Source organism: Misgurnus anguillicaudatus, chromosome 4 (genome assembly GCF_027580225.2).
Source record: "Misgurnus anguillicaudatus chromosome 4, ASM2758022v2, whole genome shotgun sequence".
Lineage (NCBI taxonomy): Eukaryota > Metazoa > Chordata > Actinopteri > Cypriniformes > Cobitidae > Misgurnus > Misgurnus anguillicaudatus.
In genome coordinates, this window is record NC_073340.2 from 10,266,199 (window position 1) to 10,378,181 (window position 111,983).

General features: G+C 44.8%; 2 protein-coding genes, 1 long non-coding RNA gene and 78 other non-coding genes across 82 annotated transcripts; 20 read left to right on the plus strand and 61 right to left on the minus strand.

Moving 5' to 3' along the window:
- Window positions 1-4,279: 4,279 nt before the first annotated feature.
- Window positions 4,280-5,967, minus strand: LOC129452247 (uncharacterized). Its single transcript, XR_008647026.2, has 2 exons — window positions 4,995-5,967; window positions 4,280-4,498 (listed from the first exon to the last, which is right to left on the minus strand). It is a non-coding gene; the product is annotated as an uncharacterized lncRNA (long non-coding RNA).
- Window positions 5,968-9,934: 3,967 nt separating this feature from the next.
- On the minus strand, window positions 9,935-25,654 carry lrrc3ca (leucine rich repeat containing 3Ca). The gene is made up of 2 exons (XM_055176712.2): window positions 25,494-25,654; window positions 9,935-12,050 (listed from the first exon to the last, which is right to left on the minus strand). The coding sequence occupies exon 2, from the start codon at window positions 11,951-11,953 to the stop codon at window positions 11,153-11,155; it is 801 nt and encodes a 266-aa protein (XP_055032687.1). The 5' UTR covers window positions 11,954-12,050; window positions 25,494-25,654; the 3' UTR covers window positions 9,935-11,152.
- A 20,796-nt stretch (window positions 25,655-46,450) lies between these two features.
- trnae-cuc (transfer RNA glutamic acid (anticodon CUC)) lies at window positions 46,451-46,522 on the minus strand. The gene has a single exon. It is a non-coding gene; the product is annotated as a tRNA-Glu (tRNA).
- Window positions 46,523-46,614: 92 nt separating this feature from the next.
- On the minus strand, window positions 46,615-46,688 carry trnam-cau (transfer RNA methionine (anticodon CAU)). Its single transcript has one exon. It is a non-coding gene; the product is annotated as a tRNA-Ile (tRNA).
- Window positions 46,689-46,916: 228 nt separating this feature from the next.
- Window positions 46,917-46,989, plus strand: trnar-acg (transfer RNA arginine (anticodon ACG)). The gene has a single exon. It is a non-coding gene; the product is annotated as a tRNA-Arg (tRNA).
- A 975-nt stretch (window positions 46,990-47,964) lies between these two features.
- Window positions 47,965-48,036, minus strand: trnae-cuc (transfer RNA glutamic acid (anticodon CUC)). Its single transcript has one exon. It is a non-coding gene; the product is annotated as a tRNA-Glu (tRNA).
- Window positions 48,037-48,752: 716 nt separating this feature from the next.
- On the minus strand, window positions 48,753-48,824 carry trnae-cuc (transfer RNA glutamic acid (anticodon CUC)). The gene has a single exon. It is a non-coding gene; the product is annotated as a tRNA-Glu (tRNA).
- Window positions 48,825-48,916: 92 nt separating this feature from the next.
- trnam-cau (transfer RNA methionine (anticodon CAU)) lies at window positions 48,917-48,990 on the minus strand. The gene has a single exon. It is a non-coding gene; the product is annotated as a tRNA-Met (tRNA).
- A 516-nt stretch (window positions 48,991-49,506) lies between these two features.
- trnae-cuc (transfer RNA glutamic acid (anticodon CUC)) lies at window positions 49,507-49,578 on the minus strand. The gene has a single exon. It is a non-coding gene; the product is annotated as a tRNA-Glu (tRNA).
- A 74-nt stretch (window positions 49,579-49,652) lies between these two features.
- On the minus strand, window positions 49,653-49,726 carry trnam-cau (transfer RNA methionine (anticodon CAU)). The gene has a single exon. It is a non-coding gene; the product is annotated as a tRNA-Met (tRNA).
- A 230-nt stretch (window positions 49,727-49,956) lies between these two features.
- On the plus strand, window positions 49,957-50,029 carry trnar-acg (transfer RNA arginine (anticodon ACG)). Its single transcript has one exon. It is a non-coding gene; the product is annotated as a tRNA-Arg (tRNA).
- A 213-nt stretch (window positions 50,030-50,242) lies between these two features.
- On the minus strand, window positions 50,243-50,314 carry trnae-cuc (transfer RNA glutamic acid (anticodon CUC)). Its single transcript has one exon. It is a non-coding gene; the product is annotated as a tRNA-Glu (tRNA).
- Window positions 50,315-50,770: 456 nt separating this feature from the next.
- trnae-cuc (transfer RNA glutamic acid (anticodon CUC)) lies at window positions 50,771-50,842 on the minus strand. Its single transcript has one exon. It is a non-coding gene; the product is annotated as a tRNA-Glu (tRNA).
- Window positions 50,843-50,946: 104 nt separating this feature from the next.
- On the minus strand, window positions 50,947-51,020 carry trnam-cau (transfer RNA methionine (anticodon CAU)). The gene has a single exon. It is a non-coding gene; the product is annotated as a tRNA-Met (tRNA).
- A 230-nt stretch (window positions 51,021-51,250) lies between these two features.
- trnar-acg (transfer RNA arginine (anticodon ACG)) lies at window positions 51,251-51,323 on the plus strand. The gene has a single exon. It is a non-coding gene; the product is annotated as a tRNA-Arg (tRNA).
- Window positions 51,324-51,536: 213 nt separating this feature from the next.
- trnae-cuc (transfer RNA glutamic acid (anticodon CUC)) lies at window positions 51,537-51,608 on the minus strand. Its single transcript has one exon. It is a non-coding gene; the product is annotated as a tRNA-Glu (tRNA).
- Window positions 51,609-52,228: 620 nt separating this feature from the next.
- On the minus strand, window positions 52,229-52,302 carry trnam-cau (transfer RNA methionine (anticodon CAU)). Its single transcript has one exon. It is a non-coding gene; the product is annotated as a tRNA-Met (tRNA).
- Window positions 52,303-52,531: 229 nt separating this feature from the next.
- trnar-acg (transfer RNA arginine (anticodon ACG)) lies at window positions 52,532-52,604 on the plus strand. The gene has a single exon. It is a non-coding gene; the product is annotated as a tRNA-Arg (tRNA).
- A 214-nt stretch (window positions 52,605-52,818) lies between these two features.
- trnae-cuc (transfer RNA glutamic acid (anticodon CUC)) lies at window positions 52,819-52,890 on the minus strand. Its single transcript has one exon. It is a non-coding gene; the product is annotated as a tRNA-Glu (tRNA).
- A 620-nt stretch (window positions 52,891-53,510) lies between these two features.
- Window positions 53,511-53,584, minus strand: trnam-cau (transfer RNA methionine (anticodon CAU)). The gene has a single exon. It is a non-coding gene; the product is annotated as a tRNA-Met (tRNA).
- Window positions 53,585-55,320: 1,736 nt separating this feature from the next.
- Window positions 55,321-55,394, minus strand: trnam-cau (transfer RNA methionine (anticodon CAU)). The gene has a single exon. It is a non-coding gene; the product is annotated as a tRNA-Met (tRNA).
- A 230-nt stretch (window positions 55,395-55,624) lies between these two features.
- On the plus strand, window positions 55,625-55,697 carry trnar-acg (transfer RNA arginine (anticodon ACG)). The gene has a single exon. It is a non-coding gene; the product is annotated as a tRNA-Arg (tRNA).
- A 216-nt stretch (window positions 55,698-55,913) lies between these two features.
- trnae-cuc (transfer RNA glutamic acid (anticodon CUC)) lies at window positions 55,914-55,985 on the minus strand. Its single transcript has one exon. It is a non-coding gene; the product is annotated as a tRNA-Glu (tRNA).
- Window positions 55,986-56,077: 92 nt separating this feature from the next.
- Window positions 56,078-56,151, minus strand: trnam-cau (transfer RNA methionine (anticodon CAU)). The gene has a single exon. It is a non-coding gene; the product is annotated as a tRNA-Met (tRNA).
- A 230-nt stretch (window positions 56,152-56,381) lies between these two features.
- On the plus strand, window positions 56,382-56,454 carry trnar-acg (transfer RNA arginine (anticodon ACG)). Its single transcript has one exon. It is a non-coding gene; the product is annotated as a tRNA-Arg (tRNA).
- A 213-nt stretch (window positions 56,455-56,667) lies between these two features.
- trnae-cuc (transfer RNA glutamic acid (anticodon CUC)) lies at window positions 56,668-56,739 on the minus strand. The gene has a single exon. It is a non-coding gene; the product is annotated as a tRNA-Glu (tRNA).
- Window positions 56,740-57,195: 456 nt separating this feature from the next.
- On the minus strand, window positions 57,196-57,267 carry trnae-cuc (transfer RNA glutamic acid (anticodon CUC)). Its single transcript has one exon. It is a non-coding gene; the product is annotated as a tRNA-Glu (tRNA).
- Window positions 57,268-57,887: 620 nt separating this feature from the next.
- On the minus strand, window positions 57,888-57,961 carry trnam-cau (transfer RNA methionine (anticodon CAU)). Its single transcript has one exon. It is a non-coding gene; the product is annotated as a tRNA-Met (tRNA).
- Window positions 57,962-58,191: 230 nt separating this feature from the next.
- On the plus strand, window positions 58,192-58,264 carry trnar-acg (transfer RNA arginine (anticodon ACG)). The gene has a single exon. It is a non-coding gene; the product is annotated as a tRNA-Arg (tRNA).
- A 214-nt stretch (window positions 58,265-58,478) lies between these two features.
- On the minus strand, window positions 58,479-58,550 carry trnae-cuc (transfer RNA glutamic acid (anticodon CUC)). Its single transcript has one exon. It is a non-coding gene; the product is annotated as a tRNA-Glu (tRNA).
- A 620-nt stretch (window positions 58,551-59,170) lies between these two features.
- On the minus strand, window positions 59,171-59,244 carry trnam-cau (transfer RNA methionine (anticodon CAU)). The gene has a single exon. It is a non-coding gene; the product is annotated as a tRNA-Met (tRNA).
- Window positions 59,245-59,474: 230 nt separating this feature from the next.
- Window positions 59,475-59,547, plus strand: trnar-acg (transfer RNA arginine (anticodon ACG)). Its single transcript has one exon. It is a non-coding gene; the product is annotated as a tRNA-Arg (tRNA).
- Window positions 59,548-60,452: 905 nt separating this feature from the next.
- On the minus strand, window positions 60,453-60,526 carry trnam-cau (transfer RNA methionine (anticodon CAU)). The gene has a single exon. It is a non-coding gene; the product is annotated as a tRNA-Met (tRNA).
- Window positions 60,527-60,756: 230 nt separating this feature from the next.
- On the plus strand, window positions 60,757-60,829 carry trnar-acg (transfer RNA arginine (anticodon ACG)). The gene has a single exon. It is a non-coding gene; the product is annotated as a tRNA-Arg (tRNA).
- A 213-nt stretch (window positions 60,830-61,042) lies between these two features.
- trnae-cuc (transfer RNA glutamic acid (anticodon CUC)) lies at window positions 61,043-61,114 on the minus strand. The gene has a single exon. It is a non-coding gene; the product is annotated as a tRNA-Glu (tRNA).
- Window positions 61,115-61,570: 456 nt separating this feature from the next.
- trnae-cuc (transfer RNA glutamic acid (anticodon CUC)) lies at window positions 61,571-61,642 on the minus strand. The gene has a single exon. It is a non-coding gene; the product is annotated as a tRNA-Glu (tRNA).
- Window positions 61,643-62,262: 620 nt separating this feature from the next.
- On the minus strand, window positions 62,263-62,336 carry trnam-cau (transfer RNA methionine (anticodon CAU)). Its single transcript has one exon. It is a non-coding gene; the product is annotated as a tRNA-Met (tRNA).
- Window positions 62,337-64,072: 1,736 nt separating this feature from the next.
- On the minus strand, window positions 64,073-64,146 carry trnam-cau (transfer RNA methionine (anticodon CAU)). The gene has a single exon. It is a non-coding gene; the product is annotated as a tRNA-Met (tRNA).
- Window positions 64,147-64,376: 230 nt separating this feature from the next.
- On the plus strand, window positions 64,377-64,449 carry trnar-acg (transfer RNA arginine (anticodon ACG)). Its single transcript has one exon. It is a non-coding gene; the product is annotated as a tRNA-Arg (tRNA).
- A 378-nt stretch (window positions 64,450-64,827) lies between these two features.
- On the minus strand, window positions 64,828-64,901 carry trnam-cau (transfer RNA methionine (anticodon CAU)). The gene has a single exon. It is a non-coding gene; the product is annotated as a tRNA-Met (tRNA).
- A 230-nt stretch (window positions 64,902-65,131) lies between these two features.
- Window positions 65,132-65,204, plus strand: trnar-acg (transfer RNA arginine (anticodon ACG)). Its single transcript has one exon. It is a non-coding gene; the product is annotated as a tRNA-Arg (tRNA).
- A 213-nt stretch (window positions 65,205-65,417) lies between these two features.
- On the minus strand, window positions 65,418-65,489 carry trnae-cuc (transfer RNA glutamic acid (anticodon CUC)). The gene has a single exon. It is a non-coding gene; the product is annotated as a tRNA-Glu (tRNA).
- Window positions 65,490-65,945: 456 nt separating this feature from the next.
- Window positions 65,946-66,017, minus strand: trnae-cuc (transfer RNA glutamic acid (anticodon CUC)). Its single transcript has one exon. It is a non-coding gene; the product is annotated as a tRNA-Glu (tRNA).
- A 620-nt stretch (window positions 66,018-66,637) lies between these two features.
- On the minus strand, window positions 66,638-66,711 carry trnam-cau (transfer RNA methionine (anticodon CAU)). The gene has a single exon. It is a non-coding gene; the product is annotated as a tRNA-Met (tRNA).
- A 230-nt stretch (window positions 66,712-66,941) lies between these two features.
- Window positions 66,942-67,014, plus strand: trnar-acg (transfer RNA arginine (anticodon ACG)). Its single transcript has one exon. It is a non-coding gene; the product is annotated as a tRNA-Arg (tRNA).
- Window positions 67,015-67,920: 906 nt separating this feature from the next.
- Window positions 67,921-67,994, minus strand: trnam-cau (transfer RNA methionine (anticodon CAU)). Its single transcript has one exon. It is a non-coding gene; the product is annotated as a tRNA-Met (tRNA).
- A 230-nt stretch (window positions 67,995-68,224) lies between these two features.
- trnar-acg (transfer RNA arginine (anticodon ACG)) lies at window positions 68,225-68,297 on the plus strand. Its single transcript has one exon. It is a non-coding gene; the product is annotated as a tRNA-Arg (tRNA).
- Window positions 68,298-69,038: 741 nt separating this feature from the next.
- Window positions 69,039-69,110, minus strand: trnae-cuc (transfer RNA glutamic acid (anticodon CUC)). Its single transcript has one exon. It is a non-coding gene; the product is annotated as a tRNA-Glu (tRNA).
- Window positions 69,111-69,730: 620 nt separating this feature from the next.
- trnam-cau (transfer RNA methionine (anticodon CAU)) lies at window positions 69,731-69,804 on the minus strand. The gene has a single exon. It is a non-coding gene; the product is annotated as a tRNA-Met (tRNA).
- A 230-nt stretch (window positions 69,805-70,034) lies between these two features.
- Window positions 70,035-70,107, plus strand: trnar-acg (transfer RNA arginine (anticodon ACG)). The gene has a single exon. It is a non-coding gene; the product is annotated as a tRNA-Arg (tRNA).
- A 214-nt stretch (window positions 70,108-70,321) lies between these two features.
- trnae-cuc (transfer RNA glutamic acid (anticodon CUC)) lies at window positions 70,322-70,393 on the minus strand. Its single transcript has one exon. It is a non-coding gene; the product is annotated as a tRNA-Glu (tRNA).
- A 620-nt stretch (window positions 70,394-71,013) lies between these two features.
- On the minus strand, window positions 71,014-71,087 carry trnam-cau (transfer RNA methionine (anticodon CAU)). The gene has a single exon. It is a non-coding gene; the product is annotated as a tRNA-Met (tRNA).
- Window positions 71,088-71,316: 229 nt separating this feature from the next.
- Window positions 71,317-71,389, plus strand: trnar-acg (transfer RNA arginine (anticodon ACG)). Its single transcript has one exon. It is a non-coding gene; the product is annotated as a tRNA-Arg (tRNA).
- Window positions 71,390-71,602: 213 nt separating this feature from the next.
- On the minus strand, window positions 71,603-71,674 carry trnae-cuc (transfer RNA glutamic acid (anticodon CUC)). Its single transcript has one exon. It is a non-coding gene; the product is annotated as a tRNA-Glu (tRNA).
- A 455-nt stretch (window positions 71,675-72,129) lies between these two features.
- On the minus strand, window positions 72,130-72,201 carry trnae-cuc (transfer RNA glutamic acid (anticodon CUC)). The gene has a single exon. It is a non-coding gene; the product is annotated as a tRNA-Glu (tRNA).
- Window positions 72,202-72,821: 620 nt separating this feature from the next.
- trnam-cau (transfer RNA methionine (anticodon CAU)) lies at window positions 72,822-72,895 on the minus strand. The gene has a single exon. It is a non-coding gene; the product is annotated as a tRNA-Met (tRNA).
- Window positions 72,896-73,124: 229 nt separating this feature from the next.
- Window positions 73,125-73,197, plus strand: trnar-acg (transfer RNA arginine (anticodon ACG)). The gene has a single exon. It is a non-coding gene; the product is annotated as a tRNA-Arg (tRNA).
- A 213-nt stretch (window positions 73,198-73,410) lies between these two features.
- On the minus strand, window positions 73,411-73,482 carry trnae-cuc (transfer RNA glutamic acid (anticodon CUC)). The gene has a single exon. It is a non-coding gene; the product is annotated as a tRNA-Glu (tRNA).
- Window positions 73,483-73,937: 455 nt separating this feature from the next.
- On the minus strand, window positions 73,938-74,009 carry trnae-cuc (transfer RNA glutamic acid (anticodon CUC)). Its single transcript has one exon. It is a non-coding gene; the product is annotated as a tRNA-Glu (tRNA).
- A 620-nt stretch (window positions 74,010-74,629) lies between these two features.
- trnam-cau (transfer RNA methionine (anticodon CAU)) lies at window positions 74,630-74,703 on the minus strand. Its single transcript has one exon. It is a non-coding gene; the product is annotated as a tRNA-Met (tRNA).
- A 230-nt stretch (window positions 74,704-74,933) lies between these two features.
- Window positions 74,934-75,006, plus strand: trnar-acg (transfer RNA arginine (anticodon ACG)). The gene has a single exon. It is a non-coding gene; the product is annotated as a tRNA-Arg (tRNA).
- Window positions 75,007-75,219: 213 nt separating this feature from the next.
- On the minus strand, window positions 75,220-75,291 carry trnae-cuc (transfer RNA glutamic acid (anticodon CUC)). Its single transcript has one exon. It is a non-coding gene; the product is annotated as a tRNA-Glu (tRNA).
- Window positions 75,292-76,438: 1,147 nt separating this feature from the next.
- Window positions 76,439-76,512, minus strand: trnam-cau (transfer RNA methionine (anticodon CAU)). Its single transcript has one exon. It is a non-coding gene; the product is annotated as a tRNA-Met (tRNA).
- A 518-nt stretch (window positions 76,513-77,030) lies between these two features.
- On the minus strand, window positions 77,031-77,102 carry trnae-cuc (transfer RNA glutamic acid (anticodon CUC)). Its single transcript has one exon. It is a non-coding gene; the product is annotated as a tRNA-Glu (tRNA).
- A 92-nt stretch (window positions 77,103-77,194) lies between these two features.
- trnam-cau (transfer RNA methionine (anticodon CAU)) lies at window positions 77,195-77,268 on the minus strand. The gene has a single exon. It is a non-coding gene; the product is annotated as a tRNA-Met (tRNA).
- Window positions 77,269-77,784: 516 nt separating this feature from the next.
- Window positions 77,785-77,856, minus strand: trnae-cuc (transfer RNA glutamic acid (anticodon CUC)). The gene has a single exon. It is a non-coding gene; the product is annotated as a tRNA-Glu (tRNA).
- Window positions 77,857-78,312: 456 nt separating this feature from the next.
- On the minus strand, window positions 78,313-78,384 carry trnae-cuc (transfer RNA glutamic acid (anticodon CUC)). The gene has a single exon. It is a non-coding gene; the product is annotated as a tRNA-Glu (tRNA).
- Window positions 78,385-79,148: 764 nt separating this feature from the next.
- trnae-cuc (transfer RNA glutamic acid (anticodon CUC)) lies at window positions 79,149-79,220 on the minus strand. Its single transcript has one exon. It is a non-coding gene; the product is annotated as a tRNA-Glu (tRNA).
- Window positions 79,221-84,451: 5,231 nt separating this feature from the next.
- Window positions 84,452-84,523, minus strand: trnae-cuc (transfer RNA glutamic acid (anticodon CUC)). Its single transcript has one exon. It is a non-coding gene; the product is annotated as a tRNA-Glu (tRNA).
- A 620-nt stretch (window positions 84,524-85,143) lies between these two features.
- trnam-cau (transfer RNA methionine (anticodon CAU)) lies at window positions 85,144-85,217 on the minus strand. Its single transcript has one exon. It is a non-coding gene; the product is annotated as a tRNA-Met (tRNA).
- Window positions 85,218-85,733: 516 nt separating this feature from the next.
- On the minus strand, window positions 85,734-85,805 carry trnae-cuc (transfer RNA glutamic acid (anticodon CUC)). The gene has a single exon. It is a non-coding gene; the product is annotated as a tRNA-Glu (tRNA).
- Window positions 85,806-87,879: 2,074 nt separating this feature from the next.
- trnam-cau (transfer RNA methionine (anticodon CAU)) lies at window positions 87,880-87,953 on the minus strand. Its single transcript has one exon. It is a non-coding gene; the product is annotated as a tRNA-Met (tRNA).
- Window positions 87,954-88,469: 516 nt separating this feature from the next.
- trnae-cuc (transfer RNA glutamic acid (anticodon CUC)) lies at window positions 88,470-88,541 on the minus strand. The gene has a single exon. It is a non-coding gene; the product is annotated as a tRNA-Glu (tRNA).
- A 622-nt stretch (window positions 88,542-89,163) lies between these two features.
- trnam-cau (transfer RNA methionine (anticodon CAU)) lies at window positions 89,164-89,237 on the minus strand. The gene has a single exon. It is a non-coding gene; the product is annotated as a tRNA-Met (tRNA).
- A 1,045-nt stretch (window positions 89,238-90,282) lies between these two features.
- On the minus strand, window positions 90,283-90,354 carry trnae-cuc (transfer RNA glutamic acid (anticodon CUC)). Its single transcript has one exon. It is a non-coding gene; the product is annotated as a tRNA-Glu (tRNA).
- Window positions 90,355-90,446: 92 nt separating this feature from the next.
- On the minus strand, window positions 90,447-90,520 carry trnam-cau (transfer RNA methionine (anticodon CAU)). The gene has a single exon. It is a non-coding gene; the product is annotated as a tRNA-Met (tRNA).
- A 230-nt stretch (window positions 90,521-90,750) lies between these two features.
- Window positions 90,751-90,823, plus strand: trnar-acg (transfer RNA arginine (anticodon ACG)). The gene has a single exon. It is a non-coding gene; the product is annotated as a tRNA-Arg (tRNA).
- A 213-nt stretch (window positions 90,824-91,036) lies between these two features.
- On the minus strand, window positions 91,037-91,108 carry trnae-cuc (transfer RNA glutamic acid (anticodon CUC)). Its single transcript has one exon. It is a non-coding gene; the product is annotated as a tRNA-Glu (tRNA).
- A 1,680-nt stretch (window positions 91,109-92,788) lies between these two features.
- trnar-acg (transfer RNA arginine (anticodon ACG)) lies at window positions 92,789-92,861 on the plus strand. The gene has a single exon. It is a non-coding gene; the product is annotated as a tRNA-Arg (tRNA).
- Window positions 92,862-94,538: 1,677 nt separating this feature from the next.
- trnar-acg (transfer RNA arginine (anticodon ACG)) lies at window positions 94,539-94,611 on the plus strand. The gene has a single exon. It is a non-coding gene; the product is annotated as a tRNA-Arg (tRNA).
- A 2,424-nt stretch (window positions 94,612-97,035) lies between these two features.
- rundc3ab (RUN domain containing 3Ab) lies at window positions 97,036-111,450 on the minus strand. 2 transcript variants are annotated; one of them, XM_073866656.1, is made up of 11 exons: window positions 110,916-111,450; window positions 109,636-109,751; window positions 109,375-109,502; window positions 107,627-107,712; window positions 107,375-107,464; window positions 106,086-106,167; window positions 105,620-105,781; window positions 104,606-104,763; window positions 104,310-104,429; window positions 102,171-102,271; window positions 97,036-98,341 (listed from the first exon to the last, which is right to left on the minus strand). In XM_073866656.1, exons 1-11 carry the CDS (start codon window positions 111,020-111,022, stop codon window positions 98,199-98,201), a joined length of 1,293 nt encoding a protein of 430 aa, XP_073722757.1. In that variant the 5' UTR covers window positions 111,023-111,450; the 3' UTR covers window positions 97,036-98,198. The 2 variants fall into 2 exon arrangements, with proteins under 2 accessions (XP_073722757.1, XP_073722758.1); XM_073866657.1 differs by lacking the exon at window positions 110,916-111,450 and adding an exon at window positions 110,302-110,574.
- Window positions 111,451-111,983: the final 533 nt, after the last annotated feature.

The following is a 111,983-nucleotide window of genomic DNA, read 5'->3' on the forward strand; positions in this document are numbered from 1 at the left end:
TTTTCGGTTATCTCATGATTTCATATGAAGCTTTTAGTGTAAGTCACTATGACCTCCTTTATTGTTTGGGAATGGCAAAAAACTAGAATACAAATCGATTAAACTACTTAATTTAGTGAGTATACAATGATTGACAACATGAGGTTTGATACCTTGCAGCAGCATTTTTGTAAAATGCAGTTTTCATGAACATTGTCACTGGTGTTACTGTCACTGGTGAGACCTTCCTTATGGGTAACACCAGTTAAGATCAGTAACACCAGTGACTGGTGATGTGTTGCGTCACTGGTGTTACTGTGTTTTTTCTTTCACATTAAATAAAACCTTTCACATGTGACATGATAATTTTAAATGCATTGAATTCTGCTACACTTAAGAATTAAGCTTTAAAGCTGAAAAAAATATAAATAATATTTTATAAACACCTTTAATAATGCTAAAGAAGTAAGGTAACACCAGTGACAAAAAATATGCAGTCTTTAAGTACATGCACACAAAAAATAAAAAATCATTAAGCTGTCATTTATGTGTACTCAAAGTCAAAGAGTAATCTAAGTTTAAATGTTAGAAAAATAAATCAATTTTAAGACATTTTGCCATACCAAAAGTGGACGTTTCTGTAGAATGACCCAACTAATGTAATATTTTTGTGAATTGTTGTAATGATGCTGTTTATATGTAGAAGGTGCTGTTGTTTATTGATTTATAAAAATTCACAAGATTTCAAAGTCTTTTCAAAGTCTCAAAGGACAATTAAAAAAAATGCCCATTGAGACATACTACTTGCACAAATACATGAATTATAGCATGCTTGCACACAAAGATTACATTGTACACGTAAACATTCAAAGCACGTTTGCATTTGTGTGCAAGTAAACTTTCAGTGCACCCAAAAAGTCATCACACTGTACATTGTTGTTATTTATATTTATGCATTTAGGAGGTGCCTATAGCCACTTGTGCATTTGAGCTACATTTGCAGCTGCTCTGCAAGTTGTGCTACATGTACAATATATGTTTCATGTTATTGGCTTCTCACATTACACACAGACAAGACAGAGACAGGCAAACACATGCACGCTCGCACAAACACACAAATAGACCTCAGCCCTCCACCTGCCAAAGTGCAAGGTGAGCTAGACTGAAAATGAACCTGAGGCAACAGGTGTGGGTTTGGTACAAGACTGTAACATTACCTGTTAAAGCCCCACTCCCCCTCTACACGCAGGGTCAGGCATACATTGCATTTTACTGTACAAACTGTATATTCTATTCCCCTAAGTGGTTCTCAAACTTTTTCGATGTGTGCCCCCCCTTGTGTAAGGTGCATCCCTCCATGGCACCCCAAGAAAAATTGTTGACATAAAACATTGCAAAACTTAAAATTTGAATTAAACATATTAAATTATATAAAGTAGTGCTGTTGGTTAGTTAGTAATATAAGGTAGTGCCCCTGGCACCATCTCAGGGGCCCCAGTTTGAGAACCACTGCCCTAAGTCCCTACCCCAGTCCCTAACCCCAACCATCACAAAAACCTGTTGGCAGTCGTTAATCTATGAAAAAGTACCATTTATTATGTTTTTGAAGCCGTTTAGTTTACGGGGACACTTCCTGCTATAAACTTCTTATTTATAATGCTATTAACCATGTTTATAGCATTATAAACATGTCATTATACACTATTCATGTAAACCACTATTCCCCGTAAACCACAGGGAGACTTTAAGTCTCTCCTCTTCCACTGAGGATGAGCTGTTCCTTTAACTATCACAATTATTTATCTTGTGTAATTTTCACATAAAATTTAAAATATTAATTTCCTGAATAAGTGTTTGATTTTACAATGCAACCTTGGAATAGCTGTAAAATGTTTATATGTTGACAATCCATAAAATGTGACGTCTACACCTACTGATCATTTTTATCGACGGTTGCTGTCAGCGGGTTGTTGAATTGAATATTGATTGTTCTCACTTGCTCATCATTTCCTGTTGTTGTGTATTTATAGTCTCTGCATCACTTTGTAAAGTCTTGCCTGTAAATATCACTGCAGTTTCTATAAAAAGTCATTTGTGTATTCACCTTTATCTTGCCTGTCTAAATTTCAAACCTTTTTTAATTTAAATTCAGGATAATTTGATTTTTTTTATATTTATGATTTAATTGTTGCAGAGCTAGGAATTTGGTCCCTTTTGATGGCAGCCAAACCAACCACAATGCATTTGCAAACACATAGCAACACACTGGAATCTATATTTAACCTTATTACATAATCATAACTTCAATTGAATTGACTTATATCTAAAGATTTAAACAATCTTACACAAGGTACAATCGTCCTGCAAAGTCTACATCCAGCCCTAATGAAACCCACCAGCTTGTAATTCCTGAAAGCTTCGTCTTGGATAGGAAGTGTTTTATTTGAGTTGAAGCTAAATTCAGAGTTTAAAAATTTGGATTTAGTATATGTTACCCTCTTTGAACACCAGGCCATCAAATTATGAGATGAGGATGAACCATTCATTTCACATTCATTTCAATCTTTGGCAAGACATTACTTAATCAATGTTATATACACTCACCTAAAGGATTATTAGGAACACCATACTAATACTGTGTTTGACCCCCTTTCACCTTCAGAACTGCCTTAATTCTACGTAGCATTGATTTAACAAGGTACTGAAAGCATTCTTTAGAAATGTTGGCCCATATTGATAGGATAGCATCTTGCAGTTGATGGAGATTTGTGGGATGCACATCCCAAAGATGCTCTACTGGGTTGAGATCTGGTGACTGTGGGGGCCATTTTAGTACAGTGAACTCACTGTCATGTTCAAGAAACCGATTTGAAATGATTCGAGCTTTGTGACATGGTGCATTATCCTGCTGGAAGTAGCCATCAGAGGATGTGTACATGGTGGTCATAAAGGGATGGGCATGGTCAGAAACAATGCTCAGATAGACTGTGGTATTTAAACGATGCCCAATTGGCACTAAGGGGCCTAAAGTGTGCCAAGAAAACCCCCCCACACCATTACACCACCACCACCAGCCTGCACAGTGGTAACAAGGCATGATGGATCCATGTTCTCATTCTGTTTACGCCAAATTCTGACTCTACCATCTGAATGTCTCAACAGAAATCGAGACTCATCAGACCAGACAAAATTTTTCCAGTCTTCAACTGTCCAATTTTGATGAGATTGTGCAAATTGTAGCCTCTTTTTCCTATTTGTAGTGGAGATGAGTGGTACCCGGTGGGGTCTTCTGCTGTTGTAGCCCATCCGCCTCAAGGTTGTGCGCGTTGTGTCTTCACAAATGCTTTGCTGCATACCTCGGTTGTTACGAGTGGTTATTTCAGTCAAAGTTGCTCTTCTATCAGCTACAAGCAGTCGGCCCAATTCTCCTCTGACCTCTAGCATAAAAAATGTAGGCATTTTCGCCCACAGGACTGCCGCATACTGGATGTTTTTCCCTTTTCACACCATTCTTTGTAAACCTTAGAAATGGTTGTGCGTGACAAACCCAGTAACTGAGCAGATTGAGAAATACTCAGACCGGTGCGTCTGGCACCAACAACTATGCTACGCTCAAAATTGCTTAAATCACCTTTCTTTCCCATTCTGACATTCACTTTGGAGTTCAGGAGATCTTCACCAGGACTTCACCCCTAAATGCATTGTAGCAACTGCCATGTGATTGGTTGATTAGATAATTGCATTAATGAGAAATTGAACAGGTGTTTCTAATAATCCTTGACCTTTAGGTGAGTGTATATACATATATATATATATATACATATATATATATATATATATGTGTGTGTGTGTATATATATGTATATATGTATATATATATGTATGTATATATATATATATATATATATATATATATATATATATATACACTGTAAAAAATAAATTGTTGGCTCAATGAATTATTTTTTAGTAACTAGTTCCACAGAAATTTTACGTTCACTCAATTTCTGTCTCCAAAGTGTTACCTGGATTGATGTTTTTTAGTTGGCCCAAATTTGACTCAAATATAAAAAAGTATGTTGGCTCAATTAGCTTTATAGTTCATTCAACTAAAATGTTTTAATCAGTTGAATCTTTAAAAACTTACAGCAAAGACTCTGTCAATTAAAATTTAAGTATTTACTCAATGTTTTATGTGTTACTTCAATTAATATTTATTATTTGGAATTTTTTTATAACATTTTTAAATGATTTACCGAATAATTTATGCTGGTGTTGTAAACAAAATAATTAACTTCAGTCACATAAAAACAAAAGCTTTTTATTCACTTATTCACTTATCATACAGACTGAACATACAGAATTAAGTCTTCTTTAAATAGAGGGCATAAAACAGTCCAAAAAGCCTCCAAAGTCAGTCAGAACATCTCCAGGGCCATTTAGGAGACTTTCCTCAGCCAGTCCAAGCGGAGACTGTCTCTGTATCCTTCTGGTCTGCCTCTCTCACATCATCTCCGCTCTGGTTTGATAAACAGAGGAATATAAACACACACACATACATAAATAACATGTTTAATATAATAAAGTTTGACGGTGAAAGACTTTATTCTCTTAATAACGTTAATATTAGGCCAAATTTCCCTCAGACATCACACATAATTAAACACTATTGGGCGGTTTTCTCGGACAGGGCTTTTCACTGACTAAAATAACTTACTGACATCTCTTAACATATGAGTGCTATTGTTTTGTCTCAAAATGCACGCCAGTATTGTATTATATAAAGTTTGTTTGTAAAAATGTCCCAATTATAATAAAGACCGAGTTCTAAACTCTGTCCGGTAAACCAACCCTATATCAAGGCTATCTTAACTAAAATAGCTCCACTTTACTTCGGACACAACATAACACACTTCTAATATATCTTTACAAAAATATCATTACAAAAACGTCGAGTATTTGCGTCTTTGCCAATTAATATATTCTAAAATTAACATTTAATTACAAACACTTACCTGACGTGAACTTGAGGAAACGGCTGATTGTGTCCTTCCTTGTGTGAATCAGTAAGTGATTCCAGCTGTTGCGTGCGGATTGATCTCAAATGAAATGACCTGTGATCCAGATCCTTCCGAGTTATAACATTTTAAATTCAAAATACACAGACGCACGCGCATACATACATACATACACACGCGCGAGTACGCGCGCGCGCACACACGCACGCACACGGGTACACACACGGGTATATTTAGAAGTTTTAAGATTGTTATGATATTGGGACTATTTCTCCACTCGCACCTTCAGCTCTGAAGTTCAAATTCGCAGGCAGTACGCAGCCCAGTTATAACAAATGTGAAAGATATGAAATATCATTCAACAGCGATATCATTTAAGTGCAATCCTAAAATATGATTTAAAACATACCGGTAAACCTTTTATTATTAAGTATAAGAAATTAAAATGAATTAAATCGCATGTTTAAACGCCACAGAGATATCAGAGCCAGCAGTCGATTTCTGATGGGCTTGCCGAGGCGAGGCTGCGCTGGGCGGGGTGTGAGCGCTTAAGTGTCTGTGATTTTCTGGAGCTCTTCTCCGTCCGAAAGTGTCCGAGCACATTTTTAAATAGACGCTATCTTTATTAACCGACCGCATATTTAAACTTTAAGCACATACATTCACGCCTGAACAACTCTTAAAATTACATTTTGTGACCAAATAACAGTAATATTATGAGCATTTTGTTGTCAGGAAACATAGCTGTCATAAGTCCACATATTGACCAGATTTGTCTTAATTAGTTCAGTCAACATAGCCATTCTGAATGTTGACTGAATTTGAAAATAACAATTCACTTAATAATTTAAACACAGATTTATGTAAACTTAAAATAATATGTCTACTCAACTAAGCCCAAACAAGAAAATTGGTTTAACTTATATATTTTTGCCCTTCCAACATTTCATTAATTGGATTTTTTACAGTGTATATATATATATATAGCTTATATTTTCAACCAATGTTCTTTACATGATGTAGGATGAACAGTAAATCACACAAAAAATTAGCTGGGATTATCACTCACGTATGACCCATATTAAAAACACAGAAATTGAGGATTTCTGATAATCACACTGTACTTCATATGCCTTTTAACCTTCCACTTACTATCTTTGCCTTTTTCCCAGATTTCCATGCTCCTAACAGCTATAATTGAAGCATGACAGCTCTGATTCAACCCGCCTGTTTAATGGGACTCTATTTCAGGATCTGCAACTAGACTAGGTCATGTTTTTCTTCTCCCATGTTTGAATTTCCAATCCCATAAGAATGGTCTTTTAGGACGACTTTAGCTGCATCAAAGATTCCTCAAGGTTTCCTGAGCAACAGTAAGTTTAAAAAGGGGAAGGGAAATCTACCTCGCAGCAAACCAAGAAGGAAAACACACTGGTTACCTGGCATGTCTGAAAATTGCCCCTTATTGAATGCTGTATGAATAACAATAATTGCGCATTTAAAATTATTTTGAGAGTAATTTCAGAGCCTGTTTCTGGTTTCAGTGAAGGCTCCGCTGACAGAAGCTGCAATCTCAGATATGTGAATCATACCCCCGTACAGTAACCAAATATCAGTCAAACGCTTGGCTTGAAGATGAGGTCAAAGAGCTGTGATCAAATTCTCAGCTCGAGTTTAACTTTAAAGGGTCATAGCGGGGGAATAACATATTTTAATTACAATCACATTTACTTTTAGTACACTAAAAAAATCACCAGCTGAGCTAAGAGTCCTCCAATAGTCATCTTCATAAACACATTCAGTCACATACATAAAGACCAACAGCTGTGCAGGAAGCTGTGAATGTTTAATTGGCTCTCCTGAGTTAATCAGATCCTCTTGTTTAAAAGACGTTAAAAATGTTCAGGAATGAATTGCTGGGTTTTTAATTATTGTGGTATACACTGGATACAGCATGCATATACTCGTTTATTTTCAACCCAGTGTTGGGATGTTAAATTGCAGAAAACAATTATATTTGACCCACAACAATGGGTTAAAATAACTCAGCACATGTTAAATTACATCACAATAGGTTGGGTTTGTCTCTTTTTGACCTAATGCAGGGTTGAAAATAACCCAGTCATTTTTCGAGTGTACTGAAACAGTATTTAACAATAATCATTAAAAACAATATGGTACATTGTGCACATCATGCCGCTATAATCTATAAGACAAAAATATGTTAAGTTATTTAATTATATATGCGGTTGTACACTGCTCAATTTAATTATTGCAAATATAGTCATCTATTCTACAGAAAATCAGCATGATGTGCATACTTTATACTACATGAATAGTGTCAATAGTTCAGTTGTATGCAGTTGCAAATATAACACTTTTTCTAAACTGTGCTTTGTGAGAAATTGTGTGAGTGATTAAAATAACTTGAAAATTTGCTATTGCAAACATGCACTGAGCCGACCATTATAAATAATTGGTTATGAATTCTGTTTGTTGTGTCCAGATCATTTTGTACCGTGGTGACTTTCAAGACATAATGCACAGTTGCGGTGTCGTGTGTCGGATGTGTTTTAACACTTTAGACACAGTGGTGGTCTGATAAGCTTTATAGATTTATTTCATAATGAAGAAGATAAACTATTTGCATTTGTAAAAACGTAAAATAATTTTTTAAAGAAAATAACTGTTTTTCATTTTTTTTATTTCAGTGATGTTGTTTTAATTCAATTCAATTCCATTTTATTTATATAGCGCTTTTCACAATTGTTAATCGCAGCTTTACATAAGTAGATGTAGGGGAGAACACAGAATAATCAATAGATAATATAAGAAGTAGAATACAGTGGCTAAAAATAACACACAAGCGAGCGTAATAATAATGTAACGTATACAGTAAAGTGCTAAGTTAAGCCAAAGTTGCCTGACTCTCCAGGGGATGAAAAAAACCCCTAGGAGAAAAACATTTTAATTTAAATTTGTATTTTGTTTGGTAAATGAAAAGATTAAACAGTCTGTGTTTAAAGTAAAAAAAAGAGTATTACAGACAAAAATGTATATCTTACCATGTTTTCATTGAGACATTGCCATGTTGGCACTCCAGAACCATTAACACTGTCAAGCAAAGAGTAAAGTCCATTCACATTTTTTTTTCACATAATGCATCAATATCAGTATGCAGAAGATCCAGCAAAAAGTATGTATCATATGACCGGCAATGCATTACTGTCTTTCATTGTTCAAAATGTTTTGTTCATCGTTTCATTGTTCCTATAAAGTTTATGAACCAGTTTATGTAACAGCACATTACTTCCTTGTTTTTTTTATAAAATCCTAGCATTTATGAATGTTTATGTAATGTCCTGATGTGATGTGAAGACCACAGCTCTGTTCCAAAACTTAGTGAGCTCCCAAGCTGTCACTGGGGCAGTATAAAATTCTGCTAATATGTACCATTTAGGTATACATTTGGTACTAATAACTACATTTAATGTACTAAGAGGCACTCTTTGGAACTAATATGAACTTTTTAGGTATTTTTTAGTTAATATGAACTTTTTTAAGTATTTTTGTAAAAGTATTTTTGAAAGGGTTCCACCTCATTGATAGCTTGGGACCATTTCTTGACCATTTTTGACAGTGAAGTAATCTTTACTGTGCACACAGAAGCTTTACTTAAATGTCATTCCAATAGTGCCTGATGTCTGATACTCTTAACCCTTATAAGCCCCTATTTTCCTTTATACGTTAGAGTTCCTTGGGGGTAAAAATGACCCCAGAAGTTAAAAGAGTGATTAGAAAAATATATACATTTTTAATGATACAAATAATATATCATTTTTTTTGTTTACTTCCCATCTATACATAAATGCTGTGTTTTGGGAGATATGAAGTACTTTTGTACCTGTTTACTACTCAATTCCTCAACTACACCATTAGCTTGCCTGAAAAATATCAAATTTTTATGAAAAATTCACATAAATTTTTATCTAAATTTGATTTAAATTGTTTTTAGATACTGATCTAGAATATGTTATGTGTTGAATTCGGCCATTTGGTGTTTAGAAAAAAAAAACATAAAAGAATACCAGTTTAGGAAATAAATCACTTCGACTAGCAGATGCCCATAAAGACCCATTCATTTTACTGGATGTGGCCAACTGCTCAACATCAGTACTTTAGTTAAACATTTTGTGAATTTATGTTTATATAAACATTAGAAAGGATATTAAAAAACTTATTTCAAATAGTAGAATTTTTGTAGTTTTTGATGCATTTTGAAATGTCTCTTGTTACAAAATGGCAAAAAAATTTAAATGAATGTAAGTGTGTGTATGTGTGTGTCCGTGTGTGTGTCCATGTGTGCGTGTGTTTGTGTATGTGTGTGTGTGTGTGTATGTGGGCGCATTTTACATCTTTGTTTTGCATCTGTGGTTGTTTTCGCCAAATTCTGTAAAAAATGCTCTCTGTGGCAGTCATACCTTTGTGTGTGTGTGTGTGTGTGTGTGTGTGTGTGTGTGATTGAGCATGTATTTTCTATGTAACATTTGTACTCTAGTACCAGGCCTACCTTTCTGCATTAAAATTTTCAGATTTATTCTGGGTGCATTGATTTTTTTTACAAATAAGAAGAAAAAAATATTTTTTTGCATTTCCCATTCATTTCAATTGGGGTCATTTTTACCCCTAAAGGGCCTCTTTTGAACGACCGAATCAAGCCCAGTTTTTTTTTTTATATTAATCTTGACAGATAATCTGGACAAGTCACAAAATCTTTTCCACTGAGATAAAGGGAACCAAAAAAAGTGGCTTGGGGTAAGATTGACCCCAAGGGACTTATAAGGGTTAAAGCAATGCAAAGAAATGCAAAAAGCACACACACACGCATGTACATTTCTCTGCCATCTTCTGATTTTTTTTAAATGTGTTTAACCGTCTTCTCTGTGAAAAATACATACAACACTGCCTTTAAATTTGGCTGAAATAATGTATATTAGAATGAACAATTTACTTTCTAGAGTGCACACATGATCCCTTAAATTCATGTCTAGGTAGGTAACTCATCAGGTTTTGGAGTTTCTGTGTAACAAATAAAGAAAAGTTATGGATATCAGTCAAAGATCAATCAGGCAAAACATTCAGGTAAATTCTGTCTTTAATCATTTGAATTATTCTTGGCAGACGTTCTGAATTGTACTTGCTGGCACTTTTCATAAGAAACTGCACATTCACACAGTATTTAATGTGACATACCAAGTTCAGGATTCAGTCCAACAGCACAAAGCTTTCCTGTGGTGGTCAACATCATCTCATTATTTTTAAACATCAAAAGTCTCGAAACATGTCAGGAATCATTTCAAGAGTCAAAAGAGTGCATGGGATTTTCCCTTGAAACAGCTTTAACAGTGATTTATCTTACAGTGATTGGTCATGAAAATAACAAGCCAACCTGTTTATTTCCTTCAGGTCTCAACATCATTACCGCTGCAAGGCTCACAAGGAAAATAACTCAGTTTTTTCGCTCCCCTGTAAAAACAAACCACAGGACATTGAAGCCAGCCAGCGTTTTACTCTTTGCAGTCTGTGTACTGAGACACCTGAAAAATCACTCATGCGTGCAAGAAAGTGTGGCTCTGTAAAATTTTGATGTCGCCTCTATAGGGAAAACAACAGTACATTTTGTAAATACCCTAAAGAACGAGTGCTCCGTGCACGTCCTGCCAAATAGGCATCTGTCAAAAAACTAACAACGACAGACCTCTTAGTCAAGATATACTTGAAGCTTGGCCATTTCTAAATCAATTATTCATCTGGATTGGATTAGATGGCCCCTGTGATTTTGCTCATTCTGTCTCCTGTCCTCTCTATCTGCAAGTTTGTGGCATTTACAAAAAACAGAAAACGTCTGTAGATGGTTTCTGTCTCATTTTGGATGTCGCACCATCAAGCATCTCGTTGCAAAAGACCATCCTGGTTCTTTGGTAGGGTACCTGAGAAGCATCTTAAACTGAGCGGTCAATCAATCATGGGCTACAAAGCCTACATTCTTCACTTTCCAGGGGTTTCACACTTATATATATCTCGTCTTCCCAGTGTGCCCATTGTGCCTTTTCTTAGCCTGAGAAGCTTCCCCCACATGTCATGAGCGCATGGCGCTATACCACAGTGCTGATGGTGGAAGACTCCTCAGACTTGCCCTGCCTGCTGGGCAGAGACTTGAGATACTCCAGGTGGCGCCTGGCATCTTCCTGATTGTGTCTCACGTAATAGACCAGGTAGGAGATGACCATGGTGAACCATCCAAACATGGTCACCAGCATGGCCACGTCCGTGGTCTTTTTGAGCACCACACACAGGTCCAGGTCTTTGGCCAGCAGGAAGGGCACACCTTGGGCTCCGGAGTCGGGGGGTTCGGACGTCTGACAGACGATACCGGTCAAAGACATGGGCTCCAGGTCTAATCGCGGAAGAGCCGTCTGGAGCATACAGTCACAATGCCAGGGGTTTCCCGTGAGGTTGGATCTCGCTTTAACGCCTTGAAATGCTTCCGGGTCCAGTGTCTTGAGCTGGTTGGTCGAGAGGTCCAGAAACTGTAGTGAGACTGCCAGGCCTCTGAAAGCTCCGGGTTCGAGCAGAGCTAATTCATTATGGGAAAGATCCAGTTCGGTCAGCAGTGGAAGATCACGAAAAGCATTGGCGGGTATACTGGTAAGAAGGTTGTAGTCCAGGTAGAGGCGTTGCGTGTCGTTGGGAATGTCCTGAGGGATCTCTGTGAGATGCAGGTTGCTACAACGCATGGTCTTACCACCGAATGAGCCTTCACTGTCCGAACAGTAACAGCGTTTGGAGCAGGAGGTCGCAGCGTTGTGGAAACACAGTGTCATCAGCACCAAGCTGTGAAACAGCAACCACATAACCACAGAGTGCCGAAGGAGCCAACCTGAGGGTAGCGGCATTGTGGGACAGTGGGCATAATCCCTTTAGATTGTTGCCTGTGCTGTGAGCCTGTAGGAGGTTGAACTCGACATCAAAAATCTCAGATGGGATCCAACCCTAAAATATTGAAGAATGCAGTTAATGAATGGAAAATATCATTTATTTAAAGCAACACTATGTAGTTTTTTGTACCTTTAAATAATGTCTCTAAAATTATTTCAGTGATAGAACAACTTTTAACTGGACAAATTGTACTGTTGCTGCAACCTGAGCAGCCTCCTAGCTGCTACAAGCACACTCTGAAAGTGGCGGTGGAGGGTAGAGCACACAGCCCCACCCCTCCCCCTGCCTGCAGAAGAGTGTCTGATACCAGGCACTGTTGCGCTTTTCAACCACATGGGGGAGCTGTAAGTCATTTTTACATGGAAACTACATAGTGTTGCTTTAATATTTTAACGTGGCAACACTTTACACTTTTTACACTAGTTTGGGTTATTTTCAACCCAGTATGGGGTCAAAAAGGGAAGAGTCCAGTGAAGTATGGAGTCATCACACTTTTAAGTTTTCTATTAGCTTGCATATTAGTTTATTGACGCAAAATTTGTAGTTATTAGTCAATATGTGTTCCCTATACTGAAAACTGTTACTGGTAACATATTGGTTACAAGATATAAAATATTTACATATAATTATGAAAAAAATTAAGACCCATTGTGAATAAAACAATGATATTACTTGTTATATTTATTTGTTATATATTGTATTTGGATTTAGGCCTAAACGTTTTTAAAGAGCATGCCAATTGGTTAGTGAGAGTGTAAATAATGATGTACGCGCCGGGCCCAAAGTTAACTTCCGATCTATGTTTGGTTATCGTTCTGGCTAGTGGCTAAACAGACCTCTGAAACACTTTGTCGAAAATAAAAATGTTTCTGTTTCCTAAAGATGAGAGGAGATGGTGAACACTGTGTTGAGAGAGGTTTGGCAGCCATCCAAAAATTCAAGGATACATTGTATACATTAGTTTTACAAAGTAACGTTAAGTTAGTGGAGTACTTGATACACTTTAAGGTATTTATTTTTGCTTGTTATTAAAAATAATCTACTCAAGAGAGACTCTAAAGCTGTCTATGTTCCTGTACAGTAGCTCATTTGGTAATCCCAGTGCTGAGACAGCTCTTCACACATTTGTAAAATATTTAGCTTCTTAAGAATTTCAATAAATAAAACACAACGCATTTTTTAACATCAATTTTAAACTGGTGGTCTTCTTCCTCTGATTACAGTTTCTCCGCTTACAAACTCCGCCATGTAAATAGGGAATCCGCTTTGACATGAACGCAACTGGCTTTTAAAAGGAAAGGGAGATGAGACTCTCATTGGTTTTATTTGCACGTTATGACTAAAACACACCCACTACTCATTACGAGAATAGGAACAACCCTTTTAGACTGTGTGGCAGGCGCATAGACCATTTTTTCAGTCTTTAAACTGGCAAAAGTGGATTTGGACACGCCCTTAGTGCACTTGTGCCATTCGCTTTAGACCATGCACTTAGATCGTTAAAATAGGGTGCGTCCTTTTTTAATATAAAGGAAATTTCCACATCTGTTTTTTTACATTTTGCACTTCATTAACTTGTGTTTTAGGGTTAACAGAAATGTTCATAAATTAACAAATAAGGTCCTGGCAGAAAATTACATTTTCTTTCATTTACAGTGTATCCTTTTAACAGTGAATACTATCAAGAAAAAAAAGTAATATGTAAAGAATAATTAACGACGGGCCGTTGAATTATTTGAAAATAATGCACACCCAAGTTGGTTAAGTGCCTTTACACCACGGGTCAATTATTCCTCTTATACAGTTGTGTTCAAAATTATTCAACCCCCAATGCTGTTAAGGCTTTTAGGGAATTTAGTGTACATTTGTAATTGTATTCAGAATGAAATCCTACAATGACTTCTTAAAGAACCATATGCAACTAAAATGACATCAATTGGTTTTGTAATATAGTAGTAAATGTTTCTTTTGTGAATTCTTCATTGACACAATTATTCAACCCCTTAAAGAACTACCACTCTGAAGAACAGAGGTTCATTGAAGTGTTTTCAATCAGGTATTGAAAACACCTATGGATGTCAGGGAACAGCAATAAAGCCTAATAAGCACCAATTAGGCAGCTTTAAAATGACTGTGATACTCAACTCCTTCTAAACATTTACTGGTGTGGTTACAAACATGGTGAAGTCAAAAGAATGGTCCAGGAAGACAAGAGAAGAGGTGATTAATCTTCACAGGAAGGGCAATGGCTATAAGAAGATTGCAAAGATGTTAAACATACCAAGAGACACCATAGGAAGCATCATTCGCAAATTCAAGGCAAAGGGCACTGTTGAAACGCTTCCTGGTCGTGGCAGAAAAAAGATGCCAACTGCGACTGCTGTGCGCTATCTGAAGCGTAGAGTGGAAAAAAGTCCCCGTGTGACTGCTGAGGAACTGAGAAAAGATTTGTCAGATGTGGGTACTGAAGTTTCTGCTCAGACAATACGGCGCATCCTGCGTACTGAAGGCCTCCATGCCAGAACTCTCAGGCGCACCCCCTTGCTGTCTCCAAAGAATAAGAAGAGTCGACTGCAGTATGCCAAAAGTCATGTGGACAAACCACAGAAGTTTTGGGATAGTGTTCTGTGGAAAATTAGAACTGTTTGGGCCCATGGATCAAAGCTATGTTTGGAGGAGGAAAAACAAGCCCTATGAAGAAAAGAACACCTTGCCTACTAAGAAGCATGGTGGGGGGTCAATCATGCTTTGGGGCTGTTTTGCTTCTGCAGGTACAGGGAAACTTCAGCGTGTGCAAGGTACCATGAATTCTCTTCAGTACCAGGAGATATTGGATGACAATGTGTTGCAGTTCGTCACAAACCTGAGGCTTGGGAGACGTTGGACCTTTCAACAGGACAATGATCCCAAGCATACCTCCAAATCCACTAGAGCATGGTTGCAGAAAAAAGGCTGGAACATTTTGAAGTGGCCATCGCAGTCACAAGACTTAAATCCGATTGAGAACATCTGGTGGGACTTAAAGAAAGCAGTTGCAGTGCGCAAGCCTAAGAATGTGACTGAACTGGAGGCTTTTGCCCATGATGAATGGGCGAAGATACCCGTAGATCGCTGCAAGACACTTGTGTCAAGCTATGCTTCACGTTTAAAAGCTGTTTTAACTGTAAAAAGATGTTGTACTAAGTACTAAGATTGAATGTCACTTGGGGGTTGAATAAAACTGAAAATGATGTGAGCACAGAAAAGACATTTGTGGTTATTTCATTATAAATGTTATGTTATATTTGTCTGACCTACACATGCCTCTTTGATGTAATTGTAAGCAGGATGACTGAATGATCAAAATCAATGTCAAACCGGCCAAAACAATCAATTTCAGTTGGGGTTGAATAATTTTGAACACAACTGTACCATGGTTACCACAAACATTGCTCTGGTGGTTATTTTAAGACATTTGACAGGTTAGGTGTGCGGCTTACAGAAAAATAATCAACAACCATGGAACATTTCTCAACTAATCAGAATACAGAATTCAACAACCCCGTGGTATAAATATATATATTAGCTCTGTTGCCCAGTGTTCTTGAATAGTTTTCTACGTTCTTGCCATCCTATAAACCTATTAATAAAGTAAAATCATTATTTAACCACAAATTAAAGAGCTCTTTCACTCTTTTCCTTCGGGAAGTCCTCATCAGTCTCTAGTGGTTTGAAGATTTGTACAAAGCCGACTCTGATTGCGCCTAATTAACTTGGAATAAATTAAATCTCCATATACCTGCCAGTGTCTATGAGTAATACACTCACAAACACACACACACAACCATAAGTACAGAAATGACAATTAACAATTGATTGATGTCTAATAATGTACTGATAACTAGCTGTTTTAATTACTTAACACAACAGGGAATTCACTATTATTGTTGTCTCTCACTGTCTTTACATCTCTTCTTCTACACAAGAACTAGTTTTACACGAAAGCATTCAGTGAACATCCGCTCATCTAAAAAAAACAGACAAAGTGGCACTTTGCACTGCTTTTGCAATTCACTATACTCCCACGAGCATTAACATAATCCAGGAGAGACATAACATGACAAGATTTACACAATTTAATCAAAACAAGAAACAGTTATCCAGGGGTCAATAAACATAACATTTTTAAGGGGACACAAATAATACAGCCAAAATTGTACTTGTAAGGATTTGTGTACACAGAGAAAAGCCTAATATTCTTCTTCAAAAATATTTATTTATTTATTTTTCCAAGTTGTTTACAATTAAGCTACCAATGAAATTTGAACTTAATTTTAAATGTAATGAGGGTTAGTAAGGTACTCATAATGTTTCACACATTTCCCCCCCTTTGAATTTGTATTGTTTTACTACTTAAACAATTATTTAAGTATATATATTATTTATAACACACATGATAATTTTGGGGGAGGCGACCCTTACATGGGGTGACCTGTCCCCTCTGAGGTTTATGCAGATGTTTTCTTATTGTGACTTGAGAAATTGCTTTTAAGGATTTGGTTGTATTTCGTTTGACGTACTCCTGCTATTTATTATCTGTAAATCTATTACAGATCCATTTTCCTTGGCTCTTATGCTGAGAACACACCAAAATATTTTTTACATCTTATTAGATTTTCAAAATGTGATAGACCACAAACAAAAAATCCTAGATTTAACCGTTTTGCACCTATAGTGTGTGGTGTGCCATGATGTGTCAAAGACAGCACACCACACACAAACAGATTTTCAACCAGAGTCTCGACTGTCAACACAGGAAATCTCGCAAAATCTCGCGAAACTTCAGAAAAAGCATGGCAGACGATATGCAGGAAGAAATTTCAATGATAGTGTTTGGACGGGGAAAAAAGAAAAGGGTTTTGGTGAAGTCGTGGAGACAGCTGGAACACGGTCTGTACAAGTTCGCTTTCTGATTGTATATTTTTTCGTTTCACGTGATAATCTCAAGAGTGTGTGCGCGGTTGTCCTCGGGGTTCCCCACACACATCAGGATTTCTGAAACATGTTTAATATTTACGATTCGCGATCAGGGCGGCTCCGACGTTCTTACGATCAGGTTCGGACACTCTTAACACACCTCACACCAAGAGAAAATCTGATAAGATAAACTGTAAAACCATCAAGTTAATCTGGACATAGCTAGAATTGTCAGAAGGTGGAATATGGCCGAAAATCAGCCCGATTATCTTTTGTACCCAGCATTACTGGACTTGTGACACGATGATTTTGCACATTTCACAGTCTGACTGGTATTGATATAAGGCATACCGATATAAAATTGTTGTTGTGATACCGATTGCTAAAAAATGACATCTACTGATGCAGATAGATACCGATACTTTTCCTTTTACTCCTTGTTTCAAAGTATTATGTCATGAAATCATAGTAGTGCAGAACAGATAAACTGCAATTCTGCTGTCAGTATGACCCAATTCAAAATAATCAGACAGTATGGGTTCTGATAATTTTTCCACCCCTTTTTGATTAAGGCTTTGAACCGGTTCACGGAACGAAAAAGAAAACCAGAAACTTTTGATGTTTTGCAAGAAACAGAAACAAAACCAGAAGCTCTCAAAAAATATATGTTCCGGAAAAGAAACATTTATTTAAAATAATGGTAACCGGTTAATAACGTTATTTTTTTCATTCTTTGACAAGATTTCTGTGCAATGTGACTCAGGAAGTTTACCACCAGCAAGTAAAAAGTATCTCAAGATGTTGTGTTTTTAATACTAATTCGTGGTGTAAGGGATCGCAGTTGATTCATACAGATCACGACCCACGGTTCGGCTCGCATGCGATTCGCGGATTAATACGCATATTTAAATAGGGTGAAAGTTAATAGGGTGAAAGTTAGCAAATGTTAACACTTTAGTGATTTTAAACAATTTAACCACAAAATCACAAGGAATTCATCCTCCATCTATGTGTGTCCTCCATCTGTGTTTTAGTGCACTCAAAAGTGCATACACGGAGAGACGCGTTTCAAAAAGAGATGCTTTTTCTAATAAAAACATTTGTTTAAGTTGTTTGCCAATAAACGACATGGCAGAAAATGTCCTTGTCTTAATTCATGTATAATGCTGAAACAAATGTAGGCATGCCAGAATTACAATTATGTAATAATAATTTATAATAATTATTATTATATATTTATAATAATTTACGTTTAATGTCCTTATGATCAGCCTACTTATTTGTATGTCCCACAACTGACATAGAACGTTATTAACCGGTTTGGGAACTTTATTTTTTTGTTCTAACCGGTTCAGGAACGTCAATTTTTGGGTTGAACCGAAAACCGGGAAACGTTAAAATACTGTTTCTGTTCGTAACAAACCAATTGGGAAAAAAATCTAATTCTCAGGATATAATCATCCCTGATCATCAGCTGATTTCCAATAGTGGGAAAAAAGGATTTGTCTGCAGATACCGATTATAGGTCGATATATCGGTGCCTCCCTAATTAATATGGTATGATGTAGTGAGAACAGCACTGAGATGTGAGAGTGGTCTGTCAGGTACATTGGGAGATGTTAATGGGATTTCACCATAAAACCAAGTAGAGAAAATATAGTTATACTTGTCTAAACAATGTCTTTGGTACTTTAAAAAAACCCAATAATTTAAACATAGTTAGTTGTTAGTGAAAATCAGTTATCAACGTGCTAAATGCAATTACAAAGCCAGACAGTAGAAATGAGAACCATTTATAGAAGAACAGAGCAATTTATGACTACTTAAAGCAACACTATGTAGTTTCCATGTAAAAATGACTTACAGCTCCCCCATGTGGTTGAAAAGCGCAACAGTCCCTGGTATGAGACACTCTTCTGCAGGCAGGGGGAAGGGCGGGGCTGTGTGCTCTACCCTCCATCGCCACTTTCAGAGTGTGCTTGTAGCGGCTAGGAGGCTGCTCAGGTTGCAGCAACAGTACAATTTGTCCAGTTAAAAGTTGTTCTATCACTGAAATAATTTTAGAGACATTATTTAAAGGTAAAAAAACTACATAATGTTGCTTTAAAACCAGTGACATAGTGAGTGACCATGTATTGCATTGCATTCAATTCACCCGACCGGATATTCATTAATGGCGTTCCTGTTTTTTGTTCTGCAGAAAAAATGTAGTATGAAATAAATAATGACAGAAATGAAACGTCCAAATTAGACCTTTTACCCAATTCTATTCAACTTCCTTTCTCCAAAACCTGTCCTCCAAAGACACGACATCAAACACGTACACACAAAATAATTGACAGGCTGAGAGGCGCCTCTAAGATTTCTGATTGGTTAACACACCAGTCACTGTCACATAGATCAGCGCGATTTCTCAGGAAACCACTTTAGTGTTGTCAGTCAGTTCGTTTTTTATGCGCAAAATAATCAATAACAGTAGCTTTGAGTACAGTACAAATGCATTAACTTCATTATACAATACCAAGCCTTTTTACAGTAAGAAAGCTATGTCTGAGGCAGCCTTGGATGCTTGGATTTTATGCACAGACCCAAGCCTAATGTGCATTTGGTAATCTGTAATTTTCCTGCTCTTACTTAACTTAGGTTAGCTTTAAAGAAACGCAGGTCGTCCTAAATATTGCAAATGGAAAGACAGCAGCATGAGCTTATGTACAGTACAAGAGAAGCCAGGGAAGAAACACTGCCTGCTATTTGAACTGCGGTTGCCATTTTGGACATTTAATCTCACCAGCGTTGTGCTCAGTAATCCATAATAATCACTCAAGACGTTGCTCGTTTTGTCTAAAGTGCAAGTAACGATGAACGACAACCTGTCTTGTAATTCAAACTTTTTTATTTATTCTGTTCAGTAAGCCTTTAAAATAGCTGTCTTTTCACTTCAGCCCATTAATATATTAACAGCAGCATGTAAGAAGCAGCTATCTTCTTACAAATCTTCATGCTCTCGAAAGAAGCTGAGACAGACGCAGTTCTTATCTTAACTCTCCAGTGTTTGAAAAACTTCAAAAATTATTTCGGATCCATGCAAGATGGCAACTTCTATCAATATCCCTAAAAATAGCTTCTCCTTTGTTTATTTATTCCAGCGTTTAATGCACAAAATTCTGAATGGTCAGCTAACTCATCCAGAAAGAATTAGTCACCGAGTTTGCAGATGACAAATGGTGGTAAACCCGCCACTGTCCACTTACGCAGATTAAAAATGAAATCGATCTCTAAGTACCTCTTAGTATCAAATAACAAGAGGGAGTCTCCTAAATGAGGGGGTGCGTGTGTGTGGAAATAAGACGTTCTGAACTACAGCGGCAGCCGGAATGCCAGGGAAACGGATCCTAAACTGAAGTCTGAGAGAAAAAGAGAGAGAGACATTAACCCAGCTTTCATGCTTCACTGACCAAAGTCTGCTCCTGCCAAAAGACAAACCAAGGCGGTTATTTACCCAGTATAAAAAACACTTAAAATAGCAATGGTGATTTGAACCATGCTGAAAACAGTGAAGATTTCTTTCCTGAAGTGGGCCGAGGTACGCATTGATGTGGTGGAGAAGAGGTTAAATAAGAGTCCGACAAGCACTTGTGTTCATGAATACACAAAAATTTTTCGCAAGTGATAGTGTGGGAGAGAGACGGCCAGACAGTGAGAGATAAGGACGACGAAGTCTTAAAATTGAGACGTTTACCTGAGAAGGCCACCAGAATGAATAAAAGCTCAATGGCAACACAGATAAGACAGAATAAGAGGTGAAAAGACGTTGGAGGGAAACACACAGGGGGTGAAGGGAAACCACACGGGATGTTTACATGATTAAACAGTAAGAACAAGAGAGGAAACAAGAGAATCTGAGGAGAGAGTCTTACATTACAGAAGAGAAGAAAGAAGAGAAGGATTAAAAATGAGGTTAAAAGGTTCAGGAGGAACATTTTGGGGAGAGTACTGATGTGACCCTACAGTGAAAAGTTGGGTGATATTGCCCATAGTCAAAGTAGCTGTGTTTTTCATTATCTTTGGTAAATGGAAATAGCGAATTAAAAATACACACAATTTCACATAATCACCTAGATATCGCTCGGGTGAGGAACTATAAAGAAGTATATCGCAAGACTGTAATGGAAACAGTTTTTTTGCATTTACATGATCATTCTTTAAATATGGCACGGCATGTTTGGTTGGAGGACAAGACAGAAAAGATGTGTTTGACAGTGGCGACTTAATTTTTCGAGGGCGCTCAATGCGAAGTTCGTACCAACATGTTTGTAGCCTGTCATGTGTGTGGATCCTTTTTTCAAAATATGTGTTCTGCGCTTTGAAAGATCCTGTGTGCATCACGTGTCTTCTAAAGGGTTTATGATAACAGAGACGCTCGCGTTTGCCAGATACTCGCATAATCTCACGCGTACTCAAACTTTACTGTTAAAGGTGCTCCAAGCGAATTTACGCGTTTTAGACCATAAAACATTTTTTGTTACATACAGCAAACATCTCCTCACTATCTGCTTGCTGCCTGTCCGCTGATCAAACCGTAAAAAAGCGCGATATCTGTAGACAACCCAGGCTCCACAAACTGATAACAACAAAGTGGCCAAACCTACCACCAGAAACAATAAAAAAGTGTTCCAGCCAATAAACAACAAGAAGGATTTGGGGGTGGGGGTTAGGCGCGTTCATGAACGCACGGACGGGAGGGGGAGGAGTTAGCTATGCTCCGTTTGTTTGAAAACAGTTCAAACATCAACAAAAAGTAACGTCACACAGATTCGCTTAGAGCGCCTTTTAGGGAGTGTCTTGCGTGTCTTTTGTGAACGTGAGCTGTTATTTTATCATAAACAGTTTTGACATGTGTGCAGCAGGCACTTATTTTGACAAAACACGTTATGCACACAGGATCTCCTGACGCGCAGAACACATATTTAAAAAAAGAACCACATGCGACACTCCTAACACTTATTTTGAATAAGCGCCCCTCGGATGAGCAGTCACGAGCCGCCACTGGTGTTTGACTTCATGTGGCGTCACAACAAGTGCATGACATCCAAATACACAGCGGGAGCGATTCAGGGGTCGACTGCTCTGTATGCTTTCACTGTATTTTGATGCAATCGGTCTGCGCGCCGCTGTATGAAGTCAAATGTCGCAATGGTTTTTGGAATGACTTTTTGACGTATAAAATTTAAGGATACCGCATAGACTGTAAAAAAATGTGGATGTAGTGTCCGTGACATCACCCATTGGTTTGTGGAGATCGTTTTTGAAGCTTAAAGTAGGCGCTGCCTGCCGTCGCCATCTTGGCCGCGCGTCATTGCGAATCACTCGTGGAAAAACCGAAAATGGTCAAAGAGGCGGACATGGGTGAAGCTGAGCTGGCTGGTTTCTGAAACCATGCCGCCTAGCTGGATTCTAGTGACAGCAGTGGCCGTCCACCCCTCACTCAAGTGGCCACGCCCTTAATTATGCAGAAGTTTAAGGCTTAATATAATTTAAACAGAGGGGTTACCAAAAAATTCACCCCCTCACAGTTGTCATGAAGGGGAAAATTAGCTATACAGACCAAAACACTTTTTGTGGCTGTAAACATATTATTTTCTACTGTAAAGTTGGGCATTTTAAACATGGTGGTCTATGGGAATTGACTCCCTTTTGGAGCCAGCTTCAAGCAGCCAGTCGATGAATGGCAGTTTAAGTCAGTTCCATATAGACCCCTTCAAAGTTTGTAAACATTGAATGACTATCGGGTGCGCGCGCAGCATGGGGTCAAACTGTTCATACCATTTAGGCTTTATAATGTAATCTAACAGGGCTGAAAAATGATGACTTACCTCAAATGAAGTGAGCACTACAAACACAAGCCTCTTTGATATTTGTATTGTTCCAGTCTGCACGTTAATTGCTTGCAGCTGCAGATGTTGTATTTTTTTTGTTTTTGAGATTCTGCATGAATCGCAAAAACTTAACGGAAGACCTGTTGCGATTTTCACAGCCCACAACGTAAGTAGGCATTTTTGACGATACCGAATAATACGCAACTCTATCTGCTGTAATGACTTTTCTGACCCTGACATGCGCAGTGGAAACTGCCTGTGACGTGAATCGTGAAGGGGTCTATTGGCGTTATCAGAGAGATCGGAATGGTTGCCCCTCGATACTCCATCAATTCTGCAGTAGTTTTTGGCGACATTTAGAAAATAACACTAAAGTTTTGCACAAATCTTTAATGGAAACACAGCTAGTAGCCTAACATAAAACGAAACTGATGAGGTTCACAAACCAGTTTCAGGTTGGCTGGTCGACCAGGCCACTGATCAGGTTGGACCAACTACTGTAGAAAAAAGATACACCTAGATTTTACTTGGTATAGACTGTACAAGCTTAGTCCTTGAACTTTCAAACATTTCCAAACAAACGTCATACGCACAGAATATGGTGACGGGAATGAAAAATACATTAGAGAATGAACGGGAAAGGAGGACTGTTATCTTGATGCATAACACGGTTTGACAGGGCAGAACTGAACTGAATTGGACTGTATTGAGTGACGTGTTATTGGATAGAAGTCGAATGAGATGATGCTTGTCCTGATAATGCCACTTTGTCCTTTCATTAAACTGTGATTCTTGTTCGCTCATGCTGAACGTATAGAGTCTGTGAGAGAACGGTGACCCTGGACAGCTCTAACGTAATGATTTACTGTTACAGATCGAGGATAATAGGACTACACTTGTATTTTGTTTTCTTTGGGTAATTGTTTCTGCCTTAATCATTCTCATTTAAAATAAAAGTGACCTCTTTGAGTTAATGTACTAGTACATTTAGGCTGCAGTTTAAAAATTGGATGGGCAAAGGCTTGTAAAAAGCTTTTTATTATGAGGCATAATGATGTTGTCTGGTAACCTAAAATGAGGTTAAAGTGGTAAGATTTTATTAAATAAAAATCATGTTATCCACACGATGTTTGCACATTGGTTACAATGCAATCTTTTATGTAGAAGTATAGTTATAGACGGTTTCATCGGACGCACGTGATACACGTCTGGATCCGAACCTTACTTCCGGTTTCGTTTTTTTAATGGTCTGACTAGTTGCTAAACTGATCTCTTGAACAAATGCCTCGTCGAAAATAACAAATGTTTTGGTTTTCTAGGTAATCTATGTGTTGTGTTTTTGTGCTTGTTATATAAATAAACTACGTTTAAAGAACTTTGTTGTTATTTATTCTTAGCAGAATTTACCGGAAGTTATGTGCGGATCGCGACAGCCGCTTGTTTATGTTGTTACTGCTGAAACCGTCTATAAGAACTCAGTTATAAGTATCACATATGTGTGGAAACATAACATGGTGCTTAAAAGCAACTGTGCTGATATAAAACAACCTGTTGAAAAGCAGTTAAAGTATAGGCTACAGTTTGACTGGTGAACCTCTTCATTGTCATTCTTAAGAAACAAGCAAGGGCTTGATCTTAAGAAACAGTTTATGCACTGTTGTGTTTCTTCATCTGTAGCCTTCTTTAATAATTCATTTCAAACTATGTCTGAGCGCTCATGAGTGCTGGCAGTGTGTGATAGTTTACACTGAATCCCTTCTGGCAACCTGAGTGTTAATTATCAATGTTTAAACAAATCAATATTCTGCAACGACAGAATGTCGACCTATCGATAACCATAAAGTGCACTATATATCATCATGGCATATACAGCTCATTTCTCTTATTATCTTCAAGGTCAAAAGGTGAATAGGCAATTTAAATGATAGAGAGAGAGAGAGAGAGAGAGAGAGAGAGAGAGAGAGAGAGAGAGAGAGAGAGAGCGCAGAAATGAAGAGCGGAATGTATGAAGAGCTTAATGTCTTAACAAATTGTGAAAAAATTAAAGTTTAACTAATGCATCCATTTATAGCAAAAGCTTTGCCACTGTAAATGGTTTGTCCGGCAGCTAGAAAGGTGACACATCAAGATGAAATTTTCAGTCATGAAATTGAAAATATTATGAAAATGTTTTATATTATATAAATTACAAATTCAATCCTGAGGTGAAACAATTTTGAAAGTTATGTCAGAATGTCAAAATAGAAGAGGAAACCCACGAAAAATATTTATTGCCAACATTACAAAATATAAAAATACTACATAAATAATAAAATATATAAAATGCTTTTCAAAACTCTATATATTAACAATGTCTACCTAATTTTTAAGTGTCTACATGTAATACCTAAACAAATAACATAAACTAAGTTTCTATATATTTTTATTTTCCTGATATGTGCTAAAGTCACATTAACTTAACCCCCCAAAAATAAATGCCATTGTATATTTAGAAATAAAACCAACATTTCACAAAGAAGCTATTATAATAACGCGCATAGATTCATGTCGCACACGCGCTGTTAAACTTAACAGTAAAGCTGAAGTATAACAGTGTAACATAATTTCCTCGTTTAAACGCGATGATACGCGTACCAGTGCGCGTTTAAACACAAAACTGACTCACATGACTGTTGTCTGCAGTCCTCTGAGATCTCATCTGCTCTTCTTGTTCGCCTGCATGTGCTTGCTGTGCTGAAAGGAGTTGAGTCAAATATTCCGCCTGGTTTAAGTGCTTGAGAACCGCACGCATGCACGCGCACAGCGCGCCTGGACGCGTGGAGAGAGAGAGAGAGAGTAAGCGCGCGAGCGCACTGATCAGTTTCCACGCAACCATCCACACAGCATCAGAGTCAACACTCATGGTCTTAATTTCACTTTCTATCATTAAGTTCACTCTTCATTCAGATAGTTTGATTTGTCATGACACTGATTTTCATGTAAGCAATGAATCTAATCAAAATAATAATACAATTTATTACATGAATTTTTTGAATAAAAGTAATCATTTGAGAATCAAACAAGAAGCTGATAACATAAAATAACTGATAATGAAAATGTTATTTAATCTAACATGATTTAAAGTGATTGCTTTTGAACTGATACCAGATTATGGTTATTATTAACAATATCCCAAAATGTCATGCAACCTTTTGTTTTGGCCAACCTGACTTACAACAGCAAAACTAATCTCTTCTGCTTTTCTCTTTAGTGATAATGTTCTTGAGTCTGTGGTGTCTGTCATATTTAAAGGTTATCTGTGCAAAGATCACGGATGCCTCTGTGGATGTAAAAATATGACATGTTTCATATTACTACCCCCTGTGACCACATGCTGATTAATCGCACAAAGCCTTCAAAATGGCCTTTTGTCTTACCCCTCGAGTATTATGTGTACTTTACAGTCTTATTATGATTTCAATCGTATTAGTTTTATATTATTTATATTATTATATTAGTTTTATTGAAATCGAAAGAAAAACTGTAATTTGTTTTGGAATATTGTTTTTTTTTTGCAAATGACTTATCTGTGAGCTTCATTCTCAAAAAAATTAATGTGCCCTCATAATCTTTAATCAAAAACGCAAATCCCCCCCCCCCAGTAAAATGATCTCTCTTTTGTTCCGGTGATAATGTATGGCAAGGTGGGCGGGGTCCAGGAAAAGCCTAAATGGGGGGTCACATCAGATGCGAGTTCAACGATTTGCGCGAGTAGATTACATACAAAGTCAATGCAAAGATGCGACTAGATGCGTAAAGTTTACATTCTTCCTGATCCCATTTTTCAAACTTTAGTTATGCTGCATTCAGACAAGCCGCGGTAGAGGCGTCAAGCGTGAGTGATTCCAATGTTAACTAAGGGATAATGTAGAGGTAGCCGGTAGTTATCGGGAAATAAGCCCCGACAGTGTGATCAGTGTGTATCACACTGAAGGGGCTTATTTCCCGATAACTACCGGCTGCCTCTACATTATCCCGCTTATTACTCGGCTACTTGTCACATAAGAAAAAAAACGGACATGAATATGAATTTGAAACATTTTATTGGCATATTTGTTTTAAATTAACATTTTTATCCTTCCGCGAAACTTTGCACAGATGCATAAAATGATCGTAATACCTTATTAAGATCCTCTGCTTCATACTTGTCTGTCTCCATTTTTTTCTCTTTTAGCCAGTCTTTGAGAAGTTTTAATGCCCATTCTGTATTTTTTTGTGTGTTGGCTTCGTAGCTATTTTGTCAAGTTCAGTCTCAGTAAGCTGTCTGTGTCTTGTCGTGGTTGTCCAGTGTTTTTCACAAGATGGCGCCAAACAGTAATCTTTATTGATCTTTATTGACGCGGAGCGATTTTACTCGTACAAGTAGTACCGGCTATGCGTTATTACTTTGGAGCGGTTATTATTTGAAAAGAACGAACCTGCAAATGTCTCAACTGACCAATCAGAATCAAGCATTCCAGAGAGCCGTGTAATAAATCAATGTAAAGACGTGTTGACGCAGGTCTGGAGGTCTCGCGGCGCGAATGAGGTGTTTAGCGCGACCCAGTAGACGCGATTCCGCCTCAATGGCGGATTTTATCTAATCATGGGATTTCATTTCACCTATATGCTGACGACACCCAAATTTACTTGCCTCTGAAGCGTGATGACAAGTCTGCTTTAAAACTATTATTGGACTGTCTGGATAAACTTAAGCAATGGCTCTCTGGTAACTTTTTGAGTTTAAATGAAAACAAGACTGAAATTATTTTGTTTGGCCCAAATGATCGTAGTATGCATGCAGTTAACCCTTCAATCACTATCACCATACAGCACCAACTGTGTTCAGATCCTGGGAGTCTGAATTGACAACAACATTAAATTTGAAAAGCAGATAAGTGCTGTAGTAAAGTCCTGTTTCTTTCACCTCCGTCTACTAGCTAAGGTTAAGCGTTTTCTGCCTGGTAAGCACTTTGAGATAGCCATGCATGCTTTCGTTACATCCAGACTGGACTGCTGTAACTCCTTATATATCGGTATTTCTCAGAAATACATCAACCGTCTCCAAGTAGTCCAAAATGCTGTTGCATGACTCCTCAATGGGAAACGTAAATTCGACCATATTACACCAGTTCTGATCCCGCTTCATTGACTACCTGTTAAATTTCGAATAGATTATAAAGTTTTGCTTTTTGTTTTTAAGTCTTTACAAAACCAAGCTCCCCAGTACTTATCTGAACTGAGTCTCCCAGTCAAGATCACTTAGATCGGGGGATTCCAACCTACTATCTGTCCCTCAAACCAGGCTCAAAAATAGAGGTGACCGTGCTTTTGGAGTCTATGCTGCCCTACAAAGCCAAAGCACAGTAACTACGCATTTGATCAAAATTGAGTTAAGGGTTGAAATGGGCTTTGTGAGAACTGACGTGTCTTGCGACAAAGTCTCCTGGTTCAATTTTGTCCCATTTCAGAGACAACTACTGCAGTGACTGCCTGATGTAAAAACTTTAAGGGCTTTTTTCTCGGTTTCAGTGTTTGCGTAGTTACTGCACTTAGCCTTTGGAGGGCAGTATGGACCGAAGCTATGGAATAGCCTACCTCTTCACATCAGATCTGCCCAAATCTTGACACTTTTTAAAACTTCCCTAAAAACGTATTTCTTCTCAAAAGCTTTTAATATACCTTGATGTTTCTCGTCATCCACCTATGCTGTGTTTCTAGTTTGATGTCCTGTGTTTTCGTATTGTATATTTCTCCTTGCCTTGTTAAGCACTTTGGTCAATGCAAGTTGTTTTTTAAATGTGCTATACAAATAAAATTGTATTGTATTGTATTGTCAGTGGTGCGGCAAACACGCAAGTTGAAAAATTTGAACTTTGTCGGAAAACGTATAGAATTTCACGGCTTTCACGTGCGAATGAAGCGAGTAAATTAACTCAAAACATTCAAGCGGCAAACTAGACGCGGTAATGGTACTGGTGTGAACTCACGGTTAGTGTGTAATGTTGCTGTTAGAACATAAATAATACCTGTAAAATGATAAAGTTCAAAGTTCACTGCCAGGCGATATATTTTCTTTAACAGAATTCCCCTTTCAAAACCTACAGCGAACGGTCGGTTTGGACTACAGCCCTCTATTTCCTAATTTAATGAGGTCACATTTTAACTCCGCCCACAGGAATACGTCAGTCACCAGCTTTGGCTCAAACGGCTCTGCTAAGCTAAGCTGCTGTCAAATCACAACACACTATACAAGCTACACACTCAAAGTTAAGTATTTTTGAAGGAGGGACTTCATAGAACAAGGAAGACATCAGCCCGTTTTGAGGACAGTGAAAACAGAGGTATACAGATAAGTAAATTGTGTGAAAAATACAGTGTTTTTTACACGTGAAACATGAAGCCATGTTATATTGTGCACTGTAAACAAAATCAAAGCTTCAAAAACACAGAAAGAAGGGGACCTTTAAGTTTTTTTCATTTCAGAAGCCGTTTCACTCGGATATACATCACCATGGGGATAAAAGGACAATCGCGACTTTTGTTTCATGGCGACTTTAAAGTTTATCACCAACAATTGAAATCCTGTAACTTTGTAGACAAAAATAGCAACATTGGCTTACGAAAGTAACCTTACAATTTTTTAACCCTTGTGTTTACACACACAGACAAACAAACACACATGTTGGCATATTTGCTTTATCAATTCCATAGACTTTTCTGTACATTTCTGTACAAACTGTATATTCTATTCCACTAACCTTACCCCAATGTCACAAAAACCTGTGAGCAGTCTTTAATCTATGAAAAGTACCATTTAGTATGTTTTTTAGCTGTTCAGTTTAAGGGGACAGTCCTCGTAAACCATGTTTATAGCATAGTAAACATGTCATTATACATTATTCCTCGTTCAGTTTATGGGGACATTCCTCGTAAACCACACACACACACACACACACACACACGCACGCGCGCACACACACACACACACACACACACACACACACACACACACACACGCACGCAAGCGCCCACACACACACAGACACACACAAAGAGAATGTGACAGTTATTTAAAATGTTGACCTTCATGTGGATGGACTGCTGTTAATTCTGATTGATCTGTGGCCTGCTGGGACTCTTATGGACTTAATGTAACAGGATGTTTGGTTTGTGTGTGTGTATGTGTGTGTATGGCAATCTTACTGAAAATGACTGTTATACCATCACATTATCTTGCTTTATCATTTACTGTAATAGAGGTACACATAAAGTCATGAAAGGACACCATGTTACATTAAAAATCAAAGCAAAAGAACTGTTACATAACTCATCTTTAAATTTCTCAACAACACCAGTATTTAGCTCCTGATTTGCACGCTATGTGAGTCAATGATATATCTCCAGAATATGCTGTGCTGTACAGGAATTAATGTACTCTGTGGTTCTGCATCCAGCCAAAATCTTCAGAACCAAAGTTACATGCAGCACACGAAATTGTATTAGTGCAATTTTACATTTGTATAGGTTTTCAATATACAGTACATTGCTCTCAATGTAATAAGAGTTTTTAGGGGTGGCTATTTCCATTCTTAAAATTACTTTAATACACTGCATGAGAACATTGGAGAGCGTAACAGCATCTAATCCTCTCAAATTCACCATTAGGAAGTAGATGTTCCATTATCATGGATAAGGACGAAAGAATTCCATTCAGATAGAAAGCTCTGTACCAGTTTCTGTGAATCAAACTTAATCTCATAATGTCACATGATCACAGTCTCTGAGAGTAAAACATTTATTAGTGGTGTTTTCTAAGGCAAGTCTCAAGGTAAGGTAAATTTGTACAAACCACTGTGTTTTAAACTTCAGCACATAACATCATTTCTCTAATCATTGTGTGTTTTTGGTAGAGTGGGATACTACATTTTTAAGTGGCCACCCATCAAGCAATTTTGACCAAGTGAAATTGTGCCAGTGAAAGTCTAATAGACGTGTAACCATAGCCCAATAGTAAGCGATGCATACTTTAAGAACATGTAAAAGAAACACCTTGAACACTTGTTGACTTTGCTTACATGATGGAATATTATACATTTAAATTATTTTGGCTAAATATTTATTTCACTGTCACAGTTTTTGCATGCATTTGCTGATGAAAGATTAAACAAGTGTAAAAAATCCCAAATACTTACACTAAAGGTGGGATGTGATCTATATCCAGAAAACAGAATATGTGCCATTTATTTTTTGAATGTTTTTGGTGTTTGGATTTGCCAGGAAGCATCTTAGCAAAAACAGAACTGTCTAAGGGTGCACTCATATTATACTGAACCGTGCCCAAGTGTGATTGTCCCCCCTCCCTACTCTCACAGAAGCACACACTCAAATTGTACTTTGACTAATCCGAGTTCGGGCATGCTTTCGTCATGCGATTATTTTGAAGTTTTCTTAGAAAAGTAAAAATCTAAAAAAGTACATGTATTACTTAGAGAACTCATATGAGAACCAACTAAAAAATTAAATTAATGCTGAGCTGAAAGCAGATCAAAGCAGCTCTTCAGACAGATGTGGGAGTAGATTGAAGAGGAGCATCATTCAGATTCAATCATATCACACCAGAGGAAACACAATCCGGCTCCATTCCTCCGCCTGATTCTCAGACAGCTGCACTGACACTGTGACCCAATTTCACTTAGTGGTCGAATGATGTGATCAAGTGCTTTTTTTGTGTTGAGTTGGTGTTTGTCCTCTAGCTAACCTTAAAAAATAAGTCTAATTTACTTATTTTACTTAGACTTAATTAAACAGCGGCAACAGTTAATGAGTAGTCCAAATACACTGGGAAAACGCACATTTGACAACTTTTCTGATGGCAAGAGATTGTCTGCATAAGCAGGTTGCGCAGAATTAAATCGTTTGATAGACTAATAGGACACCCTTATGCAATGATTAAGCTGGGAAACAATAGTCCAACAAAGAGAGGAAAGAAGTGGAGAAAGGAAAAAGCGAAAGGGAAAATTAGTATCTGATGTTTGGCGACAGCTCTCTCTTATGTCTGCTCGTTTACCCAATTTAAGTGATGTAAATAACACATTTTAAATACATTGTGTCCTATTGCAGGTACGTGCCAAGAATAGGGTTCGAATCCAGCCAAAAGCACTTTTTTAATATTTTGTGAGATCTTATTTTCACCAAATTCTTAAATGCATGCAATTTCTTTGTTTATGAAATACACAAATGTACTAATTTCGTTATGGCCGTCTTTTGTGGTAACACTGAATCAGGGTGTTCTGGTTAACCTCCACCAGCTGCAATGAAATTTGGCTAATCACTAAGCCATTTCCTAGCACCAGCAGGACAGGAAGCACCGGAGGTGCCAACAGGACATGGGGTATTGGAAGCAACCAGTAGGACAAGAGGCGCTGGAAGCACCAGCAGGATGGGAGGCGCTGGAGGCGCCGGCAGGACAGGAGGCACTGGAGGCGCTGGCAGAACAGGAGGCGCCGGCAGGGCACCAACGGTCACAGTGACCGTGGTGGTATTGCTCCCCACCAAAAAATTATTTGAGACAGACCGGGAGATCGGGGCATTTGGGAGCGGCCATCTTGGGCTGGGCAGAGAGTTAAAGGAGATTGGGAACGACCATCTTGGGCCAGGCAGAGAGTTCAGGGAGCTTGATAACGGCCATCTTAGGCCGGGTAGAGAGTTCAGGGTGCTCAGGTGAAACAGGTAAAACAGGCAATTTAGGGGGGGTCAGGTGATTCAGGTAAGCCAGGTGATTTAGGCAAGCCAGGTGATTCAGGCAATCCAGGTGATTCAGGCGATTCAGGAATGTCAGGCAATTTAGGCGATTCAGGTTCGTTGGCTTGAGTGAACTCACAGGAGACAGAAGAGCAGTAAGAAGACCACGTACACCACAGGACCATGGCAAACAGACATTGATTATCCTCCAGGCAAGACATCAAACTTTGATTCTTCCTCTCACGGGGAACAGATATGGGCGTTAAGGTCTTCATGCAGGGAACAGAGGAGCGAGTCTTCAGCTCGCGGGGCAGAGACAAGCGAGTCTTCAGCTCGTTTGGATCAGAGGAGCAGTCTCCAATTCACGGGGAACAGAAAAGCGAGTCCTCGGCTCGCGGGGATCAGAGGCAGGAATAGTTATGGCCTTCTGGTGCAGGAGTTTGCAGATCTCAAAGGTAATAACTGGACACTGGTGAAGGTAGGATGAGGTGGAAAGTACAGGGTGATGATGGTATGGTGAACTGGAGGGCAGTTTCAGTTTGGTACTGGATCATTAAAGTTACATTTTTTCTCAGGAACAATATCTATCTAATAATTCGAACAGTTTAATTGGAGAACGTAAGTTAAGAAATCAAGAAAGGACAATTAAATTAGAAACAAACATCTGAAGATCATGATCCAGTCCCAAACGAAAGCATTTCTTTAGAGCTGAATCCCTCCAGCTCACCTGATGGGCATTGTCTATGAATTCCAGCACGTAGTCTTCCAGAGGCCGGCCATCCTGGAAGATGGTGAAGATCTTAAAGTCTGAAGAACGTGTGCTGGGAATCTTGTCTTGGTCGATCATTCTGTCAGGGTGTGGTGGCGGATGAAGGTAAGATGAAGACTGCAGGTTATAAATGAAATGATACTTTAATATTTTAACAAAGACCTAAAACAGGAATATAGCTTTACATGAAACAACAGTAAATATAAACAATGATCGACAAGACGAGGAAGAGAAACAGAGTATATATAAGGTGACTGATGACAATAGTTGACGGGTGTGCTGATGATGATGATCAGGTGAGGGAGAGTGAGGGATCATGGGTAATGAAGTCCATAAGGTGAGTACAGGGGAAAAACAAGAGGTCACAGAGAATGGGGTTGTGACACATGACAGAAAAAGTAGCTTTAACTACCAGAAGAAAAAAATAAAGTGAAATGCCACAAAGCACTTTGCTGTGTAGTTTAATGGTTTTTACCCTAGCAGAGCCAAAGTAGAGAGGAAGAGGAGAATCCAAGAACACAATGAGTTATTTTAACCTATCACTGGATAAATATTGGACAGAACACCATTGGGTTAAACATTACCTGCTGGGTTGTTTTTACCAAACCACAGGTTAAAAACATCCCAGCACTGGGTAACTTTTAATTGCAACAGTATGTTTTGTCCAATATTTACACAGCGATTAAAAAAGGTCAGCCCTGCAAAAACGATAGGGCATGTAGTTTGCAAAAGCTAGGGAACAATCATACCTTGACTTAAGATATTTAAACTGACCAATCAGCAGACGCCACAGGGTTTGTCAATTACCAGGAAGGTGTGTTATATGGTTGTATATTGTTCTTGTCGTGACTATTTTATTTTATAATGCATGTACCTATTTCTTTTGTGTTTTATGAAGGACTTTAATTTTGGTGGTGTGTGTGCGCGTGGAGGTGAACTTTCCCTGTTTCCCCTGTGTTTGTTTAGGCTCTCTGTGCGCTAACTTGAATTAAAGTTAATAGTTGAGAATACCTTTATCCATCATTCTTATTGGGAAGCATTAACATCTATACCCCACGCCTTACATATTTATTGGTGGCAGCGGTGGGATTTCGCAGCAAAACTGGGACATTTGGACGTCGGAGTTGCTGTTGGATTGATATTGTGATACAGCGAATATCACAATTGTTGCTGTGTTATCCTATATGCTGGGACATTTGTACTTAAGCTATTTTGCATTTGAAACGTGTATTTTGCCTTTGCATATACTTTTTCCAATTCCGTGGACGGTATTCAGACAAACTAAATTGATAACTTTTGGCTTAGCTTCAATTTGTTTTCACTCTCATGTGAGTTTTCTTTTCGTTATTTTATTCAATGCTATTTGGTGAGAAATCTGCGTTGACTTCGCCTTGTGGGAAACATCTCTCAGCTCCCACTCATCCTGGAAAATGTGTGATTGGTTCCCTCTGGTGGCAGACTTCGGTAACTGCATATCTGCTTATTTCAAGCAGAGAAAAGGAAAAACACACATTGGAGCTGTTTTACACCCTGATTTCACTGGAGATGGCAGCAAAAGCCTTTCAAAATGGGCCCTCAGGTATGGACAAACCTCAGCTTGCCAAAGTGCTTCCATCTAGATGGGCAGTTGCTGTATTCAGTTACAGGGACAGTTTGTCAGATGACATCAAATCTGATTATGACACCACATGTCTCAAAATGTTTGCAGAGTTTGATCAAAAACAACAACTGAGAACTTTCCAAACATACTTGAATGCTAGACAATGTCTCGAGTTCGAATGTTGTACGAGTTTGGTGATACCACTTTTGATGATGCAATTAAAGTGGCTGGTCGCTGTGATAGGGCACGTGCTAACTGCTACTGAGCCTTGTTCATCTTTTGCATCTCCAATTTCTCAACCTACCCCTGTGCACAGCCTCACTACTGCGCCCACCAATACCAATACCCAGCTCAATGACCTTCATCTAAAAGTAGACAAACTGCATTGTAGCTACATTAGCACCATCAAAGTCTCATCATGCCTATGCTACCCCATCTCCTGAATGACATTTCTCTTATCGTGGGAGATCACCTTCTCTGGACAGCACCAGAGATGACCGCTACACTGCAACCCCCCGTTATCCACATTTTAATACAGAGAATACACCTTACCAGAGGACGATCTACTGCACATTTTAGTAATGACCATCGTAGATCACACTGGAGCCCCAGCCCAAGCCATCAGCAGCGGCAAAAGCATAGGAGACCTTTACATCATGAAGGAGCAGATTACCACTTTAGACCTGAATGGAGATACACTGCATACACCAACTCTGTCTTCTCTGCCTGTCCAAAGATATCATTCCTGGGATGACGTGTAGATAACAGTTTGGATGCTCTTGCAGGAGCTACCTTGTTTAGCAGGTTAGACTTGTCCAGTGGCTACTGGCAAATCCCAAAGGAGGATGCTAGTATGGAAAAAAACAGCCTTCACCACTGGCGATTCCTTGTATAATTTCCTCCAACATTTCAGCGCTTGATGGAGCTTGTCCTCTGTGGCCTCCATTGGTCTAAGCCTTTGGTGTATCTTGATGACATAATTGTCTTTAGTAAGTCATTTCACAATCACATTACCAATCTTAGTGCGTCAGGAAGGCCTCAAACTTCATCATCAAAAAAGGAAAATGCCTTTTGAATGAGATCCCACAGGGCGTAGGGCTCGCTGTGCGCTAGAGCTCGATCGGTGTATGATTGGGTCATAAAGCATAGAGATGGTGTGAAGAACACAAACGCAGACTCTCTGTCTAGGCATCCAAGTAACAGTGACTCTATTTACCAACCTACTTATGGCAATACTAATTCAGATAAACCGGAACAATCTGTAGTCACTGCACCAATTACTGTTTATGCTGTCTTAGATCTTTCTCAGGCTGTATCACTTGACGTCACTCAATGTCCAAGAGATGACGGCACACTGAGTACAGTGCGTAATTAGTTGGAGAAAGGAAAGCGACCTCCAGCTTGTGTTGTAAAGAAAAGTTCAACAGATATCATGGTATATTGGCAACAGTTTGATAGACTGCATTTACAGGATGGAAAAATCTACCATCTTTCTTGTAACAGACCAAAAGAGTGTCGTACCCTTTATATTGTCATTCCCAGTCAAGTTGTTCCTCAGGTGTTACAGTTTTTGCATGGTCATTCCACAGTAGGACACCTTGGTCATAAAAAGATGCTTTTCAAAAGAGCATTTCTATTGGCCATTTATGGCTAGAGACATAGAGAAATACTGTCAACAATGTGTTGCATGCCAGATTAGGTGTATGCCGGTAGCACAAAGAGTAGCTCCACTGCAGACTATTCATGCCAATGGTCCTTTTGAAAAGGTGGCATCGGACATGACTGAGCTTCCTTTGTCACCGTTCGGACATAGATAATAGTCCTAGTCCTTCAAGACTTCACCAAATATGTGAATTTGTACCCTATGAAGGGCCAAAGGGCTGTAACCATTTGCACATTGTATTTTTGAGCAGTACATTACAGAGCATGGTGTCCCTGAATATCTCCATACTGATCAAGGACGTCAGTTTGAGGCAAAGGAGTTGTGTTCTAAATTGGGTGTGAACAAAACCAGGACCTCTCCGTGTCATCCTGAAGGAGATGGCTTAACCGAAAGATTTAATCACACCCTGAAGGATCAGTTAAGCAAATGCCTGTATCAGCAAGCTGAAGCATGCAATACAATGTTAAGGTCAATACAGTTTTCTTTAAATACTAGTGTTCACAAAAGTACTGGATACACACCTTTTTAATTTGTTCACGGTTGTGAAGCCAGGTTGTCGGTTAATTTGCTGTTCTCTAGTCCTGTAGAACTCTCTAGTGCAGTGGTTCCCAACTCCAGTCCTCAAGGCCCCCCTCCCAGATTGTTTTAGATGTCTTTATATATAAAACACCTGAATCAGTTCATCAGCTTGTTAGTGTGTTAATTAAGGAACCGGTTCAAACTTTATGAAATGTTGAGTGATTTCACTCAAATGAATGTTGAGTGAAATCGGGTGTTTCATATAAGGAGACATCTAAAACATTCTGGGAGGGGGGCCCTGAGGACTGGAGTTGGGAACCACTGCTCTAGTGCATGCCAGATCTGTCTGTAGAAAGCTACAGTTTGCTTACGGGTCCCGTCAAGAGCATCATGAATATGCTCATGCTCAGCAGAAAGCCCAATATGACAAAAATGTCAAATACAGCTCATAGGGTGTAGGCGATCAGGGCCGGTATGTATAAAACATCTCAGAAATGCTTTAAAGAATAGTCTTAAGCTAAGACTTAACTGTCAAAAAAATCTTAGTAAGGAGTAGGAACAGTCTGAGATTAGGAGACATTTATAAAGAAGCTGAAAACAACTTTCAGTAAAGTGTAGGACTCATTCTTAAGTGCTGACTTACAGCTTTTCTCAATTGCTAAAATACTAAAACCCATTGGCTGAACAAAGTTGTCAGTTGCCTGAACTCATTTATCTAATTGTACAGTCTGTTGTCAATACCTTAAACCATTTCACATGATAAAACACAATTTGCAGATCTCACTTAGACTTTTTAGCAAAACTCCAAACACATACTTATTCTCAAAACACATTCTGCACTCTAATGCACATGTCATGCATACTGCTAAACACAAGCGGCAACAATCAATTGCAAATATCATCACACATGTCATTGATTAAACACAACCACTCAAAATGGATTTAACCTGTTTCAAATGATGTGACACAACCAATATAAGCCAGTTCCCTGGTGTATACAGTAGTACAGTGCATTTTAGACTGTATACAGTTGTTTACGATTGCTTACACACTATAATTAAAATTTTCACACAATAAGCAAAACCTTACACTCACACAAGGCTGGATTTGCACAACTGTAAGCACATTGTCAGCTTCACACTATTTGCAAAACATTACACAGTGATTTGCAAAACACTACACACTTGTATACATCAGACACAGAAGTATATCAGAATGTCACTTCCTTGCAATTCCAAAGCACTCACTGTCAAATTTCCACTGTCACAGGCCGGAGCGGACCACTAATGTCGTGAGTCACGCCCCTCCCTAATTACACCCCAATGACCAGACACACGAGAGAGAGCAAGTATAATTTAAAACAAACTTTTTATTTTTAAAAGAGAATGGGGAAGGGGGTAGCTAAAACTAGAGCTCTCTGAGCCACGGAGAGCGTTGACCACAGTCTCGCCTTGGACTCTCACGGGGACTAAGAGGTACGTCAATCTGTCTTCCTCTTTAATTGCGTCCGCACGTGACTTGACGGTGAATATTCTTGTTCTGGTTCCTTGTGTTCCCAGCAAGCTGCAGCCGAGCCGCTTAACTTCCCGTCCTGGGCATACCTGGATCGGTGACCTTGACAGATAGACGGCACACAGTCTTCCAGCTGGGGCATCTAGAGAGTCCACAGGTGTCCCCGAGGCTGGGCTAGAGGGGCCTAGAAGGTACACAGGTGAGTATGCAGGTAGTAGGAGGGGATACAGTAGGCTAGGTGCTCCTTCAAGCATCCAAAGGGGATATGCGAGGTACGTACATTGACACTTGGCTCCGGGTGTGCAAGCGAGTATGCAAGGGCAGTATTCTGGGCTCTGGGCTTGGACGTACAGGTCAGTATGTGTAGTGAGTATACTGGGCTCTGGACTTTAGACATACAGGTACATGTATAGGGTGAGTACACTGGGCTCCTTACTTTAGGGCGTACGGTAAGTAACACTGGGCTCGTGGCTTTGGACGGACAGGTAAGTATGGAGGCCAAATACACTGGGCTCGTGGCTTTGGATGTACAGGTAAGTATGGAGGGTAGATACACTGGGCTCTTGGCTTTGGACGTGCAGTTAAGTGTAGAGGGTAGGTACACTGGGCTCTTGGCCCTGAACTTACAGGTGTGTTGGGCAAATACACTCGGCTCGTGGCTTTAGACATACTGGTGAACGTAGAGGGCAGGTACACTGAACTCTTGGCTTTAGGGCATACAGTAAGTATGTAGAGCAAATACACTGGGCTCGTAGCTTTGGGCGTACAGGTGAGTATGAAGGGTAAGTACACTGGGCTCTTGGCTTTGGGGCGTACAGGGAATAGGCAAAGTAAGTACACTGGACTCTGAACTTTTGGGGCGTACAGGTCAATGTGTAGGGTAAGTATGCTGGCCTCTTGGCTTTGGGCGTGAAGGTAAGTGTGAAGGGTAAGTACACTGGGCTCTTGGCTTCGAGGCGTATGGTGAATATGCAAAGTAAGTACACTGGGCTCGTAGCCTAGGTCGTGCAGGTGAGTATGGCGGTTAAGTGCCTGGGCTCTTGACTTCTTGGCGTACAGTAAATAGGGGGATACACTGTAGCTTTAAACAGGCGTGACTCACCAGCCCGGAGGTAGCGGAGGTACAGCTTTAGCTCTGTGGGCTTTGATGACAAGAGAGACCGTAAGTACCCACACAACTTCTGATCCTCCTCACTAGGACGGATTTTGAGAGCAAACACTCAGATGTGGACTTCCAGCACGTAGTGACACAGTCCCACATCGATACAGAGCCCTTGGCTCAAACCTACAGACTGGCAGCAAACAAAACACACAGAGTTTCTTTAGCAATAGGATACTTCAGTGGACAGGTAAGAGAAGATACATCACCACTTGACTTGGAGCAAGAGACCTTTCCTTCTAGCACACTTTACAGAGACTTCTCCGATGTGCACGATCTTGTAAGTTAAGCAATGGATGTGAACACAAATATTATTCAATTCAATTCAATTTTATTTATATAGCGCTTTTCACAAGTGTTAATTGTTGCAAAGCAGCTTTACATGAGAAGATGTAGAGGAGAACACAGAAAATCAATAGATAATATAAGAAGTAGAGAAAGCGGTTAAACCGTACAAGCGAGCATATTAATAAAGTAACGTATACTGTAAAGTGCTAAGTTAAGCCAAAGTTGGCTGACTCTCCCTGGGATTAAAAACCCTCTAGGAAAAAAACCCAATGGGAAAAAGTCCTAGAAGGACAAAAACCCTTGGGAGGAATTAATATATATTTATATATATTTATATATATATATATATATATTTATATATATATATATTTATATAATATTATATATATATATATATATATATATATATATATATATATATATATATATATATATATATATATTTATATTTATATATTATATATATATATATATATAATATATATATATATATATAATATATATATATATATATATATAATATATAATATATAATATATATATATATATATATATATATATATATATATATATATATATATATATATATATATATATAATATATATAATATATATATATATATATATATATATATAGAAACGGTAGGGGTAGGAGGCGGGTAAGCGAATTAAACTGGTTTAGAGCCGGTGGTCGTTGGTCGGGCATCGGCTGGTCATCACGTTGAAGGACAGCCAGTGGATCAGTGATGCAATGATCTTCACAGCAACCGGAACTGGGTCTGTTTGTCTCATGGTCCTCGTGGTTGAGGACGAGACAGGGAGAGAAAAACAGAATTCTATTAGCGTAGGGGCCGTTCGCATGCAATGCAAGTGTCAAACATTAAAGTGGTTCAAGTCGGCTCGGTTCCAGACAGGCTAACTATTGCGGCATAAGTATATTACCCATATGAGGTATGTGAGTGCTTTGTTCTGGACAAACTAACTACTGCGGGAAATGTACATTTACTGGACATTTTATTTGAATGCTTTGTTAAAGAAGAATTATAACAAGAACGTGTTGGAAACTCAACTCAATCTTCCGTTGATTCAATCTTCCATGTGTATGCTGCCCAGTCTGCAAAATCCTCAAACTACACCTCTCCAAGCCCACTAGTCACTCTGTCTCACCTTCAATCTTGACCAGAATATCAACCGCACCTTCCTGCTCCTTCAATGCTCTAATTATACTCCACCTCTCCATAGAATCATCCAATCGCAAATGGCCACGTTCGTTTGCGCACCTGCACGCAATAAAGCCCCAAATCTGGTTGCCCGGAGTTACCAGAAGTAGTGGGCTGTTTCACGGACACTCGTCCGGGCGGAACTATTCCTTGCCATTTTAAGTTCCGCCATCTTACAGTTTTTTACGATTGCTTAAGCACAATTTTGAAAACAGGGCCCGGTTTGTCAAAACACTACACACAATTAACACAACCCTACACCAAAGTAGCACAACACTTCAGATTATTTGCAAAATGGAACACTTTTGTCAAAACTATACACAACTTTATAAAAACAATATTTTGTTACCATATAGAAACACAAACATTTCAAAAGACTTCAATCTTTTTGAACCAGTTACACACTGCTGTTGCTAACATAAAACACTTTTAGCAAGGCTAATTTTATTGATTAGAGTACTGCATATGAAGTACAAAGAAAAAGTGCAACTATACAATAGTTTACCAAACACTACAAAAGACCAATATTAGGAAAATATCATTGATTTCTCTCCATATACCCAAATCAGTCAACATGAAGAATCAAAACCAAACATGTCCCAGTTGTCATGCTACTACAGTAGTGTGCATAACACTGTTAGCTCAGGAAACAACAGACAAGCGTAAAATACTGTATCCAGTACAGCTTACAATTACAGTAAATAACAACAACCATAAAAATAATCAGAAAAAAAACTGACAATATTGTAAAGAAAATACTACGGTCATCCCTGCTGGAAAAACCAGCATACCAGCAATAACAGCTGGTGACCACCAGCTTAACCAGCATGGGAATGATGCTGGTCTATGCTGTTTTTTCAGCAGGGATACTATACATTATCTCTTCACCTAGCTGGATCTGGCCAAAGAATTTCATCAACATCACAAGCAATATCAAGATAACGCAGGAAGAACCATCTTGAATGTTGAATCCATCCTTGCACAGCTACGGTGTCAACTTGGTCACAGGCATCCTCCATGGCCTGAATGAGGGGTATCTGAGCCTGGAGATCGTAAACCTTCCAGCGCCCTGCAGAGAAAAACTCTTTGATAAGGTTTAGAAACTGAGAGTATGGTGGAAGGTATAGTTCTGTCAACTGTGAATGGTGTTGAAACTAGTTCTGGACTAAAGCAGAGCGGTGGAATGACACATTGTCCCAAATGACAGTTTATACTGTTTTGCTTTTGTGATTTTGAACCCTGTCTCATCAATATATATGAATTAATGCAGAACCTGCTGCATTTTTATAGTGCTTAAACCTGATTGGTGTGTCTACAATTTAGCAATAGTGTGTTTGTGCACCTGATGGCGGTGTTTAACAGATTGACTCATAAGTGTGGTCATTTGACAGTCAGTGCTTTGGAATTGCAAGGAAGTGACATCCTGATATATTTCTGTGTCAGATGTATACAAGTGTGTTTAGTGTTTTGCAAATCACTGTGTGTAATGTTTTGCAAATAATGTGAAGCTGACAATGTGCTTACAGTTGTGCAAATCTAGCCTTGTGTTTTGCTCCTTGAGTGTTAGGTTTTGCTAATTGTGGGAAAAAATTAATTATAGTGTGTAAGCAATCGTAAAAAACTGTAATTATTGTAGTGTTTACTCACTGTTTGGCAGTGTATTTCATTATGATCACTTTGTTTATGGATTGAGAAGAGTGTTTGATTTTGAACACAGGTAAAACTGTTTTGAGAGTAGTGTTTGATTTTGGACACAGGTAAAAGTTTCATTTTGCAAGAGGAGTCAGAGGTTTTGCAAATAGCGCTTGAAGATGAGGTTTTGTGTTTAATGTTTTTAGAAAATGGAGCAAGGTTTCAGAAATTGTGCTTTAGCAATTGAGAAAAACTGTAAGTGCTGCAAACTGAAGCGATTTCAACCTAAAATGGCCGCCCTAAACCTCTGAATCAGCCAATAGAAAGCCGGCAACATTACACAGTCACAGCAGCATGTGACACCATACATTTATAAATCATGAAGACATTACATTATATTAGTATTTAAATATTTAATATTAAATTTAATATTAATTCAAATTTGCTTCTCGAAATGTTTAACAATATTACAAATAAGTACATGCATTTATTTTACACAATTTTGCAACATTTTGATTAAGTTTCAACATGTTAATGAAATATACAAACGTAAAACTAAAGTAAAACTAAAACTAAACGTAAGACTAAAGTTTGCAAAGACTTGACAAGCCTGAACAAGATGATCAAGTTAAGTTGAAATACTCCACTTAAACACCATTGTAATTTTTGCCATCTTTGTCACTTTCACCTTTGGCCTGCTCACTGCTAACATTATGTTTAGGGTCAGGGTTTTATACTTTATTAATATCCCTTTACATGTAATGGTGTCACTGCAATCTTGTCGATACTTTACATTTTTGTGTTTGATAATGCTATTGTAGTTTTTATTTACATTTTATGGTATTTTATTTACCTATCAAATACTGTAAAACGCAAAAGCGGGTCTACCTAAAAAACTTACTTCAATTGGTAACACCTAATATTTAAATTTTGTTTACTTTAATTATTTCACTTAAACCGAGAAAATTTAAGTTGATAAAACATCAAATTTTTAGGAATTATCAATAATTTGATCCAAGTTTAAGTTCTTACAGTGTATATTATGCAAATTTAAATACCATTTAATTATGCTGTCTTTATAATCCCATAATCCCTGTGCAAGCCCTTGAATAAGTTTCACTAATATACATCTTATCCATTTTATACCGTATATTATATTGTGTGTAATACAATATACATTGCATAAAAAAAACCCTATACTCTTTATATTTCATGATGTTATATTTATTCCTATCTACTTTCTATTTTACTAACATGTATTTACTGTAAATTTGCTTCTCTTAAACAATGCAACAAGAAATTTGTCAAAAGTGCTATAGAAATACATTTGAATTCAAGTAATTCTAACACATTCTTTGTTGTAAAGTGCATGATCCTTCGCCTCTCTGCTGCCCTCTTGTTACCCTTAACTAAGTTAGGAGACCTCTCCAGTGCTGCTTCACACTGACTGCACTTTTAACTCAAATCACTTTTACTCCTGTTTTATTTTATTTTTACCTTTTTAACTGTTTTTATTAAAATCACATTTATTTTCTTTATTTGTTATTTTAAATGTGTATCTCTTATTTTTACATATTCTTTTTTCTCTTTTATATATTGTTTTCTCATTTCTATGTAAAGCACTTTGAATGAACTCTGTGTATGAAATATGCTATACAAATAAACTTGCCTTGCCTTAAATAATTTAGGAGATGAGACCTAGTCTTAACACTTAGGATGCTTTATAAATTAAACTTATTCTTAAGTCTAGGAATAAGAGTAAAATGACGTCATTCTTAGAATTTTGACACAGTTAAGACTAAAATCTTACTCTGAGCGGCTTTATACATACGGGTCCTGGGACGACAACAAGTGACAAACCATGTGACGACAACAAGTGGGGACAATTAAATGTGTTACATCGTTTGTCTGCAAATACAGAATACCTTCTGACACAACATATCTCTCATCACATAGGTTAGGATTTACCACACATTTAGTTTCATTAAACACAGGTTTTAAAGAATCATCACCCCTTTGCAATTCAGAAATGTTCCCTGGGATCCTCCGCAGAAGACTCAATGACTGGGGTACCCAGGTACTTTGTTAACCGCCGCTGTCGGCATGACTTCCTAGGGCCCTCAGTTCCACCCTGCAACAGACTATGGTCTAAGTCTGGCAGCGGTTGTAGACCAACCTAGAATCATGTCTGCAGGTAAATTGTCCATTATATTGCAACAATCAATAGGAAAAATTTTCACTAATACCCACAGTGATTTCAGCTTGAGGGTACTGCTTGATGTTCCCATGTGCACATTTAACAGCAGTTGTAGGCGTGTAATCAACATTGGATACAAAGCATGTTTTTGTCCTCGGGGTTCCCCCACACATCAGGATTTCTGATTGTAAATATTAAACATCTTTAATATTTACGGGTCACGATCGGGCTCGGAACTATCAGGTTCAGACACTCTTAACACACCTCACACCAAGGGAAAATCTGATAAGATAATCTGTATTTTAGCGTTTACACAGAAAATTCATAGGAAGAAAGAAAAGGGTTTGTGTGGAGTTGTGGAGAAACATGGTCCATCTCTGCTGTTCACATCAACTTTGTGCTGTGCCATGACTGCATCCGTTTTCCATCATCTTGCTTTCTGATTGGATATGGTTTCGCTTCATGTGATTCTCTCAAGAACGTGCGTGCCTTTGTCCTTAGGGTTCCCCCCACACATCAGGATTTCTGATCATAAATATTAAACATGTTTAATATTTACGGCTCGTGATCAGGCCGGCTCTGACGTTCTTCTAATCAGGTTCGGACACTCTTAACAAACCTCAAACCAAGGGAAAATCTGATAAGATAATCTGTAGAACCATCAAGATAATCGGGACACAGCTAGGATTGTCGGAAGGGGGGAAATCGTCCCAAAATCAGCCCGATTATATTTTGGTGTGTACTTAGCATTAGGCGTTATGTTCAGGTCGCGGTCTCTTCTAGAGACCTGTGTTTGAATCCCACTTCTGACACTCTATTGCCCTTATTAGAGCCCCTCCATGCTGTGTTTCGTGGTTTCTTCCGAGGGAGCGTCATTTCAAAGACAGGCACGCAGGGGGACCACCCCGTTTCCCATTTTGTTAAAGATGAAGCTTGGCAGATGTGCATGTCGATCTCCAGAATCCAGCTGTCTTCTAAAAAAAATGAATGCCAGAACCTTGACGTAGGGCCAGTGGTGCAATGGATAACGTGTATGACTATGGATCAGAAGTTTCTAGTTTTGACTCCTGGCTGGTTTGATCGTGTTTTTACTCCTCCCTCCCACACGTTGGGTGTCTTCACAAGGTTCTGATTGCTCTGTTGGCGGAGCGCAGGACTGCAGGAAAGCAATTTAGCAGGCCAACCTTAGGTCGATGGCCTGGAGCCAGTGGAGCTTTGCCGCTTGGGGGTTCTGCGATCCTTGCCTTCGAAGCCAACGTTGCGCAGAACCCGGTGAAAAAGCAAGCGGCGTCAAAAGCACATTCCCTGACCGGGAATCGAACCCGGGCCGCGGCGGTGAGAGCGCCGAATCCTAGCCACTAGACCACCAGGGAGGGCACATTCACTCTCAGACCGTGGATGCCCGGCACACTGTGCAGAAGAGAACTGGGGCTAACGTCGCAAACTAGTCGACAAAAAGTCACTGTGCCCCATGTGAGGATCGAACTCACGACCTTCAGATTATATGACTGACGCGCTGCCTAACTGCGCCAACGAGGCACGCCCACAATGATTGTTCGAATCCCACTTCTGACACTCTATTGCCCTTATTGGAGCCCCTCCATGCTGTGTTTCGTGGGTTCTTCCGAGGGAGCGTCATTTCAAAGACAGGCACGCGGGGGACCACCCCGTTTCCCATTTTGTTAAAGATGAAGCTTGGCAGATGTGCATGCTAATCTCCAGAATCCAGCTGTCTTCTAACAAAATGATTGCCAGAACCTTGTTGTAGGACCAGTGGCGCAATGGATAACGCGTCTGACTACGGATCAGAAGATTCTAGGTTCGACTCCTGGCTGATTCGATCGTGTTTTTACTCCTCCCTCCCACACGTTGGGTGTCTGCACAAGGTTCTGATTGCTCTGTTGGCAGAGCGCAGGACAGCAATTTAGCAGGCCAACCTTAGCTCGATGGCCTGGAGGCAGTGGAGCTTTTCCGCTTGGGGGTGCTGCGATTCTTTGCCTTCGAAGCCAACTTTGCGCAGAACCCGGTGAAAAGGCAAGCGGACGTCAAAAGCACATTCCCTGACCGGGAATCGAACCCGGGCCGCAGCGGTGAGAGCGCCGAATCCTAGCCACTAGACCACCAGGGAGGGCACAATCACTCTCAGACCGTGGATGCCCGGCACACTGTGCGTGCAGAAGAGAACAGGGGCTAACGTCGCAAACTAGTCGACAAAAAGCCGCAGTGCCCCGTGTGAGGCTCGAACTCACGACCTTCAGATTATGAGACTGACGCGCTGTGTAACTGCGCCAACGAAGCACGCCCCCAATGACGGGTTCGAATCCAACTTCTGACACTCTATTGCCCTTATTGTAGCCCCTCCATGCTGTGTTTCGTGGGTTCTTCCGAGGGAGGGTCATTTCAAAGACAGGCACGCGGGGGACCACCCCGTTTCCCATTTTGTAAAGATGAAGCTTGGCAGATGTGCATGCCGATCTCCAGAATCCAGCTGTCTTTTAAAAAAATGACTGCCAAAACCTTGTTGAAGGACCAGTGGCGCAATGGATAACGCGTCTGACTACGGATCAGAATATTCTAGGTTCGACTCCTGGCTGGTTTGTTCGTGTTTTTACTCCTTCCTCCGACACGTTGGGTGTCTGTACAAGGTTCTGATTGCTCTATTGGCGGAGCGCAGGAAAGCAATTTAGCAGGCCAACCTTAGGTCGATGGCCTGGAGGCAGTGGAGCTTTTCCGCTTGGGGGTGCTGCGATTCTTTGCCTTCGAAGCCAACTTTGCGCAGAACCCGGTGAAAAGGCAAGCGGACGTCAAAAGCACATTCCCTGACCGGGAATCGAACCCGGGCCGCGGCGGTGAGAGCGCCGAATCCTAGCCACTAGACCACCAGGGAGGGCACAATCACTCTCAGACTGTGGATGCCCGGCACACTGTGCAGAAGAGAACAGGGGCTAACGTCGCAAACTAGTCGACAAAAAGCCGCAGTGCCCCGTGTGAGGCTCGAACTCACGACCTTCAGATTATGAGACTGACGCGCTGTGTAACTGCGCCAACGAGGCACGCCCACAATGACGGGTTCGAATCCAACTTCTGACACTCTATTGCCCTTATTGTAGCCCCTCCATGCTGTGTTTCGTGGGTTCTTCCGAGGGAGGGCAAATTCACTCTCAGACCGTGGAGAAGAGACAGACAGGCAATTTAGCAGGCACGCGGGGGACCACCCCGTTTCCCATTTTGTAAAGATGAAGCTTGGCAGATGTGCATGCCGATCTCCAGAATCCAGCTGTCTTTTAAAAAAATGACTGCCAAAACCTTGTTGAAGGACCAGTGGCGCAATGGATAACGCGTCTGACTACGGATCAGACGATTCTAGGTTCGACTCCTGGCTGGTTTGTTCGTGTTTTTACTCCTTCCTCCGACACGTTGGGTGTCTGCACAAGGTTCTGATTGCTCTATTGGCGGAGCGCAGGAAAGCAATTTAGCAGGCCAACCTTAGGTCGATGGCCTGGAGGCAGTGGAGCTTTTTTGCTTGGGGGTGCTGCGATCCTTGCCTTCGAAGCCAACGCTGCGCAGAACCCGGTGAAAAGGCAAGCGGACGTCAAAAGCTCGTTCCCTGACCGGGAATCGAACCCGGGCCGCGGCGGTGAGAGCGCCGAATCCTAGCCACTAGACCACCAGGGAGGGCACATTCACTCTCAGACCATGGATGCCCGGCACACTGTGCAGAAGGGAACAGGGGCTAATGTCGCAAACTAGTCGACAAAAAGTCGCTGTGCCCCGTGTGAGGCTCGAACTCACGACCTTCAGATTATGAGACTGACGCGCTGCCTAACTGCGCCAACGAGGCACGCCCACAATGACGGGTTCGAATCCAACTTCTGACACTCTATTGCCCTTATTGTAGCCCCTCCATGCTGTGTTTTGTGGGTTCTTCCGAGGGAGCGTCATTTCAAAGACAGGCACGCGGGGGACCACCCCGTTTCCCATTTTGTAAAGATGAAGCTTGGCAGATGTGCATGCCGATCTCCAGAATCCAGCTGTCTTTTAAAAAAATGACTGCCAAAACCTTGTTGAAGGACCAGTGGCGCAATGGATAACGCGTCTGACTACGGATCAGAATATTGTAGGTTCGACTCCTGGCTGGTTTGTTCGTGTTTTTACTCCTTCCTCCCACACGTTGGGTGTCTGCACAAGGTTCTGATTGCTCTATTGGCGGAGCGCAGGAAAGCAATTTAGCAGGCCAACCTTAGGTCGATGGCCTGGAGGCAGTGGAGCTTTTTTGCTTGGGGGTGCTGCGATCCTTGCCTTCGAAGCCAACGTTGCGCAGAACCCGGTGAAAAGGCAAGCGGACGTCAAAAGCACGTTCCCTGACCGGGAATCGAACCCGGGCCGCGGCGGTGAGAGCGCCGAATCCTAGCCACTAGACCACCAGGGAGGGCACATTCACTCTCAGACCGTGGAGAAGAGAACTGGGGCTAATGTCGCAAACTAGTCGACAAAAAGTCGCTGTGCCCCGTGTGAGGCTCGAACTCACGACCTTCAGATTATGAGACTGACGCGCTGCCTAACTGCGCCAACGAGGCACGCCCACAATGACGGGTTCGAATCCAACTTCTGACACTCTATTGCCCTTATTGTAGCCCCTCCATGCTGTGTTTCGTGGGTTCTTCCGAGGGAGCGTCATTTCAAAGACAGGCACGCGGGGGACCACCCCGTTTCCCATTTTGGTAAAGATGAAGCTTGGCAGATGTGCATGCTAATCTCCAGAATCCAGCTGTCTTCTAAAAAAAATTATTGCCAGAACGTTATTGTAGGACCAGTGGCGCAATGGATAACGCGTCTGACTACGGATCAGAAGATTCTAGGTTCGACTCCTGGCTGGTTCGATCGTGTTTTTACTCCTCCTCCCACACGTTGGGTGTCTGCACAAGGTTCTGATTGCTCTGTTGGCGGGGCGCAGGACAGCAATTTAGCAGGCCAACCTTAGGTCGATGGCCTGGAGGCAGTGGAGCTTTTTGCTTGGGGGTGCTGCGACCCTTGCCTTCAAAGCCAACGTTGCGCAGAACCCAGTGAAAAGGCAACCGGACGTCAAAAGCACATTCCCTGACCGGGAATCGAACCCGGGCCGCGGCGGTGAGAGCGCCGAATCCTAGCCACTAGACCACCAGGGAGGGCACATTCACTCTCAGACCGTGGAGAAGAGAAAGACAGGCAATTTAGCAGGCACGCGGGGGACCACCCCGTTTCTTATTTTGGTAGAGATGAAGCTTGGCAGATGTGCATGCCGATCTCCAGAATGCAGCTGTCTTTTAAAAAAATGACTGCCAAATCTTGTTGTAGGACCAGTGGCGCAATGGATAACGCGTCTGACCATGGATCAGACGATTCTAGGTTCGACTCCTGGCTGGTTTGTTCGTGTTTTTACTCCTCCCTCCCACACGTTGGGTGTCTGCACAAGGTTCTGATTGCTCTATTGGCGGAGCGCAGGACAGCAATTTAGCAGGCCAACCTTAGGTCGATGGCCTGGAGGCAGTGGAGCTTTTTTGCTTGGGGGTGCTGCGATCCTTGCCTTCGAAGCCAACTTTGCGCAGAACCCGGTGAAAAGGCAAGCGGACGTCAAAAGCACATTCCCTGACCGGGAATCGAACCCGGGCCGCGGCGGTGAGAGCGCCGAATCCTAGCCACTAGACCACCAGGGAGGGCACATTCACTCTCAGACCATGGATGCCCGGCACACTGTGCAGAAGAGAACTGGGGCTAAAGTCGCAAACTAGTCGACAAACTAGTCGACAAAAAGTCGCTGTGCCCCGTGTGAGGCTCGAACTCACGACCTTCAGATTATGAGACTGATGCGCTGCCTAACTGCGCCAACGAGGCACGCCCACAATGGCGGGTTCGAATCCAACTTCTGACACTCTATTGCCCTTATTGTAGCCCCTCCATGCTGTGTTTCATGGGTTCTTCCGAGGGAGCGTCATTTCAAAGACAGGCACGCGGGGGACCACCCCGTTTCCCATTTTGGTAAAGATGAAGCTTGGCAGATGTGCATGCTAATCTCCAGAATCCAGCTGTCTTCTAAAAAAAATTATTGCCAGAATGTTATTGTAGGACCAGTGGCGCAATGGATAACGCGTCTGACTACGGATCAGAAGATTCTAGGTTCGACTCCTGGCTGGTTCGATCGTGTTTTTACTCCTCCTCCCACACGTTGGGTGTCTGCACAAGGTTCTGATTGCTCTGTTGGCGGGGCGCAGGACAGCAATTTAGCCGGCCAACCTTAGGTCGATGGCCTGGAGGCAGTGGAGCTTTTTGCTTGGGGGTGCTGCGATCCTTGCCTTCAAAGCCAACGTTGCGCAGAACCCGGTGAAAAGGCAACCGGACGTCAAAAGCACGTTCCCTGACCGGGAATCGAACCCGGGCCGCGGCGGTGAGAGCGCCGAATCCTAGCCACTAGACCACCAGGGAGGGCACATTCACTCTCAGACCATGGAGAAGAGAAAGACAGGCAATTTAGCAGGCACGCGGGGGACAACCCCGTTTCTTATTTTGGTAGAGATGAAGCTTGGCAGATGTGCATGCCGATCTCCAGAATGCAGCTGTCTTTTAAAAAAATGACTGCCAAATCTTGTTGTAGGACCAGTGGTGCAATGGATAACGCGTCTGACCATGGATCAGACGATTCTAGGTTCGACTCCTGGCTGGTTTGTTCGTGTTTTTACTCCTCTCTCCCACACGTTGGGTGTCTGCACAAGGTTCTGATTGCTCTATTGGCGGAGCGCAGGACAGCAATTTAGCAGGCCAACCTTAGGTCGATGGCCTGGAGGCAGTGGAGCTTTTTTGCTTGGGGGTGCTGCGATCCTTGCCTTCGAAGCCAACTTTGCGCAGAACCCGGTGAAAAGGCAAGCGGACGTCAAAAGCACATTCCCTGACCGGGAATCGAACCCGGGCCGCGGCGGTGAGAGCGCCGAATCCTAGCCACTAGACCAACAAGGAGGGCACGTTCACTATCAGACCGTGGATGCCCGGCACACTGTGCAGAAGAGAGCAGGGGCTAACGTCGCAAACTAGTCAACAAAAAGTTGCTGTGCCCCGTGTGAGGCTCGAACTCACGACCTTCAGATTATGAGACTGACGCGCTGCCTAACTGCGCCAACGAGGCACGCCCACAATGGCGGGTTCGAATCCAACTTCTGACACTCTATTGCCCTTATTGTAGCCCCTCCATGCTGTGTTTCGTGGGTTCTTCCGAGGGAGCGTCATTTCAAAGACAGGCACGTGGGGGACCACCCCGTTTCCCATTTTGGTAAAGATGAAGCTTGGCAGATGTGCATGCTAATCTCCAGAATCCAGCTGTCTTCTAAAAAAATTATTGCCAGAATGTTATTGTAGGACCAGTGGCGCAATGGATAACGCGTCTGACTACGGATCAGAAGATTCTAGGTTCGACTCCTGGCTGGTTCGATTGTGTTTTTACTCCTCCTCCCACACGTTGGGTGTCTGCACAAGGTTCTGATTGCTCTATTGGCGGAGCGCAGGACAGCAATTTAGCAGGCCAACCTTAGGTCGATGGCCTGGAGGCAGTGGAGCTTTTTTGCTTGGGGGTGCTGCGATCCTTGCTCTCGAAGCCAACTTTGCGCAGAACCCGGTGAAAAGGCAAGCGGAAGTCAAAAGCACATTCCCTGACCGGGAATCGAACCCGGGCCGCGGCGGTGAGAGCGCCGAATCCTAGCCACTAGACCACCAGGGAGGGCAAATTCACTCTCAGACCGTGGAGAAGAGAAAGACAGGCAATTTAGCAGGCACGCGGGGGACCACCCCGTTTCTTATTTTGGTAGAGATGAAGCTTGGCAGATGTGCATGCCGATCTCCAGAATGCAGCTGTCTTTTAAAAAAATGACTGCCAAATCTTGTTGTAGGACCAGTGGTGCAATGGATAACGCGTCTGACCATGGATCAGACGATTCTAGGTTCGACTCCTGGCTGGTTTGTTCGTGTTTTTACTCCTTCCTCCCACACGTTGGGTGTCTGCACAAGGTTCTGATTGCTCTATTGGCGGAGCGCAGGACAGCAATTTAGCAGGCCAACCTTAGGTCGATGGCCTGGAGGCAGTGGAGCTTTTTTGCTTGGGGGTGCTGCGATCCTTGCCTTCGAAGCCAACTTTGCGCAGAACCCGGTGAAAAGGCAAGCGGACGTCAAAAGCACATTCCCTGACCGGGAATCGAACCGGGGCCGCGGCGGTGAGAGCGCCAAATCCTAGCCACTAGACCACCAGGGAGGGCACATTCACTCTCAGACCATGGATGCCCGGCACACTGTGCAGAAGAGAACAGGGGCTGATGTCGCAAACTAGTTGACAAAAAGTCGCTGTGCCCCGTGTGAGGCTCGAACTCACGACCTTCAGATTATGAGACTGACGCGCTGCCTAACTGCGCCAACGAGGCACGCACACAATGGCGGGTTCGAATCCAACTTCTGACACTCTATTGCCCTTATTGTAGCCCCTCCATGCTGTGTTTCGTGGGTTCTTCCGAGGGAGCGTCATTTCAAAGACAGGCACGTGGGGGACCACCCCGTTTCCCATTTTGGTAAAGATGAAGCTTGGCAGATGTGCATGCTAATCTCCAGAATCCAGCTGTCTTCTAAAAAAAATTATTGCCAGAATGTTATTGTAGGACCAGTGGCGCAATGGATAACGCGTCTGACTACGGATCAGAAGATTCTAGGGTCGACTCCTGGCTGGTTCGATCGTGTTTTTACTCCTCCTCCCACACGTTGGGTGTCTGCACAAGGTTCTGATTGCTCTGTTGGCGGGGCGCAGGACAGCAATTTAGCCGGCCAACCTTAGGTCGATGGCCTGGAGGCAGTGGAGCTTTTTGCTTGGGGGTGCTGCGATCCTTGCCTTCAAAGCCAACGTTGCGCAGAACCCGGTGAAAAGGCAACCGGACGTCAAAAGCACGTTCCCTGACCGGGAATCGAACCCGGGCCGCGGCGGTGAGAACGCTGAATCCTAGCCACTAGACCACCAGGGAGGGCACATTCACTCTCAGACCGTGGAGAAGAGAAAGACAGGCAATTTAGCAGGCACGCGGGGGACAACCCCGTTTCTTATTTTGGTAGAGATGAAGCTTGGCAGATGTGCATGCCGATCTCCAGAATGCAGCTGTCTTTTAAAAAAATGACTGCCAAATCTTGTTGTAGGACCAGTGGTGCAATGGATAACGCGTCTGACCATGGATCAGACGATTCTAGGTTCGACTCCTGGCTGGTTTGTTCGTGTTTTTACTCCTCCCTCCCACACGTTGGGTGTCTGCACAAGGTTCTGATTGCTCTATTGGCGGAGCGCAGGACAGCAATTTAGCAGGCCAACCTTAGGTCGATGGCCTGGAGGCAGTGGAGCTTTTTTGCTTGGGGGTGCTGCGATCCTTGCCTTCGAAGCCAACGTTGCGCAGAACCCGGTGAAAAGGCAACCGGACGTCAAAAGCACGTTCCCTGACCGGGAATCGAACCCGGGCCGCAGCGGTGAGAGCGCTGAATCCTAGCCACTAGACCACCAGGGAGGGCACATTCACTCTCAGACCGTGGAGAAGAGAAAGACAGGCAATTTAGCAGGCACGCGGGGGACAACCCCGTTTCTTATTTTGGTAGAGATGAAGCTTGGCAGATGTGCATGCCGATCTCCAGAATGCAGCTGTCTTTTAAAAAAATGACTGCCAAATCTTGTTGTAGGACCAGTGGTGCAATGGATAACGCGTCTGACCATGGATCAGACGATTCTAGGTTCGACTCCTGGCTGGTTTGTTCGTGTTTTTACTCCTCCCTCCCACACGTTGGGTGTCTGCACAAGGTTCTGATTGCTCTATTGGCGGAGCGCAGGACAGCAATTTAGCAGGCCAACCTTAGGTCGATGGCCTGGAGGCAGTGGAGCTTTTTTGCTTGGGGGTGCTGCGATCCTTGCCTTCGAAGCCAACTTTGCGCAGAACCCGGTGAAAAGGCAAGCGGACGTCAAAAGCACATTCCCTGACCGGGAATCGAACCCGGGCCGCGGCGGTGAGAGCGCCAAATCCTAGCCACTAGACCACCAGGGAGGGCACATTCACTCTCAGACCATGGATGCCCGGCACACTGTGCAGAAGAGAACTGGGGCTAATGTCGCAAACTAGTCGACAAAAAGTCGCTGTGCCCCGTGTGAGGCTCGAACTCACGACCTTCAGATTATGAGACTGACGCGCTGCCTAACTGCGCCAACGAGGCACGCCCACAATGGCGGGTTCGAATCCAACTTCTGACACTCTATTGCCCTTATTGTAGCCTCTCCATGCTGTGTTTCGTGGGTTCTTCCGAGGGAGCTTCATTTCAAAGACAGGCACGTGGGGGACCACCCCGTTTCCCATTTTGGTAAAGATGAAGCTTGGCAGATGTGCATGCTAATCTCCAGAATCCAGCTGTCTTCTAAAAAAAATTATTGCCAGAATGTTATTGTAGGACCAGTGGCGCAATGGATAACGCGTCTGACTACGGATCAGAAGATTCTAGGTTCGACTCCTGGCTGGTTCGATCGTGTTTTTACTCCTCCCTCCCACACGTTGGGTGTCTGCACAAGGTTCTGATTGCTCTGTTGGCAGAGCGCAGGACAGCAATTTAGCAGGCCAACCTTAGGTCGATGGCCTGGAGGCAGTGGAGCTTTTCCGCTTGGGGGTGCTGCGATTCTTTGCCTTCGAAGCCAACTTTGCGCAGAACCCGGTGAAAAGGCAAGCGGACGTCAAAAGCACATTCCCTGACCGGGAATCGAACCCGGGCCGCGGCGGTGAGAGCGCCGAATCCTAGCCACTAGACCACCAGGGAGGGCACATTCACTCTCAGACCATGGATGCCCGGCACACTGTGCAGAAGAGAACAGGGGCTAATGTCGCAAACTAGTCGACAAAAAGTCGCTGTGCCCCGTGTGAGGCTCGAACTCACGACCTTCAGATTATGAGACTGACGCGCTGCCTAACTGCGCCAACGAGGCACGCCCACAATGGCGGGTTCGAATCCAACTTCTGAAACTCTATTGCCCTTATTGTAGCCCCTCCATGCTGTGTTTCGTGGGTTCTTCCGAGGGAGCGTCATTTCAAAGACAGGCACGTGGGGGACCACCCCGTTTCCCATTTTGGTAAAGATGAAGCTTGGCAGATGTGCATGCTAATCTCCAGGATCCAGCTGTCTTCTAAAAAAAATTATTGCCAGAATGTTATTGTGGGACCAGTGGCGCAATGGATAACGCGTCTGACTACGGATCAGAAGATTCTAGGTTCGACTCCTGGCTGGTTCGATTGTGTTTTTACTCCTCCTCCCACACGTTGGGTGTCTGCACAAGGTTCTGATTGCTCTGTTGGCGGGGCGCAGGACAGCAATTTAGCCGGCCAACCTTAGGTCGATGGCCTGGAGGCAGTGGAGCTTTTTGCTTGGGGGTGCTGCGATCCTTGCCTTCAAAGCCAACGTTGCGCAGAACCCGGTGAAAAGGCAACCGGACGTCAAAAGCACGTTCCCTGACCGGGAATCGAACCCGGGCCGCGGCGGTGAGAGCGCCGAATCCTAGCCACTAGACCACCAGGGAGGGCACATTCACTCTCAGACCATGGAGAATAGAAAGACAGGCAATTTAGCAGGCACGCGGGGGACCACCCCGTTTCTTATTTTGGTAGAGATGAAGCTTGGCAGATGTGCATGCCGATCTCCAGAATGCAGCTGTCTTTTAAAAAAATGACTGCCAAATCTTGTTGTAGGACCAGTGGTGCAATGGATAACGCGTCTGACCATGGATCAGACGATTCTAGGTTCGACTCCTGGCTGGTTTGTTCGTGTTTTTACTCCTTCCTCCCACACGTTGGGTGTCTGCACAAGGTTCTGATTGCTCTATTGGCGGAGCGCAGGACTGCAATTTAGCAGGCCAACCTTAGGTCGATGGCCTGGAGGCAGTGGAGCTTTTTTGCTTGGGGGTGCTGCGATCCTTGCTCTCGAAGCCAACTTTGCGCAGAACCCGGTGAAAAGGCAAGCGGAAGTCAAAAGCACATTCCCTGACCGGGAATCGAACCCGGGCCGCGGCGGTGAGAGCGCCGAATCCTATCCACTAGACCACCAGGGAGGGCAAATTCACTCTCAGACCGTGGAGAAGAGAAAGACAGGCAATTTAGCAGGCACGCGGGGGACCACCCCGTTTCTTATTTTGGTAGAGATGAAGCTTGGCAGATGTGCATGCCGATCTCCAGAATCCAGCTGTCTTTTAAAAAAATGACTGCGAAATCTTGTTGTAGGACCAGTGGTGCAATGGATAACGCGTCTGACCATGGATCAGACGATTCTAGGTTCGACTCCTGGCTGGTTTGTTCGTGTTTTTACTCCTCCCTCCCACACGTTGGGTGTCTGCACAAGGTTCTGATTGCTCTATTGGCGGAGCGCAGGACAGCAATTTAGCAGGCCAACCTTAGGTCGATGGCCTGGAGGCAGTGGAGCTTTTTTGCTTGGGGGTGCTGCGATCCTTGCCTTCGAAGCCAACTTTGCGCAGAACCCGGTGAAAAGGCAAGCGGACGTCAAAAGCACATTCCCTGACCGGGAATCGAATCGGGGCCGCGGCGGTGAGAGCGCCAAATCCTAGCCACTAGACCACCAGGGAGGGCACATTCACTCTCAGACCATGGATGCCCGGCACACTGTGCAGAAGAGAACAGGGGCTAATGTCGCAAACTAGTTGACAAAAAGTCGCTGTGCCCCGTGTGAGGCTCGAACTCACGACCTTCAGATTATGAGACTGACGCGCTGCCTAACTGCGCCAACGAGGCACGCACACAATGGCGGGTTCGAATCCAACTTCTGACACTCTATTGCCCTTATTGTAGCCTCTCCATGCTGTGTTTCATGGGTTCTTCCGAGGGAGCGTCATTTCAAAGACAGGCACGTGGGGGACCACCCCGTTTCCCATTTTGGTAAAGATGAAGCTTGGCAGATGTGCATGCTAATCTCCAGAATCCAGCTGTCTTCTAAAAAAAATTATTGCCGGAATGTTATTGTAGGACCAGTGGCGCAATGGATAACGCGTCTGACTACGGATCAGAAGATTCTAGGTTCGACTCCTGGCTGGTTCGATCGTGTTTTTACTCCTCCTCCCACACGTTGGGTGTCTGCACAAGGTTCTGATTGCTCTATTGGCGGAGCGCAGGACAGCAATTTAGCAGGCCAACCTTAGGTCGATGGCCTGGAGGCAGTGGAGCTTTTTTGCTTGGGGGTGCTGCGATCCTTGCTCTCGAAGCCAACTTTGCGCAGAACCCGGTGAAAAGGCAAGCGGAAGTCAAAAGCACATTCCCTGACCGGGAATCGAACCCGGGCCGCGGCGGTGAGAGCGCCGAATCCTAGCCACTAGACCACCAGGGAGGGCAAATTCACTCTCAGACCGTGGAGAAGAGACAGACAGGCAATTTAGCAGGCACGCGGGGGACCACCCCGTTTCTTATTTTGGTAGAGATGAAGCTTGGCAGATGTGCATGCCGATCTCCAGAATCCAGCTGTCTTTTAAAAAAATGACTGCGAAATCTTGTTGTAGGACCAGTGGTGCAATGGATAACGCGTCTGACCATGGATCAGACGATTCTAGGTTCGACTCCTGGCTGATTTGTTCGTGTTTTTACTTCTCCCTCCCACACGTTGGGTGTCTGCACAAGGTTCTGATTGCTCTATTGGCGGAGCACAGGACAGCAATTTAGCAGGCCAACCTTAGGTCGATGGCCTGGAGGCAGTGGAGCTTTTTTGCTTGGGGGTGCTGCGATCCTTGCCTTCGAAGCCAACTTTGCGCAGAACCCGGTGAAAAGGCAAGCGGACGTCAAAAGCACATTCCCTGACCGGGAATCGAACCGGGGCCGCGGCGGTGAGAGCGCCAAATCCTAGCCACTAGACCACCAGGGAGGGCACATTCACTCTCAGACCATGGATGCCCGGCACACTGTGCAGAAGAGAACAGGGGCTAATGTCGCAAACTAGTTGACAAAAAGTCGCTGTGCCCCGTGTGAGGCTCGAACTCACGACCTTCAGATTATGAGACTGACGCGCTGCCTAACTGCACCAACGAGGCACGCACACAATGGCGGGTTCGAATCCAACTTCTGACACTCTATTGCCCTTATTGTAGCCTCTCCATGCTGTGTTTCATGGGTTCTTCCGAGGGAGCGTCATTTCAAAGACAGGCACGTGGGGGACCACCCCGTTTCCCATTTTGGTAAAGATGAAGCTTGGCAGATGTGCATGCTAATCTCCAGAATCCAGCTGTCTTCTAAAAAAAATTATTGCCAGAATGTTATTGTAGGACCAGTGGCGCAATGGATAACGCGTCTGACTACGGATCAGAAGATTCTAGGTTCGACTCCTGGCTGGTTCGATCGTGTTTTTACTCCTCCTCCCACACGTTGGGTGTCTGCACAAGGTTCTGATTGCTCTGTTGGCGGGGCGCAGGACAGCAATTTAGCCGGCCAACCTTAGGTCGATGGCCTGGAGGCAGTGGAGCTTTTTGCTTGGGGGTGCTGCGATCCTTGCCTTCAAAGCCAACGTTGCGCAGAACCCGGTGAAAAGGCAAGCGGAAGTCAAAAGCACATTCCCTGACCGGGAATCGAACCCGGGCCGCGGCGGTGAGAGCACCGAATCCTATCCACTAGACCACCAGGGAGGGCAAATTCACTCTCAGACCGTGGAGAAGAGAAAGACAGGCAATTTAGCAGGCACGCGGGGGACCACCCCGTTTCTTATTTTGGTAGAGATGAAGCTTGGCAGATGTGCATGCCGATCTCCAGAATCCAGCTGTCTTTTAAAAAAATGACTGCGAAATCTTGTTGTAGGACCAGTGGTGCAATGGATAACGCGTCTGACCATGGATCAGACGATTCTAGGTTCGACTCCTGGCTGGTTTGTTCGTGTTTTTACTCCTCCCTCCCACACGTTGGGTGTCTGCACAAGGTTCTGATTGCTCTATTGGCGGAGCGCAGGACAGCAATTTAGCAGGCCAACCTTAGGTCGATGGCCTGGAGGCAGTGGAGCTTTTTTGCTTGGGGGTGCTGCGATCCTTGCCTTCGAAGCCAACTTTGCGCAGAACCCGGTGAAAAGGCAAGCGGACGTCAAAAGCACATTCCCTGACCGGGAATCGAATCGGGGCCGCGGCGGTGAGAGCGCCAAATCCTAGCCACTAGACCACCAGGGAGGGCACATTCACTCTCAGACCATGGATGCCCGGCACACTGTGCAGAAGAGAACAGGGGCTAATGTCGCAAACTAGTTGACAAAAAGTCGCTGTGCCCCGTGTGAGGCTCGAACTCACGACCTTCAGATTATGAGACTGACGCGCTGCCTAACTGCGCCAACGAGGCACACACACAATGGCGGGTTCGAATCCAACTTCTGACACTCTATTGCCCTTATTGTAGCCTCTCCATGCTGTGTTTCATGGGTTCTTCCGAGGGAGCGTCATTTCAAAGACAGGCACGTGGGGGACCACCCCGTTTCCCATTTTGGTAAAGATGAAGCTTGGCAGATGTGCATGCTAATCTCCAGAATCCAGCTGTCTTCTAAAAAAAATTATTGCCAGAATGTTATTGTAGGACCAGTGGCGCAATGGATAACGCGTCTGACTACGGATCAGAAGATTCTAGGTTCGACTCCTGGCTGGTTCGATCGTGTTTTTACTCCTCCTCCCACACGTTGGGTGTCTGCACAAGGTTCTGATTGCTCTATTGGCGGAGCGCAGGACAGCAATTTAGCAGGCCAACCTTAGGTCGATTGCCTGGAGGCAGTGGAGCTTTTTGCTTGGGGGTGCTGCGATCCTTGCCTTCAAAGCCAACGTTGCGCAGAACCCGGTGAAAAGGCAACCGGACGTCAAAAGCACGTTCCCTGACCGGGAATCGAACCCGGGCCGCGGCGGTGAGAGCGCCGAATCCTAGCCACTAGACCACCAGGGAGGGCACATTCACTCTCAGACCATGGAGAAGAGAAAGACAGGCAATTTAGCAGGCACGCGGGGGACCACCCCGTTTCTTATTTTGGTAGAGATGAAGCTTGGCAGATGTGCATGCCGATCTCCAGAATGCAGCTGTCTTTTAAAAAAATGACTGCCAAATCTTGTTGTAGGACCAGTGGTGCAATGGATAACGCGTCTGACCATGGATCAGACGATACTAGGTTCGACTCCTGGCTGGTTTGTTCGTGTTTTTACTCCTTCCTCCCACACGTTGGGTGTCTGCACAAGGTTCTGATTGCTCTATTGGCGGAGCGCAGGACTGCAATTTAGCAGGCCAACCTTAGGTCGATGGCCTGGAGGCAGTGGAGCTTTTTTGCTTGGGGGTGCTGCGATCCTTGCTCTCGAAGCCAACTTTGCGCAGAACCCGGTGAAAAGGCAAGCGGAAGTCAAAAGCACATTCCCTGACCGGGAATCGAACCCGGGCCGCGGCGGTGAGAGCGCCGAATCCTATCCACTAGACCACCAGGGAGGGCAAATTCACTCTCAGACCGTGGAGAAGAGAAAGACAGGCAATTTAGCAGGCACGCGGGGGACCACCCCGTTTCTTATTTTGGTAGAGATGAAGCTTGGCAGATGTGCATGCCGATCTCCAGAATCCAGCTGTCTTTTAAAAAAATGACTGCGAAATCTTGTTGTAGGACCAGTGGTGCAATGGATAACGCGTCTGACCATGGATCAGACGATTCTAGGTTCGACTCCTGGCTGATTTGTTCGTGTTTTTACTCCTCCCTCCCACACGTTGGGTGTCTGCACAAGGTTCTGATTGCTCTATTGGCGGAGCGCAGGACAGCAATTTAGCAGGCCAACCTTAGGTCGATGGCCTGGAGGCAGTGGAGCTTTTTTGCTTGGGGGTGCTGCGATCCTTGCCTTCGAAGCCAACTTTGCGCAGAACCCGGTGAAAAGGCAAGCGGACGTCAAAAGCACATTCCCTGACCGGGAATCGAACCGGGGCCGCGGCGGTGAGAGCGCCAAATCCTAGCCACTAGACCACCAGGGAGGGCACATTCACTCTCAGACCATGGATGCCCGGCACACTGTGCAGAAGAGAACAGGGGCTAATGTCGCAAACTAGTTGACAAAAAGTCGCTGTGCCCCGTGTGAGGCTCGAACTCACGACCTTCAGATTATGAGACTGACGCGCTGCCTAACTGCGCCAACGAGGCACGCACACAATGGCGGGTTCGAATCCAACTTCTGACACTCTATTGCCCTTATTGTAGCCTCTCCATGCTGTGTTTCATGGGTTCTTCCGAGGGAGCGTCATTTCAAAGACAGGCACGTGGGGGACCACCCCGTTTCCCATTTTGGTAAAGATGAAGCTTGGCAGATGTGCATGCTAATCTCCAGAATCCAGCTGTCTTCTAAAAAAAATTATTGCCAGAATGTTATTGTAGGACCAGTGGCGCGATGGATAACGCGTCTGACTACGGATCAGAAGATTCTAGGGTCGACTCCTGGCTGGTTCGATCGTGTTTTTACTCCTCCTCCCACACGTTGGGTGTCTGCACAAGGTTCTGATTGCTCTGTTGGCGGGGCGCAGGACAGCAATTTAGCCGGCCAACCTTAGGTCGATGGCCTGGAGGCAGTGGAGCTTTTTGCTTGGGGGTGCTGCGATCCTTGCCTTCAAAGCCAACGTTGCGCAGAACCCGGTGAAAAGGCAACCGGACGTCAAAAGCACGTTCCCTGACCGGGAATCGAACCCGGGCCGCGGCGGTGAGAGCGCTGAATCCTAGCCACTAGACCACCAGGGAGGGCACATTCACTCTCAGACCGTGGAGAAGAGAAAGACAGGCAATTTAGCAGGCACGCGGGGGACAACCCCGTTTCTTATTTTGGTAGAGATGAAGCTTGGCAGATGTGCATGCCGATCTCCAGAATGCAGCTGTCTTTTAAAAAAATGACTGCCAAATCTTGTTGTAGGACCAGTGGTGCAATGGATAACGCGTCTGACCATGGATCAGACGATTCTAGGTTCGACTCCTGGCTGGTTTGTTCGTGTTTTTACTCCTCCCTCCCACACGTTGGGTGTCTGCACAAGGTTCTGATTGCTCTATTGGCGGAGCGCAGGACAGCAATTTAGCAGGCCAACCTTAGGTCGATGGCCTGGAGGCAGTGGAGCTTTTTTGCTTGGGGGTGCTGCGATCCTTGCCTTCGAAGCCAACGTTGCGCAGAACCCGGTGAAAAGGCAACCGGACGTCAAAAGCACGTTCCCTGACCGGGAATCGAACCCGGGCCGCAGCGGTGAGAGCGCTGAATCCTAGCCACTAGACCACCAGGGAGGGCACATTCACTCTCAGACCGTGGAGAAGAGAAAGACAGGCAATTTAGCAGGCACGCGGGGGACAACCCCGTTTCTTATTTTGGTAGAGATGAAGCTTGGCAGATGTGCATGCCGATCTCCAGAATGCAGCTGTCTTTTAAAAAAATGACTGCCAAATCTTGTTGTAGGACCAGTGGTGCAATGGATAACGCGTCTGACCATGGATCAGACGATTCTAGGTTCGACTCCTGGCTGGTTTGTTCGTGTTTTTACTCCTCCCTCCCACACGTTGGGTGTCTGCACAAGGTTCTGATTGCTCTATTGGCGGAGCGCAGGACAGCAATTTAGCAGGCCAACCTTAGGTCGATGGCCTGGAGGCAGTGGAGCTTTTTTGCTTGGGGGTGCTGCGATCCTTGCCTTCGAAGCCAACTTTGCGCAGAACCCGGTGAAAAGGCAAGCGGACGTCAAAAGCACATTCCCTGACCGGGAATCGAACCGGGGCCGCGGCGGTGAGAGCGCCAAATCCTAGCCACTAGACCACCAGGGAGGGCACATTCACTCTCAGACCATGGATGCCCGGCACACTGTGCAGAAGAGAACAGGGGCTAATGTCGCAAACTAGTTGACAAAAAGTCGCTGTGCCCCGTGTGAGGCTCGAACTCACGACCTTCAGATTATGAGACTGACGCGCTGCCTAACTGCGCCAACGAGGCACGCACACAATGGCGGGTTCGAATCCAACTTCTGACACTCTATTGCCCTTATTGTAGCCTCTCCATGCTGTGTTTCATGGGTTCTTCCGAGGGAGCTTCATTTCAAAGACAGGCACGTGGGGGACCACCCCGTTTCCCATTTTGGTAAAGATGAAGCTTGGCAGATGTGCATGCTAATCTCCAGAATCCAGCTGTCTTCTAAAAAAAATTATTGCCAGAATGTAATTGTAGGACCAGTGGCGCAATGGATAACGCGTCTGACTACGGATCAGAAGATTCTAGGTTCGACTCCTGGCTGGTTCGATCGTGTTTTTACTCCTCCTCCCACACGTTGGGTGTCTGCACAAGGTTTTGATTGCTCTATTGGCGGAGCGCAGGACAGCAATTTAGCAGGCCAACCTTAGGTCGATGGCCTGGAGGCAGTGGAGCTTTTTTGCTTGGGGGTGCTGCGATCCTTGCCTTCGAAGCCAACTTTGCGCAGAACCCGGTGAAAAGGCAAGCGGACGTCAAAAGCACATTCCCTGACCGGGAATCGAACCGGGGCCGCGGCGGTGAGAGCGCCAAATCCTAGCCACTAGACCACCAGGGAGGGCACATTCACTCTCAGACCATGGATGCCCGGCACACTGTGCAGAAGAGAACAGGGGCTAATGTCGCAAACTAGTTGACAAAAAGTCGCTGTGCCCCGTGTGAGGCTCGAACTCACGACCTTCAGATTATGAGACTGACGCGCTGCCTAACTGCGCCAACGAGGCACGCACACAATGGCGGGTTCGAATCCAACTTCTGAAACTCTATTGCCCTTATTGTAGCCTCTCCATGCTGTGTTTCATGGGTTCTTCCGAGGGAGCGTCATTTCAAAGACAGGCACGTGGGGGACCACCCCGTTTCCCATTTTGGTAAAGATGAAGCTTGGCAGATGTGCATGCTAATCTCCAGGATCCAGCTGTCTTCTAAAAAAAATTATTGCCAGAATGTTATTGTAGGACCAGTGGCGCAATGGATAACGCGTCTGACTACGGATCAGAAGATTCTAGGTTCGACTCCTGGCTGGTTCGATCGTGTTTTTACTCCTCCTCCCACACGTTGGGTGTCTGCACAAGGTTCTGATTGCTCTGTTGGCGGGGCGCAGGACAGCAATTTAGCCGGCCAACCTTAGGTCGATGGCCTGGAGGCAGTGGAGCTTTTTGCTTGGGGGTGCTGCGATCCTTGCCTTCAAAGCCAACGTTGCGCAGAACCCGGTGAAAAGGCAACCGGACGTCAAAAGCACGTTCCCTGACCGGGAATCGAACCCGGGCCGCGGCGGTGAGAGCGCCGAATCCTAGCCACTAGACCACCAGGGAGGGCACATTCACTCTCAGACCATGGAGAATAGAAAGACAGGCAATTTAGCAGGCACGCGGGGGACCACCCCGTTTCTTATTTTGGTAGAGATGAAGCTTGGCAGATGTGCATGCCGATCTCCAGAATGCAGCTGTCTTTTAAAAAAATGACTGCCAAATCTTGTTGTAGGACCAGTGGTGCAATGGATAACGCGTCTGACCATGGATCAGACGATTCTAGGTTCGACTCCTGGCTGGTTTGTTCGTGTTTTTACTCCTTCCTCCCACACGTTGGGTGTCTGCACAAGGTTCTGATTGCTCTATTGGCGGAGCGCAGGACTGCAATTTAGCAGGCCAACCTTAGGTCGATGGCCTGGAGGCAGTGGAGCTTTTTTGCTTGGGGGTGCTGCGATCCTTGCTCTCGAAGCCAACTTTGCGCAGAACCCGGTGAAAAGGCAAGCGGAAGTCAAAAGCACATTCCCTGACCGGGAATCGAACCCGGGCCGCGGCGGTGAGAGCGCCGAATCCTATCCACTAGACCACCAGGGAGGGCAAATTCACTCTCAGACCGTGGAGAAGAGAAAGACAGGCAATTTAGCAGGCACGCGGGGGACCACCCCGTTTCTTATTTTGGTAGAGATGAAGCTTGGCAGATGTGCATGCCGATCTCCAGAATCCAGCTGTCTTTTAAAAAAATGACTGCGAAATCTTGTTGTAGGACCAGTGGTGCAATGGATAACGCGTCTGACCATGGATCAGACGATTCTAGGTTCGACTCCTGGCTGGTTTGTTCGTGTTTTTACTCCTCCCTCCCACACGTTGGGTGTCTGCACAAGGTTCTGATTGCTCTATTGGCGGAGCGCAGGACAGCAATTTAGCAGGCCAACCTTAGGTCGATGGCCTGGAGGCAGTGGAGCTTTTTTGCTTGGGGGTGCTGCGATCCTTGCCTTCGAAGCCAACTTTGCGCAGAACCCGGTGAAAAGGCAAGCGGACGTCAAAAGCACATTCCCTGACCGGGAATCGAATCGGGGCCGCGGCGGTGAGAGCGCCAAATCCTAGCCACTAGACCACCAGGGAGGGCACATTCACTCTCAGACCATGGATGCCCGGCACACTGTGCAGAAGAGAACAGGGGCTAATGTCGCAAACTAGTTGACAAAAAGTCGCTGTGCCCCGTGTGAGGCTCGAACTCACGACCTTCAGATTATGAGACTGACGCGCTGCCTAACTGCGCCAACGAGGCACGCACACAATGGCGGGTTCGAATCCAACTTCTGACACTCTATTGCCCTTATTGTAGCCTCTCCATGCTGTGTTTCATGGGTTCTTCCGAGGGAGCGTCATTTCAAAGACAGGCACGTGGGGGACCACCCCGTTTCCCATTTTGGTAAAGATGAAGCTTGGCAGATGTGCATGCTAATCTCCAGAATCCAGCTGTCTTCTAAAAAAAATTATTGCCGGAATGTTATTGTAGGACCAGTGGCGCAATGGATAACGCGTCTGACTACGGATCAGAAGATTCTAGGTTCGACTCCTGGCTGGTTCGATCGTGTTTTTACTCCTCCTCCCACACGTTGGGTGTCTGCACAAGGTTCTGATTGCTCTATTGGCGGAGCGCAGGACAGCAATTTAGCAGGCCAACCTTAGGTCGATGGCCTGGAGGCAGTGGAGCTTTTTTGCTTGGGGGTGCTGCGATCCTTGCTCTCGAAGCCAACTTTGCGCAGAACCCGGTGAAAAGGCAAGCGGAAGTCAAAAGCACATTCCCTGACCGGGAATCGAACCCGGGCTGCGGCGGTGAGAGCGCCGAATCCTAGCCACTAGACCACCAGGGAGGGCAAATTCACTCTCAGACCGTGGAGAAGAAACAGACAGGCAATTTAGCAGGCACGTGGGGGACCACCCCGTTTCTTATTTTGGTAGAGATGAAGCTTGGCAGATGTGCATGCCGATCTCCAGAATCCAGCTGTCTTTTAAAAAAATGACTGCGAAATCTTGTTGTAGGACCAGTGGTGCAATGGATAACGCGTCTGACCATGGATCAGACGATTCTAGGTTCGACTCCTGGCTGATTTGTTCGTGTTTTTACTCCTCCCTCCCACACGTTGGGTGTCTGCACAAGGTTCTGATTGCTCTATTGGCGGAGCGCAGGACAGCAATTTAGCAGGCCAACCTTAGGTCGATGGCCTGGAGGCAGTGGAGCTTTTTTGCTTGGGGGTGCTGCGATCCTTGCCTTCGAAGCCAACTTTGCGCAGAACCCGGTGAAAAGGCAAGCGGACGTCAAAAGCACATTCCCTGACCGGGAATCGAACCGGGGCCGCGGCGGTGAGAGCGCCAAATCCTAGCCACTAGACCACCAGGGAGGGCACATTCACTCTCAGACCATGGATGCCCGGCACACTGTGCAGAAGAGAACAGGGGCTAATGTCGCAAACTAGTTGACAAAAAGTCGCTGTGCCCCGTGTGAGGCTCGAACTCACGACCTTCAGATTATGAGACTGACGCGCTGCCTAACTGCGCCAACGAGGCACGCACACAATGGCGGGTTCGAATCCAACTTCTGACACTCTATTGCCCTTATTGTAGCCTCTCCATGCTGTGTTTCATGGGTTCTTCCGAGGGAGCGTCATTTCAAAGACAGGCACGTGGGGGACCACCCCGTTTCCCATTTTGGTAAAGATGAAGCTTGGCAGATGTGCATGCTAATCTCCAGAATCCAGCTGTCTTCTAAAAAAAATTATTGCCAGAATGTTATTGTAGGACCAGTGGCGCAATGGATAACGCGTCTGACTACGGATCAGAAGATTCTAGGTTCGACTCCTGGCTGGTTCGATCGTGTTTTTACTCCTCCTCCCACACGTTGGGTGTCTGCACAAGGTTCTGATTGCTCTGTTGGCGGGGCGCAGGACAGCAATTTAGCCGGCCAACCTTAGGTCGATGGCCTGGAGGCAGTGGAGCTTTTTGCTTGGGGGTGCTGCGATCCTTGCCTTCAAAGCCAACGTTGCGCAGAACCCGGTGAAAAGGCAACCGGACGTCAAAAGCACGTTCCTTGACCGGGAATCGAACCCAGGCCGCGGCGGTGAGAGCGCCGAATCCTAGACACTGGACCACCAGGGAGGGCACATTCACTCTCAGACCATGGAGAAGAGAAAGACAGGCAATTTAGAAGGCACGCGGGGGACCACCCCTTTTCTTATGTTGTTAGAGATGAATCTTGGCAGATGTGCATGCAGATCTACACAATGCAGCTGTCTTTTAAAAAAATAACTTCAAAATCTAGATGTAGGAACAGTGGTTCAATGGATAACGCGTCTGACCATGGATCAGACGATTCTAGGTTCGACTCCTGGCTGGTTTGTTCGTGTTTTTACTCCTTCCTCCCACACGTTGGGTGTCTGCACAAGGTTCTGATTGCTCTATTGGCGGAGCGCAGGACTGCAATTTAGCAGGCCAACCTTAGGTCGATGGCCTGGAGGCAGTGGAGCTTTTTTGCTTGGGGGTGCTGCGATCCTTGCTCTCGAAGCCAACTTTGCGCAGAACCCGGTGAAAAGGCAAGCGGAAGTCAAAAGCACATTCCCTGACCGGGAATCGAACCCGGGCCGCGGCGGTGAGAGCGCCGAATCCTATCCACTAGACCACCAGGGAGGGCAAATTCACTCTCAGACCGTGGAGAAGAGAAAGACAGGCAATTTAGCAGGCACGCGGGGGACCACCCCGTTTCTTATTTTGGTAGAGATGAAGCTTGGCAGATGTGCATGCCGATCTCCAGAATCCAGCTGTCTTTTAAAAAAATGACTGCGAAATCTTGTTGTAGGACCAGTGGTGCAATGGATAACGCGTCTGACCATGGATCAGACGATTCTAGGTTCGACTCCTGGCTGGTTTGTTCGTGTTTTTACTCCTCCCTCCCACACGTTGGGTGTCTGCACAAGGTTCTGATTGCTCTATTGGCGGAGCGCAGGAAAGCAATTTAGCAGGCCAACCTTAGGTCGATGGCCTGGAGGCAGTGGAGCTTTTTTGCTTGGGGGTGCTGCGATCCTTGCCTTCGAAGCCAACTTTGCGCAGAACCCGGTGAAAAGGCAAGCGGACGTCAAAAGCACATTCCCTGACCGGGAATCGAATCGGGGCCGCGGCGGTGAGAGCGCCAAATCCTAGCCACTAGACCACCAGGGAGGGCACATTCACTCTCAGACCATGGATGCCCGGCACACTGTGCAGAAGAGAACAGGGGCTAATGTCGCAAACTAGTTGACAAAAAGTCGCTGTGCCCCGTGTGAGGCTCGAACTCACGACCTTCAGATTATGAGACTGACGCGCTGCCTAACTGCGCCAACGAGGCACGCACACAATGGCGGGTTCGAATCCAACTTCTGACACTCTATTGCCCTTATTGTAGCCTCTCCATGCTGTGTTTCATGGGTTCTTCCGAGGGAGCGTCATTTCAAAGACAGGCACGTGGGGGACCACCCTGTTTCCCATTTTGGTAAAGATGAAGCTTGGCAGATGTGCATGCTAATCTCCAGAATCCAGCTGTCTTCTAAAAAAAATTATTGCCAGAATGTTATTGTAGGACCAGTGGCGCAATGGATAACGCGTCTGACTACGGATCAGAAGATTCTAGGTTCGACTCCTGGCTGGTTCGATCGTGTTTTTACTCCTCCTCCCACACGTTGGGTGTCTGCACAAGGTTCTGATTGCTCTATTGGCAGAGCGCAGGACAGCAATTTAGCAGGCCAACCTTAGGTCGATGGCCTGGAGGCAGTGGAGCTTTTTTGCTTGGGGGTGCTGCGATCCTTGCTCTCGAAGCCAACTTTGCGCAGAACCCGGTGAAAAGGCAAGCGGAAGTCAAAAGCACATTCCCTGACCGGGAATCGAACCCGGGCCGCGGCGGTGAGAGCGCCGAATCCTAGCCACTAGACCACCAGGGAGGGCAAATTCACTCTCAGACCGTGGAGAAGAGACAGACAGGCAATTTAGCAGGCACGCGGGGGACCACCCCGTTTCTTATTTTGGTAGAGATGAAGCTTGGCAGATGTGCATGCCGATCTCCAGAATCCAGCTGTCTTTTAAAAAAATGACTGCGAAATCTTGTTGTAGGACCAGTGGTGCAATGGATAACGCGTCTGACCATGGATCAGACGATTCTAGGTTCGACTCCTGGCTGATTTGTTCGTGTTTTTACTCCTCCCTCCCACACGTTGGGTGTCTGCACAAGGTTCTGATTGCTCTATTGGCGGAGCGCAGGACAGCAATTTAGCAGGCCAACCTTAGGTCGATGGCCTGGAGGCAGTGGAGCTTTTTTGCTTGGGGGTGCTGCGATCCTTGCCTTCGAAGCCAACTTTGCGCAGAACCCGGTGAAAAGGCAAGCGGACGTCAAAAGCACATTCCCTGACCGGGAATCGAACCGGGGCCGCGGCGGTGAGAGCGCCAAATCCTAGCCACTAGACCACCAGGGAGGGCACATTCACTCTCAGACCATGGATGCCCGGCACACTGTGCAGAAGAGAACAGGGGCTAATGTCGCAAACTAGTTGACAAAAAGTCGCTGTGCCCCGTGTGAGGCTCGAACTCACGACCTTCAGATTATGAGACTGACGCGCTGCCTAACTGCGCCAACGAGGCACGCACACAATGGCGGGTTCGAATCCAACTTCTGACACTCTATTGCCCTTATTGTAGCCTCTCCATGCTGTGTTTCATGGGTTCTTCCGAGGGAGCGTCATTTCAAAGACAGGCACGTGGGGACCACCCCGTTTCCCATTTTGGTAAAGATGAAGCTTGGCAGATGTGCATGCTAATCTCCAGAATCCAGCTGTCTTCTAAAAAAAATTATTGCCAGAATGTTATTGTAGGACCAGTGGCGCAATGGATAACGCGTCTGACTACGGATCAGAAGATTCTAGGTTCGACTCCTGGCTGGTTCGATCGTGTTTTTACTCCTCCTCCCACACGTTGGGTGTCTGCACAAGGTTCTGATTGCTCTGTTGGCGGGGCGCAGGACAGCAATTTAGCCAGCCAACCTTAGGTCGATGGCCTGGAGGCAGTGGAGCTTTTTGCTTGGGGGTGCTGCGATCCTTGCCTTCAAAGCCAACGTTGCGCAGAACCCGGTGAAAAGGCAACCGGACGTCAAAAGCACGTTCCCTGACCGGGAATCGAACCCGGGCCGCGGCGGTGAGAGCGCCGAATCCTAGCCACTAGACCACCAGGGAGGGCACATTCACTCTCAGACCGTGGAGAAGAGAAAGACAGGCAATTTAGCAGGCACGCGGGGGACCACCCCGTTTCTTATTTTGGTAGAGATGAAGCTTGGCAGATGTGCATGCCGATCTCCAGAATGCAGCTGTCTTTTAAAAAAATGACTGCCAAATCTTGTTGTAGGACCAGTGGTGCAATGGATAACGCGTCTGACCATGGATCAGACGATTCTAGGTTGGACTCCTGGCTGGTTTGTTCGTGTTTTTACTCCTTCCTCCCACACGTTGGGTGTCTGCACAAGGTTCTGATTGCTCTATTGGCGGAGCGCAGGACAGCAATTTAGCAGGCCAACCTTAGGTCGATGGCCTGGAGGCAGTGGAGCTTTTTTGCTTGGGGGTGCTGCGATCCTTGCTCTCGAAGCCAACTTTCCGAGAACCCGGTGAAAAGGCAAGCGGAAGTCAAAAGCACATTCCCTGACCGGGAATCGAACCCGGGCCGCGGCGGTGAGAGCGCCGAATCCTAGCCACTAGACCACCAGGGAGGGCAAATTCACTCTCAGACCGTGGAGAAGAGACAGACAGGCAATTTAGCAGGCACGCGGGGGACCACCCCGTTTCTTATTTTGGTAGAGATGAAGCTTGGCAGATGTGCATGCCGATCTCCAGAATCCAGCTGTCTTTTAAAAAAATGACTGCGAAATCTTGTTGTAGGACCAGTGGTGCAATGGATAACGCGTCTGACCATGGATCAGACGATTCTAGGTTCGACTCCTGGCTGATTTGTTCGTGTTTTTACTCCTCCCTCCCACACGTTGGGTGTCTGCACAAGGTTCTGATTGCTCTATTGGCGGAGCGCAGGACAGCAATTTAGCAGGCCAACCTTAGGTCGATGGCCTGGAGGCAGTGGAGCTTTTTTGCTTGGGGGTGCTGCGATCCTTGCCTTCGAAGCCAACTTTGCGCAGAACCCGGTGAAAAGGCAAGCGGACGTCAAAAGCACATTCCCTGACCGGGAATCGAACCGGGGCCGCGGCGGTGAGAGCGCCAAATCCTAGCCACTAGACCACCAGGGAGGGCACATTCACTCTCAGACCATGGATGCCCGGCACACTGTGCAGAAGAGAACAGGGGCTAATGTCGCAAACTAGTTGACAAAAAGTCGCTGTGCCCCGTGTGAGGCTCGAACTCACGACCTTCAGATTATGAGACTGACGCGCTGCCTAACTGCGCCAACGAGGCACGCACACAATGGCGGGTTCGAATCCAACTTCTGACACTCTATTGCCCTTATTGTAGCCTCTCCATGCTGTGTTTCATGGGTTCTTCCGAGGGAGCGTCATTTCAAAGACAGGCACGTGGGGACCACCCCGTTTCCCATTTTGGTAAAGATGAAGCTTGGCAGATGTGCATGCTAATCTCCAGAATCCAGCTGTCTTCTAAAAAAAATTATTGCCAGAATGTTATTGTAGGACCAGTGGCGCAATGGATAACGCGTCTGACTACGGATCAGAAGATTCTAGGTTCGACTCCTGGCTGGTTCGATCGTGATTTTACTCCTCCTCCCACACGTTGGGTGTCTGCACAAGGTTCTGATTGCTCTGTTGGCGGGGCGCAGGACAGCAATTTAGCCAGCCAACCTTAGGTCGATGGCCTGGAGGCAGTGGAGCTTTTTGCTTGGGGGTGCTGCGATCCTTGCCTTCAAAGCCAACGTTGCGCAGAACCCGGTGAAAAGGCAACCGGACGTCAAAAGCACGTTCCCTGACCGGGAATCGAACCCGGGCCGCGGCGGTGAGAGCGCCGAATCCTAGCCACTAGACCACCAGGGAGGGCACATTCACTCTCAGACCGTGGAGAAGAGAAAGACAGGCAATTTAGCAGGCACGCGGGGGACCACCCCGTTTCTTATTTTGGTAGAGATGAAGCTTGGCAGATGTGCATGCCGATCTCCAGAATGCAGCTGTCTTTTAAAAAAATGACTGCCAAATCTTGTTGTAGGACCAGTGGTGCAATGGATAACGCGTCTGACCATGGATCAGACGATTCTAGGTTGGACTCCTGGCTGGTTTGTTCGTGTTTTTACTCCTTCCTCCCACACGTTGGGTGTCTGCACAAGGTTCTGATTGCTCTATTGGCGGAGCGCAGGACAGCAATTTAGCAGGCCAACCTTAGGTCGATGGCCTGGAGGCAGTGGAGCTTTTTTGCTTGGGGGTGCTGCGATCCTTGCTCTCGAAGCCAACTTTCCGAGAACCCGGTGAAAAGGCAAGCGGAAGTCAAAAGCACATTCCCTGACCGGGAATCGAACCCGGGCCGCGGCGGTGAGAGCGCCGAATCCTAGCCACTAGACCACCAGGGAGGGCAAATTCACTCTCAGACCGTGGAGAAGAGACAGACAGGCAATTTAGCAGGCACGCGGGGGACCACCCCGTTTCTTATTTTGGTAGAGATGAAGCTTGGCAGATGTGCATGCCGATCTCCAGAATCCAGCTGTCTTTTAAAAAAATGACTGCGAAATCTTGTTGTAGGACCAGTGGTGCAATGGATAACGCGTCTGACCATGGATCAGACGATTCTAGGTTCGACTCCTGGCTGGTTTGTTCGTGTTTTTACTCCTCCCTCCCACACGTTGGGTGTCTGCACAAGGTTCTGATTGCTCGATTGGCGGAGCGCAGGACAGCAATTTAGCAGGCCAACCTTAGGTCGATGGCCTGGAGGCAGTGGAGCTTTTTTGCTTGGGGGTGCTGCGATCCTTGCCTTCGAAGCCAACTTTGCGCAGAACCTGGTGAAAAGGCAAGCGGACGTCAAAAGCACATTCCCTGACCAGGAATCGAACCGGGGCCGCGGCGGTGAGAGCGCCAAATCCTAGCCACTAGACCACCAGGGAGGGCACATTCACTCTCAGACCATGGATGCCCGGCACACTGTGCAGAAGAGAACAGGGGCTAATGTCGCAAACTAGTTGACAAAAAGTCGCTGTGCCCCGTGTGAGGCTCGAACTCACGACCTTCAGATTATGAGACTGACGCGCTGCCTAACTGCGCCAACGAGGCACGCACACAATGGTGGGTTCGAATCCAACTTCTGACACTCTATTGCCCTTATTGTAGCCTCTCCATGCTGTGTTTCATGGGTTCTTCCGAGGGAGCGTCATTTCAAAGACAGGCACGTGGGGGACCACCCCGTTTCCCATTTTGGTAAAGATGAAGCTTGGCAGATGTGCATGCTAATCTCCAGAATCCAGCTGTCTTCTAAAAAAAATTATTGCCAGAATGTTATTGTAGGACTAGTGGCGCAATGGATAACGCGTCTGACTACGGATCAGAAGATTCTAGGTTCGACTCCTGGCTGGTTCGATCGTGTTTTTACTCCTCCTCCCACACGTTGGGTGTCTGCACAAGGTTCTGATTGCTCTGTTGGCGGGGCGCAGGACAGCAATTTAGCCGGCCAACCTTAGGTCGATGGCCTGGAGGCAGTGGAGCTTTTTGCTTGGGGGTGCTGCGATCCTTGCCTTCAAAGCCAACGTTGCGCAGAACCCGGTGAAAAGGCAACCGGACGTCAAAAGCACGTTCCCTGACCGGGAATCGAACCCGGGCCGCGGCGGTGAGAGCGCCGAATCCTAGCCACTAGACCACCAGGGAGGGCACATTCACTCTCAGACCATGGAGAAGAGAAAGACAGGCAATTTAGCAGGCACGCGGGGGACCACCCCGTTTCTTATTTTGGTAGAGATGAAGCTTGGCAGATGTGCATGCCGATCTCCAGAATGCAGCTGTCTTTTAAAAAAATGACTGCCAAATCTTGTTGTAGGACCAGTGGTGCAATGGATAACGCGTCTGACCATGGATCAGACGATTCTAGGTTCGACTCCTGGCTGGTTTGTTCGTGTTTTTACTTCTTCCTCCCACACGTTGGGTGTCTGCACAAAGTTCTGATTGCTCTATTGGCGGAGCGCAGGACTGCAATTTAGCAGGCCAACCTTAGGTCGATGGCCTGGAGGCAGTGGAGCTTTTTTGCTTGGGGGTGCTGCGATCCTTGCTCTCGAAGCCAACTTTGCGCAGAACCCGGTGAAAAGGCAAGCGGAAGTCAAAAGCACATTCCCTGACCGGGAATCGAACCCGGCCGCGGCGGTGAGAGCGCCGAATCCTATCCACTAGACCACCAGGGAGGGCAAATTCACTCTCAGACCGTGGAGAAGAGAAAGACAGGCAATTTAGCAGGCACGCGGGGGACCACCCCGTTTCTTATTTTGGTAGAGATGAAGCTTGGCAGATGTGCATGCCGATCTCCAGAATCCAGCTGTCTTTTAAAAAAATGACTGCGAAATCTTGTTGTAGGACCAGTGGTGCAATGGATAACGCGTCTGACCATGGATCAGACGATTCTAGGTTCGACTCCTGGCTGGTTTGTTCGTGTTTTTACTCCTCCCTCCCACACGTTGGGTGTCTGCACAAGGTTCTGATTGCTCTATTGGCGGAGCGCAGGACAGCAATTTAGCAGGCCAACCTTAGGTCGATGGCCTGGAGGCAGTGGAGCTTTTTTGCTTGGGGGTGCTGCGATCCTTGCCTTCGAAGCCAACTTTGCGCAGAACCCGGTGAAAAGGCAAGCGGACGTCAAAAGCACATTCCCTGACCGGGAATCGAATCGGGGCCGCGGCGGTGAGAGCGCCAAATCCTAGCCACTAGACCACCAGGGAGGGCACATTCACTCTCAGACCATGGATGCCCGGCACACTGTGCAGAAGAGAACAGGGGCTAATGTCGCAAACTAGTTGACAAAAAGTCGCTGTGCCCCGTGTGAGGCTCGAACTCACAACCTTCAGATTATGAGACTGACGCGCTGCCTAACTGCGCCAACGAGGCACGCACACAATGGCGGGTTGGAATCCAACTGCTGACACTCTATTGCCCGTATTGTAGCCTCTCCATGCTGTGTTTCATGGGTTCTTCCGAGGGAGCGTCATTTCAAAGACAGGCACGTGGGGGACCACCCCGTTTCCCATTTTGTTAAAGCTGAAGCTTGGCAGATGTGCATGCTAATCTCCAGAGTCCAGCTGTCTTCTCAAAAAAATGATTGCCAGAACCTTATTGTAGGACCAGTGGCGGAATGGATAACGGGTCTGACTACGGATCAGAAGATTCTAGGTTCGACTCCTGGCTGGTTCGATCGTGTTTTTACTCCTCCCTCCCACACGTTGGGTGTCTGCACAAGGTTCTGATTGCTCTATTGGCGGAGCGCAGGACAGCAATTCGGCAGGCCAACCTTAGGTCGATGGCCTGGAGGCAGTGGAGCTTTTTTGCTTGGGGGTGCTGCGATCCTTGCCCTCGAAGCCAACGTTGCGCAGAACCCGGTGAAAAGGCAAGCGGACGTCAAAAGCGCATTCCCTGACCGGGAATCGAACCCGGGCCGCGGCGGTGAGAGCGCCGAATCCTAGCCACTAGACCACCAGGGAGGGCACATTCACTCTCAGACCATGGATGCCCGGCACACTGTGCAGAAGAGAACAGGGGCTAATGTCGCAAACTAGTTGACAAAAAGTCACTGTGCCCCGTGTGAGGCTCGAACTCACGACCTTCAGATTATGAGACTGACGCGCTGCCTAACTGCGCCAACGAGGCACACACACAATGGCGGGTTCGAATCTAACTTCTGACACTCTATTGCCCTTATTGTAGCCTCTCCATGCTGTGTTTCATGCGTTCTTCCGAGGGAGCGTCATTTCAAAGACAGGCACGTGGGGGACCACCCCGTTTCCCATTTTGGTAAAGATGAAGCTTGGCAGATGTGCATGCCGATCTCCAGAATGCAGCTGTCTTTTAAAAAAATGACTGCGAAATCTTGTTGTAGGACCAGTGGTGCAATGGATAACGCGTCTGACTATGGATCCGACGATTCTAGGTTCGACTCCTGGCTGGTTTGTTCGTGTTTTTACTCCTTCCTCCCACACGTTGGGTGTCTGCACAAGGTTCTGATTGCTCTATTGGCGGAGCGCAGGACAGCAATTAAGCAGGCCAACCTTAGGTCGATGGCCTGGAGGCAGTGGAGCTTTTTTGCTTGGGGGTGCTGCGATCCTTGCCCTCGAAGCCAACGTTGCGCAGAACCCGGTGAAAAGGCAAGCGGACGTCAAAAGCACGTTCCCTGACCGGGAATCGAACCCGGGCCGCGGCGGTGAGAGCGCCGAATCCTAGCCACTAGACCACCAGGGAGGGCACATTCACTCTCAGACCGTGGAGAAGAGAAAGACAGGCAATTTAGCAGGCACGCGGGGGATCACCCCATTTCTTATTTTGGTAGAGATGAAGCTTGGCAGATGTGCATGCCGATCTCCAGAATCCAGCTGTCTTTTAAAAAAATGACTGCCAAATCTTCTTGTAGGACCAGTGGTGCAATGGATAACGCGTCTGACCATGGATCAGACGATTCTAGGTTCGACTCCTGGCTGGTTTGTTCGTGTTTTTACTCCTTCCTCCCACACGTTGGGTGTCGGCACAAGGTTCTGATTGCTCTATTGGCGGAGTGCAGGACAGCAATTTGGCAGGCCAACCTTAGGTCGATGGCCTGGAGGCAGTTGAGCTTTTTTGCTTGGGGGTGCTGCGATCCTGGCCCTCGAAGCCAACTTTGCGCAGAACCCGGTGAAAAGGCAAGCGGACGTCAAAAGCACGTTCCCTGACCGGGAATCGAACCCGGGCCGCGGCGGTGAGAGCGCCGAATCCTAGCCACTAGACCACCAGGGAGGGCAAATTCACTCTCAGACCGTGGAGAAGTGACAGACAGGCAATTTAGCAGGCACGCGGGGGACCACCCCATTTCTTATTTTGGTAGAGATGAAGCTTGGCAGATGTGCATGCCGATCTCCAGAATCCAGCTGTCTTTTAAAAAAATGACTGCAAAATCTTGTTGTAGGACCAGTGGTGCAATGGATAACGCGTCTGACCATGGATCAGACGATTCTAGGTTCGACTCCTGGCTGGTTTGTTCATGTTTTTACTCCTCCCTCCCACACGGTGAGAGCGCCGAATCCTAGCCACTAGACCACCAGGGAGGGCACATTCACTCTCAGACCGTGGAGAAGAGACAGACAGGCAATTTAGCAGGCACGCGGGGGACCACCCCGTTTCTTATTTTGGTAGAGATGAAGCTTGGCAGATGTGCATGCCGATCTCCAGAATCCAGCTGTCTTTTAAAAAAATGACTGCGAAATCTTGTTGTAGGACCAGTGGTGCAATGGATAACGCGTCTGACCATGGATCAGATGATTCTAGGTTCGACTCCTGGCTGGTTTGTTCGTGTTTTTACTCCTTCCTCCCACACGTTGGGTGTCTGCACAAGGTTCTGATTGCTCTATTGGCGGAGCGCAGGACAGCAATTTGGCAGGCCAACCTTAGGTCGATGGCCTGGAGGCAGTGGAGCTTTTTTGCTTGGGGGTGCTGCGATCCTTGCCCTCGAAGCCAACGTTGCGCAGAACCCGGTGAAAAGGCAAGCGGACGTCAAAAGCACGTTCCCTGACCGGGAATCGAACCCGGGCCGCGGCGGTGAGAGCGCCGAATCCTAGCCACTAGACCACCAGGGAGGGCACATTCACTCTCAGACCGTGTAGAAGAGAAAGACAGGCAATTTAGCAGGCACGCGGGGGACCACCCCGTTTCTTATTTTGGTAGAGATGAAGCTTGGCAGATGTGCATGCCGATCTCCAGAATCCAGCTGTCTTTTAAAAAAATGACTGCCAAATCTTGTTGTAGGACCAGTGATGCAATGGATAACGCGTCTGACCATGGATCAGACGATTCTAGGTTCGACTCCTGGCTGGTTTGTTCGTGTTTTTACTCCTTCCTCCCACATGTTGGGTGTCTGCACAAGGTTCTGATTGCTCTATTGGTGGAGCGCAGGACAGCAATTTATCAGGCCAACCTTAGGTCGATGGCCTGGAGGCAGTGGAGCTTTTTTGCTTGGGGGTGCTGCGATCCTTGCCCTCGAAGCCAACTTTGCGCAGAACCCGGTGAAAAGGCAAGCGGACGTCAAAAGCACATTCCCTGACCGGGAATCGAACCCGGCCCGCGGCAGTGAGAGCGCCGAATCCTAGCCACTAGACCAGCGGTTCCCAAACTTTTTTTCCTGCGCACCCCCGTCTATGTCCCGACCGGGTTGGCGCACCCCCAAACCCCACTTCAAAAATAAAATAAAGACTCGCCATAAATACTCATGTTTAATCATGTGCAAAATAACCAGGGGCTGGTTTCACCAGCCGGACGTAAAGAAGTTGGGTGTAAGTCCTACGTCGAGCTACGTCTGACATTGTGAAAAATATTTACGCCTGTTGCACCATCTGAAACTACGACTAGACGCAGCTACGCTCAGCGTAGATGATGCGCGCCCCCGTGTATGTGTTTAATATTTAGACGCCATTCGAGTTTACTATGGTAAGAAACGTACACTTACTGCCGCCAGCTAATAGATGACATATGAGAGCTTTCCTCATGTTTACCAGTGCGCTCTCCCTCAAGATGCGTGCGTCACATGCAGACCCATCAAACACTTTCACAAAAGCCTTTACAGTTCGCACAAAAGGTGTATAATAGTTTGCAGATTCATTATAACAGCTCAAGTTTCAAACAAAATTAAATGAAAGCTTTTAATAAGTTCTCTACAGTGTCTTTGTAAGTATTTATGTATTTTATTATAAAAATTAATTGCCAGTCTCGCTACCATGCATGAAAGCACATTGCTCGTGTTTCCTGTGCATTAGACGCACCCATGTCTCGTCCCATTTGATTATTTCTATTTTTGCCATAGAAAAAAGTCTCTCTCTCTTGGTCCCTCTCCTCCTTCGTGACTAACAACTTTATCATAAGACGTCCCACTTGACAGTTTCCCTGATTTCAGCCAGTTAAGCATATTTATTAGCCTGGGTGCCAGCCGATCTTAGCCCCGCCCACCACGATTTGAAATACGGGGAAGATCGGTCTGGGGATTCACCGTTGAGGAGCTACTATGAGAATATCAAAACAGGCCGACGAATCAAATTGTGAGGGCGGGCTTTATACGATGATTGACAGATAAACGACAGTAACGTAATGAACCACGTCACCAAAGAGCGCGTGTGTTGAATGGCTGCCGCTGTAGAGTTCAGATGTGTGGATTCTGACATTGAGTCTGTTCTAACAGATATCGACAGAGCATTGATGTTAAAAGAGGAACAGAGAAACGCGAGCAGGGCATTTGTTGATGTTTTTGCCGTCCTTCCTATGGGATTCGGCAAAGGTTGGTCGCAACTGAAATGGGCAACCTTATCATAGCGATGCAACTCTGCGTGCACGACGAGATGGATATAATTAGCGGTCGTTGCCAGCTTCTTTTCGGAAGCCCGGAGTCGTGGTTGCTGAATAATTGGAGGGACATGCTAGGCTCCAATATTTTCAAGCCAACGTAGGGTATCGTCGTGGATGAAGTTCACCTAACGTACAAATGGTAAGAGATAGTCATACTCCATGACTTAGTAAATACTTCATGTTGTGATATAAACGAAATGTTGTAAACATAGTAGGTGTTGATGTACATTCGCTAACTCAGACTTAGTATAATCACAATGTTAGTGTCATTGTAGCGAAATTACTAGCAGTTCGGTCAGGCTGCTAAAGACGCCATTTCAACATCACACACTCCGTTGCTCTGATTGGTCGTAGGTCTATCCAATTGAGTGCAGAGGCATTTTTCGGTTGAGACACGCCTCATAATTTTAGCTCAGTGGAGCGACATCAGACTCAAATTCTGACTAGAATTGAGTATGACAACGTCAGGCTACATATTTATAATATATATGGAATGAATGAAACGAGTTGACGCGCATATAGCGGCTGCAGTGCATAACAGAAGAGCAGTGCGTAGAAAAAGACAGCAGCTGTCTTCTACGTTTCTATCAAAAACTAAAAGTATAGTTTTTTTTATTTAAAATAAAAGCGATTACAAAGGAAATGTTTACTGTTCATGTTTTTTATTCATTTATTGTATGGAAAAATCCCACTTAAAGAACCAGACCGCCATTAGATTTTTCCACTCGCGCACCCCCCGGTGGCAGCTCGCGTACCCCTGGGGGTGCGCGTACCACACTTTGGGAATCCCTGCACTAGACCACCAGGGAGGGCACATTCACTCTCAGACCGTGGAGAAGAGAAAGACAGGCAATTTAGCAGGCACGCGGGGGACCACCCCATTTCTTATTTTGGTAGAGATGAAGCTTGGCAGATGTGCATGCCGATCTCCAGAATCCAGCTGTCTTTTAAAAAAATGACTGCCAAATCTTCTTGTAGGACCAGTGGTGCAATGGATAACGCGTCTGACCATGGATCAGACGATTCTAGGTTCGACTCCTGGCTGGTTTGTTCGTGTTTTTACTCCTTCCTCCCACACGTTGGGTGTCTGCACAAGGTTCTGATTGCTCTATTGGCGGAGCGCAGGACAGCAATTTGGCAGGCCAACCTTAGGTCGATGGCCTGGAGGCAGTGGAGCTTTTTTGATTGGGGGTGCTGCGATCCTTGCCCTCGAAGCCAACTTTGCGCAGAACCCGGTGAAAAGGCAAACGGACGTCAAAAGCACATTCCCTGACCGGGAATCGAACCCGGGACGCAGCGGTGAGAGCGCCGAATCCTAGCCACTAGACCACCAGGGAGGGCACATTCACTCTCAGACCGTGGAGAAGAGACAGACAGGCAATTTAGCAGGCACGCGGGGGACCACCCCGTTTCTTATTTTGGTAGAGATGAAGCTTGGCAGATGTGCATGCCGATCTCCAGAATCCAGCTGTCTTTTAAAAAAATGACTGCGAAATCTTGTTGTAGGACCAGTGGTGCAATGGATAACGCGTCTGACCATGGATCAGACGATTCTAGGTTCGACTCCTGGCTGGTTTGTTTCTGTATTTTTACTCCTCCCTCCCACACGTTGGGTGTCTGCACAAGGTTCTGATTGCTCTATTGGCGGAGCGCAGGACAGCAATTTAGCAGGCTAACCTTAGGTCGATGGCCTGGAGGCAGTGGAGCTTTTTTGCTTGGGGGTGCTGCGATCCTTGCCTTCGAAGCCAACTTTGCGCAGAACCCGGTGAAAAGGCAAGCGGACGTCAAAAGCACATTCCCTGACCGGGAATCGAACCGGGGCCGCGGCGGTGAGAGCGCCAAATCCTAGCCACTAGACCACCAGGGAGGGCACATTCACTCTCAGACCATGGATGCCCGGCACACTGTGCAGAAGAGAACAGGGGCTAATGTCGCAAACTAGTTGACAAAAAGTCGCTGTGCCCCATGTGAGGCTCAAACTCACGACCTTCAGATTATGAGACTGACGCGCTGCCTAACTGCGCCAACGAGGCACGCACACAATGGCGGGTTCGAATCCAACTTGTGACACTCTATTGCCCTTATTGTAGCCTCTCCATGCTGTGTTTCATGGGTTCTTCCGAGGGAGCGTCATTTCAAAGACAGGCACGTGGGGGACCACCCCGTTTCCCATTTTGGTAAAGATGAAGCTTGGCAGATGTGCATGCCGATCTCCAGAATGCAGCTGTCTTTTAAAAAAATGACTGCGAAATCTTGTTGTAGGACCAGTGGTGCAATGAATAACGCGTCTGACCATGGATCAGACGATTCTAGGTTCGACTCCTGGCTGGTTTGTTCGTGTTTTTACTCCTTCCTCCCACACGTTGGGTGTCTGCACAAGGTTCTGATTGCTCTATTGGCAGAGCGCAGGACAGCAATTTGGCAGGCCAACCTTAGGTCGATGGCCTGGAGGCAGTGGAGCTTTTTTGCTTGGGGGTGCTTCGATCCTTGCCCTCGAAGCCAACGTTGCGCAGAACCCGGTGAAAAGGCAAGCGGACGTCAAAAGCACGTTCCCTGACCGGGAATCGAACCCGGGCCGCGGCGGTGAGAGCGCCGAATCTTAGCCACTAGACCACCAGGGAGGGCACATTCACTCTCAGACCGTGGAGAAGAGAAAGACCGGCAATTTAGCAGGCACGCGGGGGACCACCCCGTTTCTTATTTTGGTAGAGATGAAGCTTGGCAGATGTGCATGCCGATCTCCAGAATCCAGCTGTCTTTTAAAAAAATGACTGCCAAATCTTGTTGTAGGACCAGTGATGCAATGGATAACGCGTCTGACCATGGATCAGACGATTCTAGGTTCGACTCCTGGCTGGTTTGTTCGTGTTTTTACTCCTTCCTCCCACATGTTGGGTGTCTGCACAAGGTTCTGATTGCTCTATTGGTGGAGCGCAGGACAGCAATTTATCAGGCCAACCTTAGGTCGATGGCCTGGAGGCAGTGGAGCTTTTTTGCTTGGGGGTGCTGCGATCTTTGCCCTCGAAGCCAACTTTGCGCAGAACCCGGTGAAAAGGCAAGCGGACGTCAAAAGCACATTCCCTGACCGGGAACGAACCCGGCCCGCGGCAGTGAGAGCGCCGAATCCTAGCCACTAGACCACCAGGGAGGGCACATTCACTCTCAGACTGTGGATGCCCGGCACACTGTGCAGAAGAGAACAGGGGCTAACGTCGCAAACTAGTCGACAAAAAGTCTAGGTTCGACTCCTGGCTGGTTTGTTCATGTTTTTACTCCTCCCTCCCACACGATGGGTGTCTGCACAAGGTTCTGATTGCTCTATTGGCGGAACGCAGTACAGCAATTTAGCAGGCCAACCTTAGGACGATGGCCTGGAGGCAGTGGAGCTTTTTTGCTTGGGGGTGCTGCGATCCTTGCCTTCGAAGCCAACGTTGCGCAAAACCCGGTGAAAAGGCAAGCGGACGTCAAAAGCACGTTCCCTGACCGGGAATCGAACCCGGGCCGCGGCGGTGAGAGCGCCGAATCCTAGCCACTAGACCACCAGGGAGGGCAAATTCACTCTCAGACCGTGGAGAAGAGACAGACAGGCAATTTAGCAGGCACGCGGGGGACCACCCCATTTCTTATTTTGGTAGAGATGAAGCTTGGCAGATGTGCATGCCGATCTCCAGAATCCAGCTGTCTTTTAAAAAAATGACTGCGAAATCTTGTTGTAGGACCAGTGGTGCAATGGATAACGCGTCTGACCATGGATCAGACGATTCTAGGTTCGACTCCTGGCTGGTTTGTTCGTGTTTTTACTCCTCCCTCCCACACGTTGGGTGTCTGCACAAGGTTCTGATTGCTCTATTGGCGGAGCGCAGGACAGCAATTTAGCAGGCCAACCTTAGGTCGATTGCCTGGAGGCAGTGGAGCTTTTTTGCTTGGGGGTGCTGCGATCCTTGCCTTCGAAGCCAACTTTGCGCAGAACCCGGTGAAAAGGCAAGCGGACGTCAAAAGCACATTCCCTGACCGGGAATCGAACCAGGGCCGCGGCGGTGAGAGCGCCAAATCCTAGCCACTAGACCACCAGGGAGGGCACATTCACTCTCAGACCATGGATGCCCGGCACACTGTGCAGAAGAGAACAGGGGCTAATGTCGCAAACTAGTTGACAAAAAGTCGCCGTGCCCCGTGTGAGGCTCGAACTCACGACCTTCAGATTATGAGACTGACGCGCTGCCTAACTGCGCCAACGAGGCACACACACAATGGCGGGTTCGAATCCAACTTCTGACACTCTATTGCCCTTATTGTAGCCTCTCCATGCTGTGTTTCATGGGTTCTTCCGAGGGAGCGTCACTTCAAAGACAGGCACGTGGGGGACCACCCCGTTTCCCATTTTGGTAAAGATGAAGCTTGGCAGATGTGCATGCCGATCTCCAGAATGCAGCTGTCTTTTAAAAAAATGACTGCGAAATCTTGTCGTAGGACCAGTGGTGCAATGGATAACGCGTCTGACTATGGTTCAGACGATTCTAGGTTCGACTCCTGGCTGGTTTGTTCGTGTTTTTACTCCTTCCTCCCACACGTTGGGTGTCTGCACAAGGTTCTGATTGCTCTATTGGCGGAGCGCAGGACAGCAATTTAGCAGGCCAACCTTAGGTCGATGGCCTGGAGGCAGTGGAGCTTTTTTGCTTGGGGGTGCTGCGATCCCTGCCCTCGAAGCCAACGTTGCGCAGAACCCGGTGAAAAGGCAAGTGGACGTCAAAAGCACGTTCCCTGACCGGGAATCGAACCCGGGCCGCGGCGGTGAGAGCGCCGAATCCTAGCCACTAGACCACCAGGGAGGGCACATTCACTCTCAGACCGTGGAGAAGAGAAAGACAGGCAATTTAGCAGGCACGCGGGGGACCACCCCGTCTCTTATTTTGGTAGAGATGAAGCTTGGCAGATGTGCATGCCGATCTCCAGAATCCAGCTGTCTTTTAAAAAAATGACTGCCAAATCTTCTTGTAGGACCAGTGGTGCAATGGATAACGCGTCTGACCATGGATCAGACGATTCTAGGTTCGACTCCTGGCTGGTTTGTTCGTGTTTTTACTCCTTCCTCCCACACGTTGGGTGTTGGCACAAGGTTCTGATTGCTCTATTGGCGGAGCGCAGGACAGCAATTTGGCAGGCCAACCTTAGGTCGATGGCCTGGAGGCAGTGGAGCTTTTTTGCTTGGGGGTGCTGCGATCCTTGCCCTCGAAGCCAACGTTGCGCAGAACCCGGTGAAAAGGCAAGCGGACGTCAAAAGCACGTTCCCTGACCGGGAATCAAACCCGGGCCGCGGCGGTGAGAGCGCCGAATCCTAGCCACTAGACCACCAGGGAGGGCACATTCACTCTCAGACCGTGGAAAAGAGAAAGACAGGCAATTTAGCAGGCACGCGGGGGACCACCCCGTTTCTTATTTTGGTAGAGATGAAGCTTGGCAGATGTGCATGCCGATCTCCAGAATCCAGCTGTCTTTTAAAAAAATGACTGCCAAATCTTGTTGTAGGACCAGTGATGCAATGGATAACGCGTCTGACCATGGATCAGACGATTCTAGGTTTGACTCCTGGCTGGTTTGTTCGTGTTTTTACTCCTTCCTCCCACATGTTGGGTGTCTGCACAAGGTTCTGATTGCTCTATTGGTGGAGCGCAGGACAGCAATTTATCAGGCCAACCTTAGGTCGATGGCCTGGAGGCAGTGGAGCTTTTTTGCTTGGGGGTGCTGCGATCCTTGCCCTCGAAGCCAACTTTGCGCAGAACCCGGTGAAAAGGCAAGCGGACGTCAAAAGCACATTCCCTGACCGGGAACGAACCCGGCCCGCGGCAGTGAGAGCGCCGAATCCTAGCCACTAGACCACCAGGGAGGGCACATTCACTCTCAGACTGTGGATGCCCGGCACACTGTGCAGAAGAGAACAGGGGCTAACGTCGCAAACTAGTCGACAAAAAGTCTAGGTTCGACTCCTGGCTGGTTTGTTCATGTTTTTACTCCTCCCTCCCACACGTTGGGTGTCTGCACAAGGTTCTGATTGCTCTATTGGCGGAGCGCAGTACAGCAATTTAGCAGGCCAACCTTAGGACGATGGCCTGGAGGCAGTGGAGCTTTTTTGCTTTGGGGTGCTGCGATCCTTGCCTTCGAAGCCAACGTTGCGCAAAACCCGGTGAAAAGGCAAGCGGACGTCAAAAGCACGTTCCCTGACCGGGAATCGAACCCGGGCCGCGGCGGTAAGAGCGCCGAATCCTAGCCACTAGACCACCAGGGAGGGCAAATTCACTCTCAGACCGTGGAGAAGAGACAGACAGGCAATTTAGCAGGCACGCGGGGGACCACCCCATTTCTTATTTTGGTAGAGATGAAGCTTGGCAGATGTGCATGCCGATTTCCAGAATCCAGCTGTCTTTTAAAAAAATGACTGCGAAATCTTGTTGTAGGACCAGTGGTGCAATGGATAACGCGTCTGACCATGGATCAGACGATTCTAGGTTCGACTCCTGGCTGGTTTGTTCGTGTTTTTACTCCTCCCTCCCACACGTTGGGTGTCTGCACAAGGTTCTGATTGCTCTATTGGCGGAGCGCAGGACAGCAATTTAGCAGGCCAACCTTAGGTCGATGGCCTGGAGGCAGTGGAGCTTTTTTGCTTGGGGGTGCTGCGATCCTTGCCTTCGAAGCCAACTTTGCGCAGAACCCGGTGAAAAGGCAAGCGGACGTCAAAAGCACATTCCCTGACAGGGAATCGAACCAGGGCCGCGGCGGTGAGAGCGCCAAATGCTAGCCACTAGACCACCAGGGAGGGCACATTCACTCTCAGACCATGGATGCCCGGCACACTGTGCAGAAGAGAACAGGGGCTAATGTCGCAAACTAGTTGACAAAAAGTCACTGTGCCCCGTGTGAGGCTCGAACTCACGACCTTCAGATTATGAGACTGACGCGCTGCCTAACTGCGCCAACGAGGCACAAACGCAATGGCGGGTTCGAATCCAACTTCTGACACTCTATTGCCCTTATTGTAGCCTCTCCATGCTGTGTTTCATGGGTTCTTCCGAGGGAGCGTCATTTCAAAGACAGGCACGTGGGGGACCACCCCGTTTCTTATTTTGGTAGAGATGAAGCTTGGCAGATGTGCATGCCGATCTCCAGAATCCAGCTGTCTTTTAAAAAAATGACTGCCAAATCTTCTTGTAGGACCAGTGGTGCAATGGATAACGCGTCTGACCATGGATCAGACGATTCTAGGTTCGACTCCTGGCTGGTTTGTTCGTGTTTTTACTCCTTCCTCCCACACGTTGGGTGTCGGCACAAGGTTCTGATTGCTCTATTGGCGGAGCGCAGGACAGCAATTTGGCAGGCCAACCTTAGGTCGATGGCCTGGAGGCAGTGGAGCTTTTTTGCTTGGGGGTGCTGCGATCCTTGCCCTCGAAGCCAACTTTGCGCAGAACCCGGTGAAAAGGCAAGCGGACGTCAAAAGCACATTCCCTGACCGGGAATCGAACCCGGGCCGCGGCGGTGAGAGCGCCGAATCCTAGCCACTAGACCACCAGGGAGGGCAAATTCACTCTCAGACCGTGGAGAAGAGACAGACAGGCAATTTAGCAGGCACGCGGGGGACCACCCCGTTTCTTATTTTGGTAGAGATGAAGCTTGGCAGATGTGCATGCCGATCTCCAGAATCCAGCTGTCTTTTAAAAAAATGACTGCGAAATCTTGTTGTAGGACCAGTGGTGCAATGGATAACGCGTCTGACCATGGATCAGACGATTCTAGGTTCGACTCCTGGCTGGTTTGTTTCTGTATTTTTACTCCTCCCTCCCACACGTTGGGTGTCTGCACAAGGTTCTGATTGCTCTATTGGCGGAGCGCAGGACAGCAATTTAGCAGGCCAACCTTTGGTCGATGGCCTGGAGGCAGTGGAGCTTTTTTGCTTGGGGGTGCTGCGATCCTTGCCTTCGAAGCCAACTTTGCGCTGAACCCGGTGAAAAGGCAAGCGGACGTCAAAAGCACATTCCCTGACCGGGAATCGAACCGGGGCCGCGGCGGTGAGAGCGCCAAATCCTAGCCACTAGACCACCAGGGAGGGCACATTCACTCTCAGACCATGGATGCCCGGCACACTGTGCAGAAGAGAACAGGGGCTAATGTCGCAAACTAGTTGACAAAAAGTCGCTGTGCCCCGTGTGAGGCTCGAACTCACGACCTTCAGATTATGAGACTGACGCGCTGCCTAACTGCGCCAACGAGGCACGCACACAATAGCGGGTTCGAATCCAACTTCTGACACTCTATTGCCCTTATTGTAGCCCCTCCATGCTGTGTTTCATGGGTTCTTCCGAGGGAGCGTCATTTCAAAGACAGGCACGTGGGGGACCACCCCGTTTCCCATTTTGGTAAAGATGAAGCTTGGCAGATGTGCATGCCGATCTCCAGGATCCAGCTGTTTTTTTAAAAAATGACTGCCAAAATCTTGTTGTAGGACCAGTGGCGCAATGGATAATGCGTCTGACTACGGATCAGAAGATTCTAGGTTCGACTCCTGGCTGTTTCCATCGTGTTTTTACTCCTCCCTCCCACACGTTGGGTGTCTGCACAAGGTTCTGATTGCTCTATTGGCGGAGCGCAGAACAGCAATTTAGCAGGCCAACCTTAGGTCGATGGCCTGGAGGCAGTGGAGCTTTTTTGCTTGGGGATGCTGCGATCCTTGCCTTCGAAGCCAACGTTGCGCAGAACCCAGTGAAAAGGCAAGCGGACGTCAAAAGCACGTTCCCTGACCGGGAATCGAACCCGGGCCGCGGCGGTGAGACCGCCGAATCCTAGCCACTAGACCACCAGGGAGAGCACATTCACTCTCAGACCGTGGAGAGGAGAAAGACAGGCAATTTAGCAGGCACGCGGGGGACCACCCCGTTTCTAATTTTGGTAGAGATGAAGCTTGGCAGATGTGCATGCCGATCTCCAGAATCCAGCTGTCTTTTAAAAAAATGACTGCCAAATCTTGTTGTAGGACCAGTGGTGCAATGGATAACGCGTCTGACCATGGATCAGACGATTCTAGGTTCGACTCCTGGCTGGTTTGTTTGTGTTTTTACTCCTTCCTCCCACACGTTGGGTGTCTGCAGAAGGTTCTGATTGCTCTATTGGCGGAGCGCAGGACAGCAATTTAGCAGGCCAACCTTAGGTCGATAGCCTGGAGGCAGTGGAGCTTTTTTGCTTGGGGGTGCTGTGATCCTTGCCTTCGAAGCCAACTTTGCGCAGAACCCGGTGAAAAGGCAAGCGGACGTCAAAAGCACATTCCCTGACCGGGAATCGAACCCGGGCCGCGGCGGTGAGAGCGCCGAATCCTACCCACTAGACCACCAGGGAGGGCACATTCACTCTCAGACCGTGGATACCCGGCACACTGTGCAGAAGAGAACAGGGGCTAACGTCGCAAACTAGTCGACAAAAAGACGCTGTGCCCCGTGTGAGGCTCGAACTCACGACCTTCAGATTATGAGACTGACGCGCTGCCTAACTGCGCCAACAAGGCACGCACACAATGGCGGGTTCGAATCCAACTTCTGACACTCTATTGCCCTTATTGTAGCCTCTCCATGCTGTGTTTCATGGGTTCTTCCGAGGGAGCGTCATTTCAAAGACAGGCACGTGGGGGACCACCCCGTTTCCCATTTTGGTAAAGATGAAGCTTGGCAGATGTGCATGCTAATCTCCAGAATCCAGCTGTCTTCTAAAAAAAATTATTGCCAGAATGTTATTGTAGGACCAGTGGCGCAATGGATAACGCGTCTGACTACGGATCAGAAGATTCTAGGTTCGACTCCTGGCTGGTTCGATCGTGTTTTTACTCCTCCTCCCACACGTTGGGTGTCTGCACAAGGTTCTGATTGCTCTGTTGGCGGGGCGCAGGACAGCAATTTAGCAGGCCAACCTTAGGTCGATGGCCTGGAGGCAGTGGAGCTTTTTGCTTGGGGGTGCTGCGATCCTTGCCTTCAAAGCCAACGTTGCGCAGAACCCGGTGAAAAGGCAACCGGAAGTCAAAAGCACGTTCCCTGACCGGGAATCGAACCCGGGCCGCGGCGGTGAGAGCGCCGAATCCTAGCCACTAGACCACCAGGGAGGGCACATTCACTCTCAGACCGTGGAGAAGAGAAAGACAGGCAATTTAGCAGGCACGCAGGGGACCACCCCGTTTCTTATTTTGGTAGAGATGAAGCTTGGCAGATGTGCATGCCGATCTCCAGAATGCAGCTGTCTTTTAAAAAAATGACTGCCAAATCTTGTTGTAGGACCAGTGGTGCAATGGATAACGCGTCTGACCATGGATCAGACGATTCTAGGTTCGACTCCTGGCTGGTTTGTTCGTGCTTTTACTCCTTCCTCCCACACGTTGGGTGTCTGCACAAGGTTCTGATTGCTCTATTGGCGGAGCGCAGGACAGCAATTTAGCAGGCCAACCTTAGGTCGATGACCTGGAGGCAGTGGAGCTTTTTTGCTTGGGGGTGCTGCGATCCTTGCTCTCGAAGCCAACTTTGCGCAGAACCCGGTGAAAAGGCAAGCGGAAGTCAAAAGCACATTCCCTGACCGGGAATCGAACCCGGCCCGCGGCGGTGAGAGGGCCGAATCCTAGCCACTAGACCACCAGGGAGGGCACATTCACTCTCAGACCGTGGATGCCCGGGACACACTGTGCAGAAGAGAACAGGGGCTAACGTCGCAAACTAGTCAACAAAAAGTCGCTGTGCCCCGTGGGAGGCTCAAACTCACGACCTTCAGATTATGAGACTGATGCACTGCCTAACTACGCCAACGAGGCATGCACACAATGACGGTTTGAATCCCACTTCTGACACTCTATTGCCCTTATTGGAGCCCCTCCATGCTGAGTTTCGTAGTTTCTTCAGAGGGACCGTCATTTCAAAGACAGGCACGTGGGGGACCACCCCGTTTCCCATTTTGGTAAAGATGAAGCTTGGCAGATGTGCATGCCGATCTCCAGGATCCAGCTGTTTTTTTAAAAAATGACTGCCAAAATCTTGTTGTAGGACCAGTGGCGCAATGGATAACGCGTCTGACTACGGATCAGAAGATTCTAGGTTTGACTCCTGGCTGTTTCCATCGTGTTTTTACTCCTCCCTCCCACACGTTGGGTGTCTGCACAAGGTTCTGATTGCTCTATTGGCGGAGCGCAGAACAGCAATTTAGCAGGCCAACCTTAGGTCGATGGCCTGGAGGCAGTGGGGTTTTTTTGCTTGGGGATGCTGCGATCCTTGCCTTCGAAGCCAACGTTGCTCAGAACCCGGTGAAAAGGCAAGCGGACGTCAAAAGCACGTTCCCTGACCGGGAATCGAACCCGGCCCGCGGCGGTGAGAGGGCCGAATCCTAGCCACTAGACCACCAGGGAGGGCACATTCACTCTCAGACCGTGGATGCCCGGGACACACTGTGCAGAAGAGAACAGGGGCTAACGTCGCAAACTAGTCGACAAAAAGTCGCTGTGCCCCGTGGGAGGCTCAAACTCACGGCCTTCAGATTATGAGACTGACGCACTGCCTAACTACGCCAACGAGGCATGCACACAATGACGGTTTGAATCCCACTTCTGACACTCTATTGCCCTTATTGGAGCCCCTCCATGCTGAGTTTTGTAGTTTCTTCAGAGGGACCGTCATTTCAAAGACAGGCACGTGGGGGACCACCCCGTTTCCCATTTTGTTAAAGATGAAGCTTGGCAGATGTGCATGCTAATCTCCAGAATCCAGCTGTCTTTTAAAAAAATGACTGCTAAAATCTTGTTGTAGGACCAGTGGTGCAATGGATAACGCGTCTGACTACGGATCAGAAGATTCTAGGTTCGACTCCTGGCTGGTTCGATCGTGTTTTTACTCCTCCTCCCACACGTTGGGTGTCTGCACAAGGTTCTGATTGCTCTGTTGGCGGGGCGCAGGACAGCAATTTAGCAGGCCAACCTTAGGTCGATGGCCTGGAGGCAGTGGAGCTTTTTTGCTTGGGGGTGCTGCGATCCTTGCCTTCGAAGCCAACGTTGCGCAGAACCCGGTGAAAAGGCAAGCGGACGTCAAAAGCACGTTCCCTGACCGGGAATCGAACCCGGGCCGCGGCGGTGAGAGCGCCGAATCCTAGCCACTAAACCACCAGGGAGGCGCATTCACTCTCAGACCGTGGAGAAGAGAAAGACAGGCAATTTAGCAGGCACGCGGGGGACCACCCCGTTTCTAATTTTGGTAGAGATGAAGTTTGGCAGATGTGCATGCCGATCTCCAGAATCCAGCTGTCTTTTAAAAAAATGACTGCCAAATCTTCTTGTAGGACCAGTGGTGCAATGGATAACGCGTCTGACCATGGAACAGACGATTCTAGGTTCGACTCCTGGCTGGTTTGTTTGTGTTTTTACTCCTTCCTCCCACACGTTGGGTGTCTGCACAAGGTTCTGATTGCTCTATTGGCGGAGCGCAGGACAGCAATTTAGCAGGCCAACCTTAGGTCGATGGCCTGGAGGCAGTGGAGCTTTTTTGCTTGGGGGTGCTGCGATCCTTGCCTTCGAAGACTGAGACTGACGCGCTGCCTAACTGCGCCAAAGAAGCACGCCCACAATGATGGGTTCGAATCCCACTTCTGACACTCTATTGCCCTTATTGGAGCCCCTCCATGCTGTGTTTCGTAGTTTCTTCCGAGGGACCGTCATTTCAAAGACAGGCACGCGCGGGGGACCACCCCGTTTCCCATTTTGTTAAAGATGAAGCTTGGCAGATGTGCATGCTAATCTCCAGAATCCAGCTGTCTTCTAAAAAAAATGATTGCCAGAACCTTGTTGTAGGACCATTGGCACATCGACTCCTGGCTGGTTAGATCGTCTTTTTACTCCTCCCTCCCACACGTTGGGTGTCTGCACAAGGTTCTGATTGCTCTATTGGCGGAGCGCAGAACAGCAATTTAGCAGGCCAACCTTAGGTCGATGGCCTGGAGGCAGTGGGGTTTTTTTGCTTGGGGATGCTGCGATCCTTGCCTTCGAAGCCAACGTTGCTCAGAACCCGGTGAAAAGGCAAGCGGACGTCAAAAGCACGTTCCCTGACCGGGAATCGAACCCGGCCCGCGGCGGTGAGAGGGCCGAATCCTAGCCACTAGACCACCAGGGAGGGCACATTCACTCTCAGACCGTGGATGCCCGGGACACACTGTGCAGAAGAGAACAGGGGCTAACGTCGCAAACTAGTCGACAAAAAGTCGCTGTGCCCCGTGGGAGGCTCAAACTCACGACCTTCAGATTATGAGACTGACGCACTGCCTAACTACGCCAACGAGGCATGCACACAATGACGGTTTGAATCCCACTTCTGACACTCTATTGCCCTTATTGGAGCCCCTCCATGCTGAGTTTCGTAGTTTCTTCAGAGGGACCGTCATTTCAAAGACAGGCACGTGGGGGACCACCCCGTTTCCCATTTTGTTAAAGATGAAGCTTGGCAGATGTGCATGCTAATCTCCAGAATCCAGCTGTCTTTTAAAAAAATGACTGCCAAAATCTTGTTGTAGGACCAGTGGTGCAATGGATAACGCGTCTGACTACGGATCAGAAGATTCTAGGTTCGACTCCTGGCTGGTTCGATCGTGTTTTTACTCCTCCTCCCACACGTTGGGTGTCTGCACAAGGTTCTGATTGCTCTGTTGGCGGGGCGCAGGACAGCAATTTAGCAGGCCAACCTTAGGTCGATGGCCTGGAGGCAGTGGAGCTTTTTTGCTTGGGGGTGCTGCGATCCTTGCCTTCGAAGCCAACGTTGCGCAGAACCCGGTGAAAAGGCAAGCGGACGTCAAAAGCACGTTCCCTGACCGGGAATCGAACCCGGGCCGCGGCGGTGAGAGCGCCGAATCCTAGCCACTAAACCACCAGGGAGGCGCATTCTCTCTCAGACCGTGGAGAAGAGAAAGACAGGCAATTTAGCAGGCACGCGGGGGACCACCCCGTTTTAATTTTGGTAGAGATGAAGCTTGGCAGATGTGCATGCCGATCTCCAGAATCCAGCTGTCTTTTAAAAAAATGACTGCCAAATCTTCTTGTAGGACCAGTGGTGCAATGGATAACGCGTCTGACCATGGAACAGACGATTCTAGGTTCGACTCCTGGCTGGTTTGTTTGTGTTTTTACTCCTTCCTCCCACACGTTGGGTGTCTGCACAAGGTTCTGATTGCTCTATTGGCGGAGCGCAGGACAGCAATTTAGCAGGCCAACCTTAGGTCGATGGCCTGGAGGCAGTGGAGCTTTTTTGCTTGGGGGTGCTGCGATCCTTGCCTTCGAAGACTGAGACTGACGCGCTGCCTAACTGCGCCAAAGAAGCACGCCCACAATGACGGATTCGAATCCCACTTCTGACACTCTATTGCCCTTATTGGAGCCCCTCCATGCTGTGTTTCGTAGTTTCTTCCGAGGGACCGTCATTTCAAAGACAGGCACGCGCGGGGGACCACCCCGTTTCCCATTTTGTTAAAGATGAAGCTTGGCAGATGTGCATGCTAATCTCCAGAATCCAGCTGTCTTCTAAAAAAAATGATTGCCAGAACCTTGTTGTAGGACCATTGGCACATCGACTCCTGGCTGGTTAGATCGTCTTTTTACTCCTCCCTCCCACACGTTGGGTGTCTGCACAAGGTTCTGATTGCTCTGTTGGCGGAGCGCAGGTCAGCAATTTAGCAGGCCAACCTTAGGTCGATGGCCTGGAGGCAGTGGAGCTTTTCCGCTTGGGGGTGCTGCGATCCTTGCCTTCGAAGCCAACTTTGCGCAGAACCCGGTGAAAAGGCAAGCGGACGTCAAAAGCACATTCCCTGACCGGGAATCGAACCCGTGCCGCGGCGGTGAGAGCGCCGAATCCTAGCCACTAGGCCACCAGACCACCAGGGAGGGCACATTCACTCTCAGACCGTGGATGCCCGCCACACTGTGCAGAAGAGAACTGGGGCTAACGTCTCAAACTAGTCGACAAAAAGTCGCTGTGCCCCGTGTGAGGCTCGAATTCACGACCTTCAGATTATGAGACTGACACGCTGCCTAACTGCGCCAAAAAGGCACACACACATTGACTGCCCCTTGTGGTTGGTTGTGTTGCATTTAAGTGTTTTCACAGAAAATTTCTGGATTGTAAATATTAAACATGTTTAATATTTACGGCTCGCGATCGGGCTGGCTCCGACGTTCTGCCAATCAGGTTCGGACACTCTTAACACACCTCACGCCAAGGGAAAATCTGATAACATAATCTGTAGAACCATCTGCCTCTCCATGGGAACATAAGATTAAGATATCAAAAATCTGTATTTTCATAACTTTGACCAAGTTTGGGGACAATCACCTAAATCCCTTAGGGTGAGTATTTAAAAGTTCATGCATCTTTTATTGTATTGTATAAAAACTATATTGTATGGCGGAAGACCACTTTGTTTGCAGCACTTCGACCTTGGGCGCAGTAATATTGATGGAAGTTTGAGCAAAGAGAGGGAGTAGTCAGGAGTGATGATGTTACAGTGCGCCGAGGTCGAAGTGCTGCAAACTAAGTGTTCTTCCGCCATACAATATAGTTCTCATTTTTATACTCTTAAAAAAATCGCCAAATTTTATCTTAAAATAGGGAAATCATAGAAGTGTTTGGTGGCTTCTAATTTATCCCTGCTTGGAACCCAAGGAATGAATGGGGCTAAGCTAAATGCTAACACATTCACGAAGCGCTGTACAAAGATTAAGTGCACGCATTGAAGAAAGAGATAGGTATGTATTAATTTGTCTAAGTTGAGGTAAGAACATAAAATATTGAAAAACGGTTGTGTTTTCCTTTAAGGGCCCCAAACACATTTAAAGACATTTAAAAGGAGAAACAATAAAGCCCTTTGCACTTTCAGTGCTTAAGCCTTAACACAGTAAAATACTTCTCACATATTTTTTGGTTAGAGTTTAGTCTATAACTATGAATATACAATTAGAGGAGGTTTGTCTAACGCAACTTAGTTAAGGAATAATATGGAAAAATAGAGCAGTCAAAAAAGTTAGGACAAAAAGGCAGTTTTATTGCGATTGTAAGTGACAAACAGCATAGATTCCAATGGCTTTGAAATAATTAAATAATGAATGATATAATGAACAAAAATTCTAATTCATAAAGGTTAACTAACACAACACACACGCATTCCCAAACAGACTTTCAATTGCACTGACAATGAAGCAGAAACATTTCTTAGCTCAGTTTTTAAATAATGAAGATACAAATAAACAAATGTTTCAAATCTGCTGTTGAACATATTGTTAAGATGCAACAACAACAACAGATTATCAAAAAATGTCAAAACATACAGTACAATACAACAGTATGGAAGAGGTTACATATACTGGTCCATTAAAGCATAGCCTTTTGCATGGTGTCTTCATAGAGTTTGAATGGTGTCAAGTTGGCAGCAATGGCCACGGTCATTCTTTTAGCAAAGTTGCCGTCATGTGCAAAGCGATCCGATATTCAAAGGTGTTTCGAGGAGCAGGACAAAGAAATAAGGCAGCTATTCCAGAAATGTCTTTCTTTTATCTACCACTGTAACTATACAGTAAACTGTACATATCCTTATTACCAGTTCTTGTATGTATGGTTGAGAATTCAAATAATTTAGCAAAGATTTATTATATGAAGATCACAAGAAAACACTAATTTGTAACTTGAATATAGTTCGCTTTCACACACCATTATTTTTACTGTGTAAATGTCTGTATGAGTCTGTTTGTGTTTTGCAAGTGTGCATTCCTATACAGATTTTAAAGGGTAACAGAACATGTGAAGCTGTGTTGGGCTATAAGACATGAACATACAGTCATAGTGTTAACTTAGGGAGGTCTCATGTCAGCCAGTGCATAGTCCACAGTGCCCTAACTCGCCGAATATTCACAAGACATGTTACAGCAAAGACATTCAAAGATAGACAGGCATTTCAAAAATCTCAACAGAATTGTAATGCCTGATAAAAAAGAAGGGTGCTAAGGAATAGTTTGGCTGTGTTAAAGCATTAACATTTAGCCAAGACTACATTAAAACAGAGCAATATGAGACACTAAAATAAAAGAGTGAGATCCTGCACAGACTATAGGTGAGCAATTATATCTTTGAATGACTTGGCTGACAGTGCAACTTCTCTCCGCTTGTGATATCAGTCTCATTTGGTGAACCCTAGCTGGGTGTTAGAGCTGGACTGGGCTCAGCGCTGATATTCACCAGGCACTCTGTGGACCTCAAGCTGGGCAGGGACTTGCAGCTGGGTAAAGAGGCCAAGGAACCACAAAGACCTAACATGGAGGGAGTGTAATCTTTTCCTGTAAATCCGAGAGAGAGAGAGAGAGAGAGAGAGAGAGAGAGAGAGAGAGAAAGAGAGATTATTAGAGATTAGGTATTATTATTGGAATCTAAAATAGCATTTTTAATTGGAAAACATGTTTGACCACTTTAAACTTTTGACATTTTTCTAAAAAAGGATCCACCAGGTCAGTAAATTAGAGGTGGAAATTTTTATTCAATTTCAGTTCCTTCACCATATTTTTTTCTTGTGTATTTTAATGTATTAAAGAGCCACACAGATCCAAAATTACCTGTATTGCAGTGTGTCATGTAGCTGTCCATCAATGTAAACAATGTTCAAAGTAGTTGAACCAAAAAGTGCACGATTAATAAAGTTATTGGCTTCTAAAGTAGAGAGTCGACTCTGAAACGCTGAAACAAGTCGTCATATGGATTGAATCTCCTGCCTGACTTTATCCACGTCACACGAACACTTTGCATAATAATCTCCGCCTACAGCCTTGAGAAACGAAAACTATGACCTGCCCACAGCTAGTTAGTGTGTAAACATCATATCACGCTGTGTTTTCAGTTTGTGCTGTTTTCACTACCAAAGGATGAAGATATATGAAGAATTTGTGGTTAAAACACTCATCTATATAAATGACTGGTTTGCGCATAGAACGCTTAACGTAACAGCGTGAGGTGAAGCCAGCGCAGAGTTCGAGCCGCCATCTTGGTATACCCAACCGGCAAAGGGCGTCATTGACTTCCATTCAAAATCATGTTTTAAATTCACCCGCTTTACAGCGTATCAGTCACGTAAGATTATTTTTAGGATATGCGTACGTAAATTAACTGTTAATTCTGGTGTTATTTGCAATGTTTATCTTTTAATCGGGCAGGAAAATGGATTTATAAAAAACGTTAAGGTGAGTGTGTCTGCTGCGTACTGTTAATGAGACGAGTATAAATAAAGTTTTTTTTTGACAGTTAGCTACACGGTCAGCGTCACTTGTAAGTTTAGATAACATAAAACCAGCAAATTATTGCATGCACATAGGGTACAAAGTATGATTATTTATTTAGATTTCAGAATGAGCACGTTTGTCATTAATACTAAATATGCTGCGGTCTGTTTGCTGATCTATACTGTAATGAAGATGAATGTATAATAACTGATTAAAAACTAAAATGTACAACTTTCAGTAAATAACTATGAACATGTTTAGGACGTTTGTGTTGTTGTAATAATGTACAGGGAGACTTCAGATATAAAAACGAAGACTAGTAAAGTGATGTTTTATCATTAAAATCTGATAACGTCCATTGATTTAATAGAATGTTTGGCCATACCAACATGGCGGCGCGGTGGCTTCACAGTTGTGACGTCATGCGCAATCCAGTCATTTATATATATATCAGTGGGTTAAAATGACTTTTTCAGGGAGGGATTTACTAAACAATTGGCTGTGAAGAATCAGTGGTTAAAATTACTTTTTCACGGAGGGATTTACTAAACGTTTGGCAATGAAAGATGGTTCAGTACCCACTTTATTTGGAACAACATGCATCTCCTTACCACAACCTGTAAGTGTGATTATAGCTACATACTTGCTTAAATGAGTGTAAAAATGTTAATGTCTGTCGTCGTTTTTATAACCTGGACTAATGCTGAATGAAGTCGTTGTTCAAACTCTTACATATAGAATAGATTTTAAGGTATTGTTACTCGTTTATAAATCACTTCATGGCTTAGGACCCAAATACATGACAGATATGCTAACTGAATATAAACCTACAAGATTACTCAGATCATTAGGATCCGGTCAGTTAGAAATACCAAGGGTTTACTCAAAACAAGGTGCGTCAGCATTTAGTTATTATGCCACCTCTAGCTGGAATCAGCTTCCAGAAGAGATCAGATGTGCTTCAACAGTAAACACTTTTAAAGTCGCCATGAAACGGAAGTAGCGATTGCCTTATTTTCCCCATGGTGACGTATATCCGAATGAAACAGCTTTTGAGATTAAATAAGGCAGGGCTGGATTTGAATTTGTCCATCGAGATCTGATTGGATGGTTTGAAGTTGGGTCGTGTTGCTAATTGCTAATCGCTGCGATCTTCTCCCGGACCCCGCCCACCTGCCATACTTATGACCGGAAATGAAGAGAGATCGTTTTGATGAGGGGAGGAGATTTGCATTTTTGATTAAAGATTATGAGCACACAAAATTTTAAAAAAAAGGAATGAAGCTCACAGATAAGTCATTTGTTAATAATACCACAATATTAAAAAATATAGATAGTTTTTCATTTCAATTTCATTGCGACTTTAAATCTAGATTAAAAACACATCTGTTTAACTCTGCATTTACTGAATGAGCACTGTGCTGCTTCACACTGACTGCACTTTTAACTCAAGTCACTTTTACTTCTATTTGATTATTTTTAACATTTTAAACAGTTTTTATTAAAATCACATTTATTTTCTTTAATTGTTATTCTAAATTCTCATGTATCTTTGTTTTGATTGTGATTATATCGTGCATCTATTATTTTTACATTTTCTTTTTTCTCTTTTATATATTGTTTTCTCATTTCTATGTAATGCACTTTGAATGACCTCTGTGTATGAAATGTGCTATACAAATAAACTTGCCTTGCCTTGCCTAATATACTGTCAGACAGTCATGTTAGCAAAGGCTAATGCATGCTGCACTTACGGTTTTGCTATGACCCGGTTAGCTTACATAAATGCTTAAATGGGTGTAAAATGTTAGTTTCTATCATCGATTTTATTGCTTGGATTAATGATGAATGATGTCGTTGTTCAAACTCTAATATACTGTCAGACAGTCACGTTAGCAAACGGCTAATGCATGCTGCACTTACGGTTTTGCTATGACCCGGTTAGCTTACATAAATGCTTAAATGAGTGTAAAAGGTTAGTTTCTATCATCGATTTTATTGCTTGGATTAATGATAAATTATGTGTATTGATGTCGATAATGTCTTCTCAGTAAATCATGTTAGCACTAGGTCAATACATGTTGCACTATTGTTGGTCTGTGCCACTGATTTGTGGTCTGTGCGGAGACTTGTCAGTTGACCAATCAGAGCAGAGTAGGCTACTGAAAGGTGACGTTAAGGCAGACTGAGTCGTTGAACGGCTTCACACGAATCGTTTGGGGATCTCTGAGAAATGGGGTCATTTTACATTTATATTTTGAGAAGATTACAGTGTTTTTTTTTGACCTTGCATGCATTTAAACCTGTTGTCCGGGACTTATAAACAGTGATAGGACACTTAAAATTGTCATCTTACTGGCTTTTTAAGACACATGTAGTTATTCATTTAATATGTCCTGCTGTGAACAAAGACTCGCATGAGGTACTGAATGACTGGCATGCCTCCTCTGGTTCAGTCGGTCATCAGATCTCGTTCACGATCATGTAATTCGTTCATGTCGATCATGACTTCGTTCAGACTCAGATGACTGACCAGTTCACACTATTGTCAGTCTTTAACAGCAGGACAACGCAACACAGAATTGTGTGCATACTTAAAAGTGCATCATGACATCAAAACATAAATACAACAGCAATAATAAACAACAAACAATCTGCATGTGTATAAATACACTTAAAACAGCTTGTTAAGTCTTTTCCGGCCATTGACGAGTTATCTCATCCAGAAAATTGCATGAAAATCAACTTAAAAAATCATAATAAAATGCTGGCACTGGCTGGAAACCTTTTTTCAAAAACTCTGGCAGGGAAAGAGCATTTTCGTAGCTAGATTTTCCAAGTGGAATTTGACCTAGTGGTGACATAAAGACACTGTACAGACTTTTTAAATGCATACCTGTTGTACACCAGGCTTGTCCGTTCTGTTTACCTTCCACCCTCTGAACCTGTGAATCTGACATTAGATTGATATGTGGCCCAGGGCTGGGAAAACTGCCCCTAAAATACCAAAACAGAACCACAGTATAAGGCCAAGTATCTGTCAGTTTTTGTCAGATTGTTAGGTGTAGCATCTTAAGCCTCTTAAGCATCACATTCTTTTGTTAAAGGTAGGGTATCACATTTTGAAAAATGGTAACGGTAGCCGATTAGCAATGAAATCACAATCCCACCCTCCATTCAAATCGCCATCCAAAGTCTCGCCTCTTTCAAAACACATGAACACGCACAGATCAGACGGTCACATCTCATGTCTCATTCACCGGTGAGAAAACTTTGCAGTACAAAGTGAATAACACTTCCAAAATAACCAACATAAACAACTGGTTTACATCAGAATTACTTAAAGCACACTTTCGGTTGTGTAGACGTAGTAACTATATTGTTACGCTAATCCGTAAACGAACACAAATTTCATAAGCAACACAATGTATCATCAAAGTAGAAAATCTGAATCCATCTAAATACAAACATATCGCGTACCTACCTTACCAAAATAAACAGTGCAACGACCCTTCAGCTGTTTGCATCTCGTGGTAAAGCAGTAAAGTTACCGATGTTCATTTGGATTTTTGCTGATCCAGCCAGTTTTTGCTGTTGTCTTTACACTGCTACCAGTTGAACATCGCATACAATTTAAAATATTACTAATCACCTACAAAGCCTTAAATGGCCTAGCGCCCTCATATATTAAAGAACTACTATCAGAATACAATCCACCACGTAAACTGCGATCACAAAATTCTGGTCACTTAATTATCCCTAGAATATCAAAAGTGTCTAAAGGTGGTAGATCCTTTTCCTACTTAGCCCCTAAGCTCTGGAATGATTTACCAAATAGTGTTCGAGTATCAGACACAGTCGATCAATTTAAATCTAAACTTAAGACATTCTTCTTTAACAAAGCATTCACATAAAATGTCCAGTAAATGTACTTTTCCCGCAGTAGTTATTTTGTCTAGAACAAAGCACTCACATACCTCATATGGGTAATATACTATTGCCGCAATAGTTAGCCTGTCTGGAACCGAGCTGACTTAAACCACTATAATGTATGACACTCGCATTACATGCGAACGGCCCCTACACCAATAGAACTCTGTTTTTCTCTCCCTGTCTCGTTCTCGACCCCGAGGACAATGAGACAAACAGACCCAGTTCCTGTTGCTGTGAAGGTCATCGCACCACTGATCTACTGGCTGTCCTTCAACGTGATGCCCAGCCGATGGGCGACCAACGACCACCGGCTGAACCGCTTACCGCTTTAATCCGCTTACCCGCCTCCTATCCCTACCGTATCTATATATATAAATATATATTAATTCCTCCCAAGGGCTTTTGTCCTTCTAGGAGTTTTTCCCAATGGGTTTTCTCCTAGGGGGGTTTTTCGTCCCAGGGAGAGTCAGCCAACTTAGGCTTAACTTAGCACTGTACTGTATACGTTAAATTATTAATAGGCTCGCTTGTACGGTTTAACCTTAGCAGCTATATTCTACTTCTTATATTATCTATTGATTTTCTGTGTTCTCCTTTACATCTAATTAACAATTGTGAAAAGCGCTATATAAATAAAATTGAATTGAATTGTTGTTATAAAAGATGTCTTTCGTTTTGTGGCTTCTGTGCAGGTTGTCAATTCAGCAGGAAAGTTTGCCATTCTCGCTGTTTACAGACGGGAGGTGAGGGCATGTGAACGCGGCGATGACGTATGGTGTCTGCGTGAACAAGCTGCGCGGTGGGCATTCAAATTACGCTTACGGATGAGGGACAAACAAGCCAACGTCCGTTCGGACCGAGATCTATGATTGGTTGAACATTTTTTGGTCCTAGGCCTTTCACAGATGACATAAATTTCTACAAATACATTTAAACAACTTAACATAGTGATTGCTATCAGGATGTGAGGAGACTTTTAACCAGCATAACTAAAAATGTTTCAGGATCAAATGTGATACCCTACCTTTAAATAATAAAAAAATAGCTGATTGGTGGTATTTTTGTGTAAACTGTTTGCTTAGATAAAAGAGACTTTCATCACCTGTTGTACAGTTTTCTATCCTCCTGGTTGTTGTAGTCTTGGTGTGTCGGCCATTGGTTAACAAGAGGAATTGACAAATCCTTAGACAGTGGATGGGATTCACCAGGAATCAGACTTGTCCTGTGATAAGAGTAAGAAGCACAAATATATTATAGACTTTGTGAGTCAATAATGCAAGGTGTGTGTGCGTGTGTGGGGGGGTTGGTATATGTGGTCTACGGGGACACAGGATGTGCGTCTACGGAATTGTCCCCGTAAACCGCATATGCCAACATGTGTGTATGTGTTGATCTTACAGTTGTTCCTGTAGCTCCAGCACAATGTTCTCCAGTTCTCTCTTCTCTTTCTGGCTCTGGTTCTGAAGTTCGTCTAGTCCAGCTTTTAATCTCTTATTCTCGGACTCCACGTTTTTCAACTGAGATTCACGCAATCTCACCAGTTCCTCAAGATAACCCTAAAACAAAATTAATATAACCCACATGATACATTTGACTTTTTATGTTACTCAATCACGACTGCATATCTTATGCTGCGTACACACCAAACATGAAGCATCGCGTTCCTCGCTATAGATTTAACTTTGTGTCATGCTCATTTTTCGCATGAATTTATTTTCAACTTGCTTAAAGATGCATTTGAGGCAATCACGGCAATCGCGTCGCCCGGCGCGAGTTCGCATCTGTTCATGTCTTTGCATTGACTTGTATGTAATCTACTTGCACAAATTGTTGAATTTGCGCTTGGTGTGTTTGCCCCATTATACTGTTGTGTGTAGAAATGTTGGAGAATAACTAACAAAAATTTGCGATGCTACTACATTTTTAACTAGCATAACATTCTTTTGATTGTTTTCCAACAAACGTCAGGGTAACACGACAAAACAATGCATTGCTGTTTTTTGTAAATCTACTGCATGTGAAGCTTTAAAGCAAATTTCTCTCTATCTCATATAAAACACTGAGAAGTCTAACTAATTTTGGGGGGGTCTATTTCTGTAGTGTATTACTACAGAAAACAATATGCGAAATTTGTGAACACTTTTTTTGCATTTTTACTAACAACAATTTTACTATTATACAAAATCTTTTATATATTTTTTAATGTTTTAAGTTATTTTAAACCCATCTAAAAAGTCATCTATAATTACCCCCCCCCACACACACACACACAGTGTCCCCACAGTGAATATCTGCCATTTTCAACCCTGAGTGTAACCAATTTTTAATTAGATTATACAGTAAAATAGTTATTTTAATTAGTTATATAGTATTTATATTGTAGCTTGACAAATTACAATTTCATTTAGTAACCTTTTGTGCATTTACGATCTTGAACCTCTGCTCCATCTTGCGGCACTTGTTTCTCCAGCTCTCCTCATCGGTGACTAGAGGGATGTATGGATGCTCAACACTCTCATCGCTGTTACTGCTGTCCACACTCTGACCATCTTCATCATCACTGAGGTAATCATAACTAAAACACACACAACATTGCACAGTATCTTAACATAACAGCACATATCAAAGTGCATCAAAAAACCACAGACTGAATTTGAACTAAAAAGGTTTCAAATAAACATTCATTTAATTTTAGAACTATAGTATAAATCTTAAATACAGTGTCATACTGTATATAATACCATATGTCATCATATAGCTTGAGCTTTAATTATGATACAGAATACTTCAGAATAATATAGAAACAACATCATATTTGTAAATAGGCATTCATTTTCTGTATGAAACGGTTGTAAGAAATGTAGGTAATGTAGTTTTCACTTTGTGTGAATTTCAGATAAGGAGTGTAGTCAATAACAGCCTCAGACTTCCCATCTAATGCCTCCCCTTTCAAACAAAAACTGTCAAGAAATACGAAAACAACAAACATTATACAACATCCACATTATTGATGAACTGTATACAAACACAAACCTATAACCATTACATTTATTACTGAAAAGTAGTGATAAAAATATTATTTTAGTCTATGTGTATAAAGTCTTATTGTAAAAAGGATGTTGTCATAGAAGATGTTTTAACTCAAATTTCAACAAACTAAGCGTATGGTCTAAAGCGCACGGTGCAAATCCACTTTTCCTAGTTTAACAACAGGAAAAATGGTTTGTGCGCCTGGTGCACAGTCTAAAAGGGTTGTTCCTATTCTCGTAATGAGTAATGGGTGTGTTTTGGGCGTAACGTGCAATAAACCAATAAGAATCTCAGCTCCCATTCCCTTTAAAGGCCAATTCCCTATTTACATGGCAGAGTTTGTAAGCTGAAAAACTGTAAGCAGAGAAAGAAAACCAACAGTTTTTTTAAGTTAAAAATTGAGTTGTGTTTTATTTATTGAAATGGTTATTTGTGTAATTAAATCTTTGGTTATCGTTAAAAGCCGTTTCAGCACTGGAACTGTTTTGAAAAATATCACTATGGTTCTCATCTCACCATATTAATTTGTATAGGTACAAAGTCATCATATACAATAAATCTGTGGGGTAGCATTTAAAAACATTATTAGTTCAATATTTGCACTTTTTAAAAGCAAAAAAAAAAAAATACAGGTGAAGCAGCTCTTCACGTCTTCTGAAGTCCTGTAATCTCTCATCATTTATGTTCAAGTGATACAATAATAATCTTTTACATTTTAATCCTTTAATTTGTCATATTTAAAAATGTTTGTGTGCTGCTGCGCGTCCATGTGTGTGTATTAAGCAAAGTGTACGTGCGTTGCTATATTACTAACATGCTCTTTAAATAACAAAAATAATATTGCACCATTGACTTTAGTTGGTCAATGACGTAGTCTATTTTAGTTGCCTCAAAATAGCAACACGCCAACAATGCGCCTCAACACACCTTGTTTTCAGACCAGCACGCCCATGGGCACACAAATGGGTGCAAATGCAGTTGCTAGTTAAAAAACGTGCCTCTGGACGTGAAAAAGATAGCCTGTGTCAGGCTGAAACTAGCAAAAAACACATGCATCACACCTTGCACCGGGTGTATGATAGGGCCCAAAGTGTCTGTCTTCTATGATGATCCCATTTTTTTTATTCTCTCTCTCACCTAAAATCAATCGCTCCGAGTCCAATGAGCATCCCGGTCAGAACAGTGGCTTCTTCTCGCAACATGATGGCACCTTCATCATAAAATCTCCTTTATACAAGCACACACAGATCCATTTATTAATATTCACCTTTTTTTTAAATGGTTTAATGACATACTCATGGACAGGACGGTAGAAATTGTGAAGTGTGTTAGTGGTGAGATACTATTGATTGAGTTTTTGTTATTCAGGTTTATCTCTTTTAATCTGACCTGGTGGTACGGCTGTCTCGTAAAGCAGTGCCGATGTATTCGGACAGACGTTTCTCCATAAGTGCAACCCGTAGCCATGCTCTGCCCTGCAGACATAAAGAAACTTATGCAATTACACATATAAATCTTGTCTATTTATAATTCATGTAAACCTATATGGATTTTTAATGCATATTTTGCAAAAAAAATATTTTACCAATTTAATATATTTATGCAGATCCTTTGAAGGAAACAACATAATTCAACAAAATGTGATATGCACCTGAAGACAACAATAAGAAATTATTGTTCTTTATGAACATTCATTCCAATTTCTTTAACATTTCATTCATTAGTAAGAAAGGATTTGAAGTTTTTTTTCCACATCATTGTCATGCAAACATAGCCTTATACCGTAAATACAGTAAATTAATGAAACAGTTCCTGACACAAAATGATTGTGTCATGGTATCAGATTGGTAATACTATGGTACTTTAATACCATAGTGCTGACAATGGTATTAAAGGCTTAGTCCATTTTCTTTAAAAAAAATCCTGATAATTTACTCACCACCATGTCACCCAAAATGCCGATGTCCCTCCCTGTTCAGTCGAGAAGAAACTATGTTTTTTGAGGAAAACATTGCAGGATTTTTCTCATTTTAATGTACTTTAATAGAGCCCAACACTTAATACTTAATTCAACACTTAACAGTTTTTTTCAACGGAGTTTCAAAGGACTATAAATGATCCCAAACGAGGCATAAGGGTCTTATCTAGCGAACGATTGTAATTCTTACAAGAAAAATAAAAAATATGCACTTTTAAACCACAACTTCTCGTCTAGGTCCGGTCCTGTGATGCGCCAGCGTGACCTATCCCTTTAAGTACACATAGTTACATGTATTTAGTTGAGTAGGTACACTGTAAGGGGGCGTGCACACCAAAGCATTTAAACGCAGCTGAAAGCGCCAGGGGGACGCCAACTGTAGGCACTTGCCAGCTTTATCAGCTGAGCGCTTTGGTTGCTATAATTCTTTTGCTTTGTTTATCAATCATTGTACGATGTGCCAGTTGGTTGTTGTGATATTTGTCCCGCCCCCCTCCACTGTGATTGGACAACCGAGTGAAAAGTGACATTAGCTGGGTTTCCATCCAAACGTGATGCGAATCTTTTCAAAATGTGCAAAAAAAGTAAAACAAAGAAATGCAAATTAAGTGTGTTTCCATTAAGTTGTTTTGAGCCAATGGAGCTTGGTAACCTAGTAATCAACAGTCAACAAAACAATGTACGCATGGAAAATCGAGACAGGACTGCATGTAGTCACGATGGGGCATTTTATTAATGTATTTGCCGTGCAGCTTGTCAAACTGAATGCTGTGCACAGAAGAAGAAATGCAGACTTTTATGAAGGCACTAGCCGCAGCAAGGACAATGCGACGACGTTGAGCCCCATATATGGTAAAAACAACATCAGCGGAAACAGCTAGAAGGTCAAAACTTTTTTTGCGAAAATTTGGCGTTTTCATCACTTGTTTTCGATGCAATACTTCAAAATGCGCATAAAATCATGGTGATGGAAACATGGCTATTGACAAGCTGAGCATTTCATCCAAAGTTATAAATTTTTCAACTCTACTTGCCACTTGCTGGCTTTTTTGAAAAGTGCAGCGCTTTTATTGAAAACATACGCCGGCATAAACGCTTTGGTGTGCTACCTAAGTGCCCATACTGTAAAGTGCATCTATTATACAATTTAAGTCCTCACCTTTGCTCGTGAGGAGTTGATGTTCTCCATGTTCTCAATGCTGCTTATGCAATTATTGGGCACTTTACTGCAGGCAAGGCGAATAAAGTCCCAAAAACTGCGCTGACCATCGAACCAGCTTCCAGAACCTGCCAAACATGTAGATGAGGAGTGAGAGATGTATTCATATCCATTTCTATTTATTGCCTTAAGTATGCCCTAACATCCTTTACATGGTTAGGTAGTAAATGCATGTCTTTTGATTTAATGTACTTTCTTAACCTTTAAAGCGGTGACTGAGGATGTGTTCCAGAATAGCAGCAAAGTTAATGAACTCCTCAGACGAGTCATCGATGGGCTCTGCAGTGTATTTCTCCAGCAGCGTCTTCACAGAAAACCTGCCATACAAACATATCATCTGTAGGTTATACAAGCTAATCATTATTATAACGTTTATTAAAGATTTATGCACATCTAAGGTCATCAAATGTATAAAATATCACTAATGAATATACTAGGATTGCACAGTCACTAAACATGTTAAACAAAATATAATATACAATAATAACTTACAGTCTCTGTTTGTTTAATGGTCTGGCTAGTGGCTAAACTAGTGGATCAATGCTATGTAAAGGGGGGTTTGGCAGCCGAACTGTAATTAAAATTGTATACATTATATAGTACACATTTTACACAGTACTAGCTCAGTGTGGTTTTTGATTACATGTATACTTTTCACATTATGGCAACACACACTGGGATAGTATCAGCCTCAAACTGATAAATACTGCACACAAACTGTACATCCCAGGGTAAAGAACGATGTTAAATATGAAACAAGATAAGGGTAAAATTGATGCTAAGTGTGAAAAGGAGACAGGTACACCAAGAAGTACACAAATTTAAACTGATGATCTGATGATCAGTTCTTTTAATGTTTCAGATTACATGAATCTATTCCTGTCGATGACAAAGCAAGCAGTGACTTCAGCAATTGTTCTGTCCACAACAATGACCCTTTCAGCAGCAGGCCAAGCCAACACTCCCCTTCATAACAGCACAATAGAGGCCTGACAGCCAATGGCTGGATAGAAGAAGCCTTCAGTAAAGATTTTGGTCGTAATTTATAAAAGCTGCCATAATAAAAACCGTATCCTTTCAGCGCATCCCTGATGTATGCCGATTCCCTGAGGTACCGGCCACGCATGCTGCCCTTGCTGGAGGAAGGTTGTCGTCATAGCAACGACATCATCCGGGTAACGGAAATTCATCACACAAACCGTGTAACGTCCTGTTATAATTTTATCTCCATGTATCCATGAGCTTATTATTAAAAGAATAAACACATTTGTTTTAAATTCGTAATACTGTTGAACTTTCTATACCGCCATTCGTTTGCCTGGGATATCTTAAAATCTTAAACCGAGATGGCAAATAATGAAATCATGAACAGGAAATACATTGACTCTGATCCAATAAAGGTTTATACAGCTCAGTTTTTATCATATACATACCAGTTATATTTCCACAGTGCACGTATGGCATCTGAAAGCTTCGCTCACCTGCACACCGTGATGAGGTTTTTTCTCTCCACGGCGATGCTCCTGGTCAAGCCTTTCTTGGACTGTGCCCCCATAGCCATCGCGGACTGTCTGTAACACTGCTCCATCCCACAGGACGCCTCCCTTTACGCCATAAATGTGCACACAACCGCATTCAGAGATGATGCATTTGATACAGGCGAGCTGAAAATGTCATGCTCCACTTATTTAAGTGCGGGTGAACGACGCTGTCAATATCGGTCGCTGTTAAAGAGATGCGCGGATGGCGAGCTCGTCTGCACCCCTCCTCTATACTGACCTCATCATGATCTCAGCATTAACCAGTTCAACGAAAGCTTTTTAGAACGATGTCCTTTTCATTTTCCAGAGGCAATCTTGGTTTGAGTAAGACGATAATTCTTAAAATGGTAAACGTATACGATTTATTTGCTGGTAAGGTTATTTCAAGCGGGACACGTAGTGCTGGAGGATTCGTACCAAGGGCGCACAGACGTCTACATCGCTGCTGTGCAGTTAGCGGTAAAGGCCACTAGAGGGAGTTTTAGTTACAGTAATAAAAATAGAGCACTCGCGTGACGCGTACATAATTAAAAGGTGTACATAATTATTGTCCTTTTTTTATTATTACATATACATTTGGACTCAATTCATATGTAAGGATTTGATGTCATTATTCTTTGTATAAAAACGATTGACTGGTACTTAAAAGAAATCAGAAGCAGCACATCGTCGTGTGATTCTTGTGACGTCGATCAGCGATGATCTTCATGGACCAATCACAGTCGCTTGCGGTTACAGAATAACAATTATTTTCCCACACGTTTTTTGCAGGGGTTCAGTGGTAGCTATTGCCGCGACTGATGCTACTAATTATTGAAATGGCAAATTATTAAAATGATGATGCAAATGTTAAAAGAATAAACATTTTAAAAGAATAAACATTTTTAAAATGAGCGAATATAGATAAAATAACTAAAAGAAAATCAGTTTACAAAACTGTCCTGACCTTATGCAACTGTAAGCTTTACTAATCTTTCAGTAAACTACTTGACAACTTACAGAGATAGT

Excerpts from the sequence above, each read along its gene's own strand:
- lrrc3ca (XM_055176712.2), bottom strand. The coding sequence starts at position 11,953 with ATGCCGCTACCCTCAGGTTGGCTCCTTCGGCACTCTGTGGTTATGTGG.
- rundc3ab (XM_073866656.1), bottom strand. The coding sequence starts at position 111,022 with ATGGAGCAGTGTTACAGACAGTCCGCGATGGCTATGGGGGCACAGTCC. Across the intron at positions 106,168-107,374 it reads CTCGGAGCGATTGATTTTAG|TTTTTGTTTGAAAGGGGAGG; the intron begins GTGAGAGAGAGA and ends ATTTCTTGACAG. Across the intron at positions 104,430-104,605 it reads CTGGAGCTACAGGAACAACT|GACAAGTCTGATTCCTGGTG; the intron begins GTAAGATCAACA and ends CTCTTATCACAG.